This window comes from Archocentrus centrarchus, chromosome 15 (assembly GCF_007364275.1).
Source record: "Archocentrus centrarchus isolate MPI-CPG fArcCen1 chromosome 15, fArcCen1, whole genome shotgun sequence".
NCBI lineage: Eukaryota > Metazoa > Chordata > Actinopteri > Cichliformes > Cichlidae > Archocentrus > Archocentrus centrarchus.
Genome location: NC_044360.1, coordinates 13,613,788 through 13,757,966, shown reverse-complemented (window position 1 = coordinate 13,757,966; position 144,179 = coordinate 13,613,788). Strand labels below are relative to the sequence as shown.

General features: G+C 40.0%; 3 protein-coding genes and 1 long non-coding RNA gene across 6 annotated transcripts in view; all 4 read right to left on the bottom strand.

Moving 5' to 3' along the window:
- Positions 1-116, bottom strand: part of LOC115793451 (methylated-DNA--protein-cysteine methyltransferase) — a 19,385-nt gene extending 19,269 nt beyond the window's left edge. Inside the window, exon 1 of one of the 2 annotated variants that reach the window (XM_030748451.1) lies at positions 1-116. This exon is cut by the window's left edge and continues 4 nt beyond it. The gene's annotated coding sequence lies outside the window, so the exon portion shown is untranslated. The other variant, XM_030748450.1, reaches the window with a different exon arrangement.
- A 44,424-nt stretch (positions 117-44,540) lies between these two features.
- On the bottom strand, positions 44,541-55,954 carry LOC115792826 (uncharacterized). Its single transcript, XR_004021075.1, has 4 exons — positions 55,816-55,954; positions 51,592-51,665; positions 50,769-51,015; positions 44,541-44,892 (listed from the first exon to the last, which is right to left on the bottom strand). It is a non-coding gene; the product is annotated as an uncharacterized LOC115792826 (long non-coding RNA).
- A 7,768-nt stretch (positions 55,955-63,722) lies between these two features.
- Positions 63,723-64,751, bottom strand: gnrh3 (gonadotropin-releasing hormone 3). The gene is made up of 4 exons (XM_030748205.1): positions 64,742-64,751; positions 64,411-64,553; positions 64,181-64,261; positions 63,723-63,848 (listed from the first exon to the last, which is right to left on the bottom strand). The coding sequence occupies exons 2-4, from the start codon at positions 64,546-64,548 to the stop codon at positions 63,795-63,797; spliced, it is 273 nt and encodes a 90-aa protein (XP_030604065.1). The 5' UTR covers positions 64,549-64,553; positions 64,742-64,751; the 3' UTR covers positions 63,723-63,794.
- Positions 64,752-65,014: 263 nt separating this feature from the next.
- LOC115793289 (receptor-type tyrosine-protein phosphatase epsilon-like) lies at positions 65,015-90,477 on the bottom strand. Of its 2 annotated transcripts, XM_030748203.1 has the most exons (22): positions 90,426-90,477; positions 90,224-90,327; positions 83,871-84,034; positions 75,797-75,868; positions 75,296-75,392; positions 74,799-74,872; positions 74,261-74,397; positions 74,015-74,105; positions 73,787-73,863; positions 73,663-73,699; positions 73,465-73,562; positions 72,776-72,895; positions 71,075-71,238; positions 70,250-70,385; positions 69,912-70,061; positions 69,343-69,436; positions 68,895-68,971; positions 68,622-68,756; positions 68,258-68,383; positions 67,928-68,079; positions 66,838-66,973; positions 65,015-66,739 (listed from the first exon to the last, which is right to left on the bottom strand). In XM_030748203.1, the coding sequence occupies exons 4-22, from the start codon at positions 75,861-75,863 to the stop codon at positions 66,665-66,667; spliced, it is 2,043 nt and encodes a 680-aa protein (XP_030604063.1). In that variant the 5' UTR covers positions 75,864-75,868; positions 83,871-84,034; positions 90,224-90,327; positions 90,426-90,477; the 3' UTR covers positions 65,015-66,664. The 2 variants fall into 2 exon arrangements, with proteins under 2 accessions (XP_030604063.1, XP_030604064.1); XM_030748204.1 differs by lacking the exon at positions 90,426-90,477 and having other exon boundaries at positions 90,224-90,372.
- Between the last annotated feature and the right edge of the window lie 53,702 nt (positions 90,478-144,179).

Sequence of the window (144,179 nt, the reverse complement as noted above, 5' to 3'; positions counted from 1 at the left end):
TAAAGCCTTGTATATCCGAACGCTGTCTCTGCGACGGCCCGCTCCTCTCCCCCCTCTGCAAAACACATGTCAAAGCAGGACTCTTCCTGTTCCTCAAGGCAGCGTGGTCAAGCCGGCCAATCACGAGAGACAAAAGTCCGCTCTCGCTCTGTAATTGGTCGCTATAAAGTCTCTGCTCCTCCCCTCTGCCAGGGACAGACAGATAGAAGGCTTTTCTAATAGGTCTCAAGTTGGGATTTGGGGTCCTTCAGGGGGTCCCCGGTACGCCGAAGACTAGTAATGGTAGTGATTTAGATATTTGATTTGCTTGATATTTTTACAGCAGGAAAAAATATGATAATGCATATTTTGCGCATTAATTTCAAACACTGTTATCTTTCCACTTATTGCTGAGACATTTATCCAGTTCTGCATCTCCAGTGACAGCTTCTCAGTGAGGTCTTTAGGGTCTCAAGCGTAATGTTTGTGGATAAAAAAAAAACACCTATGTGACTGCAGCAACCAATAACACCTTATGTATTACCAACTAATAAAGTCAGTATTATGAACAACACATGGGGCAGCACTCAATCCTTTTATTAGAGTTTTTATGCCGTTTAAGGGGGGGGGGGGGGGGGTGCCTTATGTTGCCTGGAGTAGTCATAGATTAAGTGGAAGCATATATTTCAGTCATTATGACCAAGTGTGTAGCATCAGTCACGCAGTTTTTTTTTTTATGTTGTCCTTTGCAGCTTTATTTTAATTTTTATTTATTTTTTTATTTCTTGTTTCTGTGATGCCTTCAGCTCTCTGCATGCCTCCGTTTGGAATGTGTAGGCCGGCATGGGCCTGTGGCCCACACCCCATCTCAGCGGTGAGGGTGGGAGCGGGGGAGAAAACGCCACCCCTGCAGAGACCATTTTGAAATCTGTGAGGATTTCCGTGCCATCTGGACCCGCTGCCAGTCTGCCCCAGATAGTAAGGGTTGGCAACGGTACCCGACGGTGCAATATGGCTCTCTCTTTAATGAACTACTAACTGTCCCCCGTTTTAATTGATGTGACATTTGAGCCATTTATCTCTGACATTTCAATGAAGGATGATTCTCAGCCTTGCCATTTACTTTTTTGTGCTATTTTCTAAGAGTCATTTGCATTTTTCTGCTCTAAACCTGCTTTTTGTCTCTCATTAGCTAATTAGAGAGCAACATGCACGATTAATAAAAATGAACATAACCTAGTTTGATATAGGCTTGATGAGGGATAATCAGAAAATCAGTGTTTTCTTAATATTCATCAAAAATGATGTGAAGGGCTACCTGTGGTAAAAGGTGACTTCGATAAAGCCTTGTAACCTTTAACCACATACCAACATGTAGCCTACAGTGTGGGACAACTTATGTTCGCAGCATGGGGAGAATCAAGCTCAATTAATCAGCATATGATTGCAGTAAGCAGCCCCCTCTGCTGGATCTTCTGAGCCATACTGTTTGAAATCATTTTAATGCTGCATTCAGTGGCCAGACAATTATCATATGTGGCAGTCACTAAGGGCGTTTGGTGTTTGCTTTATTGCATTTACTAAAAAATGACTGAAATGTGCAATTTAAAATGTATTTAAACACAGCTTTTTCTTTGTTTGTAATGCAATTTTTATTGTCTGCTAATTTTAATTACCACTGGCTCATCAAGGCTGCTTTGCACATTTTACAGTCATATATATAAATTATTAAGTGTGCAAATAATTTAAATGTTTAAAAACAGAGAAAATGTTTGCCATTATGCGTTGAAACAAAACAATCTAAAGCGTGTGTGAGTGGCATAACAACTCGATATACTAAAGGCTCCGGGCTCAATTGTTTTCCATAATGACACATATTTTCAATCTTTTAAAGATATCCTTTAAAAACACGGCTCCACTGATGACGACTGTTCCTTTGATTGTGAGCGGCATCATTGCCAAGGTGTGGTGCCCTGTCTGTGTTGGCAGCCGGGCTGACATCTTTTGTTTGGGACTCAAAGAGCTCCTTTTCCTGTTCAGTTTCCCTCACTATTTTTGTTTGCGTGAGGTGTTGATGGACTTATATGTCGCACAGCTTCCTTTTAGTGTACAGCACCAGATGTTTGCGAGAATAACAGCCCTAACCTTTTTTTGTAATAATGACAGCAATTGTTTATTAGCAGTTTTGTCCATCCGGTAATGTATGATTGTCATAGCTCAGTCATAGACCGCCTGTCTGTGTCTTGCTCTCTTTTCCTGTGTTTGCAGTCTCACTCACATGTTGGCGTGGGAGGAGTTGAAGTCATTTATGATATCAGATATTCTTTAGGAGAACAGGAAAGTCCTGACAGACTGAACAACCACCATCCTCTCACACTGTGGTGTGTGTGAGTGTGCATTTTAATCAGGAAAAAAAAAAAATGGCTCTGTGGGCCTCACATTGCACATTGAGGAGATCTTGTGTGTACCCAGTGTACAGTAGATGTGTCTATTCCTCTAAATCAAACCACGAAGCAGACGTGGAAAAAAAAGGCAACCTGTTATTTTGTTCTTTTTACTCTGACACTTTGTTATTCCACTCCTCTCAAAAGAATTAGCCCGATGATCATATAAGCAATTCCACGGCCACAAAGAGGTGACAAAATTTCTCTGTATCCTCTAGTGTCCACTTATTTAGTGTACCTGTGTGCCTCTGTCCCTCCATCTCTCATATGATGTGGCTTCTCTATTTTACTGTTGACATAGTGCTATGAATGTCTGAGCATTTTGCAAATGAAGAGGCTTGAACTCCTGACAGGCAGTGTCGCCGGCACCATGACACACTGGCCCGCACATGCTGTGCGGCATAATGATGACATTAGGATCCAGTGATAATATCAGGACGCACTTCAGATAAATGACTGATAAACCAGGGGTTGTGCCTCTCGTATTACACGCTTGACAGAGCAGCTAATCAGTGTCCAAGTGACTGCTATTACATAAATCATGAGCTCGACTTTGATGCATATTCCATCGGTGTTCCCTATTCATCACGTCATCTGGGGGAGACTCTCTGGATGACTGGCTGCCGGGCCAACACACATTTTAAGAGCATATTATGTTTTCATTAGAATTTGATATGATCCATTCCAGTGTTGATTTGATTTTACGTGCTCGGGTCATTTGATAGGAAGCTACCGAGGAGTGGGAGTGTATTGTTACACTCCATAAGCTGTTTTCTGTTACTCTTACTAGTCCCATTTATTGTAAAAATACTTGAAGTCATACAGCGCAGTTTCTTCATATAATTAAATTTGATTGTGAAAAATGATTGTTGTAGTTTTTTTTTTTTTTTTTAATTTTATTTAGCAGACTGCATCCATGCTCTTTGTCACTTTTGCAAAGCTGTCTTATAAAATAGAGTTTAGCAATAACAATCTGAGCTGAGTATCATCGTCTCATTTAGGAATAAACTCAAAATACATTCAAAGATGAAGTTGGAGGGGAGATCTTGGGTGTTGAAGTGAGTCACCATGTATGTTTTATTCTCCAGTATTGGGGTCAGAGAATGTGAAGGTGGGGGTGTTAATTTAATCCCCATTCTTACCCAGAGCATGGCCACACTCTCTAAGGAGCTTTATCTCTGACAACTGTGTCAAATTAGAGAGACCACGAGCCCCTCATAAAGAATATGTCTGTCAGACTACATTGTTCCTGGCCTCTGAAATATACGGCTGAGAGAGACAAAAATAGAAGATAACACCGTGGTCCCACTGTTGGACTTGAACATGATGAAATAATTTTCAAGCCATGTGATCCTGTCAGCGAGACAAACCACTAATAAAACTGATGTTCACATATTATTCTCTACCTTTTGTGCTTTGCTATTCATAGGTTTCAATAAGCATTGTTGTGTTAAATAAGAATACCTGTTCGGACATTATTAAATTTTCTTTTAAAATCCTTTATGCTAATAAATTACTTGAATAAAATTATTCAGAAAACTTTATTGGACACTAATTCATTGTAATTCAGCCTGGCCTTGTATAATTGATGGGAGTGTTACATTCCATTAGGCATGGTACATAACTCTAGGTCAGTCCAGTCTAATAAGTGCCCATCATTTATCTCCCTGGTATCATCGCTGCACCACAGTCAAACATGTAAAACAACTCTTAATGTTCTCCCTAGTCCCCTATGGGTGTTTCTCCCTGTTATCATCATTGCCTCTATTCTAAGGGGACTTCCTCTGGAGACAACATTTTCATAGACCTTTGACCTAAACCATATTTTCCATTTGAATAGTCTGACTAGTGAATATTTACAAGCATGTTTAATGTATAATAGATCTCATCTGTGAGTATCAGGAGCCATTTTCTGCTCAGTCAGGTTCTGGTGTTGGCCTTGGCCCCTTGCTTGAGGTAATATTGACCCCTCTTAAAAACAAAATGACCTGTGCCTCATTTAGGCCAAGTAGTATGCATACGTATTGCACAATTCCTAAGGGCATACATGTTTATAACAAGGAAAGCTGGCGTCTCGAATGTAAACATCTTAGCACTGTAATATTATTGTATCAGTAAAGTCCCAGAAGGTGGTAGATTTAATAATGTGGGTGGATTATATAAGAGAGAGAAATAAAGCAGTAATTTGAAATTGTTAGGGGACCTTTTGTGTCAATGGTTATGGAGGCTAAGGGACAACTCCATTCCCTCAGGCCACTGTTAAAAAGGCAATGACTTTTCTTGTACATGCACAGCATTTTGGAATCTACATGCATTACTAGCACCACAGGCTTTTATCATGTGATTAGTAATACATAATACATTTGATTCTATTATCATGCATGGAAAAAAATGAATGGAAGTAGTGAAAAGAAGAACATGTTGATGAATAACGTTTGCAGTGAAGTGCTTGAATATACATTTGATAGTGAAACAGATCTCGGTTTGCTTCTCGGGTGCTTATACAACCACGGGGTTTTTAATCTCTTTCTCGCCGATGAAAGTCCCAGTAATTGCTATATTTCCCTTTTTGTTTCAAGGACCTTTGATGATCCCTTGGCTTGCATCAGAGGGCAAAGTCATTAGCGGAGAAATGAGCTCAAGTGAAGAAAAAGAGATTGCAGGGCTCCCAGCATGATTGGAAACTGCCTCACATTGCATCCTAATTTGAATTCAATTTTCAATGTATATTTGATAGATAAGGACAATTAGAAAATATGTATTCATAAAAATTGGTGCCTTTAGCTTTGCCTGCTTAGTGTTTGTAAGGAGCATATAAACACTGAATACATGTTTTATAGCAAATTGTAATGTAGCTGGACAAAGATACTGGGGCAGTTTTAAAATATCCATTAGCGTACATTGTTTACAACTTCACTTAAAAATTATGAAAAACAAAACATATTTTATGTCGCAGAATGCGTGTGTTTTACGATTTAGTTATTTAACATATTAATACATGTACAACAACATTCACCTACAGGTATCCGCAGAAGGACTAATAGTTAATAAATTAATAAAAACTTTGAATGACTTACAATTAGATTGCAATATGTAAATAAACATTTATCATGTGTCTATACAAACAGGTTGCAAACAGTAAATAAAAATTTCTATATGTGCTCCTGTGAGCCTCCATAAGGGCCAGCTGATATAATCACATAAGGTATGAGAACATTCTTAATGCATTTATAACAATATATGTTTACATAGAGGAATTTGTTTGTTTACAAATGCTTTACCTTAATGTTTGTATCTGCTTACTACTGTGTTATAATGCGCTTGTATTAAATGTTTGATATTATTTGTCTATTCCTCTTTGCATATGATTCATGTTTGGAAAAAAGAACCACTGGCTGAATTTTTTTTATCTCATAATTAGTCCTGTCATTAATTTAAAAATCACACTTACTTTATAATTTATCTTTTGGATTTTTCATATTGTAACAGATAAAAAAAGTAATCTGCATTGCATCCTAAATACAGAGAAGTAATATTTTCTGCAGCTAAGCTGGCAATACGTTTTATTATATTACGCTGCAATCATCATCAAGTTGTTTAGGGAGGGAGTAGGGGGTACAGGGACAAGTGAAATATGAAATCCTGTCAATCAAACTGCGGTATACAACACTATGTTGCGGTTGGGTGACAGTAGTTCTTTCATGTAAATCACAGACATTAGAAATAAAAGACAGGCCTGTTGACTTGTTTCATGCTGGGAATCGGTGGCCCAGCATGTGTTGCTCTGTCTGTGCTTCACTCTCCTGTGGAACTGCTGTCCCCTGGGTCCTAGCACTGCTCCCTGGGGTGCACTGCATATAATTACCCACAATCCACCCTGAAACAGCTCTCATTTACAGTAATCAACAGTCTGCACTTCAAAGGATTCATGTGCCATCAGATACCAAGAGCCAGTGTGTGTTATTACAAATTATTATTATTGGCTCACTGTTACCTTAATATACTGAAGCTGATGACTATGTTAACTAAGGAGACTATGAAATTCCTGCATGCTTCTGTTTGCCCATTAAGGGCTGATGAGGGCAAAGTTGATACGTTATATGATGTTAAGAACTTCAAAAGCAGGCTTAGTTCAGTATAAGGTCTGAACAACAGCAGCAAAAGCATTAGATGTCTAATATTATACAGAAGGAGGTGCGGGGAGAAATGGGGGGGGGGGGGGGGGGGGGGTATGCTTCATCAAGGGCTTAAATTTACATGACTAACAAATTCAGACTGCTGTTAAGAAATGCAGGATCATTTGATTAGTTGGCAGACATGATAGTGGCGTGTGTGATAATGGTCATTATCATAAACCGGAGCCATCATTAGGCTTGATTTCAGATAATGGTCAGTGTTGAAACCATTTTACACTAAGAAAAGCCTCTCCCCATTAAAGGCATATTAAGTGAATTAACTCACATCATGAGTAGAAAAGCACTGTGTGGTATTGCCTGGAACATAATGTGCTTATAATGTGAAGTGATTTCTCCTGACTGGAGACAAGTTAGCCAGTGTGCATTCATAATAATTTACTTTAACCCCACACAATTCTACCCCTCACTGAAAAACAAAACAAAACAAAAAAAACAAACAAACAATTTATCTATGTCAGAAAATTGTGTATATTATTTTAATATTTTGATTAAGAATAATATATAATAATATGGTGTGGAGATTTACATTATAAATACGAATACACTTTTTTGGGGGGTATTTTTCCCTAAATATTAAAAAAGGAATTTCTAATTTCATATATTAGTGTAATTTTATGTGTATCTCTCATTTATACTGTACTATTTTTGGATTTTGCATGAATACTATAAAACAGTATAGTTTACAGTATAAAATCTGTAATGATAAAGGTTGAAAATTATGTATAAATATTGGATTGTATTCAAAATAAACTGTTCTCAAATTGTATACTTCACAATATAATTTCCATAGACTCTTGTTTTTAATTTGGAGATACAGTAATTCTTCTACAATTTACCTCCTGGCAAAATAGCTGCTGTGCATCCAGAGAGACCACCTTCAGACATGACATCTTCCACTCTCTAGTGGGAAGAGCAGCGTCCTCCACAGAAGCTGCCTCTGACCCTCTGGCACTGCTGGGCCTCATCATTGCCGGTCCATTAGGGATGGTGGAGCAGGTCTCCAAACGAGCATGGCTGCACCGCATTACTCCTACCCCTCACTGCTGGCAGGTCCCCTAGTGGCCAGGTCATGTCATGGCATGGGTGCCCTGTGAGTGAGCTTGTACCAGGTCTGCCCTTGACATGCCCCCCCACCCCCACCCCCCCGCGCCGTATTCCTCCTCCTCCTTCTCCTCCTCCTCCTCCTCCTCCTCCTCCACGGAGAAGGGAGAGCAGACCGTCCGGATGGGGCACTGGGGGTGCCAGCTGGTGCCAGCTGCGAGGGGAGATATCCAAGGTGGCGGACACCTGTCCTAACTCGCGCCCCCCAGCTCCCACAATGCATCTGGTGCGGCCCTGCAGACCCATCGTGGGGAAATGAGGCGCTAACCTTGAGGAGAAATGCTCCCAGCGTCGCATTAAGAGAGGCCCTAATTGCTGAGTGCTAGCTCTGCCAAATGACATTAGGAAGTGCTGTCGTTTACTTTAACATAATGGCTCAGCGTGTTTTTTGGCCAAACTTCCTTTGCTTCTCTGAGGTGTTTCACCACAGTGGCCGCTTTGGCCCTGCCATGACCAGTCAGTGGAAGACTTGAGGATGGCAGCGATTCTTGAGGACAATAATTCCAAAGACGTTTGAGAGTTGGACATCCAAATTTAAAATTAAACTGTACGGTGGGGAGACACACACACACACACACACACACACACACACACACACAGAATGCAGAGGTACACATGCCTGTGCTTCTCCAAATTAGGAATTCACTATACCATGTAAATGGTTGCCATTTGTGAAAATGCAAATGCATTTACTGTACAAGCTTGGTGAGTGATTGTATTATTTATTTCCTTTTTTTTTTTTTTTTAATCAAACCACATTCTTGTATGGCTTTGTCATTTCAAAGAAATACTAACACAGTCCACTCAATGTGATTAAATTAAACAAGCATGCTCATTACATTATGCATACTGTAATAAGAATAGCCCTGACCAGTCTGTAACAGTATAGCAGGCTCCACAGAGAATGATCACATGTTTCGCTGCTGTACTAGATTTTTGGGGCACCCATTAGCAGAACAAAAATCACCTTTGATTTAATGAAAGGTCCTCATTTGCTTACCGTCTCCCCTCACTTATGGGCACATGGTTAAATTAAGCCAGACCCCCCCCCCCCCCCCCCCCCCCCCCCCCCCCCCCCCCACTGCCCCACCCCCCATCTTTGCCTCCATTCGAAGGAGACACCGTCCCCTCTCCTGCAGTATAATGCTGTGATGATTCTATGATCTGGTGTTTCAAGTCTGCGGGAGTGTCAGAAATCCACTGCAAGGTGCTTCTAATTGCAGATACACCTCAGCACTTGAAAGTAATGAATGTGAGCATGGTTAAACCTCCAAGGATCAAACGCTAGTAATACATCATCAGTTCTGAAAAGGGTAATTCGTTTCCCTTCGCCAAGCAAAATATTAGAAGTTCAGATAGGGGGTTTTATTATTAATTTATTCTTCCCCCAATACATGATTTTGTAATTGAAGTGCTATGAATAAAGTAACCCATATATCTTAGCAAGCCACTATGCATCCGTTGACAAGACGTGGGATTTGAGTGTGTAAATATTGTCTGTAGCAAGTCGCAACAAGGATGATTCTTCCTCAAATACACTTTGGTGATATCTTTGATTGGATTTTGAGCCATGTATTTCCCAAGATCATAACAAATCACACTTTATTGTGTGTCATCTCAGATCTATAGTGTTATTTACTGAACTTTTAGCAAGCTTAACTCTGTGATTTTGTTTGAAGTTTTGTTCAGATAAAACATGAAATTGTTGGCAGGTATTTTATAATTGTTTAAGTCTTAAATTGAAGAGACTTCAAATAAAGAAAGTATTTGTAGCATTTTTCCTTTTCCTGCACTGTTATGTGCATGCATAATACTCAAGTGCTATTTCTAAACTTTACTTCACCTGATCCCTCAGAAGAGAAGCACCTTCAGTCACCACGGGGTAATCGTGCCACAGGGATTCGGTCAAAATAAGTCCGGCAGTTCACTAGAAGACGGCTTCTTACTGCTGTTTGACCCATGCCGCCACCAAGCTGTTGACCCCAGGAACGTGGGGGTAAGAAGTTCAAAGCCCAGCTGTCTGTGCATGATCTCTTCGTCTAGGCCATGGTTGTGCACCACAGGGGCCACTTCCCCCGCTGCCTCAAACTGGTCTTTACTGAAACAAAATCAGGATATGGTATGCTCCTTCAGTGGTGCTCTAAACTGCTAAAACTCAGTTGAGCGCAGAGTGTTTGTGTGTTCGCGGGATGTAATTTACAGCCTCGTGTTGAATGTGAGCTACCAACCTTGCGCAGGGACCAGTGTTGCGGCTGCTCATGGCATCTGCTCAGACGGCCACTGAGGAACAGGCATAACAATGTGCCATTCACGGGCCAGATGATGTCCAACTGCGAAGAAGAGTTTGGACAGGAAGGGCAGGAGAAGGGCAACAAAAGACAGGGAAGGTTGATGGACTTAAGAAAAAAACAAACAGAAAAAAATGACCAATCCTCTATATTGCAACAGAGATGTTGGATCTATGCATGAGAAATCACCGTAACCTAAATCAAATTCATTTCATGCCTTATTTATCAATAAACTTACTGTTGAACAGCATATCACTAGATTTCTTACATAATCAATTCTTTCTTATTTCCATGGAGAGACAAATCAGAGTTGTGGTCTGCAGTTAAAGCCGGGTCTCAGCGACCTGTCATCTGTGGTGTACAGTTAGGAGGTGGCTAACCCCTCAGGGAGGAGAGAAAGTGCTGGGGGGTCTGAGGTGTAAAAACCAAGGAATTTCAGGGGCTGATAAATGAGGCTCTTCCTAACTGCATATGGTATGTGTTTTAAACTGACTCCCCCTCGGCCCTCCTCGTAGCCAGCCATCCTTCATGAAGAGTTCAGGGCCCTCTGCTGTACATGGGGGCCCTGTTTTGTTGCCAAGACAGGCCCCCTGCATAGGCTGCATATGGGACTGTATGACGTCTGGCTTGGCTGGCTTTCATGGATTGTTATGGTGGTGCTATGAAGGCTTCACATTGGGTCATTGTTAATTTACACTACTTTGTAAGCTATTAGTTTTACAAAGAAAATGGTTTGCCACTCAGGATATACACCTGCTACCTGAGAATAACAGAAGTCAAATTATAATATTTCGAAAAGGAAAACAGTCAAAAGGCATAGAAATAACTGACATCTGTCTGACGGCTTCTTAATGTGATCTAGAAGTAAGGACAGACCTGAGAAAAGCTTTAACACCACCTTCTGTTAAAAAGAGCCCACTTATTCAAGTGTGCTGCCACTCACAATACAAAAAAAAGAAAAGAAAATAAAGGTAGTGCATGAACATGACAGTATGTTGTTTAACATCAACAGCAGCAGCACAATTTTAACTAGTGACAATAATGTGACCTTTTTAGAGCAATCTGCGCTTCGTATTGGTCATTTCTGCACAATATATCCAACTATTGGCCATGGTGGTTGCTCGCTGTCCTGTTCAGTAGTCTTATAACCAGCCAGCTGGACACATATGCCCCCCGGTTATTTCACCGGACCTTTACCTCCCTTCTTATAATAGCACCCTACTCTCTCAGTCTTTCGAATGTATTCTACTCATTGTTTACTGTACATGCGGGTCCAGAGTAATAATAAATAAGGAGCGTGTGTGCCGTGCCAACATGATTGATTACGACAGGGAGGCAAGGTCAGGATGGAGGAACAGGCTAGGGCTGTCCGACTCATTGAGTTAACACTGTATCCGTATTGTATGAATGTCACCAGCGATCCTGTGATTTATTACTACAGCCACTGCTCAATTCTCCTTTTCTACCTCCCCCCCTCTTCGTTTGGTACCTGACCGAGATACAGGATATGAACAGAAGTGTAGACAAAATTTAGTCTGTCAGTGAGCGGGCTGCATAGGTGGAATATTGTGGAATATTTAAAAAATTTTGTTAAAACTGCCAAAACATATGCAAGATTAATTAGGAAATGCAAAAAGCACTGGTCTTTCTTACCCTTTCCATCCATACAGTAAGATTTTTTTTCTTACATAGTTATTAAGAAATTCTGTTTTGGTAGTTCTTCGGTAAGTTCATCAGTTTTTCTTTCAGTAAGCTTAATCTACATTTCATATGAAACTATTCATATAAGAGATACACTTAGAGAAATACTCACATACATTATTCCTGCATGCAGCAGCACTTTCACAATAACAGCAACAAGGAAAAAAAAAAAAATCTGAAAGGACTGACAGAATTGTTTATTTGCTTGAATAACACACCAAAAAAAGTCATTGTCACTTTCAACAATATATACTGAACTACTCTTTCTTTTCAGAGGATCTAACCTTTCGTCTTGGACTGAATACACAATGCCCCTCTGGACCTCTGGACTGCTCACTCTTTAGTGCATGTCAAGAAGACACCAGTCTGGACTATTTCCTCTGGGAGGTGGGTAAGCAAGCGCCACGCTCTGTCAGTTAGCGTAAAATGTTTCAGACTGAAGATGGATGGAGACGACGTGTCACTATGGCTCAACCGGGCTTTCACTGCTGCCATGGCCATGTCCTGGTCACATCAACCCAAGCGACCGAATCGCTAGGACCTGTCCTTCCTTTTGAGTTAGCATATACACTACATGACAGTGCTTGTGGCCTTCACTCACTCAGTGCAGCAAAAAAGATAAAATTTTTAAAAAGATTCTTCTGGCTTGGCAGGTCATGTGGATGAAATCAAGTACTTCGACTGATTTGCTATTTTTCAGGAAACTTTCCATTTTTGGATATAAAAACAGACATGGAAGTTATTTGCATTAGTCATTACAGTTATGTCACTAATAATTTTGAGGCACATTACAACTGAAACAAAACACCAGAGAAAAAAAAGTTGAAGGGTCTGATGAGTGGGAGCGTGACATGGAAAGTCTTGGAGCGCTGACCTCTGTGTTTGACCTCCCTCAGTATGTTTCTTACAGGCAATTCCATAACTCTCTAGCCAACATTTAAATGCTTCCTGTTTGACAGGAAGTTCCACATCACTCCATGGGACCTGGGCTAAACTCAACTGTGCGAAACGACAGCACGCAGAACCCTGAGTTAATTTATATCGCGTCTCATCACCTTTTTGTGGAAGACTGCACACACACATGTACACAATCAGGCAGAGACAAACATTTGAACATGGCTCTTTTTGGTCATGCATGCTTGTGCGCAAACACATACACGCACACGCACGCATGCTGAAGTGGTAATGTATCCTACCATTTGAGGCAAAGGTACAGTATGTAGCGGTCTTACACACTTGCAGGAGTAAAAGAGTCTGTATGACAAGATATTTTTCTCACACTTTTACTCTCTCTCATTCTATTCCTTTCTCCCTGTCTATGTCTCTTACTCACTCACTCACTATTTCACAGTGTTGTTATTGGAATCTGTGTGTGTGCTGGTGCGGACTGTGAAACTGATGAATGACCAGCCATGGCAGATTCATAGTCCGGATCCTGGTGCAGCTGGAGAGGAAACTAATGGCAAGCTGGGACTATGGAGGTCTCAGAGCTAATACCTGTCTCTTCCATCAGGAGACCTGGGGGCATTTTTTTACACCCAGCCAAATAAGAGCCACCCCCCCCACACCACCACCACCACCAGCACTCTTACTTTTAACACCTTCCAACTCCTCGCCACCACCCCCTCAACATAAACCCCCTCTCTCATGCACATACATACACATGCATAAAGGCTGCACGCATGCACGCACACATGAGCAGTCAGGCACACAAGTATGCAGCCACACACAGATGGACACACATACCCCTGCCGAGCCCCCAAACTGTCCAAACTGCGGGGTGCTGGGGGAAGAGTTTAATAGTGAATGGGTGGCCTTACAGGTACTGGGCATCAGCTGTCTGAGAGTAAATGTGCGGCAAAAAGACAAGGATGGGCACTTTACTGGACATTGCCTTTTGCTCCCTGCTGATCAGCCACACTATGAAAAGCTTCCTTTGTACTGGAGGTTCAGTCATGCAGCTTGAAGTTGTATCCATAGAAATGTTGTGGTTGTACCCATTTCTGTGGCAACCAGGTTCAATACTGAACCCATGTCTCAGTACATATATTAATTCTTGCATTCATCTGCTTCCCAGTGTTATCCTCATTAGTGTTCTATACTACGCTCATCCTGAGAGCAGTCTGTGAAATAAAATCAGAGCGCTAGTGGAAGTCATTAGTCAGTTTTGAGTGTGCATATGTTCAATTGACCTGCAGTATGTAAATTCCTGCAATGCTGGCCTTGCATATGGGCCTAGTGCCTCACTGGAGGCCCGTCCAGCATGGTGCCTCATTACAGAGAGGCTTTCCAGAGTCCTCTCTGTTAATTAGAGAGCCTTTGTCCATCACGTGACTCTGCTGGTCTGACACTCTGAGGTCACAGTAAGGACTTATAGATCTTCCTCCCGCAATGTCCGTTTGTCTATCTGTCTACTTGCGCTGCACTGCAAGCGCGTTCGCTTCCACATTTTTCATTTTTTGGTGCACATGGTGGACAGTTCGTCGATTGAACGTTCAGATCATCCATCAAATTTCATGGTCAAAAGGCTTAAAATAATTCACCAACTTGCAAAGTCAATGTTTTGGTTAATTAAGTCTGTATCTCTGTAATCTACTGTGAAAAAGAGTCCGGCCAGAGTTGTTTTCTTGTTATTGTCCTATCTGTGAAAATGTCATTTTTTCTCTCTTTCCTACCTTTTCACCTGCTTGTCAGACTTGCAAGGCACTCAGTGAAATTATCTCCAGGGTAACAACAAAGCACTGTCAAGATACCCAGCATCCTGCGGCTTAATTGTTATTAATTTACTGCAATTAAAATGTGTCTCTCTGTCTGTTTTTTTTTTTTTCATGCCTTGACAAGCATGGATATTGTTTACACGCAAAGAGAAACTGTTGAAGAACATTTCCAAGCAATGTCACTGTCTATGCATAGCTCTAAGCAATTCCGGCACACATCGCGATAAAGCCCATATTTGAATAGGAGCGGATATCAAACACATTCATTAGGTTACATGCTTCACTTGATTAATTATATCTGAAGAAAATTGCGGGCACTTCGGATCTTAGTCTGGTAGTATCGCCATGTGCCACGGATCCCTAATTTCCAAAAGAAAAGGGAGGGAGGGGGGGCTGAAGGGGATTTTTTTTTCTCCCAGTCTATCCCGGACAGCCTGCCTCTCTCCCTAAGGAAATGAACGTATTCAAATGTATCTCCATCAATGAGCACAGTAATTATGAATTCAGCACTAATTAGTAGATACACTACTTTCCTTGCATATTTGATTTCCACTGTGAGATGTTAATAAGGGAAGTGCCCATTTTTGTCCTATCTCATAAAAATTCCAGAGTGTTGGGGGGGGGGGGGGGGGGCTGGAGCAGGAGAGGGGGAGGATGGGGGGCATGGAGGGGGTAGGGGGGGCAGATGGTGTGAGGGAAACAGGGGATGCATTAAGTATGCATGGAAGTCGAAAAAAATAAGTTTACAGATAATTGGCGTGCTTACTGAGGGGCTAAAACAACACTGCTTACCTTAGTTAACATTCTGCTGGCTAAACATGGCTTTTAAAAGACATACATGCATTGTATTACTCTTTTCTCGTTTACAAGACAAATAAAGGCTTTTCACCAGGAAGGAAAAAAAAAAAAAAAGACCCCAAATACAATAATAACGTGTTGAATTACTAATGTCACACCCTTTTCAGGGAGTACACATTAGCATATGAATAATAGACAACCACAGATCTTTTTTTTTAACATATTATATATCTTTGTTCAAATGTCATGAAAAAGTAAAACCCAAAACTGTTTTGCTCTTACAACGCCAAGGGGTAATTACAATATTTTCCCAGAGAGAGAGAAATAAGAGAAACCCTCCCCTTCTTTGATAATGTTGCTGAAACATATTTACAGTGCACCACTGCTTGTGATTTATTAATATTAGAAGACAGCTTTTGTTGCAGTGTTTTCATAGCTAGTGATTAGCACAGCCGGCTACACTGAATAAATTCGTAAGTGGATTAAATTATCAAAGTGGAATAAATCTAATAATATAAATGTTTATTGGAAGTGAAGGACTTCATATTTCCGGCGCTGTCAGATTAGGGAGCAGATGGTCACCCTTATGCCAGTGTTACTGTGTGAACGCTCATGTCAGAGGCCATACCTTTACCAATAACATGAACATATTTCTGGACAACACACAATTGCATTGGATACAGTGGATTTATCTAATTAATCCAATCATCTCTTTTGAATGGGGGATTTCTGTGCCCACTGGTCTCCTCCTTTTTGACTGAGATTGGCGTCTTTGTGCCAGGCTGCCAGGCTGCCAGCCTAAGAGGCTGGTCCCCTTCTCAAGGAGACTGTTATGACCATGTGGTGTTCGTGCCAACCTCTGGCTGTGGCGAGGAGATAGGGAGCGCACAGGAAAAAAAAAAAAAAAAGAAAAAGAAAGAGAAAAACACACAGACAGAAATACAAACACATGAGCGCACATAACTAAAATACACAAATACACACATATACTCACAAATGCACTCGTAACATTGATGTAAATACACAGATATAAATACGCTTTCAAACACACACACACGCACACACACAGATCACGGGCAGACGGGGCTGCCACTCTACGATCTACTTAATCTGTGATCAGATAAACTACAATAAAGGCAAGCCTGGCAATAGAGGGCACGGGCTATTATGAATGATCTGTATGTCACTCAACTGCACACACACACACACACACACAAACAAACAGCCATACAAACACACACATACACACAAAGGCGGCCCCCTCACACTCTTATTTGACTTTGTGTGTGCTTCGCTGGGTTTATTATGACAGGCTGAGCGGCGGGGAGGGAATTAAACTGTTAAGCAGACATCAGAGGCAGTCTAATGTTTAATGCAGGAGCCGGGGCATGTGCTGACTGATAATGAATACAAACAGGCCAACGTCTTATTTGTTGTGCTTTTCATTGGGAATGACTGGGGTGCTTGACATCCACAGCTAATGTACTGTACGGGGCTATTGTTCTAACCCCCCTCTCATCCTTCCTCCATATCTCTCTCTGTCTCGCTCTCTTTTTTCATTTCACTTGTCTTCCTTTATTGTGCTGATTCTTCAAAGCTGCGCTGTCACTGCCATCACACAACAAGCCCATCTTGGTCGAGAAGTGACAGGATAATGTTGTAATTCTCGTGGAATCACAATCTCCATCATGATAATGTGTTGATGGGATGTGGTAATAGTTGTTAAAAGGTCACCCAGTGTGCTGTAATTGGCTCTTTCATACTTCACTACGTTTACTACGACAGAAGGCATGACCTCGCTGGCAGAGACGGTAAATATGCCATCTTGAGAGTGTAATTATACAAGCCAAGCCTTCTTGGATCTCTTTCTCCCGCCTCCTTTGCCCTCTCTTGCCACTCGTTTCCTTACAGTCTCACTTTAGATGTCCAAATGTAACTGTAAGTTGGCATGATAAATGAAGCAAAGCTGCAGTACAATACTGTACGTATGCCATGATTGGCAACTGTACAGTATTGTTAGGAATGAAGATCTCATTTGAAGAGGCATCATATTTGAAAAATTTCAGATTAATCCTGAAAAGCTTTGTCCACTTGTCTACTTGTTTACTTCTACTTAAAATAAACAAAGGATAAACTGACTGCTGCCAATAAACAATGCAGCCCAGTATCCGGCGTCTTCATAAAAAAAACATTTAAATATAAGAACGTACAAACAATTTAATATCATTTGAACTGCACTGTGACAGCACAGGGAATAAATAATAAATAGCAATAATACATATTTATTTTTCAGTAACAACAGCAACAAAAGCGCTGCTTTTAATTAGTTCAAGCACACAATTAAGTGGAAAATATGATTTATGCTTTTTGGGCGTTAGGTGTTAAGTTGAATCAATACTGTAATTAATACAATGATACAAAGGGACTATATGAATAAGGCATAATTGGGCTAATCTCAAAGAGACAGTAAACACAGGTACCTAATTAGTATATTTAGAAGATCATCACTATTGTCAACTAATGTTATGATTTTGTGAATTAAATTTTTTTAATATGTTAATTATTTATTTTTATTATTATACTTGGATTCTCCTTATTATTATGTTTTTTTTTTTAACATTAGAGTATTTTCACAGGTTTAACTCCAGAGGTCTTTTTTCAACTTTTTAAGCTTAAACTCAGTGCAGAGCTGAGGGTTGAACTTGTTTTGTATCTGTGGCAGCATTAAATAGGTGTTTTTCAATTAGCAAAAATGTGCTGACAGATTAAAAACAATAATTATATAATGATTTCTGCTTTGCTGTGTGGATCACTCATTTAGTACCATAATTAGTTTTTGTTCTAGAATTTAAATTTTAGCAGTGCTGAAAACGTCCTTTCACAAAAGCATTAAAACAGACAGACGCAGGTACGGCCTGAAATATCTTCATTTAAGTTTATTTTTAAATAATCGGCTGCACACACTTGCATTTTACAGTGTACATACTTAACACAATTTAATTGCATTTAAAAAAAGAAATCATTTTTAATTATTCATATCTCATGCAGCTATATTTAAAGCAGTTAAAATATTTTATTGTTTTAATAATTTAATTATCTGCCCACTCCTTTCAGTTTTATTCCCCTCCAAATTTTTAATGAAATTTAAGAAAACAAACAACAAAAAAAATTTGCGAGTTTTTCTCATGAATTTCCTGCTTTATATTAAATGGTGTCTTTTGTTAAATGAGTATAACAAAGAATGTGAGATGAAACTCATTTGATGAGCAGATGTGCTTCAAAATTGAATATATATATATATATATATATATATAATGTATAAGTACAGTACATATGCTCCTTGTAATAAGGGATACAGGTCCATAGCACCTCCCTGTGGTACTGACCATCTTATTGTGTGTAGTGTGAACTAGTTCCAGTTTCAATATCTTATCTCACATCTCTTCAACTTATAGTCGCTATTATGTACCAAGTGAGAATTTACTTTCCATTTTAAGATTACCCTGCTAAATTACACCCTCATAAAACATTAAAAAGGAGTGCTTCTTTTAGAAAACTTATCATCCAGTCTGACAATATGCTTCATTCAGTTTAGGCGGCTATTGAAAACTGCTGCCATCATTGTAACATTGTTATGGTAACTGCATGAGTGAAGTCACCAAATCTTATTGTAAAATCTCCTACAATATCATAATAACACTTGGAAGCGGGGGCAGCAGAGTTTGACAATAATATATCTGTGGAAATCTTTCCCCCTCTCTCCAGATCCTCAGTGAGAGGCACATCAGAGGAGACATTTGCGCTTTATGAAGTGCATTCATTTGGCCATTTGCCATGTTTCCTCACCAGAGGACTGCTATGATGAATGAGAGAAGAGAAGAAGCAGATTTTCTCTCCCACCTCTCGGCTCTCCCCTGTGATTACTAATACAGAGCCCTGCAACCTCCCACACTATATGAAAACTGTAGGCTTGCTCTCATATCCTGGGTAATCCTCAATTTCCCAGAATCATTAAACTGAGACTAGCATCTCTGATGGCTGGAGATACTTGACATATTATGATTATTATCATATGAATGCCTTGTTGTTACCTAGGAAGTGGTGAGGTTGCCTTAAATTGATGTGGAAGACTGGCACAATAGCCGTTCCTGGTTGTTGCATTTGAAAATAAAAGTCCCTGTTTATATGTATAGGACTGATCACTGGGAATTCAGCCCTCAGCTGTTGTCAAAACAAACATTCCGGAGGAATTTGATGCAGTAACTGAGAAGTTCAGAGGCAAACTTTGAAACATTTCTGCGCTCAGTTTTACCGTAACAATTTAATTTTATTGCTTTTCAATCGGCTAAAGTCACGGTTTGTTTCACAGGCTCGTCCATGCAACCACCTGGAATCTAAACCCATGTCCACGAACATAAGTGTCTGGAGGTGGAGACTCCCTAGCTTGCAGAGCCACTACAGGCTTATGGCAACACTAAAACTTTCAAATGCATCATTTACTGTACTTATAAACTCACACTTTTGATTACAAATGCTACCCTAAGGTGAAATGGACAAAATTTATAAAGTCAAAATGCTGAATTCAGAGAATTAAAGCCGGCTGCTACTGCGTTGGGGGGGATACTCTGCTGTCGAGGGCGGACCAGGAAAATTTATGTGGGAGAAAAATGTATGTTCAGCGGATCGGCTCCAAACCAAACATATTATCTTCTGGTATGCCCTCCTCTTCATAGCCTCAATCAGTTGTTCACAGTGTGTAATTCGCTGACATGTTCACCATGCAGAGACTTAGGAGAACATGCTCTCTCTCTCTCTACCTCTGAGGGGAAGTATACGGAGCTGATACTGCAGCTAACCTGGCACCTCTTCAAACATTCAACACAGTTTACTCATGGAAGAGAGGGTTATTTTTTTTAAAGGTAACAAAAATGTTAGAATCAAAACTGAATTGTGTTTTTTTTTTTTTTTGCTGCACTTCATACCCACTTGGTCCACAACGTACAGCCTGGAAGGTTTTTAAGACTTAAGGCACTGTCTTCTGCAAGTTAATGACTAAAAATGTCCAGGAGCATTCAGAAACTGGAAGTGAGCAAGAAAAACAGTGTAGCCCCTGAGGGTTACATTAGTAGATCTCTGCTCGGTCTTCTACATGAGTTCTAGTGACAATTTTGGAGGATGGGTCAGATGAAAGACAACAGAAGGAAAGCAGGATCAAAAGCCACATGCTTTCCTGTATCCCTGCTTGTTCTAAGGGGCATACATAGTGCATTGGATTCATATCAAGGTCTTTGTACAGGGAGAGTCGGCCAACATGCAGTGGCCTTATTATTCTTTACTTCAATAACAAACCCACGTCTTCCCTTCTCGCCATCAAAGGCACAGCTCTCCAGAAGTGAAAATACACATCATATATGAGTCATTCATCTTCCTTGAAATTTAAATAACTCCTTTGAACATTGTCTTTGGTAAGTTTTGGCCAACTATGTAATTCCACATGCACTGCAATGTATAACATACGTCTGAGACAATTCAGTGACAGCCAGGCTCCCCCATCACCAGGAACACAGTGTAAGAAATGTGCCTTACTTTTCTCATACTGTGAAACTACACCACATAACTTTTCATACCTTTCAATCGACTCCCATTCGCAACCCAGTAACGACATTCACTCCCTCGCCCTGAGTGACAATAACTAAGTTGTCCACATCCATTCCACACAGTTATCCACCCGTAGCCTATAAAACAGAAATAACGTGGAGGTTTACTCACAGTGAGGGGTTACTCTCAGACCGGACCTGGGCAGCCATTTGAAGTGACAGGGCCGCCCATCATGCGCCTCTAACGGGGTCAGGGGGCCTTATGGGGACTTGATCCAGAGCGAGGCCAAGGGGACCGGGCCTTTAGAGAGGATGGATGGAGCCCGAGAAAGAAGGAAGGACAGGCTGATTACATCATTTTTCAGACCCACCAAAAGGCCCTGTAAGGACCTTTGGGCAACTGGATTGACAGTTGGCCTCTCTGCTAATACATTTTGGAGTGATTTGTCAAAATGAAGAAATTGTTCTTGCTGACCTGTCTCGCTCAGCTGTGGAGTGACTCAGTTGGTGAGACTTGACGAGACGAGCGACATATTGCCCGTGCTTACTGCGGTCCGCGTTGAATATATGAGCGCAGAAGTCATAACAAGAATTCATCTTCATGAAAAAAAAACTTACTTTAAAAAAGATCATTCAAGTCTGAGGGAAATGACATTAGGGGAAACATGTCAGGAGCTGAGTTAATCACCTCTTCAGTCTGTGTCGTACTGTAGGTGGCGTTTTGCGTCTGTTGAAGGGAAATGTTTTGTTTTTGTGCATTTCCTGAATATCTACAAATATTCCCTAAAGGCATGCTGCAGTGCGATGTTGCGCCACCTGTTTTCAAGGCGCAGTTGTTCCCCGGGGCCCCTCAACAAATCATCTTCCTTGTTTTTCCTGCGGGGAAAGAGACACCGTCACTTCTGGGTTTTGGGTGTCATATCATAGCTGAAAGATGCTAGAGCAAATTCGACATTTCCGTATGTCCCAACAGGTAAAGTGAGAATCAAAAAAACAAGTGATTGTGAAATTATAGAAGCAGCTGGAAATTTCAAGCAGGAGTTTTTTCATTTTAGAACCTCATCAGGCTGCAAAGTGGTGAACGTCTTTCTTTGAAACTTTATTGAAAACTAGATTTGGGTTTCTTCTTAAATGGTCTTGAGTGTTTAACAAAGGCAGATTTAGTCCTCACATTTCCACTTTTCTTTTTAATGCATAAAAATGGCATCACCACACCCTCAGCTTAGTCCCGTATCTTTGTCTCAGCAGTGCAGACATAATGACTGACCTGGATTCATACTACTGTTTTCAATCACCAGCTCCCTCCAAGGTTATTGGCCAAAATCCAAAGGTTGTTCTGGGATTCCACTTTATCAGAGGCAGAGGCAGAGCAGCATGCGGAGTTAATAATAATTTGGTCTGTGTTTTACAGCTGTTACACAATGGACACTGTGTAAACCTCTTAAAGCGCAGGGCCTCGAAGCTTTCCGTTTTAGAAGCAGATCTGTCTCTGTAAGACGGTCAATGACAGAGAAGTAACAAAAAGACAGCGGAGCAAAAACAAGAACAGGACAATCTAACGTGTTACATTATGTTCTTTTTGATGTCGTATTCAGGAGACAGCGGCTGTGAAGAAATGTTCCTTTAATAGCACTGGTGTGAAACTTTCTATAGGTTTTTATTACAGTCTCCTCGGGTGGTGTGAAAGTGGAGTTAGGAAGGCAGCAAGTAGGTGCTGCCACGCCGAACATCTGCTTTCTCCATTACAAGCTGTGCCCGTTAAAAGCTACAGGTAAGTGTTACTGCAAAAACGGCGTTCCAGTAAGCTTGCACATGCAATATAGATAAAACCAACATTATGATAACTAGGTTTATCTAGGCAGCAAACATTGTTAAAAATTGAAATTCGGAAGTTTCATGAATTTTCCTGCGGAAAATAAAAGGAGTTTGGTTATTTACTGGATGGCTCGGAACACTTCTAATGATGAAGCTGACGTCTGTCAACAATGCCTTTTTCTGAGGAATAATGAATATATTTACAATGTAATTCAGAACTCCAGTTGCCTCTAGACAGTTGAGCTTCCCCTTCATGCACCCCTGTATTTTATTCAAAGCAGAACCTCACCAAAGGAAAATCTTCTATTATCCAGCCTAACACTGCAGCCTGAGGAGAAACACTGGGTAAAACAGAGACTTAATATTTCATATTGGTGAGATTATTCATCCACACAAAGACATTTCCCTTTTTTCCTCCCTCACATTGCAACGCCCTCATTAAAAATGGGACACTGCACATTGAAACTTTTTAAAAATTCAAATATTTTCTTTCAATCTTTAAAGAGCTTATATCTAATGAACTAAGATTTAATTTGGCATGGCTTAACATCTATTTGCACTGTTCATAATTAGGAATGCAGACCTCAGTATTAAAATGAAGGGGCAAAGCCCTCAGTAAGTTCCCAAGTGAAACAAGAATTGGTTCCACTTTAAGTATTAATTGATTGGCTTTGCAGTATCCCTTACAGGAGAAGTGGGCATACACACACATCCACTACACCCACCCACCCATACACACACACGCACACTACAATTTACAGAGCACTCATTTCTCATCAATCTGGTGCTGCTTCATTTGCCTGTCTTTCAGTCCCCCAGAGAGGGACAACCTATCCGCTAGCAGAGCTTAGCATTTGATCATGAGTGTCAATATCAAACTGCAAAGCAGGATTACACTCTGCTGTCGTCAATAGGCGTAATGGTTTTACATGTGTTAAGGTTAACTCAGCCATTTAATGTGCATAGTACCTTAGAGATAATCACTCAAAAAGGACTTAAAAATGTCACACAAACCTCAACAGACCTGGGCTTCTGCAATGATCACACACTATACTCAGAGGGTCTTGTTGCATTTTTCTCTTTTCGAAGATTTGACAGCTTATGACTATGGAGTAGACAATTTCTACTGTATGAAACTACTCTTCAAGGTATTTGATTCAAATATCTTACAAGGAATATCTTCTGTGATGTGTGATCACACTGTCTGCAGAGTCACAAGAGATACTATTATTGATCATAGGCTGACCTAATATAAATTCTGTTAACTGTTTATTAAGGAAGCGCTTTAGTCCTGCACAAAGAGTGTTCTTTGTTGATCATTTTATTTCACTGCGGACCATAATTCCTGCGACTTCAGAAAGATGAAATGAATTCTGTTCTTACTTTTGCACTCTGCTGCTCAAATTTTAACTAAATGTCTGCCTTTACTTTTATGATTCTTTATATACAGTATATGCGTCTTTGTGTGAGTGCTCTAGAGGATGTGTGTCCAAGTGTAGCTGTGTGCTGAAGTCTCCTACATTTATTCTCACTAAACATAACACTCTCCCAGTGTAAACCTCTGCCGGTGCAAGTGACAGCTAAAAATCCCCCACAATGCTGTGAATTAGGAACCGGTCTATTAGACACATGATCACATGATGTGGGATTAGTGGACTGAAGTCTTCAAAGCTGCTATTACAACTCCTGAGATGTGATACAGGCTCCCCCACTGCTCTCTGCAGGGGCGTGTGGCTCTTCCTCAGAGAATTACCTGACACCGTCGTGTCTGCGCTCTGGGAGACAAGTGCTGTGGCTCGGAGTGGAACAGCCAACATCAGTCGGAAATGCTCCCTCCATGCTGCGCTGAGCCAACAAACCCTGCATTTAATCCCATGTGTGAGCTGCCATGATGGCTACATGAGTTGACATCAGAGAAAAGGAGTTAGGGTGCTAAGGCTGGAATGATGGGTGATAAAATGGATTACAGATGGGGAAATGCCATCATGCTTGAATAGTAAGTCAGACTCAAAATGTTAATAATAGCGATTCGCCATTTGGAGATCACGCTTGTATAATCTGGAGATAGTGTCATGTTCTTAGAATGATAAGTGGAGATGTTTCACACTTTAGTTTAATTGTGTAATAATGTAGAAGAGATAAAAAAATTTAATTTGCTTCAGAGAGGTATTTTTGAAACATGGCTGAAAAATAATTGCATTTTAATTGTATCACAAGTACATTTTCCTAAAAGCATTTGCAGGGCAGGGATTTTAAAATTACCCTGCATATAAGGATTTTTTTTTTTTTTTAAACAAGTATTGTTACTACTATATACACTATATCAAAACAAAGAACAAAAAAATGGAAGAAATAAAAGTGAAAAAGACATAATTTGTGGAAGAAAAAAAAGTGGTTGCATTCTGAACTTCAAGTTACCTTTTCTAAAGCTGAACACTGGGAATTTGGACCTCCCAGCGCAAACATTAACGGGCTGAAATGCAGCTCTGGATGTAACAAAGGAAACAATACCAGGGAAGAGAGCCAAGAAGGCAGAGCTGGCACGCCTGTTCCTGGGACCATGGGAATTTGGCTCCCAGAAATAATGGGGTTGAACAGGGCCCAGCACCACTGCTACTGTAGCTGGGAAAATGGTGCACTGCAAGCCAGGCTCCATCCGGGGAGACTTAAAACAGGGGAGGGAGGAGGAAAAAAAAAAAAGAAATGAAATATACAGTATGGGTTGCACCTCACAGTGTGAAGTGAGATGAGTAAAATAATGGAGGAAGGGGAAGCCTGTCTTATGTTTGTCCTGAGCAGGTGATTGTAAATCAAAAACACTGCCCAGCTTAGTGGCTGGATGTGAGCTAACATAATACAGCGCATGGACAAACTGCTACCTGGGCAGAAAGAGGAAGAAAATAAAGTAATAACAGACCTAAAGCACAAGACATAAAAGGTCTTTCATGTGTGTGTGTGTTACACTGTGTGGTCAAAAGTCGAGGTGAACTATATTGCTGTAAGTATATTAATAATATTGGTAGTGTTAATGCTAGCAGCTCCTCTCCAGCCTAATTAGGACAATAAAGGGTTATGGGCTAATGTATGACTGCCATGCCAAAGCTAATGAATGCCTGGTATACCTTGTTTCCTCCCAAGTGTCCTTGGACTGTCATCTCCAACCTTTTGATGTTGTATCTGATTATCCAGGCAGCGATTAATCATGATTAAGTAAGCACCAAGTCTCTGAGAGAGAAAGCAAAAGCAGAGAGGGTGGGTGGACAGCAGGAAAGTTGCCCAGGTTCAGGCCTTAATTCTGGGCAGCGCAGTCTCCAGTTTCTGCCAAGTGGACACTGGTAATGAGACAGCAAAGTAAAAATCATGGAGCTTTTTTTAAGTGTTGTTAAAGGAAAGATTCATTATCCAAGCCAACCTTTATCCAAGCCACAGTTGAGGCTTCCAAAGAAACGCCTCTTGCCTTCTGTGGTAACCGTCGACTTGGACACCACTGCACGTTTTCACATGCCCAGTGCTATTTGACAGCCATTTCTGCATGTTTTGTTGATACACAGACATTTCAATATACCTCTTCGCTCACCGCTTTTCCTCCTCTCCAAAAACATTTTGCTGCTTTGATATCAGTTGATGGAATATAAATGGGTTGGAGTAGACCTAAGGTAACCACCTATTGGCCTTCATGCATTTCTAATGTAACCTGTTCTGCCCATGCTCACAGAGTAGGGCTGGCTTCATTACTCCAAGGTGCTGAGTCTTTTGCCAGAACCCTGCCTTTTCAGCGAATAGATCGCCCTTGTGACCAGGGTCTCTGATACTGTATGAACCACCTGAAAGCTGTGGCTGTTTGCCCAGGTGCCAAAATAATCAAGTTCAGCTCGCATGGCAGGTTATGAAAGAATATTAACTGTGGGAATAACCCGGCTTGACATGCGTCGCCCGCATGCATGATCAAACGAGAGCCCTCTCGGAAAAGGAGTTTTCCAGGTAGGCCTACTGGCAGGGAAGTCTGGGCTCGCGATGACACCAACTCAATCATTGTTACTTTGAAGTCAGAGAGGTCAGTGTTGTAATGGGTTTGGACAAAGGTACAATGATTCTCTCTTTTTGCTTTCCGACCTTTTTCTGTTAATGCATTTAGCATTCAGCGTCTGTAATGGGTTTACCAGTGAAGAGGGAGAGTGGAAGCTGTTGTTAAAACACGTTTAATGACGTACCGAAGGACGTAGAGCAGAGGTCCACATTATTGCCACTATCAATAATACAACTCTTTAAGTGGTCTACTTGGACTATAGGAAAATAATACTTCCCGTTCTACCACCCTGCTGCCTCTCACTGTGAAAAGTATTTTCTCCAATAAGATTTGATGTGCAGGAATTTGTTTTGAGTGCTCATTCTGAAAACCGCACTGCCTTGTCATGGCTTTCCTGTCAGACTTTATTTCTGTTAAATAGACCTAAAATTTGATTTTACTTGGAGGATTTAAGGTTTCCACCTCCTTGCTTTTTTTCTGCATTTCTTTCCAGCAATCCCTCAGTTTTCCTCCCTTAAACCGGTATTTCAAGCTTAAATTATGGGAAATGATGTGTGTTCAGTGTGTTGTGAAGGAAAACAAAATAACCCCTGATGACTGTACTGTAACTTAACATCTCCCTCACAGCCTAATGTTTAAGTGGAAAACTTCCCAACCATGAAGGCATAAATCAACTACCCTCTCATGTACGTTTCAATCTAGAATTATTAAATTATCTTTCAGAGCCTTTATGAAAACATGGAAAAATAAAGAAGCATGAAGTTATGTATCTTGTAACCATCAAACACAAAGAGAAATCGAGGAGATCACCATATAATTGGTTAGAGTGTGTGTACACATGTCTCCCTCCAGTTCCAGCACAGTCCTCCAGTTCAGCACAGGCTTTGAAATGTGGATTCAAAGCTAGCGGACTTCCCTGAATCACTGAAAACCCTCAGGACGTGGTTTGGCCTTTGCGGAGGTGGAAGCCAAATATGAGTCTGAGAAGATGAAGCACCCTGGCCTATCGTCTGTTCCTGGTAGGTGTTCACTCCCAATAAATATTTCATTTTGGTACAAAACAAATAACTTGACATAATTCCTCCCCCTCTCTTTCGAGTAGAATGACAGAGTGGCTGATTTACGCATGGCGAGAGGTGTAAAAAGCATAGAGGCATGCCGCTTTTCTCTATCTACCATCTAATGGATGCAACCCGACGGGCTAACAACTGTTTGCCTTTTTTGCAGAGAGCTGTGAAGTGAGGACACACTTGGATTCATACGAATTGCTGACTGTGATTTGTGAAGAGGTCTGTGACACATAACAGTTGGTTAATGTTGCGCTGAAAATATCCGAACATAAGGCCACTATCAAAAGTAGCAATAAAGTAATTCACTTACTTGCAAATAGAAAAGATAAAAGTGTTAATTACTCCTGCAGAGGCTTTTTGGGAGATCCTTCATGAGGATGCAGAGGCTAAATAGTTTGACCCGAGCCAAAGTTACATCTGAGACATAAAAGGACAACTGATTTAAACTTTAAATCCACTGTGAAAGTGCATTAACCACTTAACTATTTTCTCATTTCTTTCTTCATGAATGCTTGAGGCTGTCTCTGCTTTGTTGCATTTGTCAATCACTGTAATTTGGGCTCCATTTCCAAAAATAATTATCAGGTGAGTGGCAGCCCTTTGCCTGGAGTGCCAACTTGGAAGCGACGTGCCCAAGAGTATTAATTATGCCGCTCAAAATATGAAGTCTTTTAATAGAGAGGCTGACGTGACATCATTGTTTAGATTCTTTCTTCCCTACAAACATGACAATCACAGTTGTCCCTCTGGTCATCAGCAAAGATGAGGAGGAATTGTCAGAGGAAGTTATTAACAAGCTGTGTACCATGTGATAAAGTCAGGCAGACTCTCACTGGTACCATGTCTGTTGATTCGCATAGAGGAGAAGCAGAGAGCGCATGAGGAGTAAGTCAACAACTTCAGTACAGCTGTAAGAGATACAGCACGAGGTGGAAATATGCAGAGCAAAGACTGAGGGGGAGGTTTTATGCGCAAAAGCCTCAAATCTTTCAAATCCATGTACTAAAATTATTGCTGAATGTAACTGTTGACGCTGTACTCGGAGGACCATCCAGTTTCATACAGTCGCCAGCTGAAATCTCTCTCTCTCTCTCTCTCTCTCTCTCTCTCCCTTCTCATTCTGCCAATCAAGTGCTCACAAACAGTGCTGCACTGTAGTTGTGGTTCACATTCAGCAGTTGCTTCTGTGAAACCCTAAGAGGGAGAGACAGCTTCCAGGTCTCATTAGCATCCAGTAGCGGCTAATGCTGCCTCCCTATTACTGTCTGAGGAGCTGAAATTCAGTTGGAGATGAGCACAGCCCAGGGGGCTTAGGGTTGCCAGTTTAATTAGTGCCTGATAATTTCAATAATGAGTGACAATTCATTGGGGCTTTTTAGGTTGGCCCACTGTTTGAGTGCAAATCGATAATCCTCTGTTTCTTCCCCCACTCTCACGAGCAGATAAAGGGTGAGTGTGGGGTGGGGTGGAGAGGGGGGGGCCTCTATCCTTTGCAGGAATTAAATGAAAAGAATCAACTTAGAGAATGTCCCTTTGAAACCAAGAAAGGGAAGCCTATGTGATTTGATTTGCTGTTATTGGATGAGCAGGTGGGTCTTTAGTTGCTGTCGTGGGGTCCAGAGTAAAAACAATTTGCCTGGAGTGATACGGGATAAGTGAGTGGAGGGTGAGAGGTTTACACTTGTTGTTTTCTGCTCATCCAAATGATGCTCTTGTGCTCTGAGCAGAATCAGACTCTTATCTGTGATCATGTAGACAATGTGAATTTATTGAGATAATGTGGAAATGCCCCTCCCTCGAGGGAAAACAAACCTACATTCCGCATATTTCCTGTATATATGCACAGCTAGCATACAGTGCACGACCATAAATGGAAGGGTGAGAAATGGTAATTTATTCAATTGCCCCTAAGCTCAAAAAAGCATGTTTACCTTGAAGGTGTTTGAACCCTCTGTAAATCAGTGACAGGCAATGCAAGCCTGTTAATGCTTTGCCACAATTCCTGTTTACTTCTGGAAGCTGTTTCACAGCTCCGTGTGCAAAAAGAATAGGTGAGGGTGAGTAAAGTTTAAACAGGCACTTTTCATATTCACTGAAATAATTAAGCAAGGTAGCGTGCTGTTTTACAGCATGCTGTTTTACAGTGTTATTGGAAATGAAGAATCAATTTTAGGTGTCACAGACGTAGTGCATTAAAATACCAATTAACCACATAACACCCAACCTCTTCTTGACACTTGCATTGTAATGACTGTCGATGCAGGAAGTAGGAGCCCATTATTTCCTAATACACATCTTATGTTTTGGGGAGGGGGAAAAAAAAAAGAGTGATGCATGCAAAAATAAATTATCACAAAAAAAAAAAAAAAAATTCTGTGAAAAAAATGGAAGTTGACAAAACACACTTAAGCAGCAGATTGACATCACACTTGCCAATATGTGGTGCAGAACCTGTGCAGCAATGATAATGGTATAGCTTTATTGCCCTTTGCGACATGTCTGCATTTGACACGGTATATGTTCCACAATATCCTGATACAATACTGAGTCAGCATATGAGCTGCCTCTATATTCAGACCTCACCATACAGCGGTAGAGTGAAAGTGCAGTGAGAGCACACAGCATTTCCTCAGTCAGTTAGCCTGACATATTGTGAAGGACAGTAGCCTAATTATTCCCTGGCAGTGGCACAGACCTGCCAGTCCCTTCAGATTGAGTTGAACCACCGAGGCTGGAGTTTGATTCCTGAGTGCCTGCTATGTTTTGAGTCAGATAGGATCATGTCCACTGGAGATTTAATTTGGACATTCAGTGGTGTGAACCCAACCCTTATTACTTTAGCCCCCTCATCACCCTGACCTGTAGTCTTCCTCTATTACAGGCCCAAGAAAAACAGCAATCATCATGTTAATACAGAGAACATCAAGAGACTATTGATTGTGGTTACTTGCCGAATATTCCCTCCATGACATGCGGTTCAGTGCCCCCTTCGTGCTTGTCTGTGGCAGTCTTTTTAAATATTCATGACGAGGTTGCCTTATGGTTCTGCAGCTGAATTTCTAATTGGGCCGTCAAAAGAGATACAACATGCCCTTAAGCAGGACCGTAACAGCGGTCAGCTCAAACAAAAATTGTGTGATTCAGCCACAGGGCTAATTAGCGATTAGCATTCTCTGTTTACAAGGGTTTTTACCTGTGGGCCAGGCAATGGCTGAATTGAGCTTAAATCACTCCATTCTGCCTTTGAAGCTTCAAGAGCTGCCTGTCCATATCATAATGACTGGGTGGAGAGAGGGAAGCGCTTCTACTGTGTAACAACATAATCATCAATTAAGGCAGGGAAATGGCAAGAAGTGGGGATTTTAGCTCATTAAAAAAGCCCAGAAGAAAAAGTATCTCTGCATTTATATATATTTTCACTCTGTCTCTCCTCTGTCAATGCCTGCCATCTTCAGAATTCGAATGATTTTGTCTTTCAAGATGAGTGGAAATCCTGAAAATATAATTCAGAGACACAGAAGCAGACATTCCTAATAAGGGCTAAAATATGAATGACATTTGCTCCAAGAAGATCCTGGATGGAAATGGAATTGCCACTGATTTTCTTATTAGTTTCCCTGGTTCTAAATTATGCTTAATGCACTTTTTTTTATGGCCATTATAATGAAAATGAATGTTGCTGAATTTCAACAACATTCCTGAAATTATTGTGGTCAGTGCCAACTCCTAATTAAAGTATAACGGTTACTACTGCTCTTACATACTGCATAGACTTAAGTTATATTTGCTACAGTATGAATAAGGCATCCGTTGAGCAGTATATCAGTGTTATGGCCTGCATATTGCAGCTGTATAGAAGGTTTTTATTACCTTAGTGTAAAGCACACATGGACTCGAGGCCACCTTGTTCTTTTTAAAATGAAACTGTTAAAATATCTGTGACTAATCCCACCACATGATGTTAAGGATTAGTTGCTTACAACCTGTAATTTCATATTTTATTTACTGCCCACCTAAACAAAGAGAAGGAGCATTTATTTAGTCCAATATGTCACTTTTATTTGATATCTGGGGATACCCAGTGGCTAACCTGGACCATTGTAATATATCATCACAGTGAAGCCACTACAAGGACATACAGTAGTTCATGTCTTCAACAGCTTTCCAGACATTAAAAAGAATATCAGATTCCCCCAACTTCTTTGAGGATGTTCTGCCTTTGAGAGAGGACTTCTTTTGAGCATATCCAAACGTTTTCTTCTCTCTCATTTTTTTAAAGTCTATTTTTGCCACAAAGTAGGGACTCAACACAAACTTATTCAGGGTGATAAAAAAAAAAAAAAAAATGCTGGAGAGAATTTCCTGCCTAACAAAGTACAAAGATGGCTGATAAAGGGCTTATTAGAGAACCATCATTACTCTCACTTTGGGTTGAAAACGTTGACTGAGAAGCACAATTATGTCCTGAATTTTTTTTTTTTTTTTTTTTTTGCTGATGTGGCTACAAGCTGAGGTGATGCAGAGGCTTTCCCCCTACTGTCTGAGGGTTAGTTGAGCAGACCTGTCAATGATGATATCCAGACAGCAGGAACAGTGCAAACTCAGGGATAAGAGTCAACAGTAATTAGAATCTATCTGGGGAGGTGGAAATGCGTGCACACGCATGCACACACACACACACACACATTGCAGATCACATCTATTTGGGCTCATGTGTTTTAACATTGCTTATACTGTATGCAGACTTTCCTCAAGAACCACTGTAATATATGTGTTTACGTTAGCAAAAATAGCTAAAAATGCTTGACACATGCACACACGCACACACACACACACGTACACGCACAAAAAGCAAAGACTATGAAGACTCATCAAAGACATGTCCTTTAGTATGGAGATTCTGGCTGTATACTCCCCTTTTCCTTAATTGCTCATTAATGAGATGGAAATATATTTCTGCCACAAAGTTTGAAAAAGATTCACTCATTGAGAAAGCCATAAATCTAAACATTTGAAAAGGAATTAGTAACGGGAGCCTCCCATTCTTGTTCTCTGAAAAATTAATGCAGCGCATGTTATATTTATTACAAGGCTGACTGTCATTCATTTTACCCGAACTAACAGAAATTAAAAGTGACAGCAACCTCATCAAGAATGAATGCCATTGTATTCTACGCGGAGCTGAAAAGACAGGGCAAAAATCACATAATAACACACAGGCTTCCACAGTGCATCTGTAACAGGGAAAAGCAACGCTCAGAGAAATGCGTGAATGAAGGAATGGGGGCAAAAGAAGGCACAAAATGCACAGCAAAATACAACGTTATAACTCTCATTTCACTTTCTCAATTCAAGTCAAAGCATGATTAAGAAGCTGACAAAAAGCCATCACAGTTATATAGATATGTTTAAAATAGTAACAATAAACTTGCATATTGAAATGCTTCCATGGCCACTCCAAATCTATTTTCAAATATTTTCCAAGATGTGTATAATTGCTGGCTTCACTCATTAAAGGAGAGGGGTTCTGATCTGACTATGCTGCAGCTAAATGGTCAGGTTCCCATGTGAGGGAAATAAATGAAATATTAGTTTATTACATATTTAAATCTCTCTCCCCAGGCTGTCTTAGACTCTTTTTTTCTTGGGTTGGTTTGCATTATAATGTTCACCAAACAGCTTTCCCAACTAATGGGTTGCAACAACGTGGTCCTGCTTTCTCCCTCTGCTTTTGGTCTAGATTTTCATAACAAATTACTGTGGTACGCCAAGGGAAGGCAGTATGCTCCAACTTCCTGAGGAGGCAAAAGGGAAAAATTCATCTTTAAGTGGTACAAAGTTGAGCATTGCCTGTGGAACATTTTCACAGTGTGTGTCCGTTAAACATTGAGAAGACAGTCAACTGCAGATAATAAGTCAATGTTGTCGGGAAGCTGACAGCAACATTTGGAAATAGAAAATCCATATTGCATGCTGCTGCTTGGGAAAAAGCTTTTTCACCAAAGTGTGCAAGATTCAGATGCACTTCTCCCTGACAAACAATGGTTTTATTCCTCTTATTGGCATATTAAATCCAAGGTCATGTTTAAAATTCCAGACTGCTTTGTAAGTTCATAATCTAAGCCCTATCCATCAAAACGCTGATGTATCAAAACAAACAGAGGGCTGAAAGCACAGATACAGCATGGGATGGGCCCTCTGAATAATCGTTAAGGGCAGCCCCCTCGCTCTCCCTATCTCAGGTGTGTGATTAAAATCAATTAAATCACTCCTCTAGTGTCAACCGCCCCAAATCTCCTGACAAATGAAACGGTGCTTTAGGAAGACGAGGATGTTCCTGGTCCTGTCGTGGCTCGGCTCATATTCACAAATGAGATTAAGATTGGGCTGCTGAGGGATTTCAAAGGCCTGTTTTCCATAAGAGCATGAAACAGCCTGTGAAGCCCATGTAGGCTACATTAAGTAGACTTGAAAGTGTCTGGAGCAGAGATCAGCTCCCAGCCCACAGTGAGCGTAACTAGCTGGAAAAAAAGAAGAGATTATTTACCTGCAACTACAAGACTTTTATCACTATAAGCTGGATCTGTATCAGAGTATTCTTCAGGAAAAAAAATCCAGTATTCCATAAATTCTTAAAAGCCCTCAATCTATTTATGACACAGTATTATGATTTGTCTGATGCATCCATTAATGAGTTATTCATCCAATATTAATATGTATTAAATCGTGTGTTTTGAGTCAATACAGTTTTCACCACAGCACTGCCTTTGCTGTGTATCTTCAGACAAATTAAGCCATTTACAGAGCATCAATATGGAATCATTAAATGCCCTTTGTGTATTGTTCTCTATGGTCTATGGACCACCCCTCGTTCCCTCTCTCTCTGTCGCTCTCCCTCTCTTTCTCTCACTCACACGCTCGCGCACGCTTGGCTCGTGCATCAGATGTGAGCCGAGGTTTGAGCCCTCCGCAGGCTTCTTTATGACGACAGTCGGTGAGATCTGCTGATCCCATCTCCAATGGGCCTCTGTAAACCCCTTTGTAACATTAGGCAAAAAACGCTAAATCAAAGTGTGGAGTCAGCCCAGTGTGTGTGTTTAACGTCCCCCTGCTCTTGTCACCAATGACCAGGGGCGGGCCGCCACGTGTCCTTGCCCTATCCCCCGGTGTCCTATCACTCCTTTATCTGTCCACAGGGCATGGCCGCTCTCCCAAAGACAACCACACATGCATGCTCAAGAAGGGCCCTTTTTATTCATCTCAACACCCACAGAGAAAATCAGACATCCCAAATTGTTCCCCCTAAAGCAGTTGTTTTATTCATGGTTGCGTTTGAGAGCTTTTTTTTTTTTTCCTCCACAGTCACATTTAAACACGTACCTATAATAATAATAATCATTAATATTGAACTGCAATTTTTCAGAAAAAAAATAAAAACAAAAAAAAAAAAGCAATGGATATCCTTTGCAGTGAATTTTTTTAAATTTAGCAAAAACACAAGCTCACATTTTAAATATGATGCAGAAATGTTTTCAAAACTGCAGCAAACTTATGTAGGACACTGACCTGTATTTCATTTTGAAGAGCAAAAGAAAAAAAAAATACTTTTTAAACTCTGAAGTTCTTATGGGAAAACAATAACAGACAGTATGTTTATTTGCGATGAAGCTACACAGCACAAAGAAAGAGCAACCATACCAAGGGATTTTCCTGACTCTTGAGAAGGGTACAACCAATATTCCCAAAACCATGCCAGGACGTGTGATTCCGTTGTATATACCCCCCCACCCACCCCCAACCCTTTATGAAGAATGATCAAATCAAGCATGGAAGTGTGTTTCATCAGTCTGTTGGAGGGTAAAGAGAGACTTTCAAAATAATCCCTTAAGTAGATGAGATTTTTTTTTTTTTTTTATGTATTGCTTTTTATTGTAAGATGATGCATGTTTCGAAATAGCAGAGGAAATGACAATTATGTCGAGATGCTGTGTTCCTGAATGGCAGGACCTTTTTCTGGAACCATGCACAATGCTGTATTGCATGTCCGCACATCTGATCTAACAGTGTTATTATTCAGTCTCTTGACAGGTCATATTTTGTCAAATGAAATGCTGAATTGCTTCATTCTCTACACGGAAGCTGAAGTGATACATGTAAGTAGAATTAAATTACTCTATAGTATATTACAGCCACAGTGGGATTGTGGCTGTTCCTCCATTTTTAATAAGTGCTTATTTCCCAGGGGACCTTGTTGGGCACCATGGGTCAACAGTGTCCAAGAGGGCAAAGCTTGTTCACCACATTCTAGAGCCCTTTAATTGCTTGAGGTTATGTGTGCTATTATCTTCCTTTTTCTCTTTCATTATGGAGGTGCAGAGGTTCGGATTGACCCATCCTCTCAATTTTGAAAGCACTCGCTGCGTTTAGCGCACTTCAATTAAGTGTGCAGAGGAGTGCCGTGATGAGATTTATTTAATTAATTATTCCAGTTCTGTTTTGGCCCATGCATATATTCCTTTTTTAAATCTTTGCTTGGGTGTCCCAGGTCCGCTCTTATTTATTCTGTTGTGATAATGTTACAACTGTAACAGCAATATTTTCGGTGCTCCCAGGAGTACTTGGTCTGACTCAAACATAATAACCCACGGCAGTGTCTGTCTGACTCTCAGCCATTCTCATTCCTGCTTGCAGCTGATGCCGTAACCCTGGCCCCTTCCCTGCAGGCTGTGCTGACGGCTGGCTCAGAGCAGCCACACACGCACACACGTATATAGAAAAAGACCTGTAGACCCCCATTTGCATGGACACAAATGTTCACATGCAAACATATGCAAATATGCTCATGTACATGCCAGTGTAGGCAGTAACACACAAGTGTGCACATGTCTTGAGTCCCTTCCTCTGGTTTTAAGTTATTGTAAATGAAAGACCTACAGTATTGTACACTGTGGAAACACCAAAGTCATTCCAAAGTTGTGCTAAGAGACCAGTTCAGTGGTGGAAATTGTTGTGGTGCTCATTTAACTCCAAAGCGTAGCACTTGCAGGCAAACATTGTTCCCAAGTAAAGGATTTCACAGTACAGAGCTGTGGCTTCATAAGGGGATTTGATCACTTTTACCTGTACTGACAAGTCTTCCCTTCAGTTTAAAAGAAGGAAAAACAGATGACTGATCAATACAAATGCAGGTGTTTAGAGAGATGGGCATTGATCAGTAATAGTCCCTCAAACTGGAAAAAAAAGAAAAAAAAGAACAAATCACAGGAAAGAAAGTGAAAAGTTAAGTAGGACACTGTCAGGGATTCCCTGGGCACAAGTCTTGGAAAAACTGCACAGCACAAATGAAAAAGAACAGAGGAGAGCTGGTTGGGGAATTCAAAAAAGAATAATTAAAAACTCAAATCGGGTTCTTAACTGTGAGAAAGAGAGAGAGAGGGAGCGAGAGTGGGTTTTTTAAATCCACCAACAAGAATACACTTGGATGATAACTGCCTCAGCCGTAGGCTATTAAAATATTAACCACCGCTGTCCGAGCTGGGACTTTCCAAACGGTACTGAGCAGTATCCTCCCCGGATACTGGGCCTGAGAGAAAGGCTCTGCTCCTGTTCGTTGCCCTGTGGGAGACTCGGGCTTGCATGAGGAAGTGTTTTAATGTTTCTCAGATGCCTGGCTTACTGAGAGAGCTTTGACAAGGCAACTATCCTGGGTGTGATTTAAAGGTGTGCACAGAGGGAACCAGGTACTGGAGCTGAGGGCCTGTTAAGCTACCGGGTGCCTTTCTAGAGAAAAAAGCAAACTTTAAAAAAAAAAAAAAAAAAAAAATTCCCCAGTTGCTGAGCAGATCTTGGTCCCTTAAATTCAAACCATTCATATGATATTAAACAAAAACTATAATGCTTCTGCTATTTACTTGTTAATATATACATCTAACACTGCAACACTTACAGTATATACGTTTACAGTACATTAACTTGTTGCCAAAGATAGATATGTGAAATTCCGTAAAATGTTCAGAAAATGAAAAGAAACCATAATATTGATAGCTAAATGATTTGGGGCCAAAATTGCATTTGCATGTGTGTCTATTTCCTTGCAATTTAGTTCAATGACTGATGCTTCCAATAGCCTGCAATTGCCTGGAGCTTATTACACTCATAATGTATAAGCAGATACTTAGTGAGTGTATATCTAAATCATTTAGCGGGACTTCGTTTAGGGGGGGGAACACATGGCGAGGAGTACACTCTTATCTCAAATAGTGCAATTGTAGAGGTTTTATTGACTCTAACAGATAACAGCAATTATTTCTCTGAGTGTGCTTTCTGGTGTCTGCCAAATGTGAGCTGGCAGATTATTAAAAAGACAAGTGGTCTCTTTGATACTGAGACAAAATACAAGGGTGTATTTTTAGCAACTAGAAAGGGTTGCCAGCTTTGTTCAGGTGAAATTTCTTCATAGAATGTAATATATGTTCATGCACTGCTTGTGGCAAAAAGTCGCAGATTAAGATACAGTGATTGAAAAGTTATTGAATATTCAGAGTGGCAGGTCCTTTGAATGTTTTATGAGATTACAGGGCCATGGCGTGTATCATGGCATTGACTTAAATTGTTAAAGTAGCCTGAAGTTCATTGAAATGGTGAAGTCTCTAATTTTTTATTCCCCAAGCTGTAGAGCAGGTTGTCTCTGTCTATCCCAGTCTCGTCTTGCTGTCCTGCCTTTGCCTTCACGTGCCCGACACCCGTCCATTCTTTGGTCCAGCTTTTCACCCACTCCAGCATCATCCTGTGTCATTCTGTCTTGTCTCAGTTCTCCCACTTCCCCCCATTCAGTCTTGCTCTGTCTCCTCTGTTGTCTCACATCCCCTTCTCTCCACTTCTCCCAGTAATGTCCCATCTCTCCCTGGAATCAGAAGCTTGGCTGCTTGGCAAGCAGATGGGACAGATGAGGATGGCAGGGATTGGCTAATCCCTAATCTGCTGTCTCCTTGCCATTCTGGACCACAGAGGAGAGAGGGAAGCGAGCGAGAGAGAGAGAGAGCGAAAGAGAGAGAGAGAGAAGGAGAGAGAGCGAGAGAGCAAAAGAGACGGAGAGGGTGATGGAGCCAGCTAGATGGAGCCAGCTGTCAGATGGAGAGTCTTTCATGGTCCTGCGCACACAACAGCTGCACAGGGCCCGCCTGCACGGCTCTGCATTATTAAGCATCTTTTTAGTTGGTTCCAGATGCAGACCTAGCTGTGTTTACCCAGGCTTTGTGCTTTCTTGCTCCCCCACCCCTCTCCCCGCCTCCTCTTCCTACTTCACTGTCCTGTCATTTCCTCATTCCCTTGTTGCTTTGCTGCTTGATGTGGTCAAAATCATTTGACTTCTCTTTTGTGCGTTGCTTAAGTATAATGTAATGTTGAAGCACGTGACCCCTGCACATGAAGGTTCCATTAGCACCTTAATAGTTTAGCCCCATTAGATATTTCCATTTAGAAGTATTTGAATCATTTAAACATGTGGGGACTTTTTTTTTTTTTTTGGTTGATGTCTTTTCCTTCTTTTTGTGAATTAATGAAAGTTAAGCTGTGGTGCAGCCCTGCCAAATAGTTACACTGATATCTAACGATATCAAATGAAAAAGAAATCTTTGCTGTCGACACATATGGTAATGGCAGAGAAGTAAAATGTAATTACAACATAATTAAATGGTTTCATCACTGTAATTACATACCGTTTAATGTGCTGCTGTCATTATGACTGTACATGTCTGCATATAGTATGTGCAAACAGGCAAACTTGTTTAAACACAAATGCACAGGCACATACAAACATATGTGCGCACACACACACACACGCGCGCGCGCACACACACACACCACTTCACACCAATGTTCACATATTCACAGCAACCTTTTGCAAAAGCCAGCTTTGAGAGGCTAATCTGTGCCTCGGTCCTGTCTCTTGTCAAGTTCAAGAGGGTTAACAAATCTTTACCTCCAGAACAGCCTTCCTCTTCCCCCTTTCATGTCCACATTTGTTCGCTGTATGTCCAAAAATCTACAGAGGCCCGTCCCGACTCAGTTGGGATTGGTTTAGCTGAAGAGCTGGAGGCTTTTCAGTTGCTGGCATCTGTTGTTCCTCTTCCCAGAGCTGCTGGCAGTCAGTTAATGGCCATGCTTGGGACCCAGAGAGAGAGAACAGTGGCTGATTTCCCCATTGCCATCGCACCAATCCCGGCACACCACCAACTGCAGATGAGCCACCAGCAGCTAGAAACATTCAGGCTAATGCTCCGCTTCTCTGAGAGTTTCGGGCAGATGTTCCACACTTTTTGTGTTTTGTCACATAACTTAACACTGTCAAGTTTGTCTTTTCATTTAGAGCATGTTCCCGTGTTTGCGGATTTTATTGTTGTTTTTTCTTTTCTTGATTTATCTAATAAAATTAGATGTGCATCATGATTAAAAGAACATTTGAAATCTTTACACCCCATATATTTTTACTAACTATAGAGATACCAACTCACCTCCCCAGAGTTTAAAGTTTAATGATAAAAATCAACAAGTTATATTTTTCTGCCTTTCATTTCTATGACCAATACATGGTTGATTTTGACTAAGTGTGGATCATGCATCTTATTATTACAGGCACTCTGGGCTTACTGCTCTGCATCTGCATAATACTGAAGGAGGTTGCTACAGTTTAATCAGTATCTTGTTACTCTAGAGAGTAAGGCTGGATATGTTATCACTAAGGAGGAAGTTCAAATGAAGCTCGATAAATAAATTAATGCCTTGATGATTAGCTGTCACATAAGCAATTAAAATGACTTCAAATTATTCATTTTCAAACAGGTGCAGTGAAAGGAGGGTGTGATCGTTGTAGTAATTGTCAAAATCAAACAATTTGTTTTGCTGAACCTTCCATATGCACCTCTTATGAAGAATTCAACTTGGTGTGCATAAAATAATTCAAAGATATTTAATAATAGAATTCCATATAGTATTTGCATCATGGGTATTTTCTATCTCTGGTTTCAGTCTTGCCTGGGCCTTTATTTTTTCCCCTCCCCTCACCCTGCTGGTATAAATGTTCAGGGCTTTGGAAATCGCCATGACAAAACTGTGTATAAAACTCAATCACATTCTTTTAGCAAATTATTAATTGTGACTGTCATAGTCACAGCATCCTCCTGACAATCACACAACTGCCTCAGAAAAATACACTTGACAGCTTAGGACCCCAAATCCCACAATGAATTCGTCCTTGACACATCCTTAATGACGATCATCTTGATGATTGTAAATACATTATCATATCAGATCACGTCTGTGTTGCAATCATCACCTCCATTTCCTTTTAATTAAACAGCAAAGCTGACACCACATCTGTCAAAAAGGAAGTGAGACTTTTTTGAAATCGGTGTGAACTTCTTCTTTTTTCCTTATTCCTGTTCCACAGCAAACAATAGAGAGGGAAATAGCTTTGAAAATAACAAGCTCTATCAGTGCCTATCTCCTCCTTGCCCTCTCTGTCTTTCTTCCTTTACCCCTTTCTCCCCCCCCCCCCTTCTCTCTCTCTCTCTCTCTCTCTCTCTCTCACACACACACTCTCACCCCATCTCTTTTCTCTCTGTCTCTCCCTTTCTCCCACCACTTGAAAGGCAGGGTAATGAGACAGCTAGAGAGCAAAGGAAGGTGTCCGCAGAGCATCAGTTGTGCATGGAAGAAGTGAAAATTTACTGCAAATGAGACGATGCCAGTAAATTCATTTTTATTCAGATTACTGTCATCATACATTACAGCTTCCCTTGTAAACATTTGGCCTCGGTCTTTGTGATGAGGTGTCATTATTTGCCAGATTACGTTATTAAGCTATTAACACGTCAAGCACGGCGGGCAACAATACAGGGGCACGCTTAAACAAGCTGAAGAGAATGGAGGAGGTGTCACTAGCTTGACATATGAAGGCACTTAATAGCTACTGCTCTGAGGACAGACGAGAGAAATTAAATAGACAGCTTTCAGTGGAGAATGGAGAGAGCCATTCGCAAGTACTCAGAGCTGACTGAACTGTCGTTACAGGGTGATTATTTACCAGGCCAGTAAATAAAATGCTGCAATTTAAGTCTATGGAAAACATATTTCCTTTCACATGTATGTTTATAGCACCTATTTACATGTTATTGGTGTCATTATTACAAAAACGGCTGAGTTTGTTTTGAATTTGAGGGCCCAGGAATACAGCTGCTGGTTTTTTATTGCACTCTGAATGATGTGGACGTTTTAAAACGTAAGAGGGTTTTTAATTAATCTTGTAAAAAGGACGGGGGGGGGTTACTCAAACATGAAAACGATGGCTTTCAGCTGCGCAGTTTAAAACTGTGCAACTGCCGAAAAAGTTTCTCTTTGTGTGTTGTTGTGTTGAACTTTAATTTTTCATCAAATCTTCTCAAAAAATGTCAGCATTATGAAATAAACAGAAGTCCCACTGGTGACATGAAGAGGCTGTACATGGACAGCCAAGTCAGCGGTTTTGAGTGGATAAATCCATGGTAACCTATTGAAATGGTTCAACCACAGCCAAAATCAGCTACGACAGCCAATGGAGCCAGAGCCCCCCGTTCAGCCAGCACAGCAGCTTAGCAGTCTTAACAGAGAATCCACCACTTATCATCATCGGCATCCAGCACCACAACACTCCACCATGAAGAGGCTTGAGTTAAGCCGGTTAAAATAACACGAGACAATACATCAACAACAGCTTCCTCTTCCCTTTTGATGCCTGCTTAATTTGAATGGTACAATGGGCTGAATCCTGTTCTGGTGCTCGACCAGAGGACCACAGAGCTCTGTCCATCTCTCCTTCACATCAGAGGCTGCTGGAGGAGCGGGGGGCCCCCTGATACTGTGTGGGGTTGGCTGATAAAGGCCTTATTTCAGGGTCTTCCAGTGAGGGGCTGGATTCTACTCCCCAGCAGGGACGGCATGGACTGTGCCGGTTAAGGGAGATGCTAGAAACTGCAGTTAGAGCTGAAACACTGAGAGGGGATGTTGGGACAGAGAAAGTAAAGGGGAAAGCGGGAGAAGAGATTGAGGGAAGAGGGTGAGTGAAAGAGAGAGGTGTTGACTGATAATAGATGCTATCTAGAGAGTTTGCCATGCATATGACACCTTTGAGCTATAAATTGGAGAGTTTAAAAGTTCAATCTTTTCACTTTCTCTTTTGTTTTGGGAGCCTATAAACACGGCCTCATGGTATTTGACTTTTCTTGCAGGCGCTGACACATGACTGAGGTCCCATTACCTCCAACCCTGTTTGCTATTGAGGCAAACGATATCCATTGACCGGTATGGGCCCTGTGAAGCATTTTACCTTGGACTCATCCAGGACTTGACATGACCTTTGAACCTGAGGAGCACAGCTGTCAAATGTCTCTCCTGTCATTCCCCTCGGAGACCCACTGATTCTTCACAAGAAATGACACACACACTCAGTGACCATGAATCAACAACACACATACACACTTTCACCACATTTGTTGCGTTGGACTAAGAAGCTTACATACACCAAGTAGCCAATTCAAGACATACTGGTATCTTTGGTGCATATGGAGATGCATTAAACATTAAAAACATGTTAGTGCTATACTGAAATTCCAAATCTGAAATTACTGGGCATGCACACATTCACTTTTTCTCCATTTTCCAGAATGCAGTGTGGTAGGACTTTGCGAATATCTTCCATCATCTTAAACATGTACATGCAATGGGAGGGGAAGACGCGCATCGGCTAATGAAAAGTGGGTGTGAAAGACTTCTAAAATTAGTAACAGCAAATACAAGTTTCTATTGCAAAAGAGGAGAAAGAGAAACAATTTCTCAAACATGTCTTGCTCTGAAATCTAAATTTGCATCATTGTGTTTTGTGTTTCCAACACGGTTTGGAAACTGCCGAGAGTGTATTTATGTGAGTCACAGCGATATCCAAGCTTGTGAATTTACTGTGACAGGAGCACCACCAACTGGTCAAAACATGCCTCACCATTAAATACCTGACTACTCTCTCCTCTGATGTGCATTGAAAGATTAGTCACATGCATCCAGTTGCAACCTCTACATTTAAACAGTCTTGATTTATTCTTAGTGTGATCTGAAAAACAAGCAAGGTTTTTTTTCTTCCACCTCAAAACCCCCTCGGAGAGGTTGACTTCATGGTATCCATCATCATGCATCTTTAATGACGTCAGGCCAGGAGCATGGGGTAAAATCACAGTAGTGGCCCGAGGCTAAAACCAGCTAAAATGAGGTTCCTCTTACCCCTTCCCACGCAGAGAGCGCTCCACATAGGCCGAGAGGGAGGGTACATCGCACCCATCGATCGCTGAGGCGGCTTGGCGGCTGGCGGCCACTCGGTGGGGTTGATGGATACATTTGTGCCGTAAAAACTCAGAGTCGAATGCGGTGGGCCTGAGCAACGAGCTGGGAGACAGAGGTGTGACAAACGATGGATGCCTTGATTTATGGGTTCTTCTGTGAGACTGAGAAAAGGACGATCTTCTTTCACCCAATTTGATTTAACTGTAAAGGGTCTTTGGAGACCCACAGCACAAAGCCTAAAAAGTAGAGAAACTTCTCTATATTCAAAACACATGTCAGAAACTGGAGCACTGTAGTAACACTAAGCTTTTATCCCAGCCTGAATTCTGTCACACGAATCTCCACATTTCCCATTAGCTGTAATTCTATTAGTCACTGCACATTCACGGACTAAAAAAAAAATATAGCTTTTCACATTATAGAAAAGAGAAATGGACTAGAGCTCAACTCAATTACATACAGTAACCCTCAAACAAATAAGTCAAATATAGCTCAGGGCCAAAATGCATTTTATATCACAGAGAGCAAAACAAAAGAACAAGCAATAAAAAGATCTCCCACATTTCACAGCGTACAGTATTTCTAAGCTATTTCCTGTAAAACTCTATGATAGCCTGAGTGTGGCTTGGAAACATCTTTCAGTTGCCGAGCCCCCAGCCTTGACCTCAGGGGTCAAAGTCAGTCAGGCTCTTCCTGTCTGTGGCTTTTCCCAGGATCCCCTGCCTGTCGGCATGTCAGCACCTCTCCTGTCTCCTCACCAACTCAGGATGTTGCTTTTGCCTTCCAAGAGTTTCCTGAAACCGGAGGAAAAAAAAAAGATCGGTTTCCATGCAGGGGTCACTTGATGTGAAAAAAGAAACGCCATTAAATACCGCTGTTTTGTATATTTGACTCAATTTTACAAACTCACTGCACTTTGACTTGTGCCTATTTGTGGAAGTGAGGATGTGTTAGTCTGTGGGGAATGAAATGTGAATAGAAAGAAATGTTTTTATGAAGGGTAAACACAAGATCCACCTTCCCCATTTTCATATTTTTTTTTTTTCCCAAACAGTAGCTTCTCATTCACTTCAGCTGCTTTTCTACATGCAAAAGGCATTGCAAAAGACTTTTTTTTAATCTTCTGTGGGAAACAAGATGCTTTTAATGTTTAAGCATTACTCTGATGGAGACCATGCAGAAAACCTCAGCTGGAAGGAGCTTTAACAATGCTAGTCCCTATAATAATTAAGTTAGCACTAAAACAGGGTCATGTTCTGATTAGAGGGCATGATGGACAATTAAGGGTGACGCTGCTAAAAAAGTGGACTGCTTTTGAGCCGAGGTGACTGGAAATGGGGCACATCATTAAACGGCATGTAGGTGCCTCTCTCTTTCTTTCTGTCTTTCTTTCTCCAGGTATTGAGAGGAGGAATGAGGGCTAAATGACAAGGTTGCACCCCCGGCAACAGACGTCCTGATTACTTCTTGTCTCAAGCTTCACAGCAGACTCAAATAAACCAAAGGCACTAAACCTATACACTCAATTAAAAGCCATGTTTATGATGCAGAAGTTAGCTATGCACACCTTTGTCTAAACTTTGATATTAAGTCTGTCATGGATGCTTAAAAATTCTACTTAGCCCCTCCAGTATACCCGTAACTCTTATTCCCTTGTTGAGCAGCCCAAAGAGTATGTGTGTATAAATGGAAGGCCTGTCATTTCACATTCATTAAAAGTGAAGTTCCAAAATTAATAATGTAAAAATATGGGTTTTAATTAGTCTTCTATTCTGCCCAATGTACTTAAATTGGATCATCTGGTCCCCGATGCCCTTTCACTTAATAAAGAATTAGCCTGTGATGTTCTGAGCTTGACAGGTAGGATAAAGTGGAGAAAATCACTGCTGTTATATAAAGGATATATCCGTTTGTACGTAATTTGCAGCTTAGTCAATTTGACAGGGGGGAGGTTCCCAGCCATGGATCCCATGCAGGTTTCCATTTAATGCATTTCTATCATGTTATGGCGTGACCACACCAATGCCTTGCATCGTTCACTTCTCCCATATAATTAGTGACATTAATCCAATTTGATTGGATATCTGCTGCACATTGGTAAGAGTATTACTTCTGAGTAGAAGATGTACCTACACAGAGAAGGTTACTGCTGAGTGCGATCAAGTCCGTTAAAGTGCTATTTAAAATTTTGATTTCTTTTTCAGCAAGCAATATTTTGCAGAAACATTTAGACAAAAAAAAAAAAAAAAATCAAATGCATTTTTTTTTCTGACTCAGGAGAGAGCGTAAGCATTTTACACACTGCATTCATGCTGTGAACGTGCAGAGATAAAAAAAAAAAAAACCCAAAACAAAAAAAAAAAAAACTGCTTCTACTCATGAGCGTCCAAAGCTTGAAGGTTGTTGCATCTTAAAGGTTAAACAGGGGGCTTTAAAAGGAGGCTTTAGTTGAAAGCATATGGCATCCATGAGTGATCCTTTACATTCAGTGGTCATATACTGGTGTTTGTGTACGGGTGAGTGGGTGTTGTCGCGCTATTCTCAGGCAACGAGCCCAGACAGCCCTCACCCTCTCCTCTCTCTTTCTCGCTCTCTCTCTCTCACTCCCTTGCGCGGGACAGGCACAGCTGTCAGATCAAAATCAATCGCATTTTAAAGGACGTGCGAGCTAAATATTTCATTCTTGCCTTGGGAACCAATTAAGTGCTACATATGAAGTCAGAAGGACTGGTTGAGCCGGAGTCGTACTGGTGCGTACCAGCTGCTCCATTGCTTACACCAACCCCCCTTTACCCCATGCAAATGTGTCAGTGTGAACATTCGAGTTCAATTACCTAGTGATGTTTTAAAAATGCACCAAAGCCAGACTGGCAGTCCGGAATTGGAGGGGATCCACCCCAGGTATGTTGTTTATTTAGTTGTTGTCTGTTGTGCTGGCTGTAACCCATTTGCCCTGATTGCAGATGTAAAGGATAGCAGCGATAGGAGGGACTGGGGCCTTCAAAGTGCCATGTGTCAGAGAACACCTCACACCGGATGGCAAGGAGAACTGGCATCCATTCCTCAAACCTTCACCCCTGCCTCCAGCTCCCATTACACAGCATCAAGAATCTTAAAAATTAAGTTATTTTCAAACTTAAGCTAAGTGAACATTTCCTCTACATGTCCTTTATATTTTTCTGATGCTCATTTTTTTATTTGGTCTTTTGTCCACCTCTCCATTTCTTCTTCACTTTATTCCCTGGGCATGATAAATCACGGTCTATTTATTCTTGTTGAAGTTGGAACGACGTATCACGTCCTTCCAGAGCATCTGCGTTGTCAATTTAAAGGACAAGTAAAAAATGTTTTGTTTTTTTTTTAAAGCTAAAAGTTTGTACTAAGACTGGAGCATGGCAGGGGTGAAACAGATTAGAGAGCAAAGGAAGAGGAAAAAAAAGTCACACTAGGAAGGTTAAAGTGTGTATATGTGAGGGAGGGGGGAAGCTGAAGGCACGTACAGAATGTGACTGAAAACGAAAGAGCTGGTTGTCTAAGTGGAAAAGAGGATATCTGAGAGAGCTAAGAGAAAAAGTGAGAGGAAAAACAAAAGCAGAGAGTAGAACAGGGAAATACAGAGAATGAGGTAAAGTGAGAGACAGTGCAAAAAGGAAACAGTGTGAAAGAGAGTGAGAGAGAGGAAAAGTGGTAGAGAAAGAGAAAGAGAGACAGGGAGGGAGTATGATTGATAACGGTGCTGACAGAACCCCTCTGGCCATGCTCTCTGTGGCAGTTTGGGGAGACAGGGCCTCCCCGCGTGAGACCGAGCTGCCCCTCGCCACTGTCCCAGCACACACTCCACATCTGGTGGGATCGCCCACGCTAGGTCAGGGGTCACGGCACCATGGGGCTACTTTCGGACTCACATCCCCAGAATGCTTGGAGAAAAACACAAGGCCTGTCGGGTCCCTGCAATAATCAGCATTTTGAAAGTACAAGCATGAGCCTAATCACTCCTCAGGAATATTTTTGCTTTGCACTGACCTGAGGAAAAGGTAGAAGAAAAACAATGAGAGAATTTTATTCATTTTTTTTTTATTTTGCAGCTAAACCATGATGGCATCGAGGATCACAAAAAAACAAAAACGCGGTTGAAGGTAAACAGAGATTAATGTGCTGATGTGGAGTGTGGGTCCTGTGTGCGTGTGTGTGTGTGTGTGTGTGTGTGTGTGTGTGTGTATGCTCACATTCGGTATATGTGTGTGCATTACTGCCCGTGTGCAAGGAGAAAACACTGATGAATTAGAGATAAATAATGAAGTAGCTCAGGGACTGATTTGTGATAGCAAGTGGGCCCATCAACAGAGAACACTAATACTTTTGAATGCTATGCCGTTTGATGTTGATCAAGTTCAACTCGGCTGACAGGGCTGAGAAGACTGTGGGGAGCACAGGGACCATACTAGAGAACCTACTCAGACAGGTGAAAGAGGAGAGGGACAATACCACTCAGACACACTCACGTACGCTGCTACTCACACATACAAACACACACTCGACTGCTCGCACACACACGCGTGCGGATGCAGAGAAACCTTCATCTAGTGTACAGTTATTTAAACAGTTTAAACAAGAAAAGGTCAGCACATCGTTTGTATACTAAAAGTTAATTTCTTCCATTGTAGAGGCTTTTTTTTTTTTGTTAATTAACTCCGTTAAATTATTTTTTTAAAACTCACATTTAATGGCATAGTGCCCTATCATTTTCTGTCCATAGACATTCATGACATGCCACTGTTCCTCCATTGCTTGGGGCATGGGTCATTTTGAAAGTGTCACCATTTAACCGGGGGGAGGGTTGGGTCTCCATACCTCCAGCATTAGCCCATGTGGGCAGAGTTCGGATGTGTGGAGAGCGTGGCCTCATTATGAAGGAGATAAAGACCGTTAAGGCTGTTTGGTCTTGGGCCGGCTCCAGCCCCTATGGTGAAACACACCTGCTCCCCTCTTTAAAAAGCCCTGCTCCAGTTTAGCTCTTGGCCACGGACGAGTAATGACCTATCCAGGGGGCCGTAACGCCCGCTTCGTTTAGCCTGTCGTTAAGACCCAGAGTCAGCAGCATACTGCGGCACAGTACCGTGCCAAAACTCAGTACAGGGTGTCCTTGCCAAAGATCTAACATCAAGCCTACTCTGTTAGAATATGGATAACTAACTAGCTAACCACATTAATGAAATGGCAGAATAAATTTGGCAGCATTACTCTCCACTTGAAGAATTTCTTTTAGACATATTGTCAGATGGGTTTGATACTTTGATAATTCAACTGAATCATCAACATGAATATAAATCAAAAAAGAAGCCCTTGTATCTCAGCCAATAGGAACACACTCAAGAATACAGTATCCACTTAGTAATTAGAGAACATAAAGTTGCAGCTTGACACTGCTTGGTTTCCCATTGTTGTCCTGTCTTTGTTGTTACACACACACACAGGCACTCGCAGACATGCACAATCACACTCAATGAATGACACACATGTACATGAATGCATAGACATGCCTGCACAGAGCACGCGTGTGCACACAAACACGCGCGTGCATGTGCTTTTACACACACAAATGCACTCACACACATATAAAGATTTCCCAGTTTCCCAGTTATGTTTTCATCAAAGCTTTTCTTTGGCACTACAGAGCAGCGTCAGTATGGTAATGTGTTGTGCTGCCTGGAAAGCTGTCAAAAAGCTCCCACCTTGGATGAGAGACCACGGTAATTCAACTGGGCTCCTGTCTTCTGTGTGTTCAGGTCTCCTCATTATTCCGCTTTGCAGGGTAATGGCGTCTTGCACTGTTTTATCTGTCAGCTCACAGCAAACTATAGTTTTTTAGCCCTGTATATTAGATGCTAACATCAAAGGCAGCTGTCTTGACACAGGAGAGAAAGAAAAAAATTGTTGCGTAAAAAAATGGAAACACTCCCGGTAGGCGAAAATTGAATCTCTTTACGTCTAGGGTGATGTGTGTATTGAGAATAGATTTGCTGGTTGGCGTCTATGTGTTTGTTCTCAAGTAAACAGCAAGGCTTGTTTGGGTGTAACTGTCAGGTATATGCGTGTGCCCCGTGTGAAAATGGGTTTGTTGGCAAAGTGGGAGTTAGAAAAAAACAGCAACACAAATTCACTCTAGCTGTCTGATCAATGGGGATTTAAGTTACCAGTGACAACTGCACAGCAGATGTCAAGAGACACAGACCCTTCGCATAACGTAGCAATGCTAGCCGCATATTCCATCAGCAGGTTTTGTGACTTGTCTCTTTTTACCCAGCTGAACGCTTCTGAAAAGTGATTTGTACAGGCACCAGTTAGATCATCTGAGCAAGTTTCAAGAAAAGTGTGCTTCCAAAACTATAGTCTGGCACCATCCTGTTACCCCCCTCCTCTGTACTCACCTCTATTTGGGCATGTGGGGCTTTTGGCCCCTTGGGTGGCAGTAGACTTGTATACAGTATGTGTGTTTATTGCAAGTGTGTGTATCATGAGGTAAGTTTATAGGAATAGATGAATGTGTGTGTGTGTGTGTGTGTGTGTGTGTGTGTGTGTGTGTGTGTGTGTGTGTGTGTGTGTGTGTGTGTGTGTGTGTGGTGGGGGTAGGGTTCTTCAGAAGATGCGGGTAGAGCAAATTAAAACTCACCGCAGGAAATGAGCGCCCTTGGCACTCCTCTTCCCAAGCAGCTGCACACACCCCAACCATCATCTGCCATTTTGACACATCCACGGGGCGTAGCAGGCAGCGACAAGGGTGGGGTGGGGGAGGCCGAGGGGTGCCAACGCGACACCCACGGCTGCAAGCATCGCCGGGCCGCAGCCTCCAGCCAAACAGGTGTGTGACATCATGCCGCTGGTTCCTCTTCGGGGGCCCGGGGAGCTGGCTGGGGGGACTGGAGCAGAGAGGGGGGTGTGGGAGGAAACAAAGGGAGGTTAGGTCTCTACCTGACAAGCTCATTGATAACGTTTGGGACAAGAGCCCTGAAGTCGATGGCAAATTGCCTCTAATGTCTCCCGGAGATCACGGGCCAAAGTCAGGTGCTGGGCGCTAAATGGGCTCATTAGTTATGATTTTTTTCTTTCTTTTTTGGACTTTGCAAGGAGTTTTACACACACACACACACACGTGTGCATGCACATGCATACAGACACATCAGAGATAGTTGAAGCCAGAGGGCTTTTGCAAACTTGGGACGTCATCATAACTCAAGACAGGGTTATAGCTGAGCCCAAATGTTGAGACCTTTTCCTCACAGCCCTTGTAGCACACACACACAAGACATTTTTGATTTGGAGTTTGACTATATCAACAGCTGAGGCATGTGGAGTTAACACCTGGGGAATACACAAGTCAAATCAAAAATGATCTGAAATCAATCCCACACAGAAAGTGAATACTTTAATTTTTTTTCATCAAATCTGTAACCAGAACAAAACTTTACACAGAGATAAATGAAATCAGCACGTACCTATTTAGAATTCTCAGCATGTCTCCCACATACACCCCTCTTCACACTTCAGTCGAATCCCCCAGCGACAGATCCTGTAACAGAGGAGAAGGAGGCTGTGAGTAGCCTGGGGGGTTCCTAAAGGCACCCGTCTGGGACCTGCTTCATAATCAGTGGACAGAGAGGATAGTGGTGGTACGGCTTTCCAGAGCCACTCTCTCCCCCTGGCTGCCCGAACTCTGTTAAGCACCCCAGGGCTACCTGTTAAGGTGTTCCCCCTGGTCCAGTCTCTCTTCCTGGGCAAAAAAACTCACATGTAGGCTGCTGTCTTCACACTGTCGTGAACAAGATCTAAAGTCTGACTGCATGAAGGTCTGCTTGTGTATTGTTTATGTGTGTCTGAATGCAAATTGATGTACACATGCTTATGCATGTAAGAGTGAATTATGTATGTGTGACCACAACCAAACGCGCGGTGTATCTGTTAATGCATGCACATACACAGATACACAGCAGACACACACATTCTAACTGTGTCTGTACAAATCTTGTGTGTGATTTCTTGTGCTATTAGGAGGAGGTGTATTATTGTTAGTTGTCAAGGAGACATTGCAAGGGAGCTGGAATTACTCACCCACATGGACATAACTGCATGCCAAGAAATAGCCTGGACAATACAAGTCTCTCTGCAGACCTCTTTGGCCCTTATCAACAATAATAGTTGTAAAATGGCTCTAATTAGTCTGCAGTGAAATTAACTGCTGTAGACTAATAAGAAATGCTCTTCCCGATAATAAGATAAAAATGCATATTAAAAAATACATAAAAGATGGCAGCTCAGAAATTACAACCCTAAAGTGGAAACTATATCAGTTGGTGTTGGATTTTTTTTTTTAGCTTGTTTAAAAAGTACATTATGACATGTTGTCTAGGATCTGTTTTATCTGTCTGGGTTTTTATTGTAGTTACTGTAGGTATATGTAACATTGGCTGTGTTTCTGTTTCCATAGTCAGGTAGAATATTCCCTTGACTATGCCTCAGGGTATCTCCTCCTTTCCGCTTTTCCACAGCAGACCTTAACATCACTGCTGTTGTAGATGCAGAAAACAGTGTAGTGGTAAGCAACCAGGGAGGCAGGTCTGGGGTTGCAGCCGTGGACTTTCTAATTCAGGCCCTGGCCAAGGGATCTGGGAGACATCGTCGATTTTAACAAACACACTGGCCATTTCCAAATCTGCCTTGTGTGCTCAGCCGTCCATGGTTCTCCAAGATATCTGGAGGAGAGGGAGGGTGGGCGTGAGGCTTCTGGGAGGAGGGGTGTACAAGGCGGAGAGAGCCAGGACTGTGCGGTCTCTCCAGTTTGGTTTGGTCCAAGCACAGAGCCAGCTGGCCTCATTAGGACTTGATGGGAGGCGGGCTGGCATGAGACGTGCACATGCATGCACACATCAACAAATGTAGTGTGAAGCGTGGCCTGATGCCCGTGAAAGACCCACACGAAAGTTTTTTTTCTTCCCATTTTTTTCCTTTTTTTATTGAGTGCACAGTGGCTTATGGGCAGAGAGAGTACATGATGTGGGAAAACATGATCATTAGTTTATGTCTCTCTTTAAGGCGCTGTCTTTACCTGGCTCACCTGGGCTATCTCAGTGCGCTTGAGTGCTTGTTTGAGAAAAGAGCGAACCATGAACAGGGGCGATGAGGGTTGGGTTGGATGGAGTGGAGTGGAGTGGGTATAAAGGGACGAGAGAATATGATTCATGGTAGGGTGGGTTCATCACGAGAGACGGCCACTGACCTACAGTCTGAGGGCCGTTGGACCGGAACCAAGGCCTTGTTCCGACAGAGCGAGTGTAGCGTGAGCTGTGACGGATGGCGCCGGTCTGTTTGAGAGCCCCTGAGCAGGTGTGTGTCTCGCTCACATCTGCAGGCAAGCACAGTGAACCGAGACCAAATGGCAGACGCATGGGGCCCATCGGGTACCTGTGCACTGAGACACACTAATGATTATGGATGCAGGCCTATTAACGGTCACATCTGTAAGGGAGAACAACAACCAGCGCACTGGGAGTGAGTCAGCAGTTTTAACTCCCCTCTGGAACATAGACATGCTGGTGTCAATGTTGGGATAAAAACTCAAGTCAAAATGCTGCCTTAGCCTCAGTTCAGGTACAGACCTTACCTTTGCTCAGGCTCTGCTGAAAATAAGGAGGCTCTCTGGCTTCCTTGAGAGAAGACTTCAGGAAGTTTACTTGTTGAACTTGATAACTGACACATATTGAAGGACACTGTAAGTAGCAAAAAAAAAAAAAAAAAAAAAAAAAGAAAAGAACAAAAAAAGAAAAAAGACTTCCTGTTATAACTCAACACTAAATTATCTAATGAATTCATCAACTTAAAAACAGCGTTAAATATTCATTCTAAGAGTATAGGTAATAAATTAAATATTACTCATTGACTCATTATTTAAAAATGCATAATATGATTTGCATAGTTTTATCCTGATAGGAAATAATAATGGGTAGTTGTCTTGTAGCGTCTTTCATGACGGATGAAGCTTGCGTCTTTTTGTTCCCTCATCATCCCTCTATCCTACTTGCTTCTCATTAAAGTTTTAACGGAGGCTGTTTTAATTGTCAATCCTTTGACAGGTTGATAAAAGCAACTTGACAATTAAGTTCATTGGCTCTGCTATGCATATTAATTAGGTCTTATTTGGGTTTCTATTGTTATTGGAAGGAGCACTCATGGTGTAGCAAAATGTCATCCATTAACTTCTCTCTTCTCAGAACTTAATGTAATTAAGCTTGCTATTGTATGACTACGAGAGGAGACTCTAGAGAGAGGAACTTTTAGTATTCATTGTATAAATGAGTAATGCCATTCCTGTGACACTGCAACAACGCTGTTTCTCCAAAATCAGCCATTCACAACTTTATTATCTGTAACAAGTGCTGCCTGCTCTTGTTTGGTTAATGAACAAAGGGGGCTTGCTTTCATGTCACTACATGTGTGTATGCACATGTGCACGCACTGTATCTCTGTGTGTGCTCGGGCATCTGCACATGGCCTTGTTTACGTATGTGCAAAGCAGCGATGAAGCACGAGAGGGAGCGCGTGTCAGAGGGGAAAACGGAGCAGGACATGAAGGGTGCAGAAAGCCTCAGTATTGGGAGGGAGGGGAAAGAAAAATGATGTAGTGGTGGGGCTGGAGGTGGGATGGGTGTGTTCTAGCAGATTACCCAGTGCACCTTACTCAACTCTGCAGGCCCACACACTCACATCAAAGTGGTACCCCCTATCTGCCCGAGGCTTAGTCGGCCCCTGTCCACCCCCCATGTCACTCCATACATCCTCGTGTTCATGTTGAATAATTGACAGTTCTGTTTTACATGCTCAGCATTTGCCAGGACATGGAAGTGTGGCTCCAAACAGGGCATGACTCTGAGAGGTGCTGTGCGTTAGTTTGACTTCATTAGAATGTGCCCTGCTAATGCTCTGCACGCACCCTGAGCTGAATACCATCAAGCATAATCCACGGAGGAATGTCTGTTGAATCAACAAGGTGGTTGCAATAATAAAGATGCATTTCTGCTGCGCTTTCATTGGAACTTAACTGTCCGCGCACTCTCCCTTCCCACATGTGAGTAGACAGCAGGTTTCAATTCCTGGCCAGGTTTATGACGGGAGCAGCACCTCCCTTCATTACAATGGGACTGTTTCAGCTCCTTCTTTGAAGATACTACATACTGTCTGGTGTGCACTTACATTCTGAATCTGCTGAACTTGTTGGATGTCACTCAAGACTGCCAGAATGGCCGTGCATAGCAAAGGACAATGACTGCCATGGGTATCTGAAGGGGCTAGAGTGTTTGTGCCAGGGCGATCTCTGAAGTCAAATAAGCCATTATCAGTCTGTCAAGCCAGGTCTCATTTGAGGTCTCTTAATAACAGTTAGGCAGTTTGGTGAAGTCTCTATCAATGCCCCAGTAATTGCTTTTTACAACTACTGTAGAGAAATGAGACAAAGAAGTTAAGTGATAAAGCATGGCTGCAACAGGGTAGTGAGATTATAATCTCGTTTTGTGTATGCACTGAAATAAGAAAAATATTAATAAGGTATGTATGTGGTGCTGACTTTGGATCACACAGGTTTCTATGTGTTACAGTAGGAGTGTAGCATGGTATAGCCTAGTCCTCAAAGAAAAGGAGGGAAAGGCCTGGCTGTTCATTTGATAGTTTACCTTGACCCCTGAAGTGTGTCGCTCACACCCTGAGGGCTTGGGCTGGCAAAACCTTTCTCAGTTCCCCCTGGGAATGATAATCTCAACGTGGGCGTTTACCACGGACACCAGACACAACACCATTAGCCACAGCTCCGCTGCTGCTCATTAGGACCCCCCGATCGATATAGGCGGCCACAGAAATCGCCAGCGCTGCGGAACCAGCTATCACTCTTCAGAGTTATTATCGTAAACAGCTCTGGCCAAGATTTAGGGCAGCACCCCACTTTGGCTGTTTCTATTGGAAATAGAGGGTTGGGAGGACCATAACTGAGTGACCGAGGCTCTTCTAAGGACATTATATTGTATGACTTGTTCTCAAACTTTGTGCTGCGTGGAGTCGTTGCCTTGCTATAAAATTAGAAGCAGTCAGGAATCATTACAGTGTACGCTGCGCTGTTCTCTAGGGCTTGCTATTATGACATGGTTGAAGCAGAAAAACACTGACACAGAGGAAGTTCACTCATTACTGCAAAGATATCTGAGCTCTGATGTCTCCCTTATTGAGTGTCAAAAATAAAGGATTCAGTTTAAGCACAGCTACACAATTTGCTGAGTTTGCAAAGAAACTTTATTAATGGCAGTATATATATATATATATATATATATATATATATATATATATATATATATATATATATATATAAATACGTAAATACAGAATGACCGCATGTTTTAAAACTGTTTCTGCACATTCGCTGTGTTTGATATCACCATGACACGATAATTTAATTATTTTCCAATTCCTTCCCTTGAAACATGGTGTGGAGACATTAGTCACAGGAAATTGTAGATGAAAAGACAAAAAAAAAAAAAAAAAAAAAAGAGGATAACCCGGTGGTTTCTGGCAGAGAAGAGAATAATATTGAGGCAAAATTGTGAAAATAAGAAAAAGGGGCGATGTATTGATTTTTGGTGGAGCCAGGGAAAGAAAAGAGAGGGAATAAAGAAGTGCTCTTTGGCCGATGTGTCCAAATGATGTCTCAGGGGAGGTTCTTAATGGTAGGGGGAGGGGTGGAGGGGGGTTAAGGGGGTGAGGTGGGGGTGACGGGGGCAGGTGCCTACCCTGACTAAGGCATGGAACTGCCCTTAGGCTAGGGCTAATGGTATTGGCTGAGCTTACTTTAAGCAGCTCTTTCCTAATGGCCAACTATGAGTGTGCCACAGGATAGACAGGTATTGATTGGTTCAAATGCTCTTGAGTTGACAAGAACTGAAAGTCCCTCAAGCATATACAATCTTGCAGCAAATTATGTCACATGGAAAGGTGATTAAAAACAGAAGCTTGAAGCAGGCACACTCATTAAAAGTGTATATAATATTTCTCTTGTTGTCCTTGTATCACTCTCTCTTATTTGTGTTTACTCTTTTTTTTTTGGTGGTGAGGGCCAAAACCTTTGTCTCTCTGGTGTTAGTGTGTGTTTTCAGAGTGAGAAATGTCTGTTTATACAATGTGGAATTCTACTACCAACACAATTTTCAAGCTTATTTTCAATCATAGAGATCCACTGCATTGACGGTTGAACCTCCGTTGCATCAGTCAAAGTGGTGCACACACTGTAGTTATGCACTTCATCAGCTTTGCTCAAAATTGTCATTTGAGCAGAGTCAAATGGTTGGACACTTTTTTTTTTTTTTTTGTAAATGTATGCAGGTGTGATGGTTATAGTCGCTTTTAAAAAAGGTGCAGCATACGGGTATAGTATACAGAGAACAATGCCATATATTTGCTTTGTTGTCATGCCCCCCTTTCTCATACACACATACAAAAAAATGCTGTGTACAAGATTTTCTCTTATTCACAAGGGGCGCTTTCTAGACTGCTTGAGGCATCTGCTTTGATTGCATAATTCCCAAGAGACGAACAACACAAAACAAAAATACTGACTGAATTCAGACTTATAATATACCGAACAAATAACATACCAGCTCCACTCTTCAAAACCATAGTTCTCTAAAGAAAAGGAATTGGAGAGTAAATTCAAAGTTGAAAGCTTAGCTCTTTCGTCGTGAATGCAGGGATGAGGGTAAAAGATGAAACAAACTTTTTCTCCTGGCTGAAAATGTGCAGCATTACTAAAACAAATAGACCATAGCATACACATTTACGTACACTTAAACTTAAGAGGTGCATATCAGAGATACTATAAACCCTTTTTTAAGCCTTAAATGTTGCAGATATTTCAGGAATGGATGCTGAGGAAATGTATTATGATGCAGAGGTAATACAACAGGTCCCTTACGTCATCTGGTGCTTTGCCAAATGTAGCATGACAGTTTCAAACAAAGTAAACACTGCTGAACAAATGAAAATTAAATTAAATGACAGGTCCATTTTCTTCAGGAAAACTAAAAAAAAAAAAAAAGAGGGCAAAAAGGAGATTTTCTGCATCCAAATGATACGGCTCCGCTCAAAGCTCACAGTTTTCTTCTCTTTCGATTAAATGCTCTTTCTCTGGCTGTTTGTGCTTTACAGTGGAGTGTGCTACATCGCTACTTTCTTCTCTACAGGGGCCCCTGGGCTCCCCAAGCAATAGGAGTAAATTAGAGTGCACCTGTTCCAGCTCCAAGATAAGCCATCTCCAGAGGATTTCCTCTGAGTAAAATGAAGTGAGTGAAGAATAAACAGAATATCACAGCATTACTCCGCCAAGGTGAAGTTGCTGCTGCTCTGGGGACACGGTTCGTTTTGCACAACACCCAGCAAAATATCCTCTATAAACCTCTGGATGTAAGACTGTAGGAATGGTCTCTGCTCACAGCGGAGAGAATAGGTGCTGCACTTTTGTGTTCCAACCAAGGCAGCGCGTCTGCTTCTCAACTGTATCTACTCACAACCTTGACTTGAAATGCTGTTATTTGTGGTCTGGGTTTTGTGGTTTGTTTCCAGCATGTTTTGACTCTGTGTCAACACATCTGCGATAGTCAAACATCAAACCACATACTTTCCCTTTTTCCATTCCTGTACCACTGCCAAACATTTCTGAAAGTATCTAATTAATTCAACTAAGAAAATTGTCAGTACATCTTTCCCCTCTTCCCATCAGCTTAACCACATGAGTAACTCCTTGTATGTTTCTTAGAGGAAATAAAAGCTCTAACCCCAGTGTGATGCCCAAAGACCACTGACCGTAGATGTCTAGAATGCAAAATTCACTCAGTTGGTTTACACATAAAAGGCACGGATAATTAGAGGAAAAATGTAATTCATCATACGTTTGATAATCAGTCTGATTTGGTCTCCTATCTGCACTAGGGCATTCAAATAACCCCCCTACTATTAGCACCCCTCTCTCCCTCACACCAGTAGTCTGTTTTACCCTCTCTTTGTTCCCCTACAACACATTATCATTATTGTAGCTAATTGCATGGTTTGCCTTGAAGTCGGGCTGGAGACTCGTGATCTGGGGTTGAAACGTGGACAGGGATCCAGTCTTCTCCACAGCTTGCTTTACTCTGCTAATTGCCGTTACCACAGGATAAGGCGTGCTCCTCGCTGTGGCCAGCCGGACAAGGCTGGAACAAGCATGGGGTGGGTTGGGTGGAGGGATACTATCACACAAGGGTGGTAAGATGTGGGAGGGAGAGCCAAGGGTGGCATAACTGACGTGGGATGGGTAGACCAGATTGGGGAGGGAAAGGGTAGCGGTTGGAGGTAAGCGGGGGGGATGGAACCGGTGTTAGATGTGGGTCAGCAGGAGTGGAGAACCCTAAAGATTACAGTTGGTTAGTGCGACCCCTCTCTGACAGGATCTGAGACCTTATTCCCTGCAGAGGTGGAGCCTGGCATTTGGGGAACCCAGCTATTAGTGGGGCTAATAAAGCCCATGCAGAAAGTTTTGAACCTCCAGCAGCCCAGAGACATTGTCCTGACATGAGTCCAAAGGCTGAATCTTAGTTAATATAAACCTAAATGACTAAAGAGAGTCTTTAAATGATTGTTAATAAGACAGCTGCGCCATGCTGTGGAGTAAAAGACATCTATAGGCACCCATTTTCATTTACAGTCTCTCTTAATAATTGTTTTTATGAGCACCCCTTTTTATTATCGTTGTTTATTAAAGAAGTGTAATTTAAAAGATGAGTTCATCTAACTCTAAAAATCTGAAATCTCTCTGAGCACTGACAGTTTCCTAATTCAGATGGGAATGTTAGTTTTACACCACAGTATCAGCTTCCAACTTTAAAATGAGTCAGAGCTCCCCGATGGGGTTTTAGAAAAGGAAATGGAATCACAGACATAACGAGTGACAAAGCCTCCATCACCTCATATAAGATCTCATTCCATCTGTGAGAACTTTGGGTCTACCCTAGAAAAATAATAAATATCCCCCTCTCATGGCTGCCGCTCTTTTTGTTCAAAAGGTGTTTTCAAGACCAAACAAAGGAAATTGTGTCATTAATGATATATATTATGAACTAGGGCCTCTTAGAACCGTTTCCTACAAATGCATGGATAAGGGGTTGATCTCTTTCCTAACAAAGGATCTCTAAAATATGAAGTGAAAAGCTACCCAAGATGAAGCTGGTAAAGAAACAAGCGAGGAAGAGCCTATTTCCACAACACAAACAGATTTCCTGGCCTTTAGCAGTCTCTTACTGGGATACTTTGAGACATATCCATCAAAACACAGCTGTATTCATTCATATTTCATATCTCCTCCTTCTCCCAGTGCTTTAACACTGTTCTTTGATCAAAGGAGAGAAGTCGGATCACAACAGGAAGGTTCCCTGCCAGCCAAGAAGGAGAAGGAAGGCCAATCCACTACTGTACATGCTACCATATAGCTAGCTGTACTTGAACACTTCAGTCAGCGAAACAAGGGGAGAGGAAAAGTAGAATAAAATAAACGAATGCCTAGCAAATGCAAAACTAAGAAAGCTTAAGAAATTCATGACTTTCCATAGATGAAATGTGAATTTCCACATTTTACAGAGATCATAGATCTGGGACGTGCACAGGCCTACTGCAAAAAACTGTGCAAAATACTTCTTGCTATAAACACAAACTCCATCTGACAGCTGGATCAAAAATGAGCAATTTTTTGCAAAGTTTGGGATGATTGAATAAAGTCTTTGTTAGATTTGGAGGAATAACAGTTTCTGCAACTTAAGTGATGGAATTGCTGAGAGATGGGCATCCAGGAGCTGATTCAAAACGCACAGCTCAAGAGTGTCACCATGTGGAGATAAGCTGATACAACCAAAAAAAAAAGTCCCCGAGCAGCTGTCTGAACAAACGCTTTACCTCACAACGGCGCTTTAGAAAAGCAGTAATATTTTCATTTCTTCTATTAACCTTTCCCTAGGTTTTTTTTAAATATATTTTTTCCAATTAAATTTCACCTGTTTTACATTAAGCCTTCAGCCTCCCTCTTTACCTCACGTCTACCATATCAATTCCAAGACAGCCCTTCCAAAGACCCTTTTCAGTAAGGCTCTGGGAAAAAAGTGTTTGAAGACCTCCCTGACATTTAGACTCTCTCTGAAGATGACTTTGCCTTCTACTATAGCCTGCGGGAACATAGTAAGACCCACACTAAACTTCAATTGATATGCAGTGCCAGATTCCTCCAGGGGAAATTATCATTCTGTTCATAATAAGAGCCACAACAAGCACCTGGAAAATGACTTTATTATACACTCCGCTTCAATAAAAGTTTCCTATGACCCATCAGAAACACACATGGTGCAAGAGGCATAATAGTGATGAAATGAAAACTATATTATGCATATGATAGAATGCTTATTTGATGGTAGGCAGTGCGAGGATGCACATCTGCTCGGATGTGCTTGATTGGCAGGTGTGTTAATGCTGTGCTGTAGCCTTAGATGGAGGTGCTCTGAGACCCCCTTTTTCCTGAAGCCATTATCCAAATATGTTCTGTTTTTCAAACAAATGAATGGCACAAAAATCAAAGTATCAAAAATGTATTGCCCTTCATAATGGAATTCCCTCTGAGCAAGGACATGTAACAATGGGCCATTCTCAGCTTCCTGTGCTTTCCCTCTCTATGCCAGTGGATGTGACCTCCACTGCTTTAACAATGGGGCATCCAGCAGCATAAGCGCTTGGCTTCTCTCTCCACAGCCACTACATGTAGTAAAGCTGCTTTCATCTTTGTTGTTATATTTAAGGATGACATCCTAGCCTGTCGGCCTCTACTATTGTCTTCACCGTGATTATTTTCTATCCGTTGTTTAGCCCCAGTTGTGGCTCTTTGATGAAAAGGTCGCCACTCAATTGGAAAACAGTCATTAAAATGCGGTGGGTACTATTCACCAGTGTGCATGGGGGAACCAACTCAACTGAGCTGGTTAATCAAAAGTTAATTATATAATTTTCATGCAGATGAGGGAAACATTCAAATGAATCCCAACTCTACAATCATTACAAAAAATAAATAAAGAAATAATTCTAAAATGCTATAAAATGTTCAGGGACCAGGAGGCTGTAAACAATATGAAGTTTAATTTGAGGTAAACAAAGTGAATATCCACCAGGGGGTCTGGGAAGGAGAAAGTGAGGTTAAATCAAATTTGGAAACATAGATACCAGCAGGTTTTGTTGTCCTGATATACGTGCAATTAGGCAGGTCCTTGATGAGGACACTGGGAGGGAGAAAGTTGGCTTTCACAGCAAATGCTTTGGGATTATTTAAAGGGAATTTATGGGATTTTATGTTTTATCTGTAAACATTAATTATCCTCACAAAAGTGCACCAAACTGAATAAAAACTGTATTTTAGGAAATGTTATAAAAGCGTAATTATCTTTTATGAAGATGTTGCAAAATTATCAAAAACTCCACGAAGCAAAAACTTATTTAAATTGGCTCAAGGAAGTCGCGTTTCGACTTTCGGAAGAAAATGCCCAGGACAATCCTTTCTTCTGTAACTTTGTCGAAGAAGGTAAAGTATAATATAACACTTTTCAAAAATACGCAAGTCTTTCCTCATCAAAGGAAATGATTGTGGTATGCAAAGTGCGACCATGAATATTAAACCAATGACGTGAAGTATCACAAATGAACAAGCATTGTTCTGGAAGTGCAATGGAATGCGGTTTAATTTCTCTTTAATTCTATGTGCCTTTATAATGTTCACCTTTTCCCAGTTGTGCCAGCTGGTTTGGGTTCATTGGTGTGCATTACAACCACGCTCTAACAATGCCGGGCCTCCCCGGCGTCAGCACAGTTCATGAATCCTAGCCCCTTATGCACCAGGCGATTAGTATGGTGCTCTGTCTGTGGGGCTTTGCCAGAAAATGAGTTCTCTTTAAAACATATGCCCCCTGCTGATTCTTTTCCTTTCCTGATATGAAATTCCAATTTTTTTAATGAACACCAATTTCCCGTTCAGAGGGGGGGGGGGTCTACTCTTGGTCTGTTTTGGATGACTGCAGTTATCCTAAATTAGCAGAAAGCTGCTGTGGACATTAAAAGCTGAAAATATTTAGATAGGTGCCTAATCAATATTCAAGTGTGAGCATGAAAATCAGCTGGTGAGATTTTCCATATTGCATATGCAAGTGACTGGTGTGGCAGAAAATGGAATTACCAAAACTGTAACAAATTCAATTAAGTCATTGATTTCTAATAAATTGGCTTAATCACCAGCTGTTGTCATGCTAAGATTGTTGTGTCACGAGTTTGTCATGCTTGTCGGTCGTGGCTGCTTTACAAAGGCAGCTGAGTCTATTTAAAGGCTTTAAAAGAGCATTTTATGTCATTTCATCTCTAATAGCAAGATCTACAAGATCTATAAAAATCAGATTGAACATAACACGATTAGTTAATCAGGATTTAAAAGTTTATTACAATTTTACAGGCATTTAACCACTGATAACAAGTAATTAACATCTGTGTAACAAATAATTTGCAGAAGTCACCATGCTGTTGTCGGGCGATCTGTCCCTTGTGTTGATAACAACGTAGCTCTTCAATTATTAGGGAACCTCTTTTTCCCGTCAAAGTGACTGGAATCATCATTAATCTGAAGAGATTAAAATGAAACATCAGTCAATAATTTGAGCTGCTTCTTTAAATATTTAATAAAAAAAAAAGAAAAAAAGAATTTATATATAGGCCTATTTGGCAGCAAAAAAAGAGAGAAAATTCTGGATCACATCTAGCAGCACTCCAAAAACTAAAAGGAGTCGTGCACGTAGTCCATCACGCAAAGAGGGAAAATAAAAACAGTCACTGAGCAGTTTGTATATTGTCATTGCCGCTTTGGAACACATTGGCACACAGTGGTGTAGTGTACATTAATATTGTACAATTGAACTAGACATTGGTGATAAATTATGTATAATAGGCACTTACTATATTGTATGGTCTAAGTCTCTCTTGGGTTTGGGCACTTGCCTCTTCGGGAACAGACACCACCCCTCCTGTGCCCATCATCTATTAAGAATAAAAGAGAATTTAGAAAATGTAACCAAGGTTGGTACATCTGATCCCATTAACAGCAGGTTTGAAGTGTTCCAAGTATTTCTGTTACATTTTGCCCTTATTTAACATTTCATTCAATTCCACATGCAATAATTACTCACCCTAATGGTTGCCTCGAGCTCTCCTACACTTCGCTTTCCACCGGGTAACCATCCATAGGACCAGTGCTGGGACAGGGTAACCTGAACCACCAGCGCCAGCAACAACACCAGCACTGCAACTCTGTTCCTCGCTTCCATTGGAACTGCAGAGGAAGCCAAAATTGTAGTAAAAAAAAACAATTGCACAGTATCCTTACTCACAGCTCCACGGCTTGTAGCTCAGGGATTGTAAAGCATCACCAAACACAGCAGACATTTTAGATAGCAATTAAGGAGAATAGTACTTTTAATTTAATGAAGACTGAACAAATTTAAGTGACTACTGACTCACCTCTGTATTGGCCTTGTTAGCATGTGTTGCATTAGGCAGTGGGGGGGATTTTATAGGTGTTGTACAAGGCTGCTGTCAGGATTATAATCCCCATCTGCAGGAGTGACACATTTACTGACTAATGGGACATAAAATACAACTAATGGAGTTGGATAAGTGCTCATATATGCTGACATCATCGCAATAGTTCACATGGCATTAAAAATATAAGAACATCTTTGTGTTTGCAGTAAAGAGGTAGACAAAAAAACAACATTAAGATGAACTCTGATGTTCCTTACCATCAATTATTTATTAGATTCAGCTTTCAGAAAACAACGTTCAAATCCATACAGATCGAAAAGGCAGAAACATCAACAAAACAAGATGCTTGAGCGCTTCTTACATCTGCAACAAGGTCTCACTGTCATTACCCTTATTTCATATTATTCCCTCTACATGAGAAAAGATTCAAGTCAACAATGCAGTAAACCTTAGTGATGATCAATGACCACTAGTATTTATGTACACACAAAATTAAATGAAGAAAATGATCAGTGTGTCATGTATAAACCAATCTTACAAAGTTATGATAATGAAAGTACAAACACAGTAGAAAGTTCTTCACCAAAACTCCCGAGTAGAAGCCTTGCAAAAATATACGCTTTTGGGGTTTTTTTGCAGCAATGTTGCTATTTAAATATGAACCCGAGATAACTGTAGCTATCATAATCAAAAAATGCCAGCGTGTGCATGATTCATATTTTGCCTCAGCATTGTTTTTTTTTGTTTTTTTTTTAAGATCAATGCTTTTCTCTCTCTCGCTTCCTGTGAAGGAATAAAGTTTAGCTGCATCAATTATCAGCTGTTTCACAAATTTCTACTGTGTTTTTCCTTTCTCTTCTTACACACTTATATATCATTTATATTCTGGGAAGTGTTTCTGCAAACAGTTAACGGATGATCCATACGTGAGACCACCATTCAAAAGCAAAGCATTTAAAAAAAAATTTATATATTATATCTAAATCAAACATACAGTAAACATCTGTCTTATCTTTATTAAAATTGTGTCACTTGGTGACAAGTCTTTCGTGACTAGAACTCCTTCTAATCAATATGGCACTGCTTTATGCAAAAATGCAAAAAAAAAAAAAAAAAAAGTGTACCACAATGTTTAAGCAAAATGTGACTGCGATGATACATATGAATTCATATAATAACATTTTCTGCCTATTCCAATGTGGGCTAATTGCATTTTGCAGAGTCAGGCACCACTCCACTAAGTAATATTGCCACAGGCAAAAAGAAAGTTGGTGAGGTTGAATAATATAGCAGCAGGCAGCAGCTGTTAAGTTATTCCCAGACAGAAGTGAGGTAATTTGCAGCGTCTAACAGAATGAAATGTGTCTGAATTTTATGTTTTAGTTTGAAATAAAATCAGATCATAAATACTAGTTACACATACCCGGCAAGATATTATTTTAGAGAAATTATTAATAATTGTATCTTATTTGTGAAACACGTTTTTTTCCCCTCTCCACAGTAATCAAACATGTTAAGTGTGCAACATAAACACGATGTAAACCCGAGGCATTGTGATCAGAAATGAAACAAAGGAAAAATGTTGGATTTCTCAACATTAAAAATAATTATTACATATTCAGTCATTTTATCCAAGCCATTAAGTAACATTTTAAAGCCTAGATTTTTACATTGGGGTTCTTGCACCCCAATTCTTACTCTCATTCTTAATCATACATTCTCAAAAAAAACAGCTTTTCCTGTGGACCAGATGTTTTCAATTGTATTAAAGTATATTACATCATTTCTTTTAGTTCTGTAATCGAGTGCAAAATGTAAAAATTGCTTCTTTTAGAAAACAACATTCAGAAAAAAATTGCATACGTTAATTTGACACAAAGCGTACAGAGCGTTATTACACTATTTGAAATTGGCGTAGTCTGAGAAAATGTCAACAAAATCCTGGACCACTCTGTAGCAGAAGTCGTATTGCTCCTGCAGAGAAAAGCAAAAGAAGAAGTGTCACTGTGCAGAAATGAGTCCAAACATGTTTATGCACAGCAAATTTGACATCATCTAGTTTTTCCACCTACCACAGTCTGAACCATATGTGGTCTCTGCATGCGTAAACTCTTGACTGTCTGAAAAACGTCCAGGAGGCCCTCAGCTTTCACTCTTTCCAGAATATTACTGAGGGCAATGAAGGTACCAGTCCGTCCTGCACCGGCACTAAGGTCATTAGGACAAAACTATCAGCATCCACATCACATAATGGGTACACTGGAAGGTATTTTAAACTACAATTGTGCAAGAACTACAGATAATTATGAAACACACCTCAGAAGAGGAACAAAAGAAAAGAAATTGAAATTCTAACAACCATTTTTAAGAGTAAAACTGCAGTGAAACTCTTGTAATCCTACCACATCCTTTTTCCATTTAACTAAAAAAAGTTAGCAGGAGAAAAGGTGACCTCTGTGTAATGGTACTAATAATTATCCCCACTTAAAGAGAAGCTAATCCAAACGCTAACACTAATCAGTCTGGAAGCTCAGTGTTTGACTGAGTCAATGTTTACAATGATGGTGGGATGGAGGGAGAAAGACAGAGAGAGACGTGGAGCGAGCGCGAGAGCGATGCGCGATTCGGAAGAGAAGTGTAGAGAGACGTTAGGGATTGCAGCGGGTTAGCCCCATTCCCATGAGACACAGAAAAAGCTTTAAAAAGCCCCTCTTAGACAAGTGGTGATGAAGGAATAGAAGAGAGTGATGACACCATTTCCTGTCGTTAGCTCATCTTATCAGATTAATCATAGTGGGAGTCAGAGGAGATTTCACTTTGAGAGGTTTTAATTGACTGTGAATCAGTGGATTGGATCAATCCCACAGGGGCATGCTGCTTTAGAATCACTTCACCTGAAGCTAGGTTCTGATCAAAGCTTTCACAGCTAAGTCTTTATAAGGGATCACATAAGTGGTTTAGGCATAGAACACCAGGCCTACTGAGGAGAGGAAAAATGTACAATTTATTGTAACAGACATGTGTAGGAGCAAAAAGTAGTGAAAATAAAAGGGATTATATCAAAAAGCATGAGTGGACAGATGCAAAGTGTAATATAGTGTATATAATTTCCATCTGATGATGTGCATCATGCTGCAGAATTCTCAAATTGAAGTTCCTCACCTGCAGTGCACAATTATGGGACGGTTTCCAGACTGTTGCTGCTGCCTCTGCACAGCGGCAATAATGTCAATCATCCCTCTTCCCTCGGCTGGTATTCCAATCTCAGGCCATCCGTGGAAGTGGAAGTGTCGGACATGTTGCGACTGCTTTTCCTGGTGTTGGGCAAATCTGATTGTTATTTTCGTCTAATTAAAAAATGTAAATGTAATGAAATGACATGAACTTTAATCTGCTTTGATGATAACAGCACAAAGAAAACAGGGCAGGAAATTTGTTCACATGAAATGTCGATTTTAATTTTCATAAGTGTTTTAATTAAACGTTACGCACTGGTCTGTAGGTGAGAACCATGTCTTTGAGAGTGAAGGTTTCACACTGTGTCTCTCCAGTCAGCTCCAAGGTATAATCTCCAAATGTTACACTGCCCTCTGATGGCCAATACTGGTAACACTTTTCCTGGTTGAAGAGGTCAAATGGAAATGCAAATAGTCTACATTTAACCGCTTTATGTTTTGTCTGGTTATTATATTTTTAGTGCAGACCATAAAAATAAACAAAACCACTAATTATATTTACAATTATTCAAACTGTATGTGGAAAAAAAAAAGAAAATTGAATTATAAAATTCAAAACATGGTCTAAATCTTCAACTCTGCTTTTCAACCTGTACTTTTGCAAGAACACCATACTGTACCTGCTCCCTCTCTTTGAGTTCGGTGAGCATAACGATTGAATGGCACCTCCACTCCCACACCATCCTCCAGAAGTCCTCCACTGTGTGAGACAGTGGGCCTTGGGTTGCGATAAAATAGTCCTTCTGCCTGTAGCCCTGGAGGGCAGATCATCTGGTAAACAACACTTGAGAGTGCAGCAAACATAATATTTTGCATTGTTTGTAAAGGAAACAATGAGCTTTATATATACTTCTATGGGAAATCTATACAGGAGGTCGTGAGGGACTGCTTACATCAATAAAGGAGGCATTGATGTAGTCGGTGAACTCCTGTCCTCTTTTCACTGAGAGTATTACTCGGTTGAAATCATCTGCAAACAGAAAAAAAGGAAAATGAAACTTTTCGCAAGTGATTCCTAATAAAATAAAACTTTGAAAGGGCTGATGGAAAAAAAGAAAAACAGCCGAGCTAAAACTTTAGCTGTGTTATTAAGGCCAAACACACTGCAGTCTATATCTGTTTTCACAGTAAAAAGTTGTACCCAGGCTCACTATTCCGACTCCAACTGCAACATGAAGTAAAGATAGAAGCCCTATTTAAATGCCATTGATCACAGAGACATGAACTGATTATCTAAATATCTGTGTATGGCATCTATAAAATCACCAGCAGTGTGATACTTTGATGTTACTTAGATGTGATGTATTATGAAACTGTTCGGAGTATGGGCGTAGTCCTTACACGGAATGATCTGAAGCACGCGGTTCTTCTTCATGTTGGCAGGAAGATTCCCAGTTCTCATGTTCTCCTTCATTATGCGAACGTTGGTCAGCTTCTGATGGGAGAAAACACGAACAGACGGACATGATCAAAAAGTTTGTTTTCATCAGTGCTACAATGCTAATAAACCTGGTGATTTTTAAAGCTGGCGATGCTAAAACAGACAATATTTCCATAGTTATAACAAGTAAAACCCAAGAAGCTGGACAAAAACATTAAGGCAGAGAAGAAGAAGAAGGAGAGGTGAAGAAGAGGCATTAGGGAATAATTCCTTCTAGTGTGTAGGGAACTGTGAAGACTCTTTGCAGCAAAAATGAGAGATTTTCACAGAGCTACAGTAAATTCTATGAGGCAGATGGTGGTGCCTTATAAAGTTTTAGTTGATCCAAAGCATTGTTATTTATGTTACTACTGCCAAGAGCTGCACCCTGGGCAAGTTTTCCATGAAAATATACCCATGCAGGGCGCAGGGTGATGGGGACGATTCATTACTGACTGAAATGTTTAAGAGAGAGCTTCTTTCTTCGTACCCTGAACTCCTCCTCCAGGCCCAGCCTGTCGTGGGGAGCCCTGGTGTTGTGAAGCCTCTGCAGATGGCCCTCCAGAGAGCACACATCTAGCTCTGTGTCTCCATACAGATAGTACTCCAGCAGAGCCTGGTAGATAAAGGAGTACTGCATCTAAGGAAGAGGAATACAAGAAGACAAAGTTGTAGAAGTAGTTGCTTTGGTTTGCCAAACTATTTCCTACTATTTTTGCATCACAGTCATTGTTGTTTCCTATGCCCTCGCTTGCTTATGCCTCGACCAGAGCAGTGAGTTGAGCTGTCAGTCCAAGGTACAACAGGTCGGAAAGGGTCAATACTTACATCTGTCTGGATCAGTTGACAGCGCTGTTCTCGTATTCTGCTCACAAACCCAAAGACATCCAGTCTCTGTTCCATGTGCATCATGTCGATCATGCTGTCAATGACAATGAATGTCCCAGTCCGCCCAACCCCGGCACTGTGGAAACACAAACAAGAAGGCTCAAGGTCTTCTCTGGAACAAACAGCAAAGTGTACACAACAGCACAAAATGTGTCTGGTAAGGACTTGAATATATTTACATGTGCAAGAGCCTTCATAGGAATATTTGCACACATAATATAAATACATAAACATATAATTTTCTAAGCACTTTTTTTTGGGTTCGATTTCTTTTTTCTCGTGACTTATTATACTAGTCTTAACATAGGAGTCAATTGTGAACAGCTACAAGCATATGTAGAAGTACTTCACCTCTGAAGCCCAAGCACACCCTTAATAAATTTACAGGGGTCATTTCAGAAAACGACACTTCTGGGAGCTCAGAGGTTGGATTCCACAGTGGGGCGTTGAGGTCTTTTCAATGGGCCCCATTCAAGAACAACAATCCCCCTCCCTGAACACCTGTTGCAGCAGTTGCTACAGTTGGCTGCAGATTTCTTTGGAAGGGCTTAACACCGATTGGTCAGGCAAACATATACACATACTAAACAAGCACTTTTGTTCATCTGCAATGAACTTAACTGTAGTTTTTTATAAAACTATAACCTTTAACCACTAATAGCACTGAAAACGTGTTTCCTCCACCCTGACAATAAACTCAAACTATATTTATATAACTGCGCTCAGATGCTTTCGTCTGGCCTCCTTTTTACTGCACATTTTTACCTGCAGTGCACAACAATAGGTCCAGCGTAGGATGGATTGACAGCTTTGACCTTCTTGAGGAATTTCAGCATGCCGATGGGTGTGAATGGCACTCCGAAGTCTGGCCAGCTGGTGAAGTGGAGCTGGGTGACCAGCCGAGGAGCTCTGGGACCGTCGCTGCCTTGCTGTGAAGCGAAGAAACACAAGGTTTATATCTGTGCGTAAATAATGCTTTGAAGACACAAATCAGTCAACTGCCTTTTCTTTTTTTTTTTTTTTTTTAAAGAAAGCCAGCCAACTACAAACTGCCACCTACTAGAAAAGGAACTTCAATTTTATTGATATTTTTTTGTCATTTTGCTTTTCGGGATGGAATGTAATTATTAAACACTTTGCCTCACTTTCATTTCTCATCGATACTCAAGAGATCAGAATTTCATTCTCTTGAACACTTGGTTGCTTTGTGTTCTGAGAGCTGAATGTTAAAGCACCCAGTCTGTCAGCTTGTACTGAAGAGCTCCAGCGCAGTCACAGTTTTTCCAGTCAGAGAGGATATCTGTGCTTGTCGAGCTTCAGATGGAGAGGGAACAAAGTGAATTTTGGAATCTGAAGGCTTCGCAGTACACTGAGCTGGCATCCAACTTGACAGTCAAAAAAGACAAGAAAAAATATAGATACTGCATGTGTATGAATTTCTAAAGATAAAATGATCGAACCAAACGCTGCATATTAATACAGTGCTCACTGCATGTTAAATACACCTACACATTTATAATTTATGCTGTGTCTATTATCCGTATCCTTTGATATTCTCTAATATATTTCCATACTGGTTTTTCATTTATTTATTATATTTTGTATCCTATTACCGTTCGCTAAAATGCTCCAATATCCCCATGGGGAACATTTTTGCACCATCTCAATGCAGCTTAGTTTCATCTTTAATATTTAATTAGAATCTAGCAACTACAAGAATATAATTTTTTTTATTATTACAGCAATTAAGAACTCTATTAAGAACAACCCATAAAATTACACTTATTTTTTTTTACCACATGTAAATGTTTAAATAAAAGCAAACATTTAGATTATTATAAGGTTAGTTATTGTTATTTTTTTTTAAATAAATCTATTACATTAAAATTGCATGTTTAACAGCTGCAAAAGAAGATCACACATATGCAGCATGTGTGTGTGAAATATGCTCCTGGAGACACCTACTGTAGCAGGAAGTACCACAAAGATGTTTTTGAGTACTTTGGCGGGTACAAAAGGCACCACACCTCCTAATTTCTGAATTCAGGCGCTTTCAGCCCCATTGCCACAGCTCTATAAAATCAAGCACCTAGCCACGCAGTCTGCCTTTACAAACATTTGTGAAAGAAAGGGTTGTGTTAGGATGTCACCATTGCAACAAGTCAATTTGTGAAATTTCTTCCCTCCTAGATATTCCACGATCAGGTGTAAGTGGTGTTATTGCAAAGCATGTGAAGTTACAGAGCAAGGTCACCAAGTGCTGAGGTGCATAGTGTGTAAGAGACTCCAGCGCTCTGCTGACTCAATAACTGCAGAGTCCAAACATCCTCTTGGATTAACAACAGCACCAAAACTGTCCACCGGGAGCTTCACGGCACGGGTTTCCATGGCTGAGCAGCTCCTGTAGGAGTAACGTGTAGGTGGCCCAGTACGTTTGTTCATATAGTATATGCATATTTTACTTACATATTGAACACAGAATTTTCTAATGGTGTAGTCCACCAGTACAGTGACATCCTCCAGTGCCACCCTGATGTTCCCGTACATCCAGCAGCCCTTTTCTGGCCAGTACTGATAACATTTTTCCTGGTGAAAGGATAACAATATGCAGTATTTTTGTAGCGCTGCAAAGAAAATGAATGCATAACAGTTCATTCGTCCTTGAAATTGTGCTTGTAGACCTGCATCTATTTTGTATATACTACATCTACATGTAAAACTATGTATTTGATCTGCGCATTTCACAAATTCAAAGGCAATCACGGCGACTTTGTGCTACTCCTTTCAGTCAATAAGATCTTCACAATGACGTTTCAACTCATTAAATACATTCTCAGACTAATTATCATGAAGCCTCCTAGGATCTTATCAACAATTATTTCATCATTGATCCCCATTGCCTCTATTCTGCCCCATCAAACCTGCTGTTGAGCGCTCAATTGATCATCCCTTTGAGGCTAAATTTAATGCGATGCTAAGTAATCTGCTGGGTGACACTTTGCATGGATTCTCAGTCAGGAGAGGGGGTCGAATAAATTATGTCCATGACTTTGGGTCTTGATAATTCAAAAGGGGTTTTCCACTAAATGTGCATTGGAGGCACAGGGATTGTATCTTTTTATTCTTTAGAATAATGCAGCGCAGAGACAGAATACCTCCTTCCTTTCTTTTAAATTCGTCAGTATTACTATAGTTGCTGTTTTCTGTTCCCAAATCATCCGCCAGAAGTCAGCCACTGTCTCAAGCTTTGGGCCTAAAAAAAAAAAAATCAAGAAACATTGTGAAGCTAAAATGAAAATGGTTAGAAACACAACCACTGGCTTGGGGGAAAATGACAGAACATGTGCATTTACCTTGAGCTGCTATGAATTTGTTCTTTTCTTTATAACCCTGTGTGAAAAAAGCCCAAACAGTATTGAATTAAATTTTTCAAGAGAACACGCATCCACATCATAGCTTAATGCACTTAGTACTCACATCTATATAAGATGCATTTATGTAGTCTGAGCACAGGTGTCCATCAAGATGACTTAACACCACCCTTGAATGATCGTCTGCGGAACAGAGACGAAAAAGTAAATAAAATTGGTTCTTAATTTTCATTTCAGCCGACATCACCTTTCCTTATGTTGGCTATCAATAAGTCTGCAAGCCGGAGGGCTTTTCAGAAATACTGTCTCCCGCAGAATATAGATCCTCACTCACATGGTAAAATATTTGGGTATCTGTTTTTCTCTCTGTTGTGCTCCCTGCTCGCCTCCTCAAAGGACCCGTGGTGGTAGTAACATGGCAGTGACTATAAAGAGAGAATCCAATTCTCATGAGACAAAAATAAAGCCATGGGTAACAAAGGCTGCTAACATATAATTTTAGTAGGTTTTTTTTGTACACTTCTTGCTGCATGGTTGCAGAACAAAGATCTCAATCCACACCAAATAAATTCATACTTACATTGAACTCTTCTCTGAAGAGCTTGCCATCATCTGCGGAGCGTATCCGGTACTCCTCCTCCAATGAGTCCAAAGGGATAGGGAAGTACCTCTTGGATGGTGAAGGAGATCTTGGGAGGAGGACCACTGTCTGCTCTCCTGTGTTTGAAAGAATATATGGTGGTCAGACTGCTAATGTCTCCCCATAGAGAACATTACAAGCTCTCACAGCACCTGCAAAAACAAGCCTGATCGCTATTAAGATTTCCTACTTCAGACAGAAATGATTTCTTAAGCCATAAACATGCCGCTGCTGCGCAAAACTGTCTTAGCTCAGAATTTGGCCTTTCCATTTAGTGTATATATATATATTTTTTTTTTTTTTTTAACTTGAAGTGAAACCTCATCTGGGTCCATACAGGCTAAGAGCCTTCACAGCTACTTTGGACTTCAGATCGTGAAACTTTTCTTGTTCATAAAGAGTTTAAATTTACAAACCAAATAAAAAAAAAGGCTTAAAAACAAACGCAGTGCTTATACTGAGTACAGCACAACTGTACCTTGCTCGTCCAGGAAGCCATTTGGAATTTTCTTATCCACCGAGGTAACTAGAGCTTTCCTGTGGTTTTTGAACCTACAGTAATGACAGGGTGAGAGGTAAAGAAAAGCAAAACCATCTATTAAAAAAAAAAAAAAAAAAAAAAGAACTGATCTTGATCTCTACAATGGTGCCGCTAAGCTCATGAGTAAACAACAAATAACAAAACCAATATCAACCATCTCATAGCGGCAAAGCTGTTCCTTCTCATGTTGCTGTCAGCTGGCTGGTCAGTGAATGAGTGTCTCTGGCATGACTTGACCTAGCTGTCTTTGTTTACTGTCTTAGTGGAAGAGCAGCTGTTTGTCCATAAGCCACTGCTCACCGCCTATTTAAAAAAAAAAACACCCCACCACGAGGCCCCGACCTGCTGCATTCACCCTCATGCTTGCACACATATGTGACAAAAGGGAGCCGGAATAAGTGAGGAAGTGTTAATGTGTGTGCTGCTTTATTCACCTCAGGCAGTAGATTGTCAGCAGGACAATGATGATAAGAAGCAGGGATATAACCAGCGTTGAAGGCAACACATGAGCACCTTGATGGGTGGAGTTTCCTGGATAAAAACAAAGTGAACTACATTAGTTTACAGCAAGACAAGCTCCTGATGTAGATACCATATATTAAGGAATATACTATATTAAATAAATATATTAGAAATTAATTATTTGCCCATGAAACTGAGCCGGACTGGTGCTAGAATTAGATTTAACAGTTATACTAGATCAAATAAAGATCTTAAGCATAATCAAGTCAGCTTATCTGGTATTATTTTATGGTCTTGTATTACTAAAGCACCTTGAGGTGACTGTTGTTGTGATTTGGTGCTATATAAATAAAACTGAATTGAACTGAATTCATTTAAATGTGAAAAAGAGAAATCTTAACCTTCTAGAGTATCACTTTAACATTTTATCTGTGCTTTACACAATATAACTGCTCAGTTGTTTCATCAATTACCTGCAGTTTGGTTCTCATGAGAAGAATTATTCACAGCAATAGAGATCCCAATCAGAAACACCACCATTGTCACTGTGGACAAAAGGCAAACAGTCACTTCAACAGAAAAACGGAATAAACCCTGCAATTCTACACAAGCTCCGCTAGGCGGCACCAAACTAACATGAAACGCATCCACAGCTGGCTACAAACTACAGAGGGCACAAAGGGGAGCTGTGCTTTGATGATGTCTCTCTGCTGAGCAGTTAAAGTACTTGTGGGAAATCTGCTTGCTGTCTCGTCCTGTCAGGCTGACTTGAAAGAGCAGCATCAAATAACCTAATATTCAGACATCAAACCAGAGAGGAGGCTCTAAGCCACAGGTGACAGTAACCATATACCCTGTGGACCTAAAGGATTTGGCAGTGGAGCTGAGCTCAAGTAGTATTTGTTCGAGGCCATCTTGTTTTGCTGTGTTCTGTTTGATGCACTCTGCAAAGCTTAGTGACAACAAGGCATACACACTGTATTCACTGAAGTTTGTATTTGAGATATTTAAAAGTAAGTCCATGTAGCACATGGACAGGTTATATGAACAGGTTATACCTCTGACTGTTGACCCGTTTTGGCTTCCACTGACCCTTCTCCCATATTCTCCTTCTATCCCTGTTTCTCCCTTCACGGAACCATAATTTTACTCTAAATGATATTCTTTCCTTTCCCTTTATTGCTGAAAGCTTTTAGTAATGTATTTGGGGCAGAGTGCCACGAGTGTCTTTACAAAAGGAAAACAATATGTCAAGATCCTTCCAACTATGCCAGAATTAAATTAATTCTGACACATTATGTCTGTCTTTTTTTTTTTTTTTTTATCTCCAAAGTGCCAGTTTCTCCAAAATCATATCCATTTCTTCTTCCCCATCCTCTAAATGAGAGGGTATAAAAATCATAGAATAAATTGGGCAAATGGGGCAAATCTGTCTAAATGGCTTTGATGGAATAAATGGGAGAAGCAAAAATTGAGTGTCCTAATTTATCCTCTGTTCTATGCCCCCGTCTTGTTATAGAAGCCACAATACTGGATGGAATAATTCATTGTGTCAATTTAGTTCTTCTAGAAATGGGTCATCTAGGGGCCTAATTTGTGATGTTTGAGAGAGTTTTTTTTGCACATAACCCTAGGGGGTTTCATATAACTATAGCTCCCAAAGCTTTTGTAGAAAACTGAGCTACATAATAATGCTCTAACAATGTTCCCAAAACAAAATGTATGCCAAAACCTATAAAGTACTATTGGGCAACAAATTAGTGGCGGTGTTTTACATGTATTTCAGTTTCTCTCTGCAGTAATACACAACACAGCACCCAGGATGGAGACACAAATTTACACAGGGTGGTCCAGAGGCAAAACTGAGGCTGCTGTGTATTTTACTCGCCCGGATAATAAAAAACCAAATCAAATGATCCCCATCCAATTAATGACCCTGAAGCATGACTGTTTGCAATGCACATACGCTCACTGCCTTTTCACATGTATGCATGCCTGCTCATAATGTACATCCCACAGCCAAAGGCAATGTGTTGCATATGTGCTGCACTCTGTTGGAGGAGTCAATTCTCTACCCAGTGTTAACAAGCTGACAGTGCCAACACCTGTTCCCCACTCTCCCCCACGAGGCAAGTCACATTCACTCACATCCTACACCCTACAACTAGATGTTGTAAGGCATATTGTGCGTGTGGGGTCACCGCACAGGTCACTGCATATCTGTCATCTCCCGGCAGCAGCAAAATATACTATATCCAGCATATAGTCAGGAAAGAGGAGAAAAGAGTGTCTTGTTAAAAGATATCAAATGCTCTGTCACCTTAAGCAAATATCATAAAAAGAAGAAATAGTAAGTCATATCTAGACTGCACATCTTTCTGTATTACTAAAGAGTAAATGCGGAAGCAGAAAATAGAAATGTGTAAGTGAATGTTAAAATAAGATAAGCCATTGCTGTGTGGACATCTGACCAGCAGAGGAACCTCACAGCTTGTAAGCTATATGCTATGGAAAGTAACAGTATGCATCTTACTGTACTGAGATTCAAGATGTTCTACTGTAACAAAACCATATGTATGACTTTTTATCCCTTATGGCTAATGCACCATTTTATATACACAATAATTTAACCCTCAAAAAAAAAAAAGGGGGACTTGCTGAATCTTGCTGCCTAATCCCATTTTGAATAACGGATCTTGCAGGCATCGGATCATTCACTCCAGATCGCTGCCTTTTCTTTTTAATGAAATACTTGCAGAAGCACCTGGTTGACATAAATGTTCCCAGGAAATAAAATTATATGGTATCATTTGTGTTGGGAGTGCAAACGCAAATCATCCCATGCATGCATGTTGTGATGCAAAGATTCACAATGCACACTTCTTGGGCTCCTCCTTGAGGGCAATATTTTTGGGCATTGGTATGCATTATTCATCAGTGATCCACTTTGCTTTGTGAACACAGATGAGATGATGATCAGCACATGAAAATAAATGTGTGCGGCAGCTGCAGACACAGACCCTGCTGTATTTCAACACTATAAACTTTAACTCTCTCACCTCCCAGACTTATGGCCTCCTAAAAGATCTGTCTCCAACCATAAAAAAACCCCAGAAAAAACAAAACAAAACTGTTGCTAACCTGGGTAAGAGAGTTTTCTAGTGCTGTCCTGAAAATGATTGTCTTTACGGATGTATTCTCACAGATGTGACGGGGCAACATCTTCTTAAATAAAACAACAGCTGTATTAAGTCACTGCAAATATGTGCCTATTGTTGTTATTTGTTTAAGCAAATGTTCATGAAGAATTTTGAGTATTTTAAATAAAGCATAGCATCAAACCTCAAGGCTTACCACCTGAAATCAGTTAAACACCTCTCAAAAATAATTTATGATATACACAAACACACATCCAAGAGAATAAACAGTTTCTCAAACGTCCTATCATACAAACTAAAATGTTACAGTTTATGCTAGCTTTAAATCAGCTCTCAAATACATTTAGATGTTACTGTATATCTGGTATAGATCCTATGTTAGATACAGTAATTTCAAAATTATTTATTTCGTTGCACATTCCTTTTGGTCTTGCTCCACGGTGGGGTCCAAGGAGCCCTCTCGTGGGCAGGGTAACTTGGTTACTTGTTTGCTTTCTTTCTATAGGGGATTAGTGAATTGTCTTCATCTTGCCTCTTACCCAGGACCAATTTATTTTGGGAGACCCTACCAGGAGCAAATTGCCCCAACAACACAGCTCTTGGGATCACTAGGGTACAAAAACCCATCCAAGCCATGGCCCTGTGCCCATCACCTATGGCCCTGTGCCGTGGGCAGTGACCAAAAGAATGAGACTGCGGATAGAAATGGTGGAAATGAGCTACCTCTGAAGGGTGTCTGGGCTCAATTTTAGTGATAAGGTGAGGAGCTTGGTCACTCAGGAGGTGCTAACAGTGAAGCTGCTACTCCACCACAGGTGGTTTGGGCATTTGACTAGGATGCCTCCTGGGTGCCTCCAAAGTGAGATTATATCTCTCAGCTACCTTGGGAATGTCTTGGTGTTCCCCTGGATGAGCTGGAGTAGGTGGCCAGGGAGAGGGAGGTCTAGGCTTCTCTGCTTAGACTTCTGCCCCAGCAACCCAGAACCAGATGAATGACAGAAAATGGATGGATGGATATTTCATATTTCATGTCTGCTGACCCAAATTGTAAAGTCTGTCAACTGTAATGTCTGTACTGATTGGAGACTGCTACTCATAATTATGGAAAATTAAATCCACTTCAATGGTTGTCAACTTGTTATGGTATTGAATCCAGAAATGTGATGAACAAATTAAGAGTGTTCTACAATCACTCTATGCACTTACAAACACCTTAGTCACTGAGAAAAGATGCATAGTACTAGAGAAATAATTGATAAAGTTATACCTGACTGCCAAATTAGATGGACATGTGAGGTACCCTGAATCTCTCAAATCGTTTAAGTTTTAGGTTCTCATAGCGCACAATAAAACTAAACATTTCATACATGCACTTCCTCTGTTGTCTAAGCTCTGTGGTCACTGAGCTTCTGTTTTTTTTGTTTTTTTTTTAGTAAAAACCAGAGGAAACCAGAGTACCATACCTGGAGAAAACCCACACAGAGAGAACATGCAAACTCTACACAGAAAGGCCCCGGCCGAGGTGGATTCTGTGAGGCAACAGTGCTAACCACCATGCTGCTGCAGCTGCATGGCTGCCTCGTGGTTGGTGTGGTGGCTAGCACTGTTGCCTCACAGAATACAGAAAGACCCCAGCTAAGGTGGATTCTGTGGGGCAACAGTGCTAACCACCACGCCACCGTGCTGCTGCCCATATTCATCTTTTAATGTCAAACCCAAATGGTTTCAGTCTACAGCAAAAATAAAGAGATCGGCCTCGCTGTTACAACACTTTTGGAGGGGAGTGTATTCACTATCACAACCTCCACTGTTGATGCGTATTTTGCTCAGTCCATACATACATCTCTTTCTTAATGGTTAAACATTGTTTGGTTTTAATGTGCACTATGAGAACCTGGAAAAAAGCAGCAATGGAAATCTTCCACCTTTACAGAGGTACTGCAATGAAGTCCCGACTGGACCGAGCTGGTACTCACTGTGGGTTTTAACAATTAGTCTTGAAAAATTTTTTAAAAATAAATGCAGTGCGACTATTTAATTTGCTGACACCAGTCATGTCCATTGTTATGCAAGTGAAGTACAGTATGTGTGACTCAACCCTGATTCTATCTCTGCTTAAAACTGCTTATATACAGTAGTCACAATGTATCTGTATCTATTCCTGCTCATACAGCTGCTTTGATAACAAAGTCAACACTTGATTTCTATGCCATTCAATTCAGCACACTGTCACTGTCAAATTACTGTAGATAAAATGATATTTATGTAAATGCAGTGTATGTAGGACAACCGTCCCAGTCAAAGCGCAATAAAACAAGGCTAAGAGTCCATAAAATCTCTGTGGCTTTACTTACATCAGCATGCTATAACATGGCCAAAATGACAGTTTTAACATGTCTTCTCCTGTTGGCTGCACCCTTTAGGGGTTACCACAGCGGTAACACAACCCAATAAAAGTCTCAGCCTCTTGGACTCTGCCACCTCCAGCTTGGCCTCCTGTCTTTTTGTCAGCACCACTGTCTCCAAACCATCAATCATAGCAGAACTCACTATCGCCTTCATGTAAACCTTCCCCTTCACTCTTGCTGCTATTCTTCAAATCACCCCTCATATTTATGTCCAAACACTCTACCCTTCCTGCACTCTCTTCTTCAACTCTCTTGTGCACTATCCATTGCATTTTTTTTTTGACCCCAGGTATTTAAACTCACTCACTTTCACTACCTCAACACCTTGCATCTTCACCTTTCTACCTGTCTCCCTCTCATTCATACACGTATTCTTTTACTGACTTTCATTCCTCTTCTCTTCAGAGCATACCTCCACCTCTGCAGGCCCTCGTCCACCTGCTCCCTAGTCTATATCAGCCTCCTTTGGTTATTTCCTGTCTTACTTTGAAGGGTTGTTTTCTTTCGTGTCTTGAGTTAGTTTTGCTTCCTGTCCAACTCCCCCGTTTTCTCTGATTGTCTTCACCTGTGTGTGATTGCTATCATGTATTTTCTTAATGTGTCCAGTGTTTAAATATAGTCCTGTCTCTTCTGATAGGTTTGGCTTTGATCGCCGTCTATTCCTCTTGATTTTTTGCGATCCTCATGCACTCTTGGATTCCCGTTTTGTGGGCTTTGTTTAGTTTTGGTATTTTAACAGCCAATATGAGGCTCGCTTTTCTTTTCAATCTGCCTCTGTTTCCTGTATACGGGTCCTCCTCTATACACTTAATTTTCAAGATTTTGTCAAATACAACCAACTACATAATATCCAATCACAGCAAGGGGCCCCCATTTGGACAGCTAGCATGCTGTTATTTCTAATTAGCACTATTCACAGGATAAACTGGGGCTGATGGGAATTTTTATTTTGCAGGTATTTCATAATAATAATAATAAGAAGAAGAAGAAGAAACAGCCTTTATTGTCCCACAGAGGGGAAATTTGGGTGTAACAGCAGCCGCAGTTATTATAAATATAAGTAAAAATATAATAATTCACACTATTAAGAAAAGAATAAAAATATATATAAAATCAACAAACAAGATTAACCTTAATACTACTAATAATAACACTATATACAATGTACATGATGTGCCTGTGTGTTGAACCTTAACAGGCCGGACTATTTACAGTATATTATATATTATCCTACATTGTGTAGGCTATTGTGGTTTTTGTTGGGAGCAGTGATGGTTATAAAGTCTTACAGCTGCTGGGAGGAAGGATCTACGGTAACGCTCCTTTGTGCATTTAGGATGCAGCAGTCTGTCACTGAAGGAGCTCTCCAGCTCAGCAACAGTTTCATGCATGGGATGGGAGACCTTGTCCATCAGTGATGTTATTTTGGTCAGAGACCTTCTGTCTCCCACCACCTGCACTGAGTCGAGAGGACATCCTAGGACAGAGCTGGCTTTCCTGATGAGCTATGTAGTGATGAATAATGAATAATGATGAATAATGTAGTAGAGGTATTCAAATTTTTTTTTACTTGATGACACTATATATACAGTTACTGTATAACAAGTACAAGATTAGTGCAATTCCTCTCAAAGGAAATATAAATGTCAGTTATACACAAGTTCACTCGAAACATAAATGTCTCATTTTAGCATTATTCAACCCCCCAACTGGCAGCCAGATCAACATTGCCTACGGACACTTACAAACTTTCTTCCATTACATTGGGGTTATTTACTTTTTAGCCACAGCGGACACTGTATATTAGAAGTACACAGTATGTATATCCGCTTAACAAATAGCAGGTGCACTGAACTGATCCTGCTGAAAGCTCACTGTCACTGAAAACACCACTGCTTTGAAAAATGCATGCATTTGTAAATTATTCAACATGTTCCATCAATGACACTGTGTAGAGGACATCCATGGCCATTTGCCAAATGCAGTGCTTATTGAACTATGATTTCTAATCTGAAACAAGAGAAGTGCTAAAGGAGAGCAATGCATGACAACGCATTTCTACGCATCAGCAGCACACAACAAAATTGTTTAAAAAAAAAAAAAAACACGAGTAGTATTTACTGCAAACTAATTTGTTTTTAAGAAAGATAAAAACTGTTGTTAAACAATAACAAAAATATCAAATAGATGGCTATATCCAATTGTGTCTCAGTTTCCTCAGATCGATATGAATTCCAAGGTAGATTCACGTTGTGTGCTTGGCACAAAATAAATGGCATGTCTTGTGCACCAAATGATAAAAAGATTTTTTTTTTTTTTTTTTTGTATCCAGGGAACAGAAGAACAAAGGCAGTGCAAAAAAAAAAAAAAAAAAGAATACCAGAAACAGCTACTGCCACTTCCATTGTCAAGTGCCAAGGAAAGGGATGGAATGAGAGCACAAACACATGTCAGTAAAGTGTGACAGCAGAGAGGCAGGAAAGATGAGAGAAGAGATGAGATGAGAAAAAGGAGGAGAGGAGTTGAGCTGGAGGAGATAAATGTCTAGATTCCCGGTTCAGAGATAACAATCATAATGGAAGACATCCTTACTACACAGAGGCAGTAAAAAGAATAATGCTTCACTGTCTGGTAAGTCACTGCCATATCTTTAAATGCTCCTTTTCAAAATACACCTGTCACACATTTGATGAAACATCATATTACAATACTTTTTATCAAAAAGACATTTAACCTAACAGCGGGAGTCCTATTGTATCTTTATCTCATTGTTCAAACCATGTTTACATCTCGAATCCCTGCCTCCTGCGCAGTAATGACTGAAAGAGTCAATTTGGAGAAACAATTTGAAATTCAATTAGCCTCATCTACAAAGAGGACACAGTCATCATTTAATTATTTCCCATTAATGAACTGAATTTGAATTGATCCTCTTAAAGATAATTGACCTGCTCTGTGGTCAGATGCAATAAAAGACTTACACTTCCAAGCAAAGCCACTGTGATCTGCTTTCAGCTGACCTGTCAGTCCATACCAAGCATGTGATCCCGGTTCCTTTTCTTGGTTGGCTTTATGGGGGTTTCCTACCCAGTCCTCCACCTACACATCATTTAATACACAGATAATAGTGCTGGATCAAGAGAACCTGGAAAATAAAGCAAAAATAGAATACTTTAATCCGAAGCTTTTAATGCAGAATATAATGTATTATATTGTTAGGCAACAATAAATGTAGATTTTCTGACTCACATTTTATGGATGACTCAAACACATGAGAAACGGATGAATGCACAATAAAAGGCAATTGGAATGAGTAAGGGTTTGCATCGGTACAGTGTGTCAGAGAGCATGAATGTGCATTGCATTTAATCAACTGAATGAGTGTGTCTATGTGCAGCCAGTTTTACTGTGCATGTGCAGCATTCATACACTGTTTAGTCCTCTCTTCTCTAAGATCCTGCTGCAAACCAAAATGTTAAGAGGCCATTTACTTCTGGCCACAAATGTCACCTTCAGTTCCAATTAAAGCTGTCACCGCACACAGCCTTAAATCTATGGATGCACCTACACAATAATAAATGTGTGTTGGAATTATTTCCTTACTGTTTTCACAGAGACATAACAGAGATGTTATTCTGTTGTCTTGAAGTCAGAGAAAGAAAGCACGGCCCTTTTTGCCCACTCACTCCTGCTTTCTCAGCATCCTACTGCCCACAGGTGTGAGACACAAAGGCATATTGTTAACACTTGCCACAGTAATACAGCTTAATAGAGCACAAGGAGAAGAGGTGAATTAGTCACCTTATCCAGCTGGCTAAGCCCACTCAGTCAGTCTGAGCTGCGGTGAAGAAAAAGAATGAACAAGGTCTGGAAAACACCTCTTTTACCCCTTAAAGTAGGAGCAAGTTTTCCAAATGCTTTACAGCTGCTGGGATTTTGACCGGAGAACTGTTAAAAAAAAAAAAAAAGTTTATATCTGAGACTTTAGTAATGTCTAATGGTTTTGAACTACATGTCTTTAAAGATGGAAGACCTTCAAGAGACAGGCTACAGTTTTTCTCTACTGGGTTTTAAGGGACAGGGGACACAATACCAAATTAGTCTTCCAAAAATCTCATTTCCATGTCATTTCCATCATATAGAAGCAGTTTGAATCTGGAGCCATTCAGTGACAATACAGCTAAAATAAGCCTGACAGAACATTTCAGGTAATATGTTTTTGCTACTTTATACCAGGTAGTAGATTTGATTTGATCCTGCCTGGTTAACATGTCTGAATCTCAGCTCCTTGGGGCTTTCTGGTAGAAGTCCCAGCTATCAATCTACAGCAATACTGTTTCAGCGGGTTTAAGAAAAGTTTAGTTATTAAGCAGTTGTAAAAAGATATTAATAATGGATAAAATAGGTATGGTATTATATTGAAGCAACACACACTGAAGAACGAGGTTAGGCTTTTCACCATTATGAATATTAATGATGAAAAGCCATATTATAAAATCATATTATTATGAATGTTAAAAAGCCTGAGTTAAATTATAATAGGTATAAAAAATGTATGAAATGTGCTAAGTTAGTCATACTGCATTTCATATGCTAAGGGTCTCTTGGGAGATATTTAGGCAACCATTTTCATCTATTCAGCCTCAGTATTTTGATCCTTTCAGCTTTGCACATTCAAGCCCAAAGAAAAGGGAGGCGTGCTCAAGGCATGTGTTTATTCCAGGCAAAAGCACGTCCTGTGCCGCTCTGCCCATTGACTAAAAGAGGAAACATGAAAGTCATTAAAATTTGATGTGAGTGCATCATCACTCAGCACTCTGTGATTCAATCATTAATTCATACCACAACAGGCAACCCTGGAAACTGTAGCTAAGCAGTTTTGAAGTAAATAGTCTGTTTTATTGTTGTAATTATTATTATTTTTTACTGTGATTTGCATGATCAAAATATTTGTAATTCCTGCTCAAATGTGATGGGTGTTTTTCACATACTCTAAGTATTAAATGTTCATGCTACTGAAATGCTGTTTTCCTAAGCCATTAATCCAAAATTGATGGCTTTGATATCCGAGGCCCATGTAGTTTCCTGTAATGATGAATCCACGGTTTCACGTATATACTAGGTCTTCAGACAGAATATAGATGTCTGCAGGCACCTTCATTCATAATGCTTAGTGTGGGGAGCCAGCTGATGTTGTATTTTAGTAGTTGTTGGTTGGAAAAGTTGATTTCACACAGATCACACAGTCTGTCTGTTTGCAAATTTGATTTCATTTGTGTGTAAGGCAGCCCACTGAAAAACTGCCAGCATTACAAGGCAAAATGCTGATTTTGCAGAGAAATAAATGTGTGTGTGTGTGTGTGTGTGTGTGTGTGTGTGTGTGTGTGTGTGTGTGTGTGTGTGTGTGTGTGTGAGTTTGAGGCTTCTTGTAACTTCTCTACTCACACTAACCATAAACCTTTAATGACTTGTTCACTGAGCATGTCAGTATTGCCTGAGCCTCAGACACCAATGCTTTGAAATGAGCAACTACTACCAAGGGAAATAGCTGTGAAATATTATTTTTATGCACCCATATCAGAGAATGAGCAGAGTAATCTCCAGCCTGCAGTTTGAGGACACTGAAAGTGACACTTCTGGGGCACAGTATAGGTAAAACTAGGGACAAGAGATGATAATCACTGCAATTACAGCATCACTATTCGTTCTTCTGCTGCTCAGCCAAGGGTAATGAGCTAGCTTCTTTTACTGGACTCCACTATACGTGGTATAAAGTGTGAGAACCGTGAAATGAGCAAAAAGAGCAATTCCTCTTTAGGCTATTATGTACTTAAAGATAAAATTAGAGAGTGAGGTAGATATTGCTAGGTCCAATATTTTATTCAGTTTTCTAGCTTCAATTTGACACAGCAAACTGCTCATCTAACTAATATGGCCCTCTTCAGATTTGTTTTATGCAGGTGCATTCTCTGACTCCTTCACCATGAGAACTGCCTGAAACAATCTTTGGGTTTAAGTGCAATGTCTCATTAAAATGAAAAAAATGCTTTCTTCCCCCACTAACAGACAGAGTGACAAGGCTAGCACTACCTCTTTTTACAGCAAGCCGCACCACAAGTCATGGTTTACTTATGAAACACGAGCGTGGCAAGCAGCTAACCTTGAAATAGACTCTGTGTATTATTGAAATTCTATAAACAAAAAACAGACTTGAGTCATGAGATAAAATCAAGCAAGATTTTTTTTTGTTTTAAAAATGGTCTGTGATGTTGAAGTCTTCTTAATAAATAAATGAATACACAGCTTAGTGTATATAGCAGTGGCTTAAGATTTATGTCCACGTGCATATATAAGAATGACAGTCACTGTCATTCGACACACTTTATCATAATCGTGACTGAAGAGAGTGCAGTCTGCTACACACAACTTCATGAGGTTATGAGGTCTCTTGCAAACATCTGCTCCAAAGCATCTCATTAAGTGCATGCATGCAATCCATAGAATGAAATGTAACCCTCTTTTACCAGAAAGGTCAGACAGTTTCAGTAAGAGAACAGTGAAGCACCTGATGAAAGTGGTTAGACTTAAGTAAGGCTAATTAAACCTTAATTAAATTAAGGCTAAATTAACCTTTGATCAACATAAAAGAGTTGCTTTTCACAAATCCTGTCTGACTTCAATATCTATCTGCATGAAACACAGGTTCGCCAGTACAACAAAAAAACTGTATACAAAAGATGGGTAAAGTGGCTTAAATCTGCATTGTTTCTACTGCTAAGCAAGCAGTGACTCCAGCCTCATTTACACAAGAACGTTTTCAAATGAAAACGAAAAAGTTTTGATGCATTTCAGCCTCCTGTTTACATGAGAACGGTGAGAAAATTATACCTTTTGAAAATGGGTTCCAGAGTGGAGAATTTTTGAAATGTTCCGTTTCTGTGTAAACAGGTGAAAACGCTACTTTTTGAAAACGGGGGTACTGGCACATGCGCACTATGGTTGCGACTCCTACTGTACGTATACAGTATATCCACACCACCAACTTCTGGCCTGGCAATGGGAACTACAGCACTTCTGTGTAAACGTAGATTGTTTTTGAAACATTTCCATCTGAACGTGTTACTTTTTGAAAAATGAAAATGGTAAAAAAAAAAAACACTGTTTCCACTGAAAAGTTCTTGTGTAAATGGGTCTTCCACTGATTACAAATACCAGATTATGGTCCCTCAGCTTCCTTAATCTATGACCTCAGTTAATGCTTTTAAGGTGACCTTCTGGTATCAATTGCTAGTTTTCAAGTTTTAATTTATCCAACATGATGTTTATTTTGTAAATTACAGTTGTGGATGGAGTCAAAAAAGAGGATAAAGAAGGGCATGCTTAAGTAGGATACCCAAGTCGCTACCATATAAGCATGTAGTGTCACTCAGTTTCTTAGTCTGTTTTACCCCTTGATAACTTAGATGGCAACAGTGAAAATGCTCAGCTCAACGCTTAACAATTAAACTACTAAATGAGCAATGGTAAAGTGCCTGTGGCCATCTTTTATATACAGTCTGTGAACAGTGGCCACAAACCAAGTACAATCAACTCAAGAGGAAATATGTGTCTACTTTCAAACAGCATATGTTTTTAGTGCACAGGTCAAAGAGATCCTGGCTTCAATGAGATGACTTGTCCCCAAAATCCCCAAAGGATTTTATAATAAATAAAGTGTATGTATTGCTGTGTATTAGCTATTGCTTAAATCCACAGCCTCATGTCCACCATTGTTTTTCTATTTTCCTCCAGCGACACTGTCCAACACCTGTCTCACACCACATGACAGCAGTGAAAGCCCGAATTAGGTTTTACAAATTTCATCTGACAGAACATCTGTCGTAACCCCTGAATTATTCCTCAAAAGGATGTCACTTTAAGCAAACAAGAGAAAAGTAGATAATGTTGACTCAATAATTACATATTTTCTACACATACTGTTGTCATATCAGTGTCCAGCACTTTTATAATATGTTAAAGTTAAACTTTATAACCACCAATGTGTTTCATTCATCCATGTAAAACACTTAATAGCCATTACCTACAGCGATGCAAACCTGTTTTAAAAAGGCCAGCATCTACCATTATTAGCATTATTCTTACCTTAGGATATTGAAAAGTCATCATCTGCAAATTAACTTTTTTATTAACGTGTCTAACTATAGCTCGTGTATTCCCAAGGTGAAAAAGATGTGGGTTAAGTATCTTGATACTCACCCAACAGATGGGGAACGTAAGGTAATACCAAAATTACCATCAGCTTTTACTGGGCCATTTAATCAGGGATGGAACTGGAGGTTAAGTTATTGTGAATTAGGTTATAGTGAATGAGGGGCATTTATAACACATGGTATTTAAATCAGATTTCCTTAATGCCATAATAGTGACCCTATTCTCTCATTTTAATCATACAAACATCTGCACCAGCAACATATAGCTACAGAATCACTTTACATCATCCTATCCATCCTGTACCCACTTGCTCTTGATTCCTATGCCAGCATTTACATATTAGCTCACAATTAGCAAAACAGGCTATTTAATGTTGAAATTTTTATTTTTAAATTCAAAATTAGATCAAAGCGTCCTTTTATCAAAATACCCACATACAAATTACAGTAACTGACACATTACCGTTATCACATGATATTGCAAAACACAGCCAACAGTGCAAGCTACAGCAGCATGGTGTAGCAGTGGAAACTGCAATGGAGCTTACAGGCCTTTCTACTTTCTACTGCATGTGTACTCACAAACACACACACACACATACATATATGATGATAGATAGATAGATATTTGTATAGAGCAGCGAGTATGCAAGTCCAAAAATTGTAACTGAAGCATAAGCTATACGTCAAATAAGTAAATTGCACAAAAAAATGCAAATCTCTGTACAATGCACATAAAAGCAATTATTTAAATATATATATAATATGGAGTATCCTAGTGGTAGCATGGTGCATGGAATTGCTCCACTAACCCACATTTACTGTAGTTCATGTTGTCAATGTTCAGGAATGACACTGTAGAAGAAATATAAAAATATGTCCAATCCCTGTGACCCGCATGTGTTTTCCCTCTCTGGAGAGCTGGTGTAGCAGAAGCGTTTTCTGATTTTTGCATGATGCAGAGTGATCTAAACACAAATAATGTGATACACGCGGGAGCGGTTGGAAAGGTTGGCTAAATAACCGAGAGAAAACAGTCGGTGTTTACGCATAAATACGCAAACAGAAAACAACCCTGCCTGTTCTTTGTGGTTTTTTTGGTTCATTTTTCCAGTGCATCTTACCGCGGTACAGCGATGACCTCGCCTCACACGTAGCGGCGGCGGCTGCTGATATCGGCTTGCGTCGTTCTGCAGGGTCCGTCCGGACTTCCGTCTCTTCTTATGTCCTTTGGAGAAAAGCACAAAATGCACTCAGTTGTAGAATCATCTGACAGGATCCGAAGAAAGCGTTTAGGTTCCCCTGATGCTCATGTTTCCAACAGACCTCTCTGAGGATGTGCTTCCCCCTCCTGCCTGCCTACATGCGCTGAGCCGTGTTATGGCAGCCAGCGTAGAGACTGGAGACCCTCCCCCGGGCGCAGAGCAGTATCAGGTGGACGCTCAGCATCCGTCACATTCCTGCATCACTGGAGGATAAAGGGCAGCCCTTTGCATCTAAATGCTCACTCGGTCTTAGTTCTTTTTCTTCCCTATTGTACGTTTTACGGTTGGCATCTTAGGACGATGCTTGTTCAAAGGAAGGATTCAGGCTCCAAGATTCCTGTACTATTCTTCTGAGGGTTTCACACCAGGAATCCACAGTGACCTTACTTAACTTCATGTTTGTTTCCACATATGAATCTAATCTATATAATGCTACAGACATGTACATGCAATGCCATACTTTTGACAAACAGACTTGTTTATATATTTTCGTTTTTTTTTCGCGTATTAACCACGTCATCCATCACTTGATTTCAGTTTTGTTTATAAAGTCATGAAACATTAATGCATAACGTGTCAACTGGGCATAACATTTACATATAGATGTTAGTGCACGAATGAATAGAGAATGAATCACCCCTAATGTATATGTCCTCAGCCCGATGCTGCTCAGATAATGTTCACAGTCACATTTTGTTAACATTAATTGCTGCACAGGCAGTGGTATTTGCATGTGACTCATCATGACGCATAGGCTCCAAGGTAAAACTTGAAGGGCGTCTGTGTAAAAGTGTCTCCAGGACCCGGAGACTTGAAGGTAAATTTGAAAGTATGCTGAGGCTGTTGAATACTATACGAATTTGCTATGATAGAAAATGTAGTAAACAAATGTGCCTCATACAGCAGAGGATAATCCTCTGTGGCACCATACAGTTACGTGAAAATATAATCATTTAATATAAATAGGCAGCTTTGCTGACCTCTTGTGGAAGCTACATACAGTAAGTTAATGGAATAAGTCTTAAGTTAGGGAAAATGCTGTCAATGAATACATTAACGATGTGGGATAAATAATAATGCAATGTCTCTATCCATTTAAAGCTATTTGATGTGTTAATATGATTTGTTATAATTCAACTGAGGCCTGACGATAGGACTTTAGACTGACTCACAAGTTTGAGGAAAGCTATGTGAACGACCTGTCATAAAATGAGCTGTCTTCAGAAAATTAGTTTGTGTTTTCCAACTCTAAGCGTAATTTGAGTTATTCATTTTACTGAAAACAACTCTGCTCAGACTGCCTTTAGACTCCGTCATACGTCAAACCATACGTGTCACCAAAGTGGAAACAGCCACACCACATTTGCTTGAAACTGAGAACATTAACAGTGTTATTGGTGGATACCTGCAGAAATATATATAATCTAAGATCCAATTTTTGTGTAGGACAATGGGCGTGGTAAAAAAAAAGACCCTTTATTAAATTTAAAAAATGTAGGTTCACATAGCTGACCCTTTCAAAATGTAATATGTTGTAAAGTCAAGTCCATAAGAAAGTGTATTGCAACTATGAACACAGATGACAAAATATATGAATAATAATAATAAACCATTTTATTGTTTGTATGTGTTTTATGTTACATATTTGACACAGTTATCTGACATCAAATGTAGGAACATGATTTCACAATATGATGGAAATGGATTCAATTGTTATGTAATTCAGATGACTTTCACTTGTTTTTGAAGAATGTGCAAATTTATTGTAGCTTCAGAACTGAGAACAAATTGCAACTGTGTATTGGAATGATCCTGGCACTTCAAAAGTCGCAAACATGGAAAACATTGCTGTTTATGTGTCATCATCTTAAACACATTTTAATGTGTTTGTGTGTGTTTAACACCGATTGTCCTTTTGAAATATGTTGAACACCAGTTGCACATAACACATTCAGCTGGGGGCAGTGTTGCTCTATAAATTCTGCATCAGCAACTGCTGATGCTGAGCAACGCTTAGTGATTCATTAAGACTTGTGTGCGTGTGTGTGTGCGTGCATGCGTGCATGTGTGTGTGTGTGTGTGTGTGCAACAATGACACAGTCACTCAGATTTACTTAATCACACAATAAAATATTCTTGGTTCACTCCACAGAAAATAAAAGAAAGATCCAGCTGTCATGCTTGGTGCTCATTAACCAAACTGAGTTGTGCGTAAATCACGAGGATTGTGTGCCCAGCTGAGGTTAGTTACCACAGAGGAAACACTTAAGCCAGGTTTTTTTTTGTTTGTTTTTTAAGGGAAGAATGATCTCTTAAAATACAGCTACTTTATGATAGTTTATTTGTCCTGATGAGTGCAGCAGCACTCATTCGGTTTTCATTAAGTTTAAACCAATGAAGGTTTGGTGTGTTAGTACTTGATGGCTTTTGCTTTGGTTTGTTCTCTGTTTTTTTTTTCTTCTTCTTCTCAATGCTAAAAGTTTGCAGTGTCACAGTAAACAGCACCGAGACTTTTAGTGAAGGTCATTTTGCCAGTGGACAATGAGGCATTATGCTGTATGTACATTCACTTCCTCAAGGCTCAGGAGACCTTTAGGGAGGAAAATGTTTTCCACCTGCATGTCAGATAGACTTCTGTCCTAAAAAAAACACCTCAGCCTGACCTTCATCACTTCATTTCACCCCATGCGAGGAGCCAATTTCTTCATATCATGACTTTTAGCATTTAATACGGCAGTTTCTATTTTTTTTTTTGTTGTTGTTTGCTTAGTTAGAGTGTGCTGATTTCATTCATTCATGCTTAACACAGAGAAATACTGCTTGCAGTCAATGGCAAATGCATGCTGCACGTCTTAAGCTGTGTCCTTGCACTTGAAACATCTGCTGCTCGGCACTAGCGGGTATATTGTTCTGAAATAGGCCATCGTGACAAGTTGTTCACTAGTGACCGCTGGCAGTGATATAAATTTTTCTTTCTGTCCTGCCTGTTGGGTCTAATGCCAGAGCAAGAGAAAAGGTGCTGCTGTGAGCTTTATGACAAAATGCTTTATCCCCCATTAACCTTCACAGAGTGGATATCAGGAGGGGATTTCAGGTGGAATAAAGCACCAGTGTCAATAGGCAGGTGTGCTGCTGAGCTCAAAGAAGAAGACAGGCTAACATAAGGCACCCTGCGTCCTTCATTTCTCCTTTTTCTTTTGGGGTCATTCCTTAGCTGGGCGCTGACAGCAACCACTGATAAGAAAATGATTAAGTATCATGGACTCAACCACAATCCAATTCACATTCCCAGCTGCTCTGCAGAGTGCAAAAAAAGCTGCATCAGAAGATTTTTTTTTTCTCCACAGCCTGGAAGTTCTAACAGTTTTTTGATTAGTCTTCATATAAGCCTCATATGTGTGTAAGGCTGCCCGACTCAGAGCCTGAAACCCATTTACAGTATATTGTGTTTCTGAATGTTCCACAAATTCCAGACACGATGGAGCTGTGAATGCTAGCTCAGGATCAAGGAACTAAGTGAGACAATTCAGGATGAACTTGCCAATGTATTCAAGATGGATTAGTCTTGGCTGACCCACTGCAAAAAGCAAACACATACATACACATACTACATGTAAAAAGCAGATTTAGTCCACAGGGATCAGTAATCAGCTGTGACATTTCCCCATGTGAAGCATCTGGGCACCCATGAAAATGGAAATGGCAGCGGCTGAACAGTTGATAGGGACCAATCTGTTTCCTCATCAGGGCTCTTCATTAAACTCGAGCAGTGTCCATTAGCCCTGTAATCCTCCTCACCCACCGCCCCACACGACCTTGAGGTGTAACAGTACACACTGTTTTAATAGCTCCTGAGTTCTCACTGAGGTATAGTTACTGTCAGACATACTTTGGCTCCCGGACCTCATGGGTGAATAAGTTGTTTTGAGGCAGGATTTAAGGAGTTCTTAAAACGCAACAATTCCTCGCAGAGTCATTTGTTACATTACAGCCAATCATATCCAGTAATTTAACTTATCCTCATGATGCTCATCGCACAGTGTGAATTTTTCTACTACAGAATGTGATCATTCCGTGCTCACCATAGTAGCTGCTTAATTGAGCTGGATGTGCGTCAATGATTTCACTTAGAGGGGATCATCAAGATTCAGACAAGCACCTGGTCTTTTATGTGCCTGTAGAAGGCTGGCAGGAAAAACGATTACCGGCCTCATTTGTTCTCTATAGACATTTGTGACCTTTCCAATTGGCACATCCTCTTACGAATATGACAGCTTTTCTTTTCCGAAACCAGGAGTGATCTTGCATTTAATATGCACATAAATTGCATTTTTGCCTATTGGGGAGCTTAGACATACTGTACAGTCAGTATGGTGGGGCTTTTTGACATTGGATGTGTCAGTTAATGGTAAAAGTTTCTGGGAGTCCCATGGTGCTCTTCTTTCAGATCCAGTTCCTTCATTGTTCTATCAAAAGATTCCTACCGTTGTCTGTGCACACCCTGATATACAAAATTTACTGTCTGTACATAATCTGTAATGTAGTGTGATGAATTAATAACAATAAGAATCGTGTAATACCAGCAAGACTGTGCGTGAGCCTTCTTCAACAAATACCGTAATGAGCCTTAGCAACACCGTGCACGAAGACCTTTCTTTGAACTTAAAAACCTACTGAAACCTGCTAACAAGGACACTGCAGAAATACAAGAAATGAAGAAAAATCCACATGTGAGATATAAAGCAGAAATACAGCTTTAACAGTCCATTCAAAAGGGGGAAAAAAAAAAGGCTTAGTTTGTACAGTGTGGTTAGATTGTATCATAAAATAAATTTCTGCTGAGGAGTTTTGGACAGAAGCACAGCGAGTGATTGCCAAAATCCTTGTTTACCTAAATGTATTACCTTTCAGAGAAACTGTTAGGATGTGCAATCACCGAAAGCTATCGGTGCAGAATGAACTGACAGGATGATCAAAATGAAAAGCTCCAATATTGAGTGGATGTTTGATTTGGAACTCCTGTCATGCTCTGCCGGGGCAATGAGGTTTACAGTAAATGTTGCAGTTTTTTAATGGCTGGGAGCTTTACAGTGCCATTCCACTTGTGTTATGTGTATCAAATGACTAACTGTTTTTAATCACATCAGTGTTTAGTATATCTTTAAGCCTTTTCTCACAGTGCACACAGATCCTGCCACTCAACCCTTTCAGTGCTGAATAAAAGGCTTTAAAATATTATTAGAAACTTTGATTTAAAAAAAAAAAAAAAAAAGAAGCCTGACCTACAGAGCACAGCTGACAGGTCAAATTACAAGCATGATACAAAAACTATGACTGGATGAAATGCTTTCTCTTTTTTCCACTGCACAAGAGAAAAGAATTCAATTTGAGCAGGTTAGAGAGAGAGATTCATCTTTCCCAATGCGAACAGAGAGAAAATGCAGAGGAATACATTTCGGGCACATTTTTGTCTCTCTGGGAGTGTTAATGCCGTGTGTTGTTGCCACTGTTTGTTGTACAGTGCCTGAGCTGATCAGGGTCTGCTGCCTCACAGATATCTCTAGTGACAGCATTGTAAAGACTGTGTCTCAGATGCCCACATGTACTCTCATACACAAATAAATGAATGCCCACACATACTGTATACTACAAACACAGAAAAATGACTTCATGGACACAAGAACACACACACAAAAAAACCCTCACACACTGTATTTAGACACCTTTTTCTGCTTCTTCTCGCTGCCATGCTTTTGCACAATGGATTCTCCTTTAAGAGTTAATCCAGTCATTTTATCCTAGGGCTCTTCTGTCCATCACTGCTTTCATATCTTCAACCAAACTGAAGCCCAGTCTGAAACTGGGCCTTAGTAATGATGACCAGCAGCACAACAACCATCTGTAATGTGTCTGCTCCTCCCTTCAGGGAGCCGGAGAAGGATCTGCTGTCAGTCTGGCAGGGAAAACATCTGTTCCCATTAAATTACTGTGGCCCTTCCATGCAAGTTATCTCTACTGCACTCCATTTTACTGCCTGAGTCCCGCGCCTGTCGACAAGGGGATAAAACAAGATTAGTTAAATGACTGGGAACTGGGTAAGTAGTAAGGGACAGAGGGGGAAAGGAGAGAAAAAGAGGGAGATGTCCCTTCCCTTGTCATAAGCTCTCTTACCAATTAGAAACTGGGGACTGTCCTCGAGTGAAGTGTAGGAGGGATATAATCGCCTCATCTATCAGCTAACTTGTTACCACATGGCCTAAACTCATTAAATGAGAAACAGTGGCCTCTGAGAAGAAGCTTGTCCATACTGAAGTTCTCTCAGCATTTGGGTTTTACAGCGGCTCTGCTTATAGATGTTCAGACATTTGCAAATGGTGCTCTAATGCTCAGGATTCAGAGCTTTATGTTTTGCTTTTAGATCTGTTTTTAGTAGCAACTAAGCTGCTTCTGCTGCTGCTGTCTTGTTTTAGTACTGTAGGACTGATGTAAAATGAGTCAATGGCAAACGCTTGTGAGAAGATAGAAACTTGCAGCTAGGTGTATGGCAGACAACCATAGCTGGCAATATTATCTGTCTAAAAACTGTGGCACATCCAGTTTTGTTCTTCTTTTTTAAAAGGACGCATAAATAAACAGCAGAATCATTTGAACAGTTTGTTCAGTCAGCATGAATTAAATATAGCAAGGAAAGGTTTTTGTGTGTGTGTGTGTGTGTGTGTGTGTGTGTGTGTGTGTGTGTGTGTGTGTGTGTGTGTGTGTGTGTGTGTGTTCATTGTGATCGTGTGTGGTTAAGTGTGCGCTGCGACTAACCTTTTGTATCGCATTTCATTGTAGTTTTGACATTTTCATCTGACAGCTTAAAAAAAAAAAGGCAGAACTATCCTGATGTTTATGCATCTGTAACATATGCTGCTTGATGTGAAGCAAAGCAGAATATTTTTTTGGATATGCTTCTGTTATGTAAATCTATATCCTGTTGCTTCACACACATGCACGATGCATCCACCTGGTCAACAAATACAGATGTGAGCTAAATTAAAGGCTGCTATCAGCTACTATTGTAACAAGCCTGCTTGAAAACCTTACCTAACATTTATACTGTCATAAAAGATTACAATCCATTTTTTTTCTTGCAATGGGATAACAATTTTTATCATGTTGAACAACATGAAATATGCAGCACAGACAATGATATATTGATAAGCAGTTAAGAAACTGGAAAGGAAAATACATTCCCCCCCATCATCTCCTCCTCCATCTCCTACCTAGTGTAACATTTATAAAGTATGGAACTGTTATTTAATTTGAAATTAAAACTCAACGATAACGCTGCAAACGATTTAGCTGAAGACAGGGAAGTATACAAGGCAAGCCATAAAAAGAGAGTCTGGAGAGTATAAACAGCAGGGGAAAAGAGAAGTAATGAAAAATATTGGCTGAGAGAAAACCCTGCTGAGTGTCATGACAAAGTGAGGTGACATCGACAAGGCTAAAAATAGAGCTCATCAAATGGAGGGACATCAACAAAATGAAATCAGTCAGTCCCCAAAATGCACATTATATTTGGGTGCAAAAATGTGAATTCAGCCTGTTTTTTGACAAAAAAAAAAAAATCAATATATTTTTTTTATTTTTAAAGAAGTTGTTGACAGATTGCTAAAATATTTGCGTTTTCTTTTTTTTATACGTGTTCTGATAAATCTGTTAAATATTGTAGATGACCTGCTTAAGTTCAAAGTGCATCAGAATGGCGACGAAAGGTGATTAAAGTGACTTTGAATGTGGCATTATTGTTGCTGTCAGACAGGCCGGTCTGACTATTTAAGAAAATGCTGATCCACTAGGATGCGCTCCGTATACACAACCATCTCGAGGGTTTACAGAAAATGGTCGTAAAAAGAGAGACTATCCAGTGAGCGGCAGTTCTCTGGGCAAAAATACACTACACACAAGGTATGCAGAAGAGCGTCTCTGAATGCACATGTCTAAACTTGCAGCAGCAGTAGACCAGCAGTAGGCTCTTTACCCACAATACAAAGCGCCTTGAGGTGACAGTTTGTTGTGATTTGGCGCTATATAAATAAAATTGAATTGAATTGAATTGAATTGAATTAATGGTGTGGGAAATATTTTCTTGGCACATTTTGGGCCCCCAAGTACCAACTGAGAATCCTTTAATTGCCACAGAATATCTGAGTATTTTTGCTGACCATGTCCATCCCTCTGTGACCACAGTGTACTCTTCTGATAAAGCTCACACTGTACTCTGAAAATGCTGAACTTTCTTGAAACACTATAGAACCATTATCATACATAATATTTCTTTGCAGCTTTCTTAAAGCAGACCATTATATCTTAGCTCTGACAATCTTCCATTCATGTTTATCAACTGATGACAAACACGTAATATAAATGTTTCAATGAGCAAGAGAATAACAGCTTTGGTAAAATCTCTCTCATATAGCTGAGTTGGAATGAACTATTTCATAATAATTAATAATCCTTATAATTATTCAGTCAAGCTCAGCGGGTGTCGTAAAGCTAATAGTAAAAACCAGCAGTGGCCATCATCTTTCACCCGCATGGTTTAATTCTTAGCACTGTCTAAGTTTGATTAAAGCGCTGCAGCTCATTGCTATGCTTTTCAATACAATAACTGGGAGCTGTGATAAACAACTTTTTAATTGCAAATGCCTGGAGTGTGACCAGTGTCAGAAGTTTGCATTTTGCATTAGCGTGCATTTCCACTGCAGCATGGCTCACCTCACCTAACAGATGGTGAAATGTATGCCCAGGCTATTCAAGACATGAAATGCTGCTTAATTAATTTATATAAAAACCTCTTTGATTTAATTTTTCTGTGTTTTCCTCTTTCTTCCCTATGATTTTATTTAAATACTCCCTTTCTTTACTACACGGATTGCATGCAACACAGGCTTTTGTGAAAGGGAGCATGAGAAGTAGTCACCGCTGCATATTCATTATGTAATCGTTACCATCTTCAACATCCAATACATCACAAGCTATCCTCCTTCTGATAAGCCCATAATTGGGGCCTGTAGACCCATGGGCTTTGGGAGACTCGCTGTCTCCGATTGGACGATTGGTCTTTGGTGCTGGATATTGATAATCAATGATCAATTACTCTTTAAATGTGAAGCAACATGAATCGGGTAAGCCAAAGAAGAAGTGGCTCAATCTTTCTATTGAGTTTTAATCACTGTGACAAAATACTGTTTTGCCCCCATTTCCATATGTGAATAAATCAATGATATAAAAAGAGAGAAGACAATCTGTCTCTTTTCTCACCATGTGTCCCTCTTTCTCTCACTTGTCTCTGTCTCTCTCCTTATAAATTCACTGGCCTATGACTCCTTCCATCACTGCGATTCATTTTATGGTATACTTTTACAAGCCAGATAGCTTGGCTTGTAATGGGACAAATATAGATTTTACAGGTTTGCAGTGTCTATCTGGGGAGGCTTCTCCCCCCCCACTGTGATAAACACCATTTTGTAATATGCATTTCACCTTGAAATTGTTTTTGCTGCATCATCACTGTACCATAAACAACAATTTGAAGCAGCCTTATCATTTCACTTCATAAAAAATACAAAAAGTGAAAATGAAACATTGGGTATCTTGATTACAAAGCCCCATCCTGCTTTCAGCTTTCATGAATATATGTATTGAGGGGGAAAAAAGAAAAAAAAAAAAACACAAAAACTGTTGTGTAATACAGGGACATTATGAAATTGCCTTCACAGCAAACTAACAAATACCTTCAGGCCTTTTATGCCACATAGTATGATGCAGTACATTCATCTTGCACGTATGCATATGTAAGCATAGATTTGAAAACATGTGCACACAGAGCATTCATGCAAAGCCTCTGTCTCATTCTAGTTCTCGTATCACCGGGATGCCGAGGAGGAAAACAAAGAGAGCGACTCATAACCTCTGCTGTGGCTAGTCTTTGTAAATTGTTCCCTTTAAATTATTCATCACTAACATATTTGTCAGCCAGATCCTGGTCTGCTGTAGAGGGTTTTAAATATTGAAAAGATTTCACATCTAATAACAGCGGTGCACGAGCTCAACTCCAAAAAGTAACTATTAGGCAATCCGTGACTCATATACAGGTTTTGTCAGCAAAGCTCCAACAGCAGAAGAGAATCCCTCTGCATATGTCAGCATCGCACCCAGTCAACCACTGTGCAGTATGAAAAATGGTAAACAGTGTGAGAGCTTCCCGTTGAACTGGCCTCCCACTCACATTCTCTCTGCTTGGGTTTCTGACATTATACTGGTGGGAAACGGGGGGGTGGGGGTCAGAGACTCAGTGCCCCCACACTCAAGAGACCCATGAGTTCAGGACTGGCTCTAATTGTGGTTCCAGACTGGAGGAGGTTTTGACCTTTAGTGATTTATTTCCACACAAACATCTCTCATGGAGACATGGATCGTCATCCTCCCTGTGTGAAAGGATCTTCTTATAACTAAAGGCCTTTTTAAACAAATTTTTTTATTTATTTTTTTATAAGTCAACATAACAAACTGTGAGACTTGCATGCCAGCATTTGCATGCCCTGGCATACACACAGAATCTCAAGCTTGCAAATGTGCACACACTGGAGCAGAAACTGAGCAGGCCACAGTTAAGATGAATTAATTAAATGAGCTAGTTTGGGGTTACATTTAAATTTTTTTCTCAAAGGGACATCTTCCTCAGGACATAATGTTTGCATTTTATGCAGGGCTAAAGATAACATTGTTCCTTGTATAAGCCCCAGTGAATATATTCAAGGTTGAAGAGAGGTTGTTAAGCAACAGTATCTATTGGTCTGATGTAACCCCCCCGCCCCCCCAAATAGGAACTTCATCTATTTTACTTTGAGTCATTTTGTTTATTGTTCAAGTTCGCTTCAGCTCATTTTTGCTATTTGCTAAAGATGAGGTCTGTCCTCTCAACAGAATTATAATTGGGGACATTCATTATCTTATCTCATTCGTTCATTCTGATAAAACCTTAGCTGATAATACATATTGTAAGAATATAGTGCTGCACATAAAACATTTCATTTTAAAATAGCAAACCAGATGTGAGCAACACAGACATGTTATCCAGTTAAGTGAATGTCTGTCTTATACAGCCACTCATGACCAAAACAAATACTGAACCAAAACCCTGCAAAACATTAGATAACCTCTCATAGGGTAGCATTGAGAGCTACCACATGGGCTGTACAAAGAGCCCATTGAACATATGTAATAGAGCTAAACATAAAAAGAAAACACCACAACTTGGAACTTTTTCCTGCTGCATGTATTAGCAACATTGTACAATAGCTGTAGCTTGGTTTAAATAATCAATAAAAGTCAAATATCTTACTGTACTCCTGTTTAAATGCAATGCGAAATTCATTGCTATCTGATATCCGTGTGTGCTGAGGTCAGCATTTTCAAATTAAACCAAACTGTATTGGTGGTAGCCACTTACTGGAACAGAACCACAAGAGTGCAACTTGCAAATGTGGCTGTAAAATTCAGTTTTGTCCTGTAATGCAAAAAATTATTACTAGAAATAAAAAATACAACTCAAACATGGCTAACAACCATAATAGAGTGGTCAGGAGTGCTAAATCTGGTTCCCTGTACTTCTTAGAAGTCATTCTGCTGTGTAACACCTCGTGTCCCTCATCATGTCTTTTCTGTCTTTGAGTTGAAGTTTTGAAAGATTCAGTGTAGCATATGACCCGACAATTCTGATTAATATCACGGAGGTATTGCAGTTACCCTGTATTTAGTTGCTGAATCATCATTAAAGATCATGTGCCTAATTTAAAAGTTTAGTAAGAGATATCCCATGGTGACAAATTGAATATTGCTCATGCAAGGAACAATGTAATTGGATCTGGCAGATATTTTGCAAAAAAAAATGATTAATTCATGAAACTACAGCATATAATGAGATGCAAAGAAACACCATCTTATGCCGATAAAGGCCTGCAAAAGTCTAATTATACAAACACAACAATGAGGCTCAGAACATTAACTGCATCGATGTGTCTGTCATCTAGAATTCTTTGCTATCAGTGAAATTAATATTTTATCTGTGGAGATCTGACTGGCAAAATATTATATTGGGATCCCAGAAATAAGTTAGAGGACACAAACTGTAATCTGCAAAGCCCCAGCACAGTTTAGCAGCAGAAATCGAGACAATGTCTCAGTGTGTTACCTGTACAATGGAAAAGCTGTTACTAGAAATTGGATTTTAATGACTTGGCTTACACTTTATTTTGTAAATTGAAACTGGAATTATACAAACAATAATCAGGAGGAAATCCGTCATCTTGCACTGTGGTGCACAGAGAGCAACCTACTGCTCAAAATCAGCAAAACTAAGGAAATTATTGTTTATTCCATAAAAAGAGAGAGAGAGAGAGAGAGAGAGAGAGAGAGAGATCCCTTTTTACATCAGGGCAGCTTAGTTGGAGCAATTGATATCAATATCACAGAGAAGTTGTCGTAGCCCAACCAGTATAGAAAGTTTAGAAACAACAGTTTTTAGAGGACTAAATTTGTGTTACAACTTCTACAAAGCAGCAACAGAAAGCATCCTGCCTGTCAGAGTGTAGCAAGTGATGAAAAGTATCCAGAACATTACTGGCATCCATTATACTAAGAATCGATTATATCAGTGTGGTGAGGAGTCCAAAGTATTCTAAAAGACAATATTCACTCCAGCCACAGTTTGTTCACCCAGCTGCCATCTGGCAAGTAATATAAAAGTATCTGCTGCCATACCAGCAGACTGTGGAGTGCTTTCTTTCCTCAGGCTGTGAGATTATTGAACTTATCTTCCACACTTCAGCATTAAAAAAAACAGCTTCTTCTTCTTTTTTTTTTTTTTTTTTAAATTGACTAAATTATTTCTTCATTCTAACATTTCTTTTTGTTTTGTCTGTTTAGTAGCACAAAGGATCTATATCTAGAATTTCACTGTTCAACTTTGTGGTGAGAAATGCTCTTGAATCTTGAATCCTGTGTTAGAAAGCACGATACAGTGCAGGGCCTTTTTGTTTTTCCTTTTTTTCTCCTGACTGCAAGTGGGATTGTATTGACAAGAAATAAGACGAGAGCTATCTCGGTTGCATGACTAACGTATCAATTTCAATACCAGGACACCTGGGATGTGTAGAAACTAATAAAATACAATAATCGGAGAACGTTTTGCTAAATGTTATGTTGCCTGTTGACAAGCAGGTGACAAAAGATGTCTTTTGATATCTATTCCCAAATCATTTTGCAGAGCTTTACAGTACTGTGATTTACTGTGTGTTAGCAAATGGGCCTCCCAGTTTAACCATGAATGGATAAATTAAATAACGATACCTTTAATTGGTTTTAAAATCTCCAATAGCAAAAGTCTTGATTCACCACTGTTTTGGCTGTTACAAAAGTTGTGCTCAAAAATGCATTCTTGATAACTGTCTGACTGTTCAGATGAGCCCTAACCTGAACAGATCAAATTAACAGGCAATACACCGAGGATTTCTCCAGCATTGCTCATCCACCGTGTGTGGATTGGCCACAGGGGACAAAGTGAACAGCAATAAAAGAAGATGAGTGAGGGATATGGATAAGTCACCCAGGATCACCCCATTATATGAGCTATTCCTTTTTAAACCCTCATCAGCATAGCAGGGATTTCCAGTGGAGCTTTGCCACAGCTCAGACGACAGTCTCCCAGGAGGAATATTTTTTTTTCTGCCACATAATGCAGCTGCCACTTATCAGCTCACGAAAACAGAGGTTTCTTCATTTATAAGATTTGAGAAGTTCCTGAGGCAACACCTAACATTTAGGTCATATTTATACTTGATTCCTTTTATGTACAGTGAGTGATCTTTAATGCAATTTGCAGGCAACTGTTTATCTGCAAAAATCATTCTGAAATGATGTCAGTGTGTACAGAGGAGAGGGCAAATGTAAAGTGGATATGGAAGACAAAACAACATAATGCTGCCTGGTTGAGGGAGAAAAAGATTCGGTCTCAGAGCCACTAAAGCCTGCAGAGATTCAACCATAGTTCCCTTTCTTAGGTTGTAAGCCAAAATGTGTGAACACTTAAATGAAAGCTGTCTCCTTCTAGCCTCACTTTACCCCTGATTCCCCTTCAGCTACAATATGTGCTTTATTAATCACAAGATTGTAGCTTAGATTGCTTGTTCCAGTTAGATGTCATTGCTTTGGTCAACTGGCGTAAACAACACACACATGCCTTGAAAAAAAAAAAAAGAAAAAAGTGCACTAGCTGTGCAGAATGCAACATTCAGTGAGGATTGAAAGCTATAAGGAACATTCATATTTTTACTTGTTGATGTTTAACTTCAGGTTTTAGAAAAAGTTTTACTTAGCATGTCCAGTGTCCACTCGAAACAGGATGTCTTGACGAATAGGGTTTGCATTGTAATGACTGACTGTTCTTGCTAAATATTTTAGGTCTTCGCTCTAGGGGGAGAGGAACTGATGACCAGACAAAAGTCCTTGCCACATACTTGAGGTAAGGTGAACTTTAGACATCTAACACAAAAGAAAGGGACAATTAAATATTGATTGGCACATCTTGAGAGGAAATGGATGTGGTTGACAGCAGTCAGCAGAACAAAACCCACAGATAAAATGTTCCATGTTTCCTTTAATCAAGTCAAAAATACTGAAATAATGCTGGCCATCAGTGGAGGGATGTCACTGTGGTTAAGTAACTTAAGAACTGGTCTATTCCTGAGTTTCTGAAGCAGAAATGCTGCTTTGCTGTATTTATGAAAGAGCAGCACTTATGAGACGTTTATGATAAGTCCAGATGTTGACCTGTGCATATTCTGGCAACTGGCCACAGACACATCTGAGTATAATGAAGTTATCCTGTTATGTTTTAGTCTTTTTCCAAAGCAGCCACTGTCAGTGTGCATGCAGATTTGATGTCCTCAGATGGAAGTTTGACAGAGTCATCAAAAAGCTTTTGTCCAGAACAACTGGCCATCAAACTTACTGCTTGATTTGGAACGGCCTTTCTTTGGAACAGTGGGGCTGGATTGAAACAGAGGCAGAGAAAAGAATGCTTTTCTTTTCTAGCCTGCAACTACCAGCTGAAAATCACAACAGGAGTTGGCAGATTTTATCAGCCTGGCTTACCAATTAAGTTCCTAGCTGAAAAGCTAAATGTCCAGCTGGTAAATGTGTGGAAGTGCTAGTCTTGAATGGGCCTTCTCATAGCACATTCTAATTTTGCAAACTAATGTAATTCGTTCCTTGTGTGTTTCTTGGCTTTGGAAGTGATTACAGCTTTATTGTATGGACTGATGGCTCAATCACACTGGAGAAAAAATAGGATGACAAACTCCTTGTGACTAGAAAAGAAAAAAAAACTATGGTTGCCCAGTGATTGCATTGTTTTTTATTTATTTATTGCATTCAGTGCCCAACTGCAAGTAGTTACACCCTCAGCCTCTCAGCCACCATTTTTGATCACAAGGTGATTGCACAGGTTGTCTGGTGGGAGGCAACCTGTCTCCAAACACTTGCAGACTGACTGCCATCATTTTCAGACAAACTGGTGAACGTTTGCTATTGCTGTCTAATTTATAACCACCAACAGATTTCAAACAATATGTGCCAATCTGTGCCAATGAGCGCAACTCATCCACAACACATCCAGTATGCAATAGAGGACTTGATGCAGCTGGTTGCCAGCTAGTTGTATTCTGGTTATAATTCTATATAAAAGCACAGTTGTTAAGGGCCTATGCCATTCTGCCGTTAAATCACCATCCTGCAGCAACTACATCACTATTTGTGGAGGAATTTCTGAATTTCTATGAGCTTTTGGCTGAACTCTGAATTTAAGTAGTTAACATGAATTTCTGTTTAATGAGAATTACTGCATATGTAGACAGCAACAGATAGCAACAGGTTTGAGATTTCTGCTGATTTATCACAGTTAATTGCTGTATTATCACAAACAGATTTCATGTAATTGCCAACTTGACCCCATTTAATTGCAAACTGATAGCAGATTGATTTCAAACTGACTGTTTTATTACCATCTTGATGTACCAAAGTCACTTTTGTCACGGCTCACCTCATGAGCCATGCTGAATAATAGGAGACACAGCTCTAAAATTTACCAGTTTATTAACCTAACTTTATGAGGTGTGTCAGTCAGTGTTATCAGTGTGTCAGGAGTTGGATGAATATTTCAGTGTTAGGTGTGTGGTGATGTGTAGTGGAAACCCTTAAATAAACAGGCCAAAGCCAGCCAAACTAAAAGCATGGTGCTGGGTGAATGGAGAGAACAAGAGACTGAAACAGCCAGGTCTTAAATGCTCCAAGGAGACTGGCTAGATGCTCCCACTTGCACTAATTAATTCCACCTATCAGGAACCCACAAGACAACATAGAAGGACAAACAGGGGATAACTAGAGCAGGCCTCAGCCAAGGCAGAGGGCAATCACACTTTGAAGATGGCGGCTGACTGTCACATGGTCACAGGCCTGGTCTTCATCTTCAAGGCAACCATTTCAAAGGCAACAAGATTGCGAGTTCATTATACATTTACATTATACTTAGTTGCACATGCTGGAAATTTCAGACTAGTTCACTCTGTTCAGACACTATGCTCTAAGTATCACTCTTTACGTCACTCTCGCACGAGCAGAATTACAAAGCTTGACAGACTTGCTCTGTTTACATTGGTTAAGCTATGATTGGACAATTCCTCCTCAGGGCAGGGATTTACCGAACATTCAATTGCTTACTAGTATAATCTCTTTTTTTCTCCCCTTTGGCAAGTACAAGTTTCATTCAGTGTTCCACAGTACACTTTATGTTACTAATTCATTTGCCTGAATTGTAAGTGTACAAATTAGACTCTGAGCCATTTTATTTGCTCAACTTTATGTATATTGAGTGAAAAGCATGATAGATAATTGAAGCACAGTGGGCTAAACCACAGACTTTCAGAACAGGAGTAAAGTACAGTAAAGAAGCTTTATTAATTCTCTGTCAGGTAAACAGACTGCAGTAGCGAGACCTAGGTGCAGAGGTAGGTGTCATTCTGACAAGCAGCACAGAGAGGAACAGAGTAGCAGTGCTGGGATCAAGAAGTACCTGCTGCTCCCACAAGAGCTTCTTGGGAGCATGGAAATATTGAGAAGGAAAAAAAAGACAATAAACACGTTATGCCGTGGACAAACAATTCTGGCTTAGCATTTTGAGTAGAGAACCTAATAATGGCTTGAAATGTGTTTCCAATTCGGTCTCTACTGAGACCATAATCACATTATGCGTAACATTTTTGGCTCTGAATACAACTGGCCCTTTTACCTGCACAGTGGGACATCACAATGTGTGGGTCTCAGTTTGCAAATACCAACCGTGCTCCTTTCACGCAGCCTCTCAACCACAAGTGACACACACACGCACACACGCACGCACAGTAAAGCAGGGACCTCACACTTAAACATAGGTCACGTCTGAAATCATGACTTACAGGGGCAATCAAAGTTCTTTCTCCAAGTTGTGTGACTTTCCCACAGCTTTGTATGTGTTCATTATGCTCCCTGGGCTCACCATCTAAGTGTGCTAAGTCCTATCAATTTCTCAGTCTCATCAACTAGAACCACTTCTTTTTAAACTCAGCCAGTGGCATTGCACATGCATCACAGCTTCTGCACAAATCAAAGGAGGACGATTGCCAGACTCGTGCCTGTAGAATCCCTAAATGTTACATTAGCACTTCTATCAACTCTGCCATTCTAAAGAAAGAAACAATGTAAGCAAGGGCAAATAATGAAAGCAGGGTAATAGTGATAATTATCCAGATTGCATGGTAAAAGATAATTGTGTTTTTATAGTGCCCAAATAATCTAGTGATATGTTACAATAACTATTTTCCTGCAAACCCTTATAGCACAGACATATGAAAAATAATTGCAAGTCTCTCTGATGTACTCGAGCTATTCATTCTATTATTATATAATTGTATTACTCCAGTGATGGAATAATTTATAATTTGTTTTTTTCCTCTCTCTTTTTTTTTTTTTTTGGCAGGGGCACAGCTGTGTGGTGGTTAGCGCTGTCGCCTCACAGCAAGGTTTTACATGTGCCTGTGTGGATTTCCTTCAGGTACTCCAGCCTTCTCCCACAGTCCAAAGATAAGCTTGTTAGGTTAAGTGGTGATTCTAAATTGGCTATTGGTGTGAATGTGAGTAGAAATGGTTGTCTGTCTCTCTGTGTTAGCACTGTGACAGACTGGCAACGTGTCCAGTGTGTGCGCCCTATGACAGCTGGGACAGGGTCCTGCCCTGCTGCAACTCTAAATTGTATAAGCGGAAGAACATGGATGAATTGGTGGATATTTTTTGGGTTGTGATTGCAACAACTTAATTCAAAGGCTTACTAATAAACTAATTTACTAAACCAAAAGCAATAGGAGTGAAAAAGAGGTGGACAGATGACAATTGAAATTATACTGATAGTGGATGAATCTGCAGTTCATTACTTACAGTCACTATGCAGTACCAGTGCAGGAAAAGGGCACCTGACTTTCACACATCAATTGAGAGCACACATATCACACTCCTGAATTCAATATTTCGTTCTATAACTTTAACTTCAATAGTTCTCAGATCCTTAAAGGGACAGTTCACTCTATTAGTTCCTCACATTTTTTCCCCTGTGGCCTGTATGTCTAGTTATCCATCTACATTCTTTTGGTGTGAGTTGCCCATTGAGTTTGGTCAGAGAGATTTTGTGAAATTTTCAGAAAAAAACTCGCAGCTAAGACTAACTCTTAAACAGAGCTGATCCTGCAAAGACATGTTATTTGATTCCAAGAAAAATTACTTCCAAGGTAAATTCCAGGTAAACCCTGGAATTTATTTCCTTTGTCCTTTTTTCTATTAATTAATTTTTTTTTATTTACTTATATTTTCATCATCTTTAGATGGCAGCAGCAAAGACAAAGAGCATACTGTAAATGGGAGAGAGTGCAGCACAGTGACAAGCTAGAAAAGTCAGCTGACAGTTCACTGCAGCTGGCAGGTCCTACACCCACTCTACCACTGATTCAAGATTTTATTTCATGTTAAATCATATTCATTATATAAAATAATCAATCAGGTTCCATACTGATTTTTTTTAAATTAAGTTTTATGAATATGTCTGATATTTGTTGCAGCACTCAAGATATTGATTCCATTGGGACTTGGTGTCCAACACCTGTCAGGGTAAATTAGAGAAATAATAGAACAAATGCTACATTATTCCACCAAGTCACATGGTAAAAAGACCCATTTCATATTTATATTTAAAATGTGTAATACTGACTGAAGTTTCACTTAAAGAGGGTCATATTAAGTTAAAAAAAATGAAGAAATTCTGGTATGATGAACTGGAACTAAGTTGAAAACCCTGCATTGTTGTTATTAGTGTGATTTCGGCAAACACGGTGAGCAAAATCATGACACAAAATGGGTTCTGAAATGCACTAGAAACCTCCAGTTAATGGACCCTCATGCTGCATGAATTATTGTCTTTGATAGTGGAGAGAACACCATTACACATTCACTGTTTCCATTCTTCAACACAAAGAGCAGGGGAAAGGGGAGCAGTTTGAGAATGAAAAAGAAGAAAAGTCATTGGTTCTTGTTTTAATGCTCTTTTTCCCAGTGCCTTTTAAAATTAAATGTAATAGCATGCATTTTACTGTGTGTTGTTCATTTGCCACTTTGCCTCTTTATAATACATCAAGTATTTTCCTTGGTACTTGTTTAACGGCTGCTACTGTATGCATTTTTTCCTCTAAATGACATAAAGTAATACATTTAATTTAATATACATTTAATGTTTGTATCTCACCAGAAAAAGATAAAACACACACACACACACACACACACACACACACACACACACACACACACACACACACACACACACACACACACACACACAGCCCCGGTTTCCTTCCGTCTACGTATATTCAGACCCAGGGGTTTGCATCAAGCATGGACTATCTTGAATCAGTGGAGAGTAATGCACCTATAATGCCCCTGTCACACATTTCTACCTATAGAGGCAACAGCAGAGTGGAGAGATTGCAAGATGTGTTTAGGTTCCCTGGCTGTTTGGGAAGATGCTAAAAGCGTCAGTCACTCCTTGCGTCAAGCATTATATGTGGATTTTTTTTTTTGACAGAGAACTAGGAGAAAACAGAGGTATACACAAACACAAAGTGCACTCAGAGATAGAGTTTAGGTCTAAAAAGCCCAAACTGGAGCAGATTATGATGCCTCTGTCATTTCACTGCTGTGCTCTGAAGACATTTTTCACTGAGACATTTTTCATTGAAGTAAATATGTGTCCTAAAAAATCCCCCTGTATTTTGATTTACAGAGGATTTGGAGAGTTGTAAAGGGATTATGCTCCATTAGCAAGTCCTGCCAGGTATTGAGACTTCAAAAAAAAAAAAAAAAAAAAAAAAAAAGAGGGAGAGGGAGAGGGAGAGGGAGAGAGATTTGCATTTGATGGGGCTTAAGCGTTTGCATTCACTGTATTCAAGACAGTAACAAATTCACTTTTAAGGTCTTATTCATAATATACGGCTTACAGTCATTCAGTTTCCTCTAAAATAATTTTATATTTATAAATGCAAAATGTTTATAAAAAATGTCTGATGCTAATTGTATGCTGGATATTATACCTTTATTTTTTATACTATATGCCTAACACAAACGTGCAAAAACACAACATGTTAAGATGACCTCAAGCAAAAATCTTGGCAAATGTTATTAATAGCTTAAATCATTATGTGCGTGTATATGTGCATTAATGCTGAATTTGTGTGGTATTGCTGTCTCTTACTAATTATGTTTATATTCTACATATTTAGGCAAGCACAGTTGCCTGTATTGTGTTCCTAAGCAAAATGCTCTTCAAGCACAGGACTTCAATACTTGGGATCAGGAGTCACGGTTTCCTAGAATTTCTGCTTTTGTCAAAAAAATTAAAAGATGATGCATAAAGTCTCAGTGCTAAGTCAATACCATGAGCATTTGCTGAAGTGCTGAGTGCCAAAATATATTCGCTCATGCTCGATAGTATGAGTGGATTTTATCAGTGAAAATAGGTTTGTCGAACATGACAGTGAGTTCACGGCACTCAACCTTTCAGATGTGGTGAAACGGGAGAGTCTCACCACAGATGTGCAGCTGACAAATCTGCAACTGCATGCATTTCAGTTTAATATGGACCCAAATCTCTGAGGAATATTTTCAGCACCTTGTGGAATATACAGCACTGTGCAAAAGTCTTGAGCCACTCCTCATTTCTTTATATTTTTCTTCCAAGGAGCCATTCTTTCTTGTAATTTTTTTAAGTGGTCTTGAGCAATAGTTCTCCAGGCTTTCTGAAGGTCTTTCAAAGGTTTTCTTTGGACATCAGCTGCTTTTTTACTCATTTTCAGTCCAGTCCTTATACCTGACCATTCCCAGAGGAATGTTTTTGCTGTTGTTGCTGCCAGTGTTGATTTTTAAGCCACTTAACGCTGACCTATGAATCTTAAAATAAGGTGCATAAATAAGGTGCCTATACAGATGAACCAGTGCTATGTTTACACATAACAGACAACTTAATAAAGAACCAATTTTAAATTCTATCTTTAGGCTTTGCTACTGGCAGCCTGTCACAAAAATCATACAATTTATTCCCATCTCTTCAGTTGAATCTACAAAGAATGTCAAAGATAACACAGTTTGATGGTGATAAAATAATATTTTTTGGACCAACAAGGTCATTCCCAAAGAGCTCTTAGCTGGAAAATTAGCATAGCTTGACATGGTGTGCAGTGTGTCCTTTAAAGAAATTGAGAAAACTAAACAAGTGGAAGACAAAAAAGGGGGGGGTACAAGAATTATCTACAGTTCATGAACAATATCTGAAAGCCATGAAATTGGATACAATCCAGCAAAGACCTGACAGGACCTCAGAATTGCATCTGGGCCTTCAGTTGATCCATCTACTGTTTGCTGAAGCTTCATCAGAAATAGTCTCAAAGGTGGCTGTCACGGAAAAAAGGCTGAGGGATGACGCCCGGGTAGCTCAGTGGTGGAGCAGGCGACCACATGCATATACCACATGCATATACCACATTGCGGTGCGGGCAGTGCAGGTTTGACTCGCATGTCTTCCTCTACATCTTTCCCCTGTTTCCTGTCCCTCTACACTGCCAATAAAGCCGCTGTGGCCAAAAAAATAAAATCAGTGGCAACAGGTCTTATGGAGTGGTGAATCCAAACTTGAAATTTTTGGTTTGAGTCACTGTTAATATTTACAAAGGCACTCAGGAGAGTTGTGCAACAGTGAGAGTCTGCAGCCATCTGTAAAACACAGTGGAAGCTCTGTCATGGTTTGGGCTGCATTTCAGCCAGTGGTGTTGTGGAAATTGATAGAATTATGAACACATAAAAGTACCATCTGATTTCAATCCACCGTGCAATACCATCTGGAAAGTGTTTGATTGGCAACAGCTTCATTTGTCAGCATGACAACAATCGCCAAGACACTGCCAGTGCAGTAAAAGCAATCCTTAATATAAAAACATACAATGGAACAGTACCAGTTATGGACTGGCCTCCTCCCTCCCTCCTCCTGGACCTCAACATTATTGAAACAGTGTGGGATCATCTTGACACAGAACAGAACAAAAGGGAACCAACATCCAAACAAGAGCTTTGAATGTCCTTCAAGAAGCCTGGAGAACTATTCCTGAAGACTGGTTAAAGAAATTATAGGAAAGCTGCCTAAGAGAGTTCAGGCTATATTGAAGAATAAAGGTGGTCATACCAAATACTGACTTTCAAGCTCAACAGAATTGTATAAACTCTGTTTTTGCCTTATATACTGTATATATTTGCACACATTTCAATAAATGGCTGCGTATTTCCCATTTTCCAAGCAAAAAATAAACAAATGAGGTGGCTCGAGACTTTTACACAGTACTGCTAAGACAGTTCTAGAGGCAATAGGGGATCCAACCTGGTACACCATGGTGTACCTAATAAAGTGTCCAAGGTGTGCATCTAAATCAAATTTCTGGGAGAATGTGATACAACTGCAACATTATCCATCTACTCTTTATGCCCCATTAGCTTGTCTAATGTTGGCAGGTAACTCATATTTGGCTTCTCGAAGCTAAGGTTTTAAATTTGCATATTACACACAGTATGTGTGCTGTGCTACACAACCTCACGCTGTACACAGCATACATTCGTGCTGTTGCTTTGCCACATAATCCACTAATGGATTTATTTTTATTTTTTTTCCCCTTTCTTCAAGATCCACTTAAAATTTGGAAGTTTGGACTTTGGAGGAAGCTCAGCCTAGAAATCACCAATTCATAATTGATGTGAATAAAAATAATCTCCATATCAATGACGTTTAAATATCTTTCACATTGGATTCATTACAGTCACCAAAGGCTTGTTGGGTGTTTGTCATATGTGGCAGCTCACCAAATAGTCCCTTTGTAATATTAGCATCAGGGAGAGGCTGGTGGTTATAATGCAGTGAGCACTTTGATGGCAGTTTAAAGATATCAAATATGCGGGTGAGCCAGTGGGTTTTGAGTACTACAGTGAGTTGGAATCTCAGACACTTAACACAACTGAGCTGTCAATTGACTAAAGTTAGTGACAGTTAGCTCAACGCTGATGCCTGATGGGTTAATAAGAAGCCTGTGAAAGAGCTGAATCTAGAATAGAAATCACACTGCAAGTGCACTCATCTTTCAAGGACAATGGTTAAACCAGAGCATAAAGAATTTGTGACAACAAGCATTTAGTTAGAGAAAGGAAGAAAATGCAGCCACAGGTTGGATTTGAAAGTGATGTTCATTTCCCTCATCAGCAAAAAAGACATTAGGTCCTTGAATTGATGATGTACCTAATTTCAGCTCAAATGCTGATGAGTTACAAGTGCGTACAGCAAGCCATTAACATACCTGCAATTCACAGCATCTTAGCTGTAAAGTGTGAAATGTTCTTAATTTTGAGCCATTTATTGTTGTGCATTTTTAATTGAATGTGACATTGTTTATTATAGCCAGCGGCTTATAAAGGGAATTGACTCCCCTTCAAAACTAAAAAGAGGATTATTTCAAAACACAGGTGGTGTTTGGAATATGAATGTTTAGTTTAATTCACCCATATACAATTCTCATCATGAGCTGCGTTTCTGAAATGAATGAAGCAGCCGTCTAATGTGAGAATTCAGCAGCCCTGTGTTTATAGTGATAAGGTTTTCCTCAAAAAAATAAAATGACTTGTTAAAATAAGACACCAAGTGACTGCATTTTGGCTGGACTGGCTAAATGTGGTATAATGCTCTGCTAGCACATTAAAAGATAAAGGGTTATGATATACAGCCGAGCCTTGCCTGGCCCTGGTTTTTAATAAGGGCTCACTATGAGCTGCTAAGATCTGTGGCTGTGCATTTCCTCTGGGACTGTGTTGTGCATCGACCCTATGCACTGGCTCTGCATACACCAGTGACTGAGTCCTGCTTCCTTTTTCCTCCTCGCCAACCACTAAACCTTCAATGCTTGGTTTATTTACCATTTATAGGATGCAGCACAATAATTACTGAAGTCAGAAAATAAAAGCATATCTCTTGATCAGGACAAATGATCCACATATTGTTCGTTTTTTTAAATATTATTTTGTCATAATATTATCCAATATTTTTGACTGCAGCTTGCAGTTGGACTTTTCGACTTGTATCCTATTTTGTTATTCATAACAGGCCTTTTTTTTTTTTTTACTATTCCCTGAATTTTCTTAAACTATTTTTTAAAGCCAATATTTTTTTAAAACATAATTAAGGGAAACGGAGATCTCAGTGAGCATGCAGAGCTTAAAGTGAATGTGTTGTGCAGTCTCCACTGAAATCCCATTGACGGCTTGGATTGTCAGCCCATTTAAACCTGTTTGGACATTCTAGGTTCTGCTTTAGCACTTGATAAATAAAAGAGGCTCAGCTCGCCTGAGGGGGGGAGACTGTTCTCTGTGCTGCATAATGTCAGGTACATCATGTCTTTTTAATGATAACACTTCTTCACCAAAGCAGTATGATGCTTACCATTATCAGCCTGAGTCTATATAATTCAGTGTATTTGGATGTGTTATTTTTGTATGTATTGCACCTATGCAAGAAATAGTGAGCAAATTGCAAGAGGATTTGAGAGAAAAGCAGCCTCACTTTGACACCACCGGACAGGAGCCACTTTAAGGAAATGCAGTCAGTGAATTATCTTGCTCCTCTGCTTTTCCAAACAAAACCAGCTTTGCATTTCAAAACATTTCATCTTTGGCCTACCTTTTTTTTTTTTTAATTTATGAAATATAGTTTTCAGTTCTTTTTCCTGGTCTTTTAAAACCATATTCCAAATGTTGGTGTAGAGGAGGAGATGGTAGCTATTTGTGATTCATCTGAAGACAGCCAAAGTACAGCGTCCAAACCTTCCAGCTGTGCACATTTACAAACTACTTGTCCCCTCCCACTGCTAATCATTTTCTGCCAGACTAAACATATGATTTAGAAGGCATTTTAAAACTTAAAGTCCATTTCCTGTAATATGATATACATTTTTAGGGGGAAATACAAGAATTATATAATGTCCATATCATGTTTCCATATAATGTATTGTACATTTAATCCCAGTAAGATCAATAATGGTCAGTAAGATGATTTGTATTCATTTCCAAAGGTTCAATGTGGAGTGCCCTTTGCATTCTCCATAGAGTAGATGAATGATGTGACCTGTAGAGGTAGGTGCCTTCTTTATTACACTGTTGAAAGAGATCCAGTTCTTAACAAATTTATAAGACTCCCAATGTAAGGTTTATGCTACAGCTGCCCTAAATTACCAGTAAGTTTGTAATGACCAAAATATTTTTCTTTATGTTTCTGTATAAGCTCTTTAATTGAAAATATATTTTTTAATCCTAAAATATAATTACTGTTGTTACCCATGAATTTACCGTTTTACAAAAAAAAGCAAAAACAGTAAACCACATTATTATTTTTTGGTTAAGATGCCAAATTGCAGTTATTTATTTGAATTCCTGAACAGAGGCATTCTTGATTCATTTCTGAGAGTGTTATTTCACTTCTGTATCTCAGTGTGGCAACTCAAATTTGAGTGTAAAAATATGAATTCAGTTTGTTATTTGCTAATAAATACCAATATGATTTAAAAAAAAAACAATTTGTGATATTTGTGTTTTGTTGTTTTTATGACAAGCGGTCTGATAAATTTGTTAAGCACTGTATTTGTCTAAAACTGGCTAAAAGGAAAAGAAAACACTGACTTTTAATCGTACGAATAAAAGGTGCAGCAGTTTTTGTATCTTAAAGATACTGTTGTGTAGTTTGCAGTGACTTTTCATGTATCATTATTGTCTGCACTTGTCAGTGTGATACTGTTGTCATTTATGTTCTCTTCTGCACCACTTTAGGGTCTGTGTTTAAAAAAAAAAAAAACCTTACCAGCAGCTCTCACCTTCAGGGTTTATTATTTCTTTATGACTGCTGCTCAAGCTCTGGCCCTTTGATCCTGCGCGCACAGCTGAAAGTTTGTGTCTCTGCAGGATCAATAAAAGGTGCAGTGAAAGCTGTGGACAGGAGAAGTGTCTGTCTAAATAGAAAAGAGCAGATTTAGGATGAGAAAGAAAACAGAGACATTTTTAAAAACTCCAGACACTTCATAAGCCTCCATTCTCTCTCATCTGGTGCATCTTTGGTCCTTGTTACCTGGCCACATTGTAGACAACTGCCATTCCAATCATTTTTTTGTTTGCATTACTCTCTCCACAGTCGAGAGACATCACTCCTACACTCACATTTTTAGAACACAGTTTCTACATTTACATTATTGTAAACATGTACTGTAACTTACCCCAGGGGCACAAAAAAAAAAAAAAAAATGATACAGGGAGTTGCAATGTTGCATTAACGAGTAAATTTCAAATTCATTTTGAACGTATTTAAACAACTTTACAAGTAATCACATTCATAATTTACTCATTGCATTAATCCAGCTGTGTTTGCTTACATGTGTGAAGGATTTGTCAAATTCTTAAAATGTCATTTTAATATAAACCCATTTTACATTATGAGAGTAGATTTTGAGTATGCTTATGAATTTATGTATTGTCAAGATGCTGCTGAATTAGGCTTTATCTATCTATATAGATTAGATATAGATATAGATATATAGATATATGCCTGTGAGGTATATACCTGTTTTGTTTGCTCCTGTAGTTCTGCATGTTTTCTAAAGATAAAAATCTGCTACTTTGACGGAGAGTAAAAGGGCCAAATATGGGGAGAGCTGATCTGACAATCTTGCAGCACTGCAACACCTAAGAGTCTGACATGAATGAAAAGCAAATTTAAAACATTACATTCAATACAAACAATTCAAACACAACTAAACTACAATCCATTTATTATTCATGAATGTTTGTGAATCTAACTGATATCAGTCCGTTTTTTTGTGAACATTTCTCAAACATGTCATTTTAACATCTACCATTCATGAAGTGAGTGAGTGAAATGCTTTAAAAGGTTAAAGCACAGCTAATAAACAAATTTATTTAGCCAAGGCAAAAACCCTGCCTAAACCTACTGGAGCTTTATAGTATGCCACATATTTTTCTTTTAGGGCCTGACCCTTATAATTCATTATTATTGAAATAATAATTCTTAAATTACTGGAAATTCTCGTCACAAAGCATATGCTTGAGGCTGTTTGTCTTGTCTTGTCAAAGAAACCAGTTTGAGATCATTTGAGCTTTGTGACATGGCATGTTATCCTCCTGAAAGCAGCCATCAGACTACTCGTACACTGTGGTTATAAAGGGTTGGACATGGTCAGCAACAATACTAAGGTAGGCTGTGGTGTTTAAACAACGCTCAGCTGCTACTAAGGGGACAAAAAATGTGCCAGGAATATATCCCCCACATGATTACACCATCACCAGCAGCCAGAACCTTTGATACAAGGCAGGATGGAGCCATGCTTTCATGTTGTTTACACCAGATTCTGACCCTATCATCCAAATGTCACAGCAGAAATTGAGACTCATCAGACCAGACAACATTTTTCTAATCTTCTTAATCATATTTTAATAATTATATTAAAAATACACTTAACATTTGGGCTACACGAGTCGCGAGATAAGTAACACTTAGTAACACGCTCCTTCAGTGTCAACCAATTCCTGTAGCTTTGTCTGTCTGCCTCTTTTAAAACCCCTCATGCATTACACAGGAACACATTGTATAATTCAAATGTTTTCTTGAAGGGGAAGCCCTTGAAGTCACAATGAGTGATTTATGAGCTAAAATACAGTCTTTGGGTCTTGTCAAATGCTTTAAAGTATTACTTGGTTTTGATTCTCTAATAGCTCTTCCTATCTTTCCTTTGGTGTGCCAGAGGAAGAATTGATCTATGTAAAAAAAAAAAATCATTAAGTTTGACAAACTAATTTGGGTGTTCTGGGAAAGGGCATGCTTTCATCTTAGGGTCTGAAGTGTCACATTGTCAGGCCCTACAAATTCTGAAGAAACACTATGTTCCATGAAACATACTGAATAAATTTCTGCAATGTTAAAGGAAAATTGAAAAGGCAATGATGGTCACCGAACGTGTGAAGTGAACAATCTGCCACTTCTGCTTCGGATATTTTTCCTTCAAATGAAATGACTACTCTCTATTTATGCAACATATTGAATCATGCATCAAAAAGTAAGCATACTCTATGTGCACTGTAAATATGCACATTAGTCTACATCTTCACATCAGCTCTGTGATGATGTGAAGGAGGTAAAATGTTTAACACTGCCACCATCTTCATTTAGGATGCATGATGCATGCCAACATTTGCTAATTACCTCTTAACATAAGCTACAGCTCAGCTGATTGGATTGTCAGCTGAGCTCATATATGGTCATAAGCCAAAGTAATGCATAAATTAAAAGTCTGACTTGATCACTGTGTCAGATAAGGGAGCACCAAATGACTACAATGCATGAGGGGGGCATATCTGCACTGCATCCCATATATTGGGAATCCATCAGTAAATTGTCAAGACATTGGCTCAAAACCACAAAGGTCAGCTACATGATGGCGCAGCTAGAAAACTCAGAGCATGCTGAGTTATATGAGTTATGAGGTTTACAAATACAGCAATCCATCCAAGTGTTGAGATATTTTACTTTGCACCAAACAGCATTCAAATCCCTGGAGCCAACCTACCATCGCTGAAATTGCTTTCTATTTGGAATTTTGTTCTTTTCATTGGCAGGAATCTTGAACTGTTTTTACTATAAAGCTGTAAAAAAAAAAACAACAACAACAACAAAAAACATCAGTGAAACTGAAACTAAATATGTCAAAAAGATATTCAATCCCTGCTGTAAGGAACATGTCTGGGTGGTAGCCTGAATTTTGGGGACATTGCAGACTTTTTTTTTTTCCTCTCTTTGTTTTTTCCTGACAGTGTTCATCTGCCAAACTGGATCCAAGAAGCTTGGACTGCATCACATTACCATAGTAAAAGCAGTCTCTTTTGGTCATTAACACTCTAGATGTAATATTTAGTGTCTGTGTGTGAATGTATGTGTGTGTGTGCACAAGTACTGCATATGACTGACTGAACAGTGATTTACAGCCAAGAAAAGGAGCTGCAGTGGTACTTTCTGGTAAGCTGTACTTTGTTGGACTCAAAAAAAGTGTGTCTGGCTTAGGCGGGGGATCACACTGTTGTACAATTGATCTGTCTGACTGGAAATCCAAAACTGCAACAGTGAACAGAACAGTGCACTCTTGGACAATGCTGGGGTCTTTACTCAACCAAAAAAAAAAAAGGGGGGGGGGGGGGGGGGGGGTTATACAGTATTTATAAGTATGTCCCCTATAGAAAGTAATTTGCTACACTACTGATTAAATTACCATTGTATTGCTCTGCAGCATTGCTGTATATCATCATGTGAGTACCAGTTAATGACAGAGTATAACCATAAACAAATACATATGCCCACATTCCTATTCTGATGACAAGAGCTTTGCACTTCACTGTCAGTCTTTCACAAAAAAAATAAAAAATGTTTTCTTGCATTTTTTTTTTTTTACAACTTGCTACAACTGCTATTTTATCTCACACACAAATACATCTACTGTATGCATGCATCTACTGAAACCCAAACACAAGGATGACCTTAAAATCAACTAGTAGCTGAGTTTGTGTAGCATAAACTGTGACAGTAAATAAGAGAAATGCACATTAGTCTTGCAATGCGTGTTCAAAAGTAATCTTTGCGCAAGCTACCAGTGGAGCTGGGATATGAAGAAAAAGCTGGTGGAGGGGGAATAAATATTCTTTGGACATTTCAAAACACAGATTATCACAACCACAGAGTTGTATAGTGTGAAATTGCTGAGTGGTGTAGTGTGAACGATTCAGCACCTGAAAAGACTGTTACCATAAAAAATCACGAGACATGCTTCCTTCTTCTCTTATCAAGTCTATGAAAATGAAATGTCTTTAGTTGCTTTGGATGATAAAAGTGCTCTAGTGTTCTAAGACATATCAAACAGCACTGAAGTGCAGGTTTTAAAGCTCAGTCCAACCTAGTGTTTGTTTAACATCTGCTGGCTTTTCCCCATGAAAAGTCATGAACAGAATTCAAAGATGTCTGTACCTCTGTATCAGATTTGAGAGTGTCACAAACAGACACTAAGTGCTACATAGCTACATAAAGCAAAAAATGTAATAGGTCAAAGCTCAGACATGCTACATTTTTCTTTTTCTCATCACAAACAAGAGTTTTCAGCACCAACTTATTTCCTTGTCTATGTATCCACAATGTTAAGTGTTAAATGAGTAAGATGGGCATAAAAAAAAAATAAATCAGAAATGTTCCACTAAGGCCAATTTTCAAATTAAGACATTCAGCTGGAACCTATCCAACAATATATCAAAAACACAAAAACTTTTTTTTTTGGCTTATGTTTTGAAATCAACACCTGCGTCATAGACAGCGATAATCACACCTGACAAAAACGCTCAACTAAATAAAACTTCCAACTGTTTTTCCCCTTTTCATCCCTCTGTACACTGCTGCCAATGTTCAATTTACTGCCTGTCTGGATTTGACAAAAACGGCAACCTTGAACTGCAAAAGATAAAGGGGAGGAATCAGATTGTCTGATGTTATGTCAGTTTGTAAAACATTGATACTTCTGAAAGGAAAGACACTCAACTGCCTCTTTTTATTTATTTATTTTTGCTTTTTCACGAGACTGCGCACGCACCTGAATTTTTCTGGGACCCATTGTGTCATCAAGAAATGTGTTGGTAGATTCAGTTCTGTGTGTGTTAACTGCTGAAATCAAAGTTCTGATGACAGTACTCCTCTGTGACATTTAACAGAGCCCATCAGGGGGTGTCGCAGTCAAGAACAGATCCCCAAAGACAAAAGGTCACATTGTTAAATAAATTCACATTGCTAACATCTACTGTTCTCTCGTTCATAAGCACTCACTTGTTTAATGTCACTATTCAGTGTCACAGTAGACAGTGTGTTTTCTGTAGTGGAGTCGCAGTGAAAACACAATTTAACACATCAAGGTGGGAAACAATCAATGAAAATTATTTGTGACGGATTACCAACTCTACAGATGCTTTCACACATACATGAATTGAGATTTACTCTATTATTTATAAGCCATCCATAAATCCAGTTTCTTAACTGCGTATACAGCTTAGGTGGTCGTTGGGGGACTAGAGCTTATCCCAGCTGCCACTGGCAGCGTGCACGCAGCACAGGTCACCAGTCCATTACAGGCATAAAACAGTTTTACTTATCACAACTGCAAAGTGTAGCAAAGACAAAAACTTTAAAGAAATATTAGTCTGGCTGGATATTTTGCTTAATCCTGTAAAATTAATGCAGGATGCCGCCACAGTTTTGTTGTCTGACGGATACAAATTTAAACATCTGAAATGGCAAAAATTATTTTACAGTACAAAAATGTAAGGAACCTTTCAATTCTTACTGACCACCTGCAGCACTTTAGACTACAAGCTTAACCATACATTCACACGGTACTTTATTTTATACACTTAAAGCACTTTATTTACCTCACGCAGTAAGCACTTTATGGCCTCACAACCATGGCCAGTTTAGAATGACCAATTAACCTAATGCACATGTCTGTGGATTGTGGGAGGAAGCCAGAGTACTTGGAGGAAACCCACAGAGGCACATATACTGTACTGTATATGCAATCCCCCCCACCACACACACACACCAGGGTGTTTTCTTTTTTTGTCCCTTCCATGGTGGAAAAGCTCGAGAGGATTTTTAGGTCACATGCCTCATATAGCTCATGATATATTTGCCTGTCTCATTTTATTAATACACCAGCATTTCCACCTTGACCAAGCATAAAAATTTACCCTTCCATCATGGGGTTAGGAGTCATTTGTTTAGACATGTTGTGGTTTTATTTTATTTCTTAAATTTCTGTCCTAAAGGTGTGATGTTGCAGCAGGAGGACAGTTCAGTGGAAGAAAGTAAAGGTGCTATAGCTGTGGCACAGACTGCTTATCAAAAAAACATGCAAGAGAAACTCAACTCTGCACAGTTACTTTGACACACAGCAGGGCATAGATCGCAAGGAAGCATACCTTTGGCTTCATGTAAGCTCGAACTAAACAATTTAAAATGCAAAACTGACCTTCATTGTGATACTCTTGCCAGTGGCTGTGTGTGCATGTGCCTGCAGCCCCAGCCAAGAGAAAGCCTATTTATCAGGCTGCTATTTATCAGGCTGCTAATCAACCTGATAACCTGCAGCTGTGCCTGCTGCCTGGCTGAGCCAAACTTCACTCTTCACCCCCAGCCAGTGTTATACCAGAGCCCTCTGCTATACTGTCATAATTCTCACTCCCAAGATTACAAAGTGAATCTTTAGACAACTTCAAAGATTTTTTTTATATTAACAAAGCAGCCAAAGTGTGAAAATAGATTTAGGCCTGACTTTGACAGATTAGAGTCACTGAAAAGAACAGTTTTCAGATTGTTGCTACAGTATATATATATATATGTATATATATATATATCCATCCTGTATTTCAAAACTTTCTTTCGAAAATTTGGACACACTCTCCCATTCATATGAATGGGTGAGTGTGACTTAGCATAAAAAGTAGGGAAATATATGTTTGGTCAATTACTATCTTTGTTGTAACAATGCTTCTTGGCAATAAATCTCATACTGTTTGAAAACCAGTTTATTTCTCCTTCATTGGAGCCACATTTGTAAGGAAAATGCATTTGTGGGTTGAACAACAGAGTTGTGTATGCGGGTTGTGCCCATGGAAAATTTGCCAAATCTCGACTCTTGTTTGGTGTTGTTCACTGGATTGGATGACTGAAGTCTGAATGATGACAAGCCTGTCTGTCAGCACCTGGGGTACCAGAAGCTCAACACAAGAGTCAATAGCAGAATAAGCTGTTTGGCACTGGCAGAGAAGATTTGACAAGTTTTTCATGGGTGCAACCCACAAATGCGACACCATTTAAGGGGAAATAAACAGTCTTTCCAACAGATTTATTGCCAAGAAGCTTTGCTACAACAAAAAAATAATCAACCAAACACAAGTTTCCCCACGTTTTGTGCTAGGGTTTTTATACGGATGATCGTGCCACTCAACAGCAGAAAGGCTACGCCAGAGCTCATTTATGTATGTGCATTGTGAATGTGTGAAATTTTACAAATAGCAGCTTTAAAATATGAGCAGTGTGTTAGTATCTACTGTCAGGCTCAGCAGCCCCTGCAGAGCCACAAAGGTGTTTCCCGTTTTTATAGTTTATTAGGGAGGCTTTTTCACAGGAGACTTTTTGAATTACCACAGCGGGGCAAGCACAGGTGTTGCTAATAAGATTAACAATGGCTCTGTTGTATTCAAGTCTCACAGCAAGTCACATCAGTGTGACAGTGAGCAAACATGAAGACCCGGGAACAGAAAGGGCTCACTGTAATTCTGCCACCGTTAATTTAATATTTACAACGCAGAAAGTGTTAGAAAGAGGTGAGCTCACCAGAACTTTCGTAGCTATCATCTCCATATCTCAGCTTGAGAATAGACGCTTGAGCTTTCATTAGCTGTTTTCTTCGCATGCATACATCAACCAAAACCTTGTGGGGGATGTAGGTGACAGGTTCTAAAAAGACCATATTTATGTGCTTTAAGTCACAGATAATAGTGAGAGGACAACTCAGCTTCTGTTTGTGTGTGTACATATACACTCATAACAATGCCAGCTTCTAACTAATTTAATGCATATTTTACCCAATAAAGGCAGAATAAAGAAATTGAACAGAATAATTAGTGACTAATAACAGACTTGAATTTCATTAGTGGCTTCACTAATGCACTAGCAGAAATACAATTAACCCTGTGCTATCCACACAAGTCACTTCATTACAGAGTAATTGAGAATCAGTCCAAGAAAGCTTTTTTGCACACTCTTTAATTAATCTTTATAGTTGAAGGCTAAGAAACAAAAGTCATCAGGGAAAGGCCAGTTAAGCTGGACAAAAAAAAAAAATGCTTTGAGAGATTTATTATAGTTTTATTGTTGCATGAGTATATCATGATGTGTCTAGTATTGTATGAGTGCACTCTCACAAAACAATGAGATGTCATTCAATACTGCAACACTGTTGCACTGGTGAATAACGGGTCTTTTCACTGTGTCAGATTGCATATTCCATTGATTGTGCTTTTTGAATGTGCCGATGGTTAGGAGGCTGTTTTTGCATGACTGTGGATATCACTTAATATTCAAGGAGTCCTGTTCGGCACACACATCCATCATGGTTCACATGCAGGCATTTTGCTGAAGTCCCTATGGATTCATTGTCCTTCTAAGTACCCTTGGGTGCAGTCAAAAACAATATGGCAATCATCATTTCTGCATTAACATTCTACTGCCAAGAAACATATGAATGGCTGTATTCATCCCAGTATATGCCATCTGGTGTCTTACACAGAAGAAGCATCAAGCTAACATGCAAGTAGTCAGTCCATTAATAATCTCACAGGCCCGTATAACAGAATTGCATAGGTAAATAAGCCTCCCAGAAACAAAGCGAACAGTGCTTAAAAAACAGTGCTCTTAAAAAATAAATTAATAATAATAAAAAAAATCTAAGACTCACAAAATCCATCTTAGTTCTTTGCTTCTCTGAAAGAAACTTTAAGAAGATGCTTACAGTATACTGTATTTTAATTCATCATGTATAAAATATTAACATAGACCTGTCTTAGTGTATTTGACATTGTAAAAGCAAATGGGATGTCCTAAAAGACATGGGTGTACCATTCTGCAATATCAAAAACCAGAATGCATGATTAATGCCTGTCAGAACAAAGTGCTCACGGAAAGGTGCAATGGACTTTAATACAGTGAGCTTTGTGGTACAAATTTCCCCATGGTTGTGTGGATGGCATTATATAAAGGAGATCATAAGATGTTTTTGAGATGAACTGAATTACAAATATTCAGAAAAAAAAGTGCTGTTACCTTGAAAGGTCATAAGCAGTTTTACATAAGCAGTTATGTCAGAATAGCAAAGGTCCATAAGTACAAAGTCGTACTAATGAGTGTTTGCAAAGATCTTTTTTTTTTTTTTTGTAACTAAACAGCTTTTTTATAACATGACCTAACTGGTACTGTACATTTACTGTTAAGCAGCTATTATGCTGTTTTGATTTTCATTTCAAAGAAATGTGCCTTTATTTAGCTGTGTTACTCTGGGCCTTTGTGACAGGGGGAAATACTATTAGTGTTAATCCACATCATAAAATACTATAAATACCTCAGGGTGTTTTTCAAAGGGACAGTGATACTCTGCCCATTGCTCTTACAGTAAGTGGCCCAGGCTTCACTATTAATATCACTACTCAACCCCTCATTCAAAGCTCCCTAAAGTGGAGCTATTAGGCTTTTTGTTACTATCTGCCATAGTTAGGTCTATAAGCCTTTGGGCAATTACACACATTTTTTGTAATGTTTACTGTGAATTGTTTTGAATTGTGAATCATGCAACACCACTTTAGTAAAGTCCAAGAATAAAGGTAGATCTAACTATTTAGTTATCTTATATAAACTAATATTTCTAAGGTTACAAAATGCAGTTTTTAAATGTTCCTTTTCCTGTAACTGTAAAGTTCATGGTGAGCCCCACAAACTACAGCACCAAAACACAGCAAGAACATCAGCACAAGCATTCGATGCTTTCCTCACAATTGGTTCAAATGGACTTAAAATAAAGTCATTTGGATCCCTACCTTTCCAAACACACGCCTGTCTCCAGGTGATGGCTTGAGAGAATTTTTAAGTCTGTCTCCCATTCGGCATATAATGATAAAAAGTAGCTTCAATCTTGCTACAACTGTATATAAAAAAACCATTTTAGGAAAGGGGAACTGTAATGAGAAGACTGACAGTGTAATCCATCCCAGTTGTCCAAACAAAAAAGGTTAATAGCTTAAGTGTTTGGAGCTCTTAACAGAAAAAAACTGACTTGCCACAGACTGTCTGGGGCAGCCTACAGCCTAACTCAATTTCCTTGCAGGTGATCAGGATGGAATTGGACCAAGTTAACCTGATGCAGGTCAAGAGAACAGCCAGCATTTGGAAGCAGAGGTGAGTCATGACATTAAATCCAGCCTATAGGGTAAACCTGAACAGTTTGAGTCTTCTTTTGAAATGGAATTACAGTTTTGACTCAAAATCACTGATCTCTGATATTCCAGCTCTTTGTTCGCCATGACTAAGACTGTAGTGGTCAGAATGACTTTTCATACAGAGAGAGTGGTGGTGATTAAGAAGAGAAATGATGATGTCCTGCTAGACATTAGCCCCTCTTTAGAATTAGCACATATATATTGCAGCACACTGTAGAAGAGATATTTGGTTCTTAATGATTATTGGATTCTCCTATTGTCTGCAGTTCTTAATGTTATTTGATCTTTCTAGACAAATTTTGTCACAGCCAAGGATATGATGAAATTTCAAATTTACTGAAACATATAAAACCTTTGATTGCTAAATAGTTCACTGCAGATATCTAATCCCAGGATGTGAGTCTGCGTGCCTTAAAGGTATGAAACTGCTCTGTTTGTGTTTTGTTTTGTTTTTTCCAATTCAAGGACAGTCAGAAGGAAATTAAAGCAACCCCATCTGCAAACCAAGTGAACATTTGCGGTCTGACTCTGAAAATTGGTGGACATGTTTTTGCCACTGCTGAAAAAAAAAAGACCCATCTCCAGTAAGCAATATTGTTCCCCTCTGTTTGATAGTTTTGCAGCTAATAGGATTATGTAAGAAGAGGCCGCATGTGATGGAGAGGTGGGGAGACTTCCATGATTTACAAGCCTGACAGGAACAATTAAGAGGGCACGCTCACTGGGCTATTACTCAACATGCACAAAATGAAAACACTGCCTTTCATTTACATCAATGCAGCCATGGGGAGAGCAAGTGGAAGTGTAGCTGCAAAGAAATACTCTATGTTTCTAACCAGGGAGCCCATGAAAAGCTAAAAGAGCCTCAGCATTTATATTTAGCATGATAAATTCAAGCATGTTTGTCACAGACATAGCACTTTTCCTTGTGTAGTATCCTAATGATGGTCTCTTGACACAGATTAAATGCTGTGATGTGCTACAAGTATAGATGGCTGCATTTCTGTTGCTCTTCATTATCTGAGTGTGTGTAACTGCCATGTGGTGGAGTGGACTACAAATTATAGAATGATACTTAACATTACTAAATACAGGACTGTCAAATTCTGTTACACACCACAGATCCTCTGACCGGGCATGGGTAAAGGCTTTTAATACCAGCATAAAGTAAAGAGAATGATGATATCAATTTTAAAGCAACAGACTAAAATAACATGCTATCCACACCATTGCCACAGACTTTGTTTAAGAAGAACATCCATTATCATCCCAGCTATAAATCCTATTCTGGCACTTCCATATGAAAGATTGCAGGTAGATGAAAGTATACAAACAGGACAGCACAGCAAGAGGCAATTAGAGCAGCTGCAGCATCTCTAGGCTGGCCTGATGGGTCACGTGTGAATGCAGCAACGAGAGACTTCAAGCATCTCCCATCCCCACATCTGCTGAATAAATGAAGAGATCTCTCAAAAAAACCACAATATGTTGACAACTGATCAGGGTGGTGGAGAGGCATGCATATATATGTATGAATGGTTAAAAAGGGGAGTAGTATGTAGCTCACTATGACAGCCTTGTTCCCTGTACATACTGTACAGGGAACAAGACATAATCATCAGGAAGATCAGGAGTCTGCAAAATAATTTTTTTTTTTTTTTTTGTACAGTAGCTGGAGAAGATGGATGTCACAGCAAGGCTGTTTGTTTAATCCCACTCCCACCTGCCCCTGCAGGATTTAGGGCTATTACCACCCGCTCCCATAAAAGCACCATCCATTCCCCCTTGAGCCAATCTAGATTTTCATCACTGCCACCCTCGACAGCTTTGTATTTAAAAATAAAACTAAAACAAAATCCATCAAGAAAGACCATTCAGATATAGTCTTCAATTTCTTTAATCTGAGAAAATTATGGTTCAGTCAATCTGATGTTTAGCAAGCCACTTATAGAATTTATAAGGACAAAATAAGCCTAAATCAAAACTGGATTAAAAAGAAAATTTAGAGTACCACAAGAATTACTGCCTTGTGGGTCTATGTCTTTGATAACCAGGAAAGTTGCATTTAAATCCATGTTTAAATCCAGTCTCATATAGTAAAGATACTGCAGGGATTTAATAGGTGGGCATCAGAGATTAATGACACAGTCATGTGGAATGCAATTACCATTTCCCTTTCTTTTCCTAAGTAATGGAGTTGAATAATGGTCAGAAAAATATTTTTTTGCTAATAAAGTTGACCCCTACGCCATCATTTTATTGGTGAAGTTTTGTAATTTTTAGCATATTCATTTTTTTGGTTGTCTCTTTCAAGTTGAGAATGTGGCAGGTGGAAATATAACCTAAAAATGTGCTGTCGCTGGTGCAGACATGCAGAGAGTAGTCTTGCTGTTGTGTGTGTTTGCTTCTAGCAGATATTCCAGGAAGTCATCATGCCCAGGCAGGAAATGGCTGTGTTGGTTTCTTGATTGGGGTGGGGGTTGCCTGTAGAGTGCACTATAGAAGGAAGAAGGATGAAGAGTACATGGAGAGGTGGAATTATGCTCTGGAGTGAACAGGGATCAAAGTAAGTAGAGAATGCATGTGCCAGAAAGAAAGAGACACTCAGTGTTGCTAAGAGGTAAAGGTGGTGAAAGTGGATGATTTTAAATATTTGAACACAAACTGAGAAAGAGTGTGAAGATGGGATGGCACTAGTGGAGAAAATTTTCAAGATTGATTTGCAACAGAAGGGCACCAGCAAGAATGAAAGGGGTGGTTTACAAGATGGTAGTGAGGTCAGCTATGTATGCAAGTGCTGCTGATTAAAAGACATGAGGCAGAGCTGGAGGCAGCCAAGTGAAAGATTCTGAGATATGCACTGGGAATGACAAAGATGGACAGAATCAGGAATAAGTGTATCGCAGGGACAGTGCATGTTGGACTGCTCAGGGATGAGAGGTGAGCTTGGGTTCTGGGCATTCTTTTATAAGGATGCTGAAGGCCAAGCTACCAGTAAAGAAAAGAACAGGAACGTAAAAGAGGAGAGGAGACAATCAGATGCATTGCTTCACAGGAGAAGGTGCAGAGAACAAGAACAGCTGGAAGTAGATGATCCTCTGTGATGACCTCTAAAGGAGAGGATTCTTGTAAAAAGTTCACCTTTCCATCAATCTAAGAAACCTTTGCATGATAACAGGTTAAGCAAAGATGGCAAACAGCACTGAGAACAGCATCATAGAGCTACTCGAACTGTGATACACTCTTATTTTACAGCCCTTGTGAGTTTTACATCTACCCTCTCCTCTGATTGGACCAGCATAGTCGTGTTGATCTTTAAATAGATTTGAAGCCTGATTCCTTCCATAGTCATTATTTCCACAGAAATAAGCAAAATAAGTACCACCTCCAAACACCCCATTACCTGGCAGTAGCTGAGGTCATATAACCACCTGAAAAAGTGAGAGTTTTTGCATCAGCTTAATCTCAGAACCACAAGAGGTGCCTCACTGCCCAAACCATGACCTTTTCCTAAATCTAACCAATTTTATCTTTTGTGCCTGAAGCACCAAACAATGACTGAGAATGAAAGTATTAAAGTGAGCTGCATACAAAGTGAACCATATTAAAAATTATGCTTCAGTACATGTCCTAGAGTAAATTGGCTTTGGTCCACTCCATCGCTACATTTTTTCTGTCTAATACATCAGTCTTTATGTTGCTACCTCACATTAATTAGGGAAGTTACATGTCCATCACAGCAAAGCTCCATGACATTGCCAATGAAAAGTTTGCTCTTTATTGGCATTATTTTCCTGAATCCAGCACCTAATTTTAACATACTATTTTCCACTACCACAACCACGTCTTTGCACAGCATTGCATTGTGATGCCGTGTTAAAAGGGTAAGTGTCATTTCATGGATTTCTGTGAGCTCAAGTTGAGCTTTCCAGTGTTGGATTAGGAAGGGACTGTGTCCAACCATTTCTGTAACATTTTTTTTTTTAACCAACAATCTAACATTTACACCTCCTTCATGCAGTGATTGGTCTTCAGTTGAGAAAGGAGCCACAGTTTAAACCTCTCTCTCTCTCTCTCTCTCTCTCTGGCTCTCATTTTTTATTTGTTACACAGTTATTTCTGTCCCCTGTGCTGTGAACAACAGTGTCTGAATGTGTGTGTGCCATTCTCACTGTATTTAAATTATATCTCACCCTATCTCTAATGACCAGCTTTTTACATTGCTTTTGAGTGCCGCCATTACCTGCATTATTTACAAATCCATGCCGCATTGTTAACGGGGGGCAGTTAATAGGAATCACTGGCATTTGCTGTGCTGTACCTGCCACAAATATAAGCCACAAGCTGAGCCCAGCCATTATCTGTTTGGTATCTTTCTCTCCTCGTAGGCCTTTTCACTCACTACCTTTTAACAGTATACAATCAAATTCTCTGCATAGCAATGCCACCCATGGAGCATATCATTAATCATTTATTTTGATTAGAATTTCTTATGCTTAAAATATCTGTGTGTCTGTCACTGATTAGAAGCTGGACAAACATTGTACCTTGCTAAAAAAAACTAAAACAAGAGTGAATATATTGAAACTGCATGTTCAGTGATCATTACCACTGATTAGAAACACAAATCAGGTTATGCATATACAGTGCAGTATGCTTTGACCACAGACAGTATAAAAGAGAGACATAGCTACCATGATGTCATCCATTGTTTACTGAAGTGCTGTTTTGAAGCCTCAAGATGAGCATTTCCACCAGATGGGTCTGACTGAAACCACACTCTCACTGGATAATGACTTGTGTTTGACAGCTTTGTTAGCCAATGAGCTTGTAACATACCATAAATAATTCCCTATTATAAAATATAGTATGACCAAGATTTGCAAAATAGAGTTAATTTTTTATTCCGTGTGATCCAAAATGAGTCGCTGAGCCCATATACTCAGCAGAAAAGTCAAATCAGAAAGCTATTTTTCTATGGACGTCTATAGGACTGGAAGTGTTTTTGCTACCACAGCTATCTCCATCCGGTGGCCTTCAGATAGAATGCAGGTTTAAGGCACTTCAACATTGGCTTAATTTTTCTGACCCAGAAGCTACACCCATGTTTCATGCAGTCTACATGGTTTTGACATCCATTTTTGGATCTGGCTTGTCAGAGAAACTTGAGAATTTTCTCTAAGCATGACATGCCAGTATATTTCAGACCTAGTCACACTAAGACAAAAACTCATCCATCCCAAGGACAAAAACAATCTAAGCAACATCGTGTATGTGGTGCGATGCAGTGAGGAGTGCGCAGACCTCTACATTGGAGAAACTAAACAGCCACTTCACAAACGCATGGCAGAAGAGCCACCTCGACACACTCACAAGACTCAGCTGTACATCTGCTTTCAAAGATGTCAATGTTCACATTTTGGACTGGGAAGACAGATGGTTTGAAAGAGGAGTTAAAGAAGCCATGTATGTTCACTGTGAATGACAATCACTGAACAGTGGAGGTGGATTACAACACCAACTGTCCCCAATCTACAATGCAGTCCTGAGCTCCCTTCCCAGGCACCTCAGCCCCCACTAACACCTTTCGTCAGGTTACCTCCATCTGTCACTTGATAGTGTGGGGCAAAATCCCACATTTGTTTCACCCAAAACCACTGACTGTAATGACCCACCCCTGTTTTCACACCTCAGCACATGTGATTATGCACATGAACAATAGTGGGTCAACAACCACCTCCAGGGGACAACCCTCACTAGGGTTTAAAAACCTGGGACTTGCCACTATTCGGTTTTAGAACTGAAGAAGCCTTTCAGAAGACAGGTGAAACATCTTCAATAAACTTAAAGAAGTCCAGTTGCCCTTTTCACGTTCCAGAAACAGGCACACAGATCATAAAACTATTGAAAATATTACAAATGCATTGAAGAAGTAAATGCCATCTGTGCCAGTAAAAAACAGATTTAAGCCAACATTATACAACAGCCTTCCCAGATGAATAATCTGATTGTTTGATTTGGCAAAGATTTTATGCCAGATGCCCTTCCTGATGCAACCCTCCCCATTTACCCAAGTTTGGGACTGGCACTAAGAATACACTGGCTTGTGCCACCCCACCCCCCACTCTTCACCCCGCCCTGTGGCTGGGTTCAAGTTAACAGAGTGGTGAAGAGGAGAGTGCAAGCAGAGTGAAGTGTGAGACTGTCAGGAATGATTTGTGAGAGAAGGATAGCAGTAAAAGTGAAAGGGGAAGGTTTACAAGATGGCAGCAAGACCTGCTATGATGTATGGTTTGGAGATGGTGGCATTGACAAAAAGATAGGAGGCTGAGCTGGAGGTGGTGGAGCTGGAAATGTTAAGAGTGACCAGAATGGACAATTAGGAATGAGTATATCAGAGGGACAGCTCAGGTTGAGCAGTTTGGAGACAAAATTGGAGAGGCAGGGTTGAGATGGTTTCGACATGTGCAGAAGAGGGATAGTGGATGTACTGAACAAAGGATGTGAAGTTGGAGCTGCCAGGCAGGAGGAAAAGATGAAATTCCCAGATGAGGTTCATGGATGTAGTGACGGAGGACATGCAGAAGAGCGTGCTAGGGATAGGATGAGATGGAGGCAGATGATCCGCTGTGGCGACCCCTAAAGGGAACATCCGAAAGAAGAAGGCTACCTGCTACCTACTTGCTGCTTTTAACTGCTTTTTAAAACTTTTAGTTCTCTATTTTCAGTTACAAAGATGAAGATTTGTTACAATTTTACATAGCTTGATACATTACAGTTTTCTTTAATGCTTTGCGTCATATGTGTAATGGAGATAAGGACCCAAATACAGACTCTCAGGCAGGCAGGGTTAACAAAAAAGAAGCCCTTTTTTTCTGGCCGATACAAGAGTGCAAAAAGACAAAACATAAAATAAAAAAGAAACTGAAACCCACAAACTTAAAGAAGCCTAAAACAGAGAACACACACTAGGGCTAGGAAGTACTAGTGCTGGGAGACACTAGGGGAAGGTGAACTGACACAGACTAAAAACACACAGAAGGGTGATTAGGGGACGTGGAGGCAGCTGGGAAAAACAAGACAAGCCTGAACTGAATTTCAGATTAGACAAAGGAAGCTAAACTGAAGGCAAAGCAAAAGGAATACAAACTCAAAATAAAGGAGGAAGTGCAAAACTAAACAGGGAAAACACAGACACACGAATGCACTTAACACAGGAGACTTGACACAAGAGGATGGGACACCGAGGGAAGAACTGAACTCTAAAGCAGCTGGAAACTAGGAACAAAACTAAATACAGTAAAGAATACATAAAGTGAATGTAAGCATTACACAGACTAGGGATTAGACTAGAATATTTAAATAAACAAAACTCAGAAACACTGGCTCAAATGACAACTGCTTTCGGTAATGGTAATGTAAACTGTTCCTGTTGGCATGTCTGGCAACGTAACAGTGTCTCTCATTAGTATATGTCAGCTGACACATACTAATATAATATAATAAATACCCACGAAGCTTTTTCAAAATGTGTGCTATGCATAATATGCTGTGTCAAACAAATAATTTTCCCCCTACATACATATTTATTTGTCTCCTATGTCCACATGTTGCATAGGCTCACCTGCTTGAGTTTAAAGAGTCACACTTTGATCTGTTAACTGATACAACCCACAATATGCCTGCTCTCCAGCTATGGGACTTTATGATATAATCCTATCACTGCTGAAGTACAACCCTCCACAGCTGACTCTACCTTTTAGTAACACTCAGGTAACATTAGTAATGAAGGTTGAAGTTTGTGTCTCCCAGGCTGATGGTTATGTCTCTGTTATATTTTAAAGCTTACCTGAAATACCTTTTAGTAGCACTTTCATCTATGATTTTGTGCTTTTTCAAATTGATTTCTTGTCATTGACAGAAATCCTAAACCCCTGAACACAGTTTACTGTTCTCCTTTTTGATGTGCAACCAGTGTCTAATGGTTTATATGTAACTCATAATTGCAAATACAGCATTGTACATATGTGGGGGCAGAGGAAAAACGCAAAGATTGGGGAATACATTGCTGTTATGGTTATATAATTGGAAACCTCCTGCTTCTTGTGCAAAAAACCCAATTTACGTGTGACCTATGTCACACAGCTACGATTACCTCCATCCAATTAGAGACAGATCTTTAGCTCAGCCTACAGCAAGTGCTTTCAATTTTCTTTGCCAGGAATTCTCCCTTTTGATTTCACATCTCTTTTCGTCAGGGTTATGTCTTCCATAAAAAATCATGGTTCCTGCCCCCAAAAATTAAATTGGTGAGGATTTTGCTGAGTCACAGCAGCTGGAAGAAAAGTGTGGACGTGTATGTGTACTGACTGTCTGGAAATGACTGATGGTGAATGATATTTTTTTTTACTTTTTTTTTGTCCCTTTTTGTTTGCTTTGTAATTGCCAGATAGCACAAGCAAGGCTTTTTCCATATTTGATATTGTTTAAAGAAAAGCTACTGAGCCACTACAGAAAGAAGTCAGTGGACATTGGATACAACACTGAAACATTCAATATATGTCCGGTCTGTAGCGAGATCAGCAGTGGGTGTTGAAGAGCACAGTGTGTAAACCCTGTGATGAGTAAGCACTTCTACTATTGCTCCTGACAGATCTGACAGCTTCTCTCCACTAATACCAAGCTGCAGCTTCATCTCAAGGGTGTATGAATTGAGACAGATTATTTGGGGAGTGATTCAGAACTGTCATTATTAAGTCCTCAATGCAATATGATGCAATTCTATGGGGCCGCTTTGAACAAGACAAACTATTCCTTCTAATGCATCTGTCCAAGCAGCATTTCCAGGAGGATGTAAAGAGCATAGCCATAGAAACCAAAAACGGCAAAAAGATCAGGATTTAAAAAAAGAAGAAATGTTGAGTCAGTTAGAAAGATGATAGGGAAGGTAGATTTAACCCAAAAAGCTTATTCATGAATCACTGTGATTAGAATTTCTGTTCACCTCGACAAATTGCCACCTTATCGTGGTGGAGGGGTTTGTGTGTCCCAGTGATCCCCAGGGGCTTTCGCCCCTTCATAGGGCCTCCTAAGGCAAACTGGCCCTGGGTGAGGGGCCAGTCCTGACTTTTGTTTGTGCTTATGCACTAAATGACAGTACCCAACCTTCAGTTAGTTGCTAGGTGGGATCCTTGAGGGTGCTCCAGCAAATCTGTCATCCTACTGGGAGACTTCAGTGTTCACATGGGCAATGACAGTGAGACCTGGATGGGCATGATTGGGGGATTGGGGGGGGTCTGAATCCAAGTGGTGTTCTGTTATTGGACTTCTGTGCAAACCACAGTTTTTCCATAACGAACAACATGTTAGAACAAAAGGATGTCAATAACTGTACATCCTAGGTTGCAGGTCAATTTTGTTATCGTATCATCAGATCTGCAGCCGTATGTTGTGGTCATTCGGGTGAAGAGAGGACCTGAGCTGTCAACTGATCACCACCTGGTGGTGAGTTGGATCAGGGGCAGGGCAAGAATGCTGGACAAACCTAGTGCACCTAAATGTATAATGAGGGTGCACTGGGAGCACCTGGCAGACACCACAGTCCCAGAGATCTTTAAGTCCCACCTCCAGCAGAAGTTCCAAGGGAGACTGAGGATACTGAGTCCGAATGGACCATGTTCCATGCCACAACTCTTGAGGCTGCTGCACAGAGCTATGGCTGCAAGGTGGTTGGTCATAGTAATCCCCAAACCAAATGATGGACACCAGAGGTGAAGGGAGCTATCAAGCTGAAGAAGGACTGCTATTGAGCTTGGTTAGCTTTTGGGACTTCAGATGTAGCTGATGGATAATGGGAGGCCAAGCAGATTGTGACTCTGGGAGTGGCTGGAGCAAAAACTTGGGCATAGGAGGTATTTTGCATGGAGATCTGGTAGTGGCACTGGATTGGCAGACTAGGGTGGTGGTTACCATTTTCAAGAAGGGGGACCATATGATGTGCTCCAACTATCGGAACACTGGACCAGCTCTTTATCCTCTCAAGAATATTCGTATGTGCATGGGAGTTTGCCCATCCAGTCTACATGTTTTTTCAACCTGAAGAAGGCCTTTGACCGCTTCCCTCAGGGCATCCTGTGGAGGGTGGTGCAGGAGTATGGGGTGTCTGCAGTTGTTATGAGCCATTCAGTCCTCTTACAACTGCAGGTGGAAGGCTTCTGCCTAGGTGGCCTCAGACTTTCATCTCTGCTTTTTGTGGGTGATATGGTCCTGTTGGCTTTATTAGGTGGTGGCTTCCAGCTTGCACTGGAGCAGTTCACAGCTGATTGTGAAGCAATGACGGGTATGAGAATTAGCACCTTCAAGTCTGAGACAATGGTCCTCAGCCTGAAAAGGGTGAAGTGCCCAGTATTAAGGAGATTTGTTCACAAGAGAGGGAAGAAAGGAGCAGGAGACTGACAGGGGCAGTAACTGATTGCGGCAGTAACTGCAGCAATGCGGATGCTGCACCAGCCTGTCGTGGTTAACAGAGCTCTGAACGTAAAAGAGAAGCTGTCAATTTACCGGTCAATTTACATACCTACTCTCACCTATAGTCAAGAGATTTGAGCAGTGACCGAAAGAACTGGGCTTCTCTGCATAGACTGCTGCCCTTGCAGTCTGGCCCCAAACTGGATAGATAGATGGAATTTCTACTGTAGCTACTGCAGCCATAACAGCAAATTTTCTTTGCAAAATAATTTGTGTTTGTAGATATTCATATTTATCATAGCTCCGTGGTCTCTACACCTAACACACAAAAGCACTCTGGTTTGAAATCAGGAGGAGACGCCAACCCAACCTAGATCTGCTAGCGTACTCCTAGTGTCAGTCTCAAGCCCAGATACATGGATCAGGCAATCTGTGCCAAATCTGCTGGCTCTGCCAGCGCCCTTGGAGATAATGGAGCAGCCAAAAGTACCTTAAAAAGTTATTTGTATTCAAGTAAATCACTGACTGCAAATGACATTATTTGCAGTTACTGATATTTAATATTTAATATTATCCATCCATCCATCCATCCATCTATCCATCCATTTTCTTCTGCATATCCTTTTCAAGGTTGCGAGGGGGCTAGAACCAATCCCAGCTGTCTTAGGGCAAGAGGCAGGGTACACCCTGGTGTACCCTAGCCGTATCCTGCCTTGGTATTATATATTTAATATAATATTTAATATTCTATTGTATATATAATATTAAATATTGTATATAATAATATTATATACAGTATGTGTTATGTTTTTTAAAATTACATTTTGGTTTAAAGTTAGGACAAAGTTAGGTTTAGCCAAGTAGTAGATATTGTTAGAGTCAGGCTAAATGAATAAATACATCTTTGTAATGTTCTCGGAAGTGAGGGGAACTTCACTGTTTGTGTGCATCTGCATGTGCTGTGTTTGATGCTCATTAGCTGGCTATAAGTAATCACACAGCATATCAAATTTCTAGTAGAAACAGATGGCCACATGGTGATCTGAATATTATTATCGCTGTGTTACTGTGGATGAATCATAATTTTTTTTTTTTTTTTTTACTTTGTACACAAAATTAGAGAGAAAAAAGTTTTTAACAACACAGATGTTTAGCTTGTTATCCATCACAATACCTTCATTCTGATTGGTGCCAGATACCTTCATTCTACAGCATTACAACAAGTCCAAACAAACATACAATATTAAGTCATAAAGAACTATCTTGGGTGACAAGAAGAGCAGGAACAGATGGTATTGTTCCCTTGATCTTACATCAGCGTATCAGTCTGGGATTACATTAAGAGACAGGAACTACTGTGACAGTAGAAATAGTAAGATGAGCAGTAACAGTAAATTCTTAGTAAGTTCTCCCAGATGTGAGTAATACCTAGTAGGACTTGTGCTGCATATTGACGTATAGGAAAACTGATACACTGAAACTCTTTTTATGACATTCATTTCAAAAGCATCACTCATTTTGATGCATTTCTAGTACAATCCTGACCATTTTCAGAGTAATGTTTATTTAATTTTTTTATTTATTTTGTTTGTTTATTTGTTAAGCCAATAAACACTGACCTAAGTTGTCTGTTGTGTACACACAACAGACAACTTAGGAAAAAACCAATATTAAATTTGTATCTTTAGGCATTTTGTTACTAGCAGCCTGTCACAAAAACACATAATTGGTTCCCACTTCTTTAGTTGAAATGATAACATAGTTTGACAGACATAAAATATTTTGCACCAAAAATGTGATTCCCAAACACTCGGCATATGGTGTGCAGTATGTCCTTATAAAAGGACGCACTGCACAACAGTGTGAAAAACTGGACAAGTGGAGGACAAAAAGAAGTGGAAGGCCTAAAAAAAACTACTTCACTGAAGCCTCATCAGAAATGGTCTCAGTGGAAGGGCGGCTGTCAAGAAGCCAGGCTTAAGGAAGGTAAACAAGGGGGAAAGGTGTGTCAAACAAAACCTGGACTGAAAATCAGTGGCAACAGGAAATGATGAATACAAATTTGAAATTTTTGGTTCAATCAAATTATGTACAGAGGAGGTCAGAAGAAAGGTACAACAGTGAGTATCTATAGCCATCTGTAAAAAACATTGTGAAGACTGTCATCATTTTAAAGTTGTTAAAATTAAAAAGAAAAGAAAAAGAATAAACTCAAAGTTTTCAAACCTTCATTTCTGGAATAAAATATAAAAAAGGCACTTTATACTGTAAAGTAAAGACAATACAATAATTACAGAGAAAACCCAAAAGTCAAAACAACCCCCTGTGAGCAAGCACTTGGCAACAGTGGGAAGGAAAAACTGCCTTTTAACAGGAAGAAACCTCCAGCAGAACCAGGCTCAGGGAGGGGCAGTCATCTGCCATGAATGGTTGGGGCTGAGGGGAGAGAAACAGGACAAAAGACACACTGTAGAAGGGAGTCAGAGATTTATAATAACTAATGATTAAATGCACAGTGTGGTAAAAATGAAGTAAAAAAGAGATGAATGAAAAGAAACACTCAGTGCATCATGGGAACCCCCCAGCAGCCTAGGCCTAGATTAATACTAAAGTCATCCAAACTATGAAGAAATACATATGGAATTATTTAGTAAACAAAATAATGTAAAATAATATGTTTTATATTTTAGATTCTTCAAAGTAGGCACCTCTTGCTTAGATGACAGCTTTGCACATCTTGGCATTTTGACAGTCAGCCTTATGAGGTAGTCACCTGGAATGGCTTTCAGTTAACAGCTGTGCCTTATCAAGAGTTAATTTCTTGAATTTCTTGCCCTCTTAATGTGTTTGAGACCATCAGTTGTGTTGTGAAGAGGTAGAGTTGGTATACAGTGAACTTTGAAAGTATCCTCAAGTGCAGTCACAAAGACCATCAAACGTTAGGATCAAACTGGCTCTCATCAGGTTTACCCCAGGAAAGGGAGACTAAGAGTTACCTCTGTCACATAGGATAAGTTCATCAGTTACCAATCTCAGAAACCACAAGTTAACAGTACCCCAGATAAGAGCCCACCTAAATGCTTCACAGAGTTCAAGTAGCACACACATCTCAACATCAGCTGTTCAGAGAAGACTGTGTGAATCTGGACTTTATGGTTGAATTGCTGCAAAGAAGCCACTTCTAAGGAAGAACAACTAGAGGAAGAGAATGGCCAAGGAATACAAGATATGGACATTAGACCAGTGGAAATCTGTCCTTTGGTCTCATGAGTCCAAATTTTTAGATTTTTGGTTCCAAACTCCATGTCTTTGCAAGATGCAGAAAAGGTGAGCGGGTTGGTTCCTACATGTGTAGTTCCCACCGTGAAGCACAATCCTGGGAACAGCTAAGATACTGCGCAGAACCCTCAAGCTCCCAAGCCTCTGGTAGCGGACCCGAGCTTGGAGGGAATAAAGACCACCCGTGATATTAAGTGACACAATTTCAAATTTAAATACTCTGTCATTGCAATCTGACCTTAGATTAATGACACCTAGTTATGGGGGAATCAGCCTCTAAGATGTCATGGGTTATTCCCCTGATATACCAGCAACATACAGCATAGTCTCTTGGTGCACTAAATGGCCAATAGGGTTAGTTACCACTGGGATAGCATATGAGCTCAAATGGAAAAACTGATGAGTAACAGTGATTTAATTTAGATGGGCAGAGATGACATCTTCATGCATGAGGGAACTTCAAAGCCATATTTGGTGAGTCACAAATGATGGCAGGGATGATGAAGTGTGGTTTCCTGGAGATCTTATATTAAGCCAAGATAAATCAAAGTTGTAGCTTCATGTGTGATTAATATTTTTTTCATCTACCCTATTTAATATTGTTCGAAGCTCATCTTTTTTGCAGAGCACCATACAGAGCATATCTTTTTAGACTAATTCCACATAATATGTTCTGTTCATCTGTGCTATTCTGAGAGGCTTTTTTTTTATGAGATAAAACCACTGCAAAACTAATGCATATCTGAAAATATCTGATTAGTCGCAACAATATGGGCTACCATGGAAACAAAAATCTTCCGGTCTAAAGTAGCGCATATGAAGAGACATGAGCCCGAGCACAGCCAGCATCACTGGGGCTCAGAGATCATTTCTCACTTTGAAGTGCGCTGTCGACCAGTGCCTGCATTTGGTGTTGACACAGACTGGAAGCAAACACAATCTGGGCCATTATGTATTTAATGATGGAAGAGGACATACCCAAGAGACCACAACTGTTACTCTCTAGGCTGTGTGGACAGCAGGCTGTTAAAACTGCTGCACAGACTAAAAAAAAAACAATTTGACAATATCAAATTGCAAATAAGTGGCTGATATACAGTATAAAAGTGTCCCTAGAAATGAGCATGATTAGGCTGCAGCACTTTACATTTGTTTCTGTGTATGGTTGTCTTTGTTTGCTTGTTGTTGTGTTTTGTTTGAAAAGTTGGCCCAACTCAGTTTATTTTTCCCTTATGAACAAAAAAATTCTGTTGTGCAAATTTGTTTAGAGGAACTGTAACAACTAATAAGTGAATTCTTAGTAGTAAAGCTAAGCAGGAATAAACATTTATATGCTGTATATAAATCATAGAAGTATGGTTGTAGGAATTGCAATTCAGTCTATCAGTTAGTCAGTTGCTGGATTGTCACAATATTTTGTACAAATATCTATGGTCCTCAGAGAAGAAAACCTAACTTAACCTGATCTTCTAACTTTTTTCCTCCAGCATCACCAGTAAGTAAAATGCTAAAGTAAAAGTTCTCTCAAAATTTGGCACAAGCATTCATGTGTCCCACAGGAAACAAAACGAATTTGGTGAGAAATGCTATCAGACTACGGCAGACTATTAGTAGTCTTCATGTAGTGGGCCAAAAATTACTCAAAAGCCAACTATAATTCATTTCTTTAAATATTTTTTTCTGAAAGCTTTCCAAACCATCATAGAGAAAAAATATACAATGTACTATTCAATATTCAGACCAACTTCTAAAGCTGTTCAAGCTTACTTGCTTGTGGGAACAATTACAAACAAGCATTGTGCTTAGGTCTATGCCTCCAATAGAGAGAGCCGCACTGTTTGTCCTCACCATTGATCATAGCTGTTTAGATCCATCCTGTAAATTACTGCCATCTTGTGGCCATAGTTGGTTATTGACTCTGGATTAGCTCTGTTTGCCTCTGATTCCACTGAAATCTGTAGGCTGTCTCAATTTCATGGGCATGTTCACAAAAGCTGGAGCTTGTCAAACTGTGAGGCCAGGAGCTTTTGCTTGTTGTTTTCACAAGTTCATTGTGGAAAAACCTCTGGGCTTTGATAGGAGGCTCATGGGAGACTAGCAAGCTAGACAAGCTGCTGCTGGCTTAGCTTTCACTGCTCAGAGATCAGTTACCATCAGTTACCACTGTGTGGAAGCAGAGCTGGCATTGGTAAATAAATAAGCCCTCTGATTTATAATCATAATATATAGGTTTCCTCTTACTAACCATCTTGGCCAATACATGTGAAGTAGAGAAAAAGTTTTTAGCAACACCTTTAGAACATTAACAAAGAAAACTTTGATGTTAGAGACTCAGAGGGATGTCATGTCATGTCCAGTTTAATAAAACGGGCAAGTTGAGCAGATGCAGGGTCCTCTAACACTTTCTGACTAGTATATCTCAGAAATCACAGCACCTTAGGCATTCATTAATATTCTTCAGCCTGGTGGTGGCACGGATGTTAGCACTGTTGCCTCACAGCAAGAAGGAACTGAGTTCAAATCCACCACCTGGCTGGGACCTTTCTGTATGGAGTGGGTTGTGTGGATTCTCTCTAGGTATTCAGGCTTCTTCTCACAGTCTAAACACATGCTTGGGTTAGGTTGGCAATTCTTAATTGGTCATAGGTGTGAATGGTTGTCTCTCTGTGTTAACCCTGTAATGTACTAGCAAACGGTCTACTTGACCCCACCTTTGACCCTATGTCAGCTGGGATAGGCTAAAGCACCCCTGCCACCCTGAACTGGATAAATGGAAGAAAATGGATGGATTTAATTTAATATGACCCCTCACCCATTGTGGGGGTTATGAGACCCCTGTGATAGGTGAAAATCCACAAAGTTGTGGTGTTATATGTATTATATATTTATTTTATTATTTATATATATTTTAAGGCTTTATAAACTCTTCCCACACTCCTATAAACCTTTCCCACTCGCTTACTACAACTTAAATGATGAAGATGATGACTTATGTAGCTGTGCAGTACTGCTGGCGATGAAGGTGGTCCAGTATCTTCGCCCTCGACCATTACTTGTATTTCCGCTAAAGGCGTAGGCATAACTTATCTCATCCGAGTGATGAACATAGTTATGGGGTGCTACAGAAGTATCTGTATGCCACAAAATCCTACAATATAGTGAAAACTCTGCGAAGCAA

Coding starts and splice junctions, on each gene's coding strand:
- gnrh3 (XM_030748205.1), bottom strand. CDS start 64,548: ATGGAAGCGAGGAACAGAGTTGCAGTGCTGGTGTTGTTGCTGGCGCTG. Junction 64,262..64,410: donor AGCTCGAGGCAACCATTAGG/GTGAGTAATTAT, acceptor TATTCTTAATAG/ATGATGGGCACAGGAGGGGT. Junction 63,849..64,180: donor GACTTAGACCATACAATATA/GTAAGTGCCTAT, acceptor TAATCTCTTCAG/ATTAATGATGATTCCAGTCA.
- LOC115793289 (XM_030748203.1), bottom strand. CDS start 75,863: ATGGTGGTGTTTCTGATTGGGATCTCTATTGCTGTGAATAATTCTTCT. Junction 75,393..75,796: donor TCATGAGAACCAAACTGCAG/GTAATTGATGAA, acceptor GTTTTTATCCAG/GAAACTCCACCCATCAAGGT. Junction 73,864..74,014: donor ATACCCAAATATTTTACCAT/GTGAGTGAGGAT, acceptor TCTGTTCCGCAG/ACGATCATTCAAGGGTGGTG.